General features: G+C 48.3%; 8 protein-coding genes and 1 pseudogene across 8 annotated transcripts; 3 read left to right on the top strand and 6 right to left on the bottom strand.

Moving 5' to 3' along the window:
• Positions 1–4,246: 4,246 nt before the first annotated feature.
• Positions 4,247–20,003, bottom strand: LOC149353240 (uncharacterized; annotated as a pseudogene).
• A 436-nt stretch (positions 20,004–20,439) lies between these two features.
• Positions 20,440–27,028, bottom strand: LOC149353239 (kelch-like protein 10). The gene is made up of 6 exons (XM_089575776.1): positions 26,795–27,028; positions 26,078–26,284; positions 24,192–24,400; positions 23,136–23,368; positions 20,658–20,853; positions 20,440–20,506 (listed from the first exon to the last, which is right to left on the bottom strand). The coding sequence occupies exons 1-6, from the start codon at positions 27,026–27,028 to the stop codon at positions 20,440–20,442; spliced, it is 1,146 nt and encodes a 381-aa protein (XP_089431902.1).
• Positions 27,029–40,333: 13,305 nt separating this feature from the next.
• LOC149353238 (uncharacterized) lies at positions 40,334–54,132 on the bottom strand. Its single transcript, XM_089575774.1, has 7 exons — positions 53,984–54,132; positions 53,597–53,707; positions 52,330–52,521; positions 50,360–50,485; positions 49,190–49,333; positions 41,096–41,313; positions 40,334–40,432 (listed from the first exon to the last, which is right to left on the bottom strand). The coding sequence occupies exons 1-7, from the start codon at positions 54,129–54,131 to the stop codon at positions 40,334–40,336; spliced, it is 1,038 nt and encodes a 345-aa protein (XP_089431900.1). The 5' UTR covers position 54,132.
• A 435-nt stretch (positions 54,133–54,567) lies between these two features.
• LOC149353237 (kelch-like protein 10) lies at positions 54,568–61,156 on the bottom strand. The gene is made up of 6 exons (XM_089575773.1): positions 60,923–61,156; positions 60,209–60,415; positions 58,318–58,526; positions 57,262–57,494; positions 54,786–54,981; positions 54,568–54,634 (listed from the first exon to the last, which is right to left on the bottom strand). The coding sequence occupies exons 1-6, from the start codon at positions 61,154–61,156 to the stop codon at positions 54,568–54,570; spliced, it is 1,146 nt and encodes a 381-aa protein (XP_089431899.1).
• A 4,735-nt stretch (positions 61,157–65,891) lies between these two features.
• Positions 65,892–67,306, top strand: LOC149353236 (uncharacterized). Its single transcript, XM_089577303.1, has one exon. It carries the CDS (start codon positions 65,998–66,000, stop codon positions 66,994–66,996), a length of 999 nt encoding a protein of 332 aa, XP_089433429.1. The 5' UTR covers positions 65,892–65,997; the 3' UTR covers positions 66,997–67,306.
• A 6,486-nt stretch (positions 67,307–73,792) lies between these two features.
• On the top strand, positions 73,793–80,408 carry LOC149353235 (kelch-like protein 10). The gene is made up of 6 exons (XM_089575772.1): positions 73,793–74,026; positions 74,535–74,741; positions 76,418–76,626; positions 77,450–77,682; positions 79,995–80,190; positions 80,342–80,408. The coding sequence occupies exons 1-6, from the start codon at positions 73,793–73,795 to the stop codon at positions 80,406–80,408; spliced, it is 1,146 nt and encodes a 381-aa protein (XP_089431898.1).
• Positions 80,409–80,844: 436 nt separating this feature from the next.
• Positions 80,845–94,101, top strand: LOC149353234 (uncharacterized). The gene is made up of 6 exons (XM_089575771.1): positions 80,845–80,992; positions 81,269–81,379; positions 82,458–82,649; positions 84,494–84,619; positions 85,644–85,787; positions 93,977–94,101. Exons 1-6 carry the CDS (start codon positions 80,845–80,847, stop codon positions 94,099–94,101), a joined length of 846 nt encoding a protein of 281 aa, XP_089431897.1.
• Positions 94,102–104,521: 10,420 nt separating this feature from the next.
• LOC149353233 (uncharacterized) lies at positions 104,522–109,986 on the bottom strand. The gene is made up of 6 exons (XM_089577302.1): positions 109,838–109,986; positions 109,451–109,561; positions 108,182–108,373; positions 106,212–106,337; positions 105,063–105,206; positions 104,522–104,742 (listed from the first exon to the last, which is right to left on the bottom strand). The coding sequence occupies exons 1-6, from the start codon at positions 109,983–109,985 to the stop codon at positions 104,609–104,611; spliced, it is 855 nt and encodes a 284-aa protein (XP_089433428.1). The 5' UTR covers position 109,986; the 3' UTR covers positions 104,522–104,608.
• A 435-nt stretch (positions 109,987–110,421) lies between these two features.
• Positions 110,422–119,304, bottom strand: LOC149353232 (kelch-like protein 10). Its single transcript, XM_089575770.1, has 6 exons — positions 119,071–119,304; positions 118,356–118,562; positions 114,224–114,432; positions 113,185–113,417; positions 110,640–110,835; positions 110,422–110,488 (listed from the first exon to the last, which is right to left on the bottom strand). Exons 1-6 carry the CDS (start codon positions 119,302–119,304, stop codon positions 110,422–110,424), a joined length of 1,146 nt encoding a protein of 381 aa, XP_089431896.1.
• Between the last annotated feature and the right edge of the window lie 22,315 nt (positions 119,305–141,619).

Here is a 141,619-nt window from a genome sequence, read left to right as displayed (position 1 = left end):
AGTTAAGACGCCAATTGCCGGTCTCTCGCTGCGCACGGCCAGCGCTCAGTACATCAAGCCGTCGGCAGCTTGCACCGCTCGAGTTTTAATTCAGGATGTCCTCTACACGATCGAGTTCGTCGTACTGCCGTGTTGTTCTCACTCTGTTATTTTGGGCTGGGATTTCCTTTCTCGTCATGCCGCTGTCATCGATTGCGCTCGCGCTGAAGTCGGGTTCTGTGCTCTGCCCCAATCCCTGCCGGACGCTGCTCCTTCACCGCCATGTATTAAAGCCCTCGTCACCGAAGACATCGACCTGCCTCCATGCTCTTCCGTCCTTGTGCGCGTCTCTTGTGCCCCTTCTCGTGATGACACTGTTCTTTTCACGCCAGCCCATACTTTCCTCCGGCGCAAGTGCCTTCCTCTGCCTTACGCCGTATTGACTATTTCTGCTGGCCTTTCCGTACTGTGGGTCTGTAACCCGTTTCCCTACCCTAGTGCTCTGCGCCGTGGCGAATGTGTCGGCAGTGTCCAACCTGTCGCGGCTATTTTAACCCATGAGAATACTGCCGGTTCATCGCACATCGGTCTCGCTGCGCTCAGCCCACCATCTTCTACACCCACTCCTTCATCTACCGACCTATTTCTCCGCTCCATCGACGCAGATCTTCCACCGCAGCAGCGCACGCAGCTTCTCGACTTGCTCAACCAGTTCCGCGCCTCCTTCGACTGTCATCACAGCTCACTGGGCCAAACGTAGACTGTCACACATCGCATAGACACAGGTGCCCACGCTCCTCTACGGCAGCGCCCCTATCGTGTGTCGGCACCCGAGCGCCAAGTTATTGAAGATCAAGTCGACCAAATGCTCAAGAGCGGCGTGATTAAACCCTCAAGCAGTCCATGGGCTTCGCCAGTTGTGCTTGTCAAAAAGAAAGACGGCTCAATCCGTTTCTGTGTAGACTACCGCCGCCTTAACAAGATTACGCGCAAGGACGTATATCCCCTGCCACGCATCGATGACGCGCTAGACTGCTTGCAAGGTGCCGAGATATTTTCCTCTTTAGATTTACGTTCCGGGTACTGGCAGGTACCCATGGATGAGGCCGATCGCCCCAAGACAGCTTTTGTAACACCTGACGGCCTATATGAATTTACTGTGATGCCTTTCGGTCTTTGTAACGCTCCCGCCACGTTTGAGCGGATGACGGATACCATTCTGCGTGGTCTCAAGTGGAAAACCTGCCTCTGTTACCTCGACGACATCGTCGTGTTTTCGCCTGACTTTGACACTCACCTTTACCGCCTGAAGCACGTTTTGACCTGCCTCTCTGACGCCGGCCTCCAGCTCAACTTAAAGAAGCGCCATTTTGCCGCTCGCCAACTCACCATTTTAGGCCACGTTGTTTCCAAGGAGGGTGTCCGTCCGGACCCGGCTAAACTTCGTGCTGTGGCTGCGTTCCCTCGACCTACTTCTATCAAAGAACTGCGCAGCTTCCTAGGGTTGTGCTCCTACTTCCGTAGGTTTATACGCAACTTTGCCTCAATCGCTGCACCTTTGACACAACTTCTGTCCGGCAGTTCCGATCTTTCGCAATGGTCCCAAGTGTGTGACGACGCCTTCGGTTCCCTGCGCCGTATGCTCACTGCCCCACCGATACTTCGCCATTTCGACCCGACCGCACCCACCGAGGTCCATACTGACGCCAGTGGGGTAGGCCTCGGCGCCGTACTCGCGCAACGTAAACCTGGCTTCGCCGAATACGTCGTTGCCTATGCCAGCCGCACGATCACAAAGGCTGAATCTAATTACTCGGTCACTGAAAAAGAGTGTCTGGCGATAGTTTGGGCCCTTACCAAGTTCCGCCCTTACCTCTACGGCCGCCCGTTTGAAGTCGTGACCGACCACCACGCGCTGTGCTGGCTGTCCTCTCTGAAAGACCCATCCGGTCGCCTCGCGAGGTGGGCCCTTCGCCTCCAGGAATACGACATCCGCGTCGTGTATCGTACTGGCCGCAAACATCAAGACGCCGATGCTCTATCGCGCTGCCCACTCCCAGCCAATACTTCGAGCCTTTCAACCTTAGACGCCTCCTCACCGATGCTTCACATCAGCGCCATGCCTTCGGCGCAGCGTGCCGACCCATGGATCTCTTCTCTTCTTGACTTCCTCACAAACCCTACGGCTGCTTCTCCGTCGCGTGCTCTTCGCCGCCATGCTTCCCGTTTCTCAATTCGTGATAACCTCCTTTATCGCCGCAACTACAGCTCAGATGGCCGCAAGTGGTTGCTAGTTATTCCCCGTCACCTTCGCTCGGAAGTTTGCGCCCATTTTCACGCTGACCCGGAGTGTGGTCATGTCGGAGTGTTCAAGACCAACGCTCGCATCCGGCTACGATATTATTGGCGTGGCATGTACACCTTCATCCTCAAATACGTGCGCTCGTGCCTTACCTGTCAACGTCGCAAGCCGCCACCTCAACGTTCTGCTGGAGAATTGCAGCCGCTACACTGCCCGCCACGCGCATTTGACCGCGTCGGCATTGATTTATACGGCCCCCTTCCGTACACTTCGGCCGGCAACCGTTGGGCTATCGTCGCGGTTGACCATTTGACAAGGTATGCCGAAACCGCCGCCCTTCCAGCTGCCACAGCCTCCGAAGTTGCCTCGTTTATTTTAAACCGATTCATCCTTCGTCATGGCGCCCCTCGCGAATTGCTGAGCGACAGAGGCCGCGCCTTCTTATCCGATGTTGTGAAGGCACTGCTCACCAAGTGCAATGTAATTCATCGCACCACCTCCGCATATCATCCGCAAACCAACGGTCTCACCGAGCGCTTTAACCGTACCCTCGGTGACATGTTATCTATGTACCTCTCTTCAAACCAGTCTAACTGGGATCTTGTGCTTCCGTATGTAACCTATGCGTACAATACCGCAACGCAGTCCACTACTGGCTTCTCTCCTTTTTTTATCCTTTACGGCCGTCACCCTTCTGCTACCATCGACACCATTCTGCCGTACCAACCCGACACTTCCGAGTATACGCCTCTATCTGAAGCCGCCCAGCACGCCGAAGACTGTCGCCGCATCGCCCGTGCTCTCACAACTGACAACCAGTGCAGAGAGAAATCCCGCCACGACCTCAATCAAACAACGCCACACTTCCCCAATGGCTCCCTTGTGTGGCTCTGGATTCCGACAAATACTCCGGGCCTGTCGTCAAAATTTCTCGCCAAATACCATGGCCCATACCGTGTCCTGGCGCGTACATCTCCAGTTAATTACACAGTCGAACCTCTCGTGCCGTCTTCTGATCGCCGCTGCCGTGGACGCGAGACTGTTCATGTCCAGCGCCTCAAGCCATTCTACGACCCAGCCGTCCTGCCCGCGCCCTAAGTCGCCAGGTTGGCTCCTCTTTTCCCCGGGGGCAATTGTGAAGACGAAGACGACCGTTCTGCTTAGCGGCGGCGCTGCCATCGCTGCGCGTGCTGTGTTCTCGCCTTCGCCGACCTCGGACTTGCCGCCCTGCTCCTGAGGTCCCAGTGCCTTTAACAAACCCCCATCCTACAGTATGATCATTCGCTACTTGTGCGAATATTCGAAGAAGACGAATATCCATGCGAAACAGAGAAGAGCTAGCGGCGGCGCTGTAACTCTTGGAGTTAAAGCTGTAGCTATCGAAGGACGCAACAGTGATTTCAACTGCGAGGCACGCAGTACGAAGTCAGCATTTTCACTCTGTGGTCGTCACTTCATGCGCCTCAGGAAATTACCCTTTGCTACTGACGACGACGGCGAACGAACTAGCGCCACATCTCATTTGATGACAGGGACGAGAGTTATGAGCCATGGCCTACGATGTCAGGCATGAAAGCAGGGTTTGCTGGGCCTGGCTGAACCCTGTCACACGTCACCCAGTCTTGAAGGCCATATATTTCAGCACCGCGAGCGCGGCCACACAAATGCACCGCGTCGTGGCGCTAAACCTGCACACCAACCAAGGCAGAGCTGTACTACATCAGCGAAGGGGGCCCTGTTTTTGAAACAGCCGTTCAAGAGAAGTATGACGTGCCCGATTCAAAAATTGCACCTGCTGTTCGAAAACCATTCGAACACTTTAGATTGCGTTCGATTTGTTTGGAATATTTTTGAATGTGCACTATTTCATTCGTTCAGCGAAACAAATAGGACGATATCCGATACAATATTCAAAAATTTAGAATATTCGCACAGCCCTACTTGGGAGGTTTTAAAGTTTCTTTGTCATGTGCAGACGTTTTCTCGCCAGCACGGGTACATGCACGGTGGAAAATTGCGCGAACAGCGTGCCTTGCAGGCGAGCCCCGCCTCGTAGAAGGCCTTGTCCGGAGGGATGTACTCCGTGTAGCGCAGCAGCGACACGGAGATCTTCATGGCATGCTCGGCGAGGGTCTCCTGACCCTGGCACGCAGATCGGGTGGCGTAATAGTTGCTGATGAGCAGCAGCTTGTCGAAGTCGCCAACGTCCTGACCGCTGGCCTCGAGGTTCTTCACCTGCAGGAGTGGGTACAATTGCTGAGGACATCGCGAGCGTATACACATGCGAAAACGCGGCACCTTTTTTTTTTGTCTTCTGTCACGCAGGCCTTTGTGTTCAAACATCGCCTGATCATTTTCTTTCCATTTGTAGCGAGAACTCAGACTAGAGAAAATTCACCACTTTTGTTACGCTGCACCGACCTTGCGATTTTTTGTTCCGATTAGGTTGTAGCTGGGCGACGCAGGCACAAAACCATTGGTTAAAAACCCAGCACAGAGTCTCGAGTCGGCTACAAACCTTTCCTTTGCGTGCGTTGTACATTAGCACCGAACACTCTACACACCTTGTGATGCTGTCCGCATGGTGCCTCACTTCGATAGTCTACATGAACATCTCTGCACGCACATCGCACTCGGCTCAAAGAGCGGTTGACGCACTTCTCGCCCTCTGCGGCCACCATGCGAGCACTAGTGCGCCCGGCTACCTAGCTGGGCCTTACCGGCACTGTCTCACCCCATCAGTCTCACCTCCTCTACCCTTTACAGCCCCGGATAAAGGGTGTCTACAGTAAAGTTTCCAGCATCACCATCGAACTCGTACGCTGTGCATAGGCAATTGCTGGAGCTTTCCGGTCCCCTAGTAGGTTTATGGAGCGCAGTTCCCCTCGCTGCTTACGGGGTCATGGAGGACGTCCCTGAGCTCGGACCAGGTTCGGTAGGCCTGCGCACCGTAGAGGCCCGGCAGCGCGAACACGCTGGCAGCGATGTGCCGGTTGATGTTCAGGTTCTGCGACAGGGCCGGCGCTCCGTAGTCGGCGTACAGGCGCAGGGCGTCCAGCGGCGACCCGTCGCGGATCCGCTGGCTGGCGCACATACCACGTACTTGTGCAGCACCTGCGGGACACCGGGGGCACTACGCATGCGTGCTGCGAAGTGCACTCTGGGACTACAGTCCTCGAGCGCGCCTCTTCAGCATCAGCCATCGGTCGTAGCCACGAAGCAGCCAAAATTTACTCGTTGTGAAAGAGATACAGAAGCTTTATATGTGAAGCCCTCTCACCACCGCTTGTTTGCGGATCTTGGATTGCGGACTTCCCTAGGTAACACGCCGTTTGAATTTATTCCAAATTCTATATTCCCCAGAACTCCTTCTGGCTGACACCACGATAAACGGTGCCAATTCGCACTCCTGGCATAAACAAACCATATGATATGTGGTCCATTTGCATCTAGACTCGTCCCACATGAGCGTACACGTAGCCAAACTCAGTGTATGTGCTTGCACATACCGGAGACGATGTTTTGGCCAGCGGCTCCCATGATGCCTGCAATTGGCAACAATCACAACTTTATAACGATTAGGAAGAAAGAAAGTATTTATTTATCTTTTACACTTTGGGTGGGACAACCTCTTGGGCAGTTTTGGTTATACTCATAGGGCGCCTTCCTCTGTCTACCAAATTAGTCAAAGTGCGAGAAGCTGCTGTGTAAGCATGCGGCGAAACCACAGGATGTTTACTAAAAGCTACGCGGGAAGTGAGGTGAACAGCGGTGAAGAATTTATTTCGCGCAAGGAAAAAGAACGCTAATTCTAACACCTCTTTTTTATTGCTGATCTCGACACATACCTTGTAAACTTACGCAACGCGAATATTTTAGTGCGATGTTCATTGCGTATGTTTGCTCTTTGCGTTCGTAAGGCTCGTAAAACATATGTGTTCATTCCAAAACCGTTAAACTCTTAAAACTATTAAAGCCTGCTGCCACGTTTGACGGAGCCAGTCAGGCTAAACACATGCTTTCGCACGTCTACTCAGTTTGAGTGCATTAAAAGCTAACCATTTTTTATTCTCCACGTATTGTGGGCGGAGGGTGGAGAATGGACACGCTGTTCGTGATCGAATTTTCGGAAATATCTTTTTTAACAAAGGGTGGTAATTCCTTTGAAAAAAAAGTTGAAACATTGCCGCTTAGTTTGACGCAAGTATGTAGGTCACGCAGAAAGTAAATGATGTGTCAATGGCGTGTGCAGTGCCACTTTACCATGAAAATCTAGTAGAGATAATGTTGTACTTTTCTATTTACTTACTTTGCTTCTTAATGTATAGCAACCACATTCTTTGAAAGAGCAGTTTGCGTGACTGAAATGCTGGTCATGGTAGAAACACCTTTAGAATAATCGATTTTTGATTTTTGCGATTTGTGATTTCGCGTGCTCCCTCCGTCGACCATACTGCGCATGCGCGAGGAGCGAGTGACGCCACTGTGCACAGCTGGCGCGCCCCGCCGCGCGCGCTCACGCTATGTATATCCTGGCATAGCAGAGATAAGCCACTGTCATATTTTTCTTTTTTTATTTCTCCCAGTAATTCTGTCCGTTCTTTAAAACGTATTTAAAAATGAGGGAGACAGGAAACTGTGCCAGGATAGATGAGAAACAGGTAGGTGCAGGTGATAAGATGAAGAAGCAGTGAAATTTAAATGTAATTAAATACGATTGGTTTGGTTTATTGGGGTTCATCGAAATTCATCGAAATTCAGCCACCGCGGCCGGGTTCGATCCCGGCCGCGGTGGCTGAATTTCGATGAAGGCGAAATTCTAGAGGCCCGTGTGCTGTGCGATGTCAGTGCACGTTAAAGAACCCCAGGTGGTCGAAATTTCCGGAGTCCTTCACTACGGCGTCCCTCATAGCCTTAGTTGCTTCGGGACGTTAAACCCCAATAAACCAAACCAACCGTATTTAATTACATTTTAATTTCACTGCTTCTTCATCTTATCACCTGCACCTACCTGTTTCTCATCTATCCTGGTACAGTTTCCTGTCTCTCTCATTTTTTATATACCCCCTCTTCTTCCTGAAGCCCATTTATTTCCTGCTTTTGGTATCATTTTCTGTCAAAGGCATTTTGGTGCATTTACTCCTACCAAATTTTAAAACCCTTTCTGTGGAAGTTATGACTACGGAAAAGACTCTACTAGAGAAAAAAAAAACTCATTAGGTGCCAAGGATGATATTTGCAATCTCTATGTAAGGTTAATGGGCATGACAAAAGAAAATCTGTACAACAAAATTAAACACTTATCACCAAGATAACTTCTTATATTCTAATGAATGTTAGCGTTCAGAGTAATTAATCATTTACAAGCATCTCGAATAAAAAAAAAGAATCATTTACTGTGTGACTTGTGTGAACCATTGTGCGACTTTTAGTTCCATTTTACATGGCGTACTTGCCCCGGCATACCAGCACCCTTGACGCATCATTCTTGGCCGCGCACTCCCTCTTGCTCCCGGTGCCCTGTTCCTGTCACATGCTCCACAAATCTCTACCCTGCCGTTCCTTTACGAATTTCTTTCCGGTACTACACCTTGGTCGGATGTTGTAGACCTGTTCCTCTGTGTCTGAAGGAAAAAGCCACTCTTGTAAAAAGGTTAATTGCTTTGTGCACTCTTTTAACCGTACCGGAAACGATGCGCGCTCATGTAAATTTCCTTCATGCTCAGCTGTGCCTTCCATTGAGAGGCTAAGCTTTTACAAGAATCTGATGAGGAGCGTTGTCGTTTTCATGAGGCATTGGTGTAAGCCCCGACGGCGTCTTTGAATCATTCATTTAGCTAGTCATTTGCCAACAAAAGATAGCGAAGCAAAAGAGCGCCAGGGTCATCTAATGTCTCCACTGCGCTGATGGAAAGAAGCAGGCAAGAAAGAAGAAGACTTCAGAGGGCGCATCCTGCTGAAGAGAGTCGCCATTAGGAGTAGGCAAAACACTCACGACAAAGAACAGGAAGGCGCGGAAGCGCCGGTGGCGCGGAAGGCGCGGAAGACGCGCACCAACAACTGTTGTCAGAACCTCGCGGACAGGAAACGGCGCGCTAGGAAATAAGAAACGGAAGCCGCGGACAGCAATCAGCGATGCTGCATCACCGGAAGAGACTTCCACGTAGAGCGGGCGTCGTTGTCACCGGCTCTCGCCTTAGGTTGGGCTGTGACGGGGGAAGCAAACGAGGGCTATGTCGCTTCGCAGCGCGCCCAATGGGAAGCCAAGGCGTGTCCACGCGAGAAGACCCGAGCAAAACGCATGCGGCATTTCGACGACGCCTCTTTGCTATTAAGGCGCAGGGAGTACCAAAAATCCAAAAGAAGGTAGAGCTTGTGTGACGTAGGATGAAAGAGAGACCATCTAGATACCGGTGGCAGACGTCGGGGATGGCAGAGAGAGAGATAACTGTTATTAAACACGAGGATTCCAGCGCCCCATGCTCGTTAACTGTCGCTGCGCTGGGGGAGTGCAGTGGAGACTTGAAGGAAAGGCAGCAAAGCTAAACTAGTGATGCACTGTTAGGTTGAACGTAATATGTGAAAAATGTATTTAAAATTATTATAAAATGAAGAGAAAATTTTGTGAAATGACAGTTGCAGTTAAGGCGCATGGTTTATTCCGACGCACTGCGGCGGCATATTATCAGCTGTTGCAGGTCATTGTCATCTTACGGAAATTACAGTCCCGACACATGTTTATAGTTCGCAGCAGTGTCCCTGGAGTGGATGGCTTGAGCGTGTAGTAGGATTGAATAATATGAAGATTTTAACCTCGCTTCAAGATATTTTACTAGTGAAATCCCGGTCTTCCTAACTTTAGATTGTACAGCACGTTTCACTTGCCATGGAAGATTAGCTCATTTGTCTTCATTTATTTGTCCTGTCTTTAGCAAATTAACTATTCTTAATTTATTGCTTGAATTTTTAAAGTAGAAGAACTTTCGTTTAGATGCTCCGATTTCAATAATTCTTTGGAATTGGTCCCTGGAACGCATGAGAAAGATTAATCGGCACCGAGGAAAACATCGCGCAAAACATCGGAAAACATCACTAAATATCTGGACAGAACAAATCGACGGTTATCTTCTTTACTAAATGTTTAGATGATTCGTTTCCGTCTCAAACGAGCATAATTATGCGAAGGTGAGTGCTGTGGTAAAGGGCTCCAAACTACTAGGACCACAATTTTCTGAGAAATGCGCTGTCTTTAAAAGGGAGTGGATTCTTAGCGCAAGTTGAAGCCCCGAAACCGAATTATATTGAAGAGGAACACTGTAGTTGTTCGTGTTCGTTCAAGAAAAAGAAAACGCGGTGACTGACACGCATAGTAGTGGCCTTAACACATTTTCTCCCAGAATTTCGCGCTGGGAGCCCGTGTGTGACGAGCCATTAGCTCAGGACTGAAAATTAGACAGGAACCTTTAACGACAGAGTAAAGAGCAACGGTCGTAGCTTTTACATGCGGGTGAATATACAGGGCGTTTCACTTAAGCCTTTACGCAGTGTCTGAATGTAGACTTATTGAGTTAGAAGAGCGCTTTTTTCGGCAAAGCATTGTCAGCGTATAGTACATCGAAATAAAGCGAAGACGGGCTAACTAGCCGGCTGGTTGATCAATACTGAATGGTTACCTTTTTAAACATTACTTTTAGGCTCTTTAACTACTGAGACGAATCTAGCCCACTTTAAATAGTATCTATGTCAGTTTTTAGAATTTCAGAAACGCGGCTACCATCGCCGCTGTGACCCAACAAAATTTAGATGTTTCGGTGAGTTACGTCCACTGGTGGTGGTGGTGCGACACTTTTATTAGAACCTTCTTTCTATTACGCTTTCGATAGGTCCTGGGCCAAGGCGACGAGGGCACGTTGCAGCTTCAGATCCAGGGAGGCGAGCCAGATGGGCCACGGTGGGGGTAGGGGGAAGGGATAGGCGGAGGACTGGAAGGCTGCGTGGCACTGTGCAAGGCAGTGTTCTATGTCTGCATATGTGTGTGGACAGTTTGGGCACTGAGGTGTGGAAGTGTACTGGTATCGATAAAGTTTGGCTGGCGTATGTAGGAGATAAAACTGTATTCGGCTAAGAATGCGAGCTTCACGGATCGATATGGGTGTGGCGGTGGTAAATCAGCTAAGTCCAATTTTTGCTCCGTGTAGTATTCGTCGACAGTGCGTTTGTAAGCCCTGACCGCCTGCTCCGTCGGTGGGCTTGTTCATGGGATCCCCGGCGCCCGGGTGTCCAGTGGAGAAATCGCTTTGCCTGCAGGGTTGTCGAAAGCGCGTGTATTTTGGCGCGATGTAGGTATTATTTAATTGGCCACACCGCCGAGGGTGAGCGCCTTTTCAAAACTAAAAATTGATATGTATATCGCTTACGGTGGGCTATACACGCCTTTCAATAGTTAAGGAGCCTAACAGCAACAGTTAAAAGTTTAACTATTAATTATAAGTTAACCAACCTACTAGTTAGCACATCTTAGCTGTATTCCGATGTAGTACAACGCTGAAAATGCTATGCTGAAAAAAGCGCTCTTTTATCTAAACAAAAATATTTTTAAAACTTGTGTAAAATCTTAGGTGAAACACCCTATACATAATGGATAGTGCTGTTAGGCTTTAATTGCGAACAGTGTGGACACCAGTGAAAAAGAATAATGGAGTTGTAATGGGTGTTAGAATTTTTTTTATGTGAGTAGCCGCAGTTCTCCCTCCACACGACGGGTTCGGCATCACACCATGTCACCGCCCACCGTACCTTATTAATTCTGGAGACGCGCTGTTGACAAAACTGAAAAAGCGAGCAACTGCCAGCGCTCTGAAAACTGAATGTTTTCACTTTGATAGATGAATGTCCTTGAATAGTACAGTCATCTGAAGGTAGAACTTTAATCTTGAATTCATTAAGCGCGCCAAGAGTTCCAGCGTAGCTACAGATGTTTCTCGAGGCCGAGTAATGGATGTCCATAACTGTGAGTTGGCGCTCAGCCTTTAGCACTTCTTGGACGTCATCCATCATGGCACCCAGTTTATAGCGTCGCAATTTAATCTTTCTAGCGTGAAACTCAAGCTTTCCCAAAAGGGCTCTCAGTATATATTCCCGAGTCCTGGCAACGCAGTCTTCTATCATTAGAAGCTGCGGGACTTGCAGCAGATGACAAAACCACTCAACATCACAGAAAAGCAGTGTAAATATGACTACCGGAGGTATGAAGAAATGAAAAAGCTTTGGAAGTGCCAATCTATTTCTGGCTGTCCCTCTACCGTGAATTCCAACTTCAAAACAGTAATTTTTCCTTTTACAAAAGTAACAAAACTTTGTCTATTGTCTTTCCAGCCTTTTCGTGGGTGTATTGCTGCACTATTACTTTTTTTTTTCAAAATTTACAGACAAAGTTTTGCAAAACTGTCCGATATTAGGATATGCGCAGAGAGCCAGAACTAAAAAAAAGAACACAGTGAAGGGAACGGTTGCTCAGCACAGGCACTACGCCCGTTATTGCAGGCAGCGCCGTCTCTGTGACAACTGTGAGGGTGAAAAGCGGACTTTGCTCCCGGTTGCATTCTTCAACCTATATATATATATATATATATATATATATATATATATATATATATATATATATATATATATATATATATGTGTGTGTGTGTTTTCACTTTTGTTCGCGGTACTGCAGGACCTTCTCAGAGCAGCATGAGAGTGTCGTTCTAGTTTAGCGGCGACGATCTGCGCAAGAAGGCCCGAGTATTGAAACTCTGCTACACCCGCTTAGTCTAGGAGAGCATTATAGCTGCAATGAGAGACCGCCTTGCCTGTTTATTTTAGGTTGCGTTGTGGTAAATGAAGGCCAGAGAACTGCCTCACACCGGACTGTGAGAAACCTGAATTACGCCGCGAGGAATAAGATGAGAAGGAGCAAAAGCAGATTGAAAGAAATGAGTGCGTGCCACGCACGGTTTAAGCAAAGCGTGGGTAGCTTGAGCTTGCTTTGTAAACTTGGCATTGGTTGGTTTATTGGTTTATTGGGGTTTAACGTCCCAAAGCGACTAAGGCTATGAGAGACGCTGTAGTGAAGGGCTCCGGAAATTTCGACCACCTGGAGTTCTTTAACGTGCACTGACATCGCACAGCACACGGGCCTCTAGAATTCCGCCTTCAAGAAATTCAGCCGCCGCGGCCGGGATCGAACCCGCGTCTTTCGGGTCAGCAGCCGAGCGCCGTAACCACTGAACCACCGCGGCGGGGCTAAACTTGGCATTGGTGCATTTAAGCTATCGTGCCTGATTCCGAGTTATTGTGACATGGATGAGCAATAAACCTTGTCAGGAAGGTAGAACCTCAGGACAGCATTACCTCACAGCTTGCCTGGCAGCTAGAATTTTGACTTCTCCTCAAACAAGCTGTGCGCAACTCATGAGAAATTGGCTGCCATGCGCTTTGTTTTAGCACAATAGCCTTAAGGGCCTCGTGTCGCCGGTGTCGGCGTCGGCGGCGTTGGCCGTGAGCGGGAAATCCCAGAAGCATTAATAAATAAAACCGAGTAGGAAATGGGTCGAGTTGGGAAATCGAACCAAAGCCTTCGGAGTGCGAGACGAGTGCGCTAATCACTCCGCCAACTGTATGGTTTGAAATAAACAAAGGCACGTCTAGTGAATATGGTGTTTTAGAAGGGTGCTTAGAGACATGTGCTGTGGTGTATATTAGTAATTATGAGCATGGAAATTACAGAAGTCGCAGTTATGCGAGTAGCAAAAGTACGTTTCCGCTACTTTTCCTCTTCCCTTGGTGGGCACATATCGCCATCAGGCGGCGCCCACTAAGACCTCCTCCTCGCAATGTACGCCACTGCCCCAACAGACAGCGCGCGACGGCAGCGCCTCCCGCTCGTCTCGTTCGGGCGCAGTGGGGCCGTGTGGGGGCGCAGGAATCACGCGGTGAGCGGCGAACAACGCAGCGCACATTCCAGGCGCGTTCACCACGAAACTTGCGGCTTGCTGCCCGTTCGTACAGCGCGGAAGCTATGCTGACGTTCGTGGCATTGGGTTTGTCGAGAACGATGTGCCGACGAACTACGACTGCAACTTGAGCTTAGGTGAGAAGTGAGAAAGACAAGGAATGAGAAGAGGAAAAAGAAGGCGCTATCGCGTCACTAAAGGTGCAGCTTAAGAGTCCTAACTTTATTGATTGTATTATCTACGGCAGCTTTTATGCTTAAGACTACAGGAAAAGAAATTTTTTGAGCAGAAATTGGCGGGCACTGTCGCAGTAGGCAGCGTTCGTTTTAACGATCCAGATAATGTTCTTCTCGCGGGAGGTTTTCCTGTTCTCAGAAGCTACGATTCTTCGAAAAACTGCTAAATTTGATAGCCGTGTTAGCAGTCCTTGTTAAAGGCCTTAAGCTGCTTTCATCTTCACCGAGGGACCAAGTTTTTGAGCCAGCAAATGGTTAGTTTCATTAATGAGGCCAAGAAGTTTAACAGTTGTAGAGCGTATGCAACGAGACCGACCTAAAGCAGCGCCCTACTCGGCTTAAGAGATCTAACTCTTTGGCATGGCCACCGCAGGGAACACGTTTACGCGTGCTTCACACCTTTAATGTCCAACTCTCGGGCTGCATCACAGAGTAGGGGTTCGCATTGCTGCAAGCCGGAACCACTCACATTTATGGCCCCAGGTCACAGTGCTGCTGCTGCCGTGCCAAGAGTTGCACTTGACTGCCGGTAGTAGAAGCTTGCCCATGACATTTAATTGTTACGACAACAATAATTCCGCCATCTTACTTCACAATCAACAGCACGAAGCCTGTTTCCGCTTATAGTAGGCGCATGCGCAAGAATGAGAGAACTGGGCATTTCCAGTGTTCCGGAGGAAAACGGCGAATACTGTCGGGCCGTATTGTCGGGCCGTATTTCGTTGTTCATGGCTGGCTGCCTATTGAGCCAGTGCCTAGCGGTTCCTTTGTGATTAACTGCTCACAGACCACTTCATATTTCAACAGTTGAATCCGCTTCAATTAAGACACACAAATGGGCCTTCCTTCAGGTCGGCTTTTCCGACAACCTGACTGCAGAGTTGGCCAGGCCTTGCGATGACGACGCGCATGTTACGGTCGAGCAACACCGCAATCAACTCTCGCCGAATTCCACCACTGCAGATGCACACATAGCTGATCTCTTCCTTGGTAGGAGTGCTTCATTTATTCGCACAGGACGTGCTGAGCGATCCGATATTTTGTGGTGAGCCTCGAGCACGACTGAAGTGTCTTAAATTTTGTCGATACTCCTCCTGGCTGTTGAACGTGTTGTGGCATTTTGATCTGTTGGCAATAAATTCCTGAGCTCTCTGAGCTGGCCAGTTTCATGACGATTGTGCGCGGACGCAAATTGCCCGAGCGCTCCTGCAAACAATATAAAGGAACAATTATTGAGTATTGCAAAAAATTTTTTCTGAACGCGCACGTGCACGTGAAATATCCCCTTTCATGTCTCACTAGTTAGTTTCATCCAAATGTATCGAACTTGCTAAGCAGCAGAGATGCTTTCCATTGAATCAGAAAGCTATTAACCAGGGCAAGGCAGGTTATGCATGCTTGCAGGTTGTAACTGAACTTACCCTCAAATTTAAGCGCCGCTCGCGCAAGCTGAGCTGAACTTTCGATCTCTAATCATTAATTTGTGTGACGAAGCCCTGTACTTTTGCCTGTAAAACGACACTCACCACGAGTGGCCAGTCGCCTCGCAAGTGCGAGGCCCTTCACGTAACAGGCGGCCATGGCACTGACCGGCTCGTTCAGTGGAACGGCGGACCGCCAGGTATTTGTCACGGGCGAGTAATGTTCAACTTCGGCTGTCGTGGTTCTTCCTGCGTTCAGTAAAAAGTAATGATCAAACGGCATTGTAGAGAGTCTTCAACTGTAGAAAGTTATACAAGTCAGTGCGTCACTTGATTCTTTTTTTTTTATGTGCGTGAAGTAGAACACTAATAGGGGGCAGTATTGAGGCTGAGTACTGACCGTGTTCAGCCCGGTTTTTTAAAGCAGTCATGACTTCTTGGCGGTCATGTTTCTCTTGCCAGCTGAATAGGTCGAGAACTACGGCTCCATAGCCGTTCATTTAGGCAGGAAGTTGAATCTGTTGTTTTATTTATTAAAACTTCAACAGCCAAACTTCAGCAACCTGAGAGCCGGAAATATATGTTGTTGTAAAAGATATATGAAGAAAGCTTTCCGCACTGCATACGAAGACCTCTGGAATAATAGAGATTCCCGCCGCCAAAAGACAAAAAAGTGATCTTTCGACGCTGCGCTTAGCGCCTGTTTCTGTAGTTTTTCCACTAGGCAAACTTTCCCAGCTACATTTTTGCGTGCAATTAGTGCCTCTGAAATCAAGTTTATGGCTTCTAATTGCTGATTTATTTCTTTTTGTTACCCTCATCCTCTTTATTCGCTAATATTTATTCTTACTGACGATTCTGACCTCAGAAATAAACGTGTGTGTGTGTGTGTGGGGGGGGGGGGGTGTTCTAGTAGCAGCCATATGCATATGGCGTTAAAATCTGTGCTAAGCAGTCCTTGGGTTTCTTAAAAATGAGGGCAGCCCTGCGCCTATGCATTACACCTGCTATCTGAGTGTCCAGCAGCAAAGCGTCGTAATTAACTGCCGATTGATTGATTGATTGATTGATTGATTCATTGATTGATTGATTGATTCATTGATCGAAGGAAAACAAAACGTTTTATTTCGTGTAAAGATTGGATTCTTCCACTCTGGACTTAAGCTTTCTGCAGAAACCACATTTGCCGAGCAAATGCAACTGGACAGGCAAGTATCTAAGTGGTAAAACGCAGATTCAAGCAGTTCCTTTGCTCGTAAAAGAAGCTGAGGAGACGCGGAGAGAGAGAGGTGTGCACCATTGAATCCGCCGATGACGTAAAGGTCTCCGTACAGCTGTGCCACAGCGAAAGTGCTGCGGCCCATGCACATAGGCGCCATGGTCTGCCAGGAGGACGGGGCTTTGTCCTTCTCGCTGGCGATCACTGCGCAGGGCGTGCAAGTCAGCAGACCACAAGTTTAGGCTGCGGGGAGAAACACATTGATATTACCTTGTGCCTACCGACAGCCCATAGGCGACGAAGAGAGAAAATAAATTTCTTGCCTGGCTGGCGCACGCAATGAGTGCAAAACAATTCTACTCCCTTTGAGACTTGCGTCAACTGGAGAGACCTCAAATTGACAGAAAAAACTCACCAATGGATAGGCATCTAATACTTCGACGTTGGATGCGTAGTTGAAAAAAAAATAATGGTGGCATAAGGGAGATGCTACCGTGTAGTGGCCCTATTTAACAGACGTTAATGCAGTGTAAGAGAGCTCTTGAAACAGCAGCCATTTCAGCCTTCCTCTCAAATGTTCTCGTATTGGCTCCCACCACGACGCCGAACAATGAAGGCAATTTATTCGTATTAGTGCGTCGCGTTTCGATTTTCTTCCGTAGTAACATATGAATTTACAGCAATAACGTTACTGCTGCTTTCCAGGATTCAAATTAAACGAAATTCGGTATTCACTTGCGATATGTTTCTTGAGCCTATACTGGGGTCTATTCAGCACTCTTCCGCCGGCCTGAGACTCATATGCAACGGGACGAGGGCTGAGGGAAAGGACACAATGTTTCTTTTTCACTATACTTAAATTAAATGACCGGGCTTCTATTTTCGCGGGACAAAGATAAAAATGTCCAGCTTGCTGCGGCCGTTGCTGAGCAAAGTCTCTCATGTTTCTGTGAACTTGTCAAGAGGGACTATTTCTCCAAGACAGACCATCGAACTACCGGTAAACAGGATTCGCAGATTGAGGAGCCAGAGGTGCATGCAAGACACGGATAGACTCATGATGCTCACTGTGTTTTGAAGCGGTTGAGTACATTTTTCTGTCTGCAGAACTCTGTAAAGTAATATCTGTCCTTGGTACTCCAAAGTTCTCGTTGCCCGAAGCGCCTTTGTTTTTTAGTCGGCAAGATTGTGCTACTTCGGAAACCATCACCACCTTTTCAAGGACATGCACTGATGCTTACCACACTTTCCTTGCAAGGGCATATAGAGGGTATGAAGTTTTAAGGGCCTTTATGCTGGAAGTTATTACCCTCGTATAATTATGTTATCTTGCCAACAGAGATAACAATCATACCAATGGATAGAGATCAACAAAGATAGAGATCATACGAATAGAGATGGGAGGCTGACGGGAAACAAGCCTCTCCCAGACAGCTTGCCCAGCCAACTGTCCCTGGTGGGTTTATTTTGGTAGGAAGAACCCAGCGGCACATAAAAAACATTCATGGAAAGCGATACAGAATTCGTCAAACTTTAATATACAAGGGGTATTAATAATGCCTTAGCATAAACAAACTACAATGACAAAAACAGTCAGACAGTAACATAAAATCTTGCGAATATAGGAAGCATTCAAAATGATGTTGTGCGTATGATGAGAAACAAAGGTACAGATAAATAAATTGAAGTTATTCGATTCGAAGGCGTTAAAAAGGGAAGGTAACTTGTAACAAACGCTTTTGTCGGGTATAAAGGCGAGTAGTATAAACTATCCAACTATTCTAGGCTGTTTTTCAGAGAATTTAGAAGTTACGGATTACAGAGCATATTACATCAAATATTGTCGTTCTAAGAACATCCGCTAACATACCGACAACAAAAAGACGTCAGACTCGCCGATCTACACCGATGGCAGGAATACAACGTGAATATGAATGGGCGGGCAATAAAGGATGATGTTTTTCGTGGACTCTTTTAGGGAACTTGCACAGCGTTCGTGGTTTCCCGAGAGGGAAGAACACGCCCGTGCGCTCCCTCTCTATCCTCACTGGTGCTGAGGCGGCAGAGGCCGTTGTATCCGCCGACGACGTAGATGCGCCCCGCCATCGCCGCCATCTGGTGGTTGCAGCGGGGTCCCGGCATCTGCTGCACCTGGCACCACGAGTTGGACGAAGGCGTGTACTCCTCCACGCTGCTCAGAATCACGAGGCCGTCGAAGCCGCCGCTCGCGTACAGCTTCCCTGCGTCGAACGGGCAGCGACACAGTGAGGGCGTGAGGACTGCTTCGCTTCAGACTTACTCTCGCGACGACTCAGACTACACTGGATAAGTGCAGAGGTACGCGAGACATTTTTAAATCTGCATGCTTTGAAGCCATGTGCCTAACTGGAAGCTGGGGTTCTACAGTTATCCCGGAGTGCCCCACTTCGAACTCGACCACGGCAGCCGCGTTTCGATGGATGTGAAACGGAAAAGGCGCCCGTGTGCCGTTTAATGTCAGTGCACGTTAAAGATCCCCAGGCGTTCGATATAACTGCGGAGCCATCCACTACGGCACCCCTTTCTCTTTTACTTCATTCACTCCCACCTTCACCCCTTTCCTTACGGCGCGGTTGAGGTCTCCACAGAATAGTAACACGGTTACTTCGCCATTTCTCTTCCTCAAAAATCACTTTTTTTACAGCGATAACAACATTCCAATCGATGGCGTGGGAAAGGCGTGCTAGACGAGAGGAATACCGCAGTAGATGAACCTCAGGGCTTGTGCAGCTTTATTATGTGTAGAGGATGGATGCGGTGGTGGTCGACAGAAACAAGATGTAGCTGTGGGCAAGCAATTACGCCCCCAAATTTTGTGACAGATTCTTGATATGGCTGTCATGGCTTGTGGTAGCAATATCTCACGACGAATTTTAGTTACAACTAAGTGTGGAACATGGATCGGGATTTATCAGAGCCGCTACGACCGTAGCGAAATTTAGCGCAAGTCGCTGGCCTTGGCTGCTGTGTCGTGCAACGCAGAGCGCGGCAAACTCTTAGCTTTACTTTGACAAACGTTCTGAAATAATGCAAATCCTCAATCCTGTGCAGACAACTTCGATAGCAAGAGCCATACGTGGCATGCAAATAACTTCCACAGCTTACTACAGTCACACCTTCACTTAGAAAGGACGCAAAAGAGCGGAAACGCCGGGATATACCGTATATCGTTTAAGCATTGAGGTACTTCTCGAGTAGGTTGTTTAGGGTGCGCGCGAGAAAAATAGGTGTGAGCGGAGTCTGTCGTTCACACAGTAACATTGGTTCACACCTACCTCTGAATGCTCAGGCTGCACCGCCGCTGCGCGCCCTGCTCATCGAACACACCGTAGTCCACTGGTTGGAGACGGGGTTGTACCGCTCCACACTGGCAGTGCGACCGGTGTCTGCATCAAGGAGCCCCAAATGACAATGACATTTCAGAAAAATGTAAACAATGAACAAACGCTGTATTAAAAATGTAATCCCTATAGTTAGTCTACTCGCTCAATACCAAAAGTACTAAAGATTTATCGAGTTCAGGAATGACGAATGCTCCCATATAAGGCAAGCCCACGACCATGTTCTTAGGGCACGCACGAATGGAATAAACATTGCCGGTTCCTCCCAAAGCCTAGCCAATTAGAGCTCACGCAAAAACGCTCGACAGCGCGAACGCATACCGTCGCGTCCCCCGATGGCGTAGACGTAGTTGTCCAGGGACGCGACGGCTACATAGCCGCGGGCCGTGTGCATGGCCGAGCAGGGACCCCACACACACAGCTCGGTGTCGAAGCGTTCGCAGGAGCGCAGGTACGAGCTTCCCCGCATTCCGCCCACCACGTAGAGAAACTTGCCCACCATCGCTGCGCCGTGGTACGCCCTGGAAATGATCAGGAGTTTACCGCTCTCACATTGCACACCCTGCCTTGCAGCCATTGCTTGGGCTCCTTTTACTATAGGTGACAAATGTAAGGTGGACAAAACTATCCAAATGTGTCCTGTAAAACAATATTTCAGTTGTGGGAGATTAGTTACTAAAGCCGATGGTCTTCATTTCAAAGGCGCGTAGGCCCGGTTGTCGGAGGCGCTAATGGAGGTCTACTGCTTGTTCTCTCTAGCGGCTAATGTTGTGTTTGGTGTGTTCGCGGTTCAGTTGACCTGTTCACATATCATTTGCAGCGGACGGTTCGACTGGTGGCGTCATCATCATCATCAGCCTGACTACGCCCACTGCAGGACAAATGACTCTCCTATATATCACCAGTCAACCCGGTCCTGCGTAAGCTGAGGCCACTTGGTACACGGAGACAATGCGTAGCGACCTCTCAACACTGTCACGACAGAGGGAAGCAACGATGGCACAGAAAGGGTGAAGGAAGCGTTTATTTTAGTTCTATTCCAAAAATTGAGAGGGCGTATGCTTCGACCTCGGCTCGCTCGTGGTACACGAAAGAACCCTTCAATGCGAATCGTGCATCTTGCCTGGGTGTCGTGCCCCGCATGGTGTGCATGAGCCAGCGGTAGGCCCGGGGGTCGTACACCTCGACGGCGTCCCGTTCCTCTCCAGAGCTCCAGCCGCCCACCGTGAAAAACACCTCGTGTGGAACGCGCGGAGCCCAGCGCTCGGGATTCGCGCCGGCGCAGCGCTCGCAGGGGAACCGAAACAGGGCTGCGATGGCTGCGGACAGATCGGGAGAATGGGGCATTTTCGTCTGGCGAGTAGAAAATAATGGGCTGTTTTACCCAACGTGTTTAAGTGTAATGACCTGCGGCGCAAACTCATCAACATGAGCCCACCATGCGGCTATGGAGGGAAGCTATGAAGCTTTCTTCAATGTCTGGTCGCGGTATCAGGGAGTCTATAACCATATTAGCGGTAAAAAACTTTGAGATCATTGCGGCCACGCGCATTGGAGCAATGCGAAAGCAAAACGTCCCCATACTATATCGACGTCCGTGATTGTTGTGACGCCCATGTACTATATCGACGCCCATGGCTGTTTTGACGTCTAAGTGTATTTTTCGCGTCTTTTTGCATTTCATTAACTGATTACATCTCATTAACCAACTATTTCCCACGGCAACATTTTATCACACACTATCTATCGCAATCACACTTTCACACATTTATTATCAGAGAACGACGTGATCATGCGGACAAAATTTGCGGACACGTTTTGCGGAAACTTTTTGCTGACTCGACAGAGCCATATAATTCTTTCGCATTGAGATGATTACTAAGCGATTAAACAAGTCAGACAGTGGCTCCTCATCTAAGCAAATAAATACCGTGAAAAGGGCCTGCTCTACTTGTGCTGTTAGGAATATAACTTGGCCAAAATGTGAGGGCACAGAAATGAATGATAGCGATAGCGACGAAATAACAAACGACGGACAAGCTCTTGTCCTTTCGCAGTTTTGTCATTTTTCACTGCCTAGTAGACCAATTTCGCGCGACAGAAGACGTGCATGACTGAACGGTACTCACTGAAGAGTGCAGGTTAGTTTTAGATTTCTCACGAAATATGACTGCTAAAGGGCTCTAAACTGTAGAAGAACTGCACATTGGGCTAATTGGTGTAGATTCATAATGGTGGTTCAACAGCGCACACACATGCAGACCAAGAAAGAGACAAGACACACATCAGCGCTGGCGTGTGTGTCTTGTCTCTTTCTTGGTCTCTGAGTGTTTGCGCTGTTGAACCACCATTATGGTTCTAACCTCAAGATGGTAAGATATTGTCACAAGTGCAGTAGCTGTGGGCGTTCTGTGGTAGCAGGTACTGCGGCCGTTTACGACAACCTCTCTACATATGCGCGCATTTTATTTCATTTCATTTACTTTACCCAAAGGGCTTTCGCCTTACCGAGGGGTCACGATAAAAATTTCACTGTCGTAGTGACGAGTTGAAACAGAGAGCTTATCGACAGCACTGAGATCGCTCAAACCTTGTTGGGCTTTATTGCCAGCTTTTAATGCTGTACATGTTACGAATGAAATGAAAACGTAACGGCTCATTATATTTATACAGAAAATGACGACGCTGGCAGGAGCTCGGAGCTGAGCGCTCACGTTATGCCCGCCAGAGATCAAATGCTTGGTTCACTTTCGGTGATGTTGGGTTCTCCGGCTTGCTTCAGCGCAAGTTGTGCCGGAGGTGTCTGGTGTCCAACAATTTAGTCAGTGCCGGGGGTAGTAGCACACGCATGGTGGCGCGTAACGATATTAACGTATAGAGCTGCTCATTTAAAGTTGACCTCTTTAAGACGCACATCTTAGGCTGCTGGTCTAGAAAACACTTATGCTATTGACACCCCGCCTGATGTTCAATTTGTATCCCATGTGCACCAAAGTCCAGTTTTGTTCGGCATGGCCGCAAGTGAAGCGGGTAATTCCTCGTGGTGAACCAAACAACTTGAGGCTATAGGAGCGCGCAAACACGGAGGTAACGTACACAAGGGCCAACTTTCAACCTATGTCAGTCGAGTGGTCAGGTACGCACATATATCTCTGCACGAAAGAACTGTTTTCTTGTTTCTGTTTTTCGGGACTTCCTTGATGGATTTTTTTCTTTTTGGTCTAGTTCTTCGAAACTGTTTCAAAATGGTCGTAACAGATCTTGCTCTCTTGGTGCTTTCAATAAGCAGCCAGCGTATCGCGAACGAAGAGCGCAAAGTACGAGTTGCAATGGGAGTATACCAGACGCGTATACTCCCACCGTGACCGGGTTGTATTGAATCCACTGTATATCAGGTAGCCGAGGAGAGGACTAATCACTAAATAACAAGATGCCCAAGAACGTGGTCACGTGATTTAGTGGAGCCAGAAAGAGTTCGGCGATTGAAGCTTGCAAAACCGGCAGCAGATCAACTGACCGTAAATAGGAAGCAGCATTTTTCTGTAAACGCTGCTTTCCTAATTCAGCTACTGAGAGGTGGTCACTGCGGATGCCAACTCACCACCCTTGGGCGCATTGGGTGCAACGCTTCCACTCGACCCTGCGTCGCCGTGTCGGGGGTTCGCAGCGGCAAGCGCTCTGCATGCCTCCAGCCCGACGCCTTCCAAGTGCAGCAGCCGCAGCGGGCTGGGTGAGCACACGCAGGGTCCCGTCCGTACGGCCTCGCACACTGCCGTGTGGTATTCTTTGCTACTGGCAAAGGTCGGGTTCACCTGCCGAAACTCGATGAGAGTCCTGCGCCACACGAGCGTATCAAAACCATAGTTTTCTTGGACTGGATTTTACGGCTTGGATCACAAAATCCCGCACGCAATAAAATCTCCTTTGAGTGAAAGGATGTTTGGTACTGGTGGCCGAGAGATTGGTTGCGGTGACGTTGAGCTTGTAAATGTTGCGACCGGTTGCGAGCTCGTCGGTACCTCGGCTTTTGTTTCTTCGACTAGCGCCATTAACTTGGGCCGATCACGAAGCGAGATTCCAGCAAGAGCATTCTGAGTGCGCACTTTTGAGCGCATGAAACTAATGGATGCTCTGACGGCAGTCTCGATAAAGGCACCAAGACCCAGTGTCAGAAGGCCAATGTACTGCAACAGACCATTGGCTAATAGAGAGAGAGATAATATACTGGCTTAATAATTCTACCAAATTGGGCTGCCGGAAAAGAATGCTCATTGAATGATAATTGCATGTCTCTTGAAACACAAGCATTCAAGCTTCGTTGTCTGGCCCTTTGAAGAGGTTACGTTAAGCTGGAGACTGCCACCCCGCTTCCAAGCTATCGTTAGTTGCGTAGGCTTTGGGAATAATTTCAATTTCAGTTACAATTTTCCTCGCGTACTAAAGCAAACCTACCTGGTGTAATATTCTGAGAGCCGCGGAAGTGCAGTTTTGCGAATTCGTTTCCATGAGCTTTGCTTCAGTGCTGCCACGCAGACTTTAATAGGAGGAATGCTGCTTATGCAGTGGTAAGCGGAGATTATGTGTGTAGCCGCGTGCACTCTCGAAAACAAGTGTAGCATGCGTTAAGTAGCCCTTGGGTACAGAGTGCCCCACTCACGATTCTCTGCACAGGCCGATGCGCGCGCACTGTAGCAGCATGAACAGGCCGGCATTCCGTTCTTTTGTGCGCGCACGGCCTTGCGTGTACCAGTGACGGACGGCATGCAGCACGTCCACCTCGTCTCGCACGTTCAGCTCGCTCGAAGAAAGCAGCTCGACGAGCAGCCCTGTTGAAGCCCTCGAAAACTCGCTACTGCTTCGCCATACCTGCACACAGTGAGCAACAGAAAGCAAACGTGATATTAATCAGCCGAATGTTGCGACGAACTTCAACTAATGATACGCTTCCTACTTTAGAAACGATTTCTTATCCTTGAGCGCAAAGTGTTAACAGAAGCCTCATGCCCCGCCGCGGTGGCTAAGTGGTAATGGCGTTCGGCTGCCGGCCCGGAAGACGCGGGTTCGGTCCCGGCCGTGGCAGCTGAATTTCGATGGAGGCGGTATTCTAGAGGCCCGTGTACCGTGCGATGTCAGTGCACGTTAAAGAACCCCAGGTGGTCGAAATTTCCGGAGCCCTCCACTACGGCGTCCCTCATAGCCTCAGTCGCGTTGGGACGTTAAACCCTAATAAACCAAACCAAGAAGTCTCTTGCTCAAAGATACCGGCTGCTATGAATATGCAGTGTTGGCGTAGATGGCAGCGCCAAGGAGTTGTTTACGTCTGGAACAATTGCGCTGAATAGGCAGGGTAGATTAAAAACGTGTTCGAAAAAATAAACAGCCTCTAATATTTCCTAACACAAAAACCAATGTCTAATCTCTGTCATGATATATTTTGCGTGATTTGAAGCTACCCTTTTCCGCCATTTCTTCATGAATGTTTAATTTTCCAGTCCCGTGAAATTATTAACTTGCGTATCCGTAACATGTAAGAAAAGGTTTCTGTGCAAATATATTTGCGACAAGCAGACGAAACAAATAATTTGGAGACATTTATCGAGGCAAACTTTTAAACATAAGCGTTCTTTTTCGCAAGTGAACTCCTGCTTAGACGAACTGTGGGGTACATACACTGAAGCAAATTTAATGAATTCACGCTTCACAATGCTTCTAGTGCCATCGCACACGTTTCTTGCACCACTGAAAAACGAGGGCTTGCGATATGCCTAAGCTTCCTGTAGTTACCGGGCCGGAACGGACTTTCGAACCACGTGGCTGTTAGTCTTCCTGAGGCAGGCGCGGGCGAGATCACGTGGCACGCATGCTAATGTAGAGGAAGCAAGTGTGCATCCCGTGTGGCCCAGCTAGTTTGGAAGACACAGCTAGAAAATTCAGGAGGCGAAGGCAAACAGTCGCAGTGCCATCTAGGCAGCCAACTGGGCCCAAAAGGAATCGATGGACCTGCAGCATGAGGGTAAATTGCTGTCAACCTCGAACCATTTTCACACAACCTTCGCCACACTGATATCGGTGGCTGAAATTTCTGCTTCAAAACGAAGATGTAAGACAATAAGCATTTCATGCGTAACTTTCATATTATAAGCACCACGCTGCGATCTCATACGCCTCGGTAGCCGAACATCCTGGTTAAACATCCGTCGCAGTGTTATTTAATACGCTCACATGTCGGATAATGCAGCAATTGACAGTGATGCTCGCAGTACCTCGATTATGAATCACTATTCACCCACATACCGTATTTGCCAAAAGTAACCGGGCAACAGTGGTTTCTTTCTTAGCCACTTAGCGAAGCACTTACTCTGGCAGCCCTTAGGCTCTGAATATATTTAAAGGTGAACCTTTATCGTCACATTTTGACACCTTTCGGTCTTTACAGGCGCCTTAGAGGCTTCGTTTTATGGTTGAGAAGCAAAAACCTGTTGCTCGGTTGCTTTCGGCCAAGGGGGTACATCTTCCATCGAAAATAAAGAAGCTCTCACTCACCGCGCCGAAGTGTTCGCGCACAAAAGAGAACACAGTGTCTCGGAATCTCGGCCAGTGGTGCCACAGCGCCAGTGCGGCTAAGCCGAGACAGTTGTCGACGTCCATGTTGTGCAGCAGGTGGTCCAGGCACAGGTCACGGGCCTCCTCCATCAGCAGCATGTCGGCAGCCGCCAGCACATCGGCCACGTTGCCGTTGTTGATGCGCAACTGCAGTGATGCTCACAAACACATTTGTATCATAAGCAGGAGAACTCTTGAAAAAGAAAACTTATCCTGTTTTTCTTCTACATATTCTGCCGTGAGTTTAGGCAGAATATGTAAAAAAAAGCCGCCTGATTTCAGGTACCTACTAACCATTGCAAAAAAAAAAAATGTATGCTTCCGTTCTTTATTCAAACTAATGCTGATGCCAATGCGAGGTGCCACTTAGCATTGCCACGGCAGAACATCGCTTCCCTACCACCAGGACGCTTGCCTCCTGAGCAACACAGAGATTCTTAGGTGTAACTGATGTTGCAGTGCTCTAGCATTTTCCTGCATGCTGCGGACACAGCACTTCAAAACCGTTACTGCGACTTCTCAGAAAGGGATGCTTTAACACCCTACTGTCTCGCCATCTCTAGGTTTCTATTGCAACCACTGGCGAGACATCAGGCTCATTATTACGATGCTTGGCTTCTCAACTCCTCCACCTGTTAACCCCTTCCCGAGGCTTGCCTCATCCGCGTAGTAGTAGCCAAGGAGGATGTCGAGCACGGACGCCGAGACCCCCGTGAGCAGCATCTCCTTGCGGGAACCGTACTCGGCGCGGAACGCCGCCCGGAAGAAGGGGCTCGTGGTGCAGAGGAAAGACCGGTGGGCCTTGAACTCGCCGCCGTCGTCGGTGCGAATCAGGCAGTCGTAGCAGCCGTCGCCGCCGGGAAGCGGCAGTTGCCTGAAGAAGACAGACATGGCTTCCGAAAGAGATGGTGACTTGTACTAAGAGCCTTCTGCGCTGTTCGCGAGCCCCACGTGAAACCATGATTTCGTTTTCTTCTACCCACTTAGCTCAAGTAACCGGGCAGAAAAAACATCGCTTCGGCGGTGAAGCTAGATACTGATAATTGAGTGAACGGCAAAAACTCCTGGGGCACTTTGACTGTCTAAAGTGGGTAGAGGTGGAAGCGTTTTCCGCACCACCTTCGCTGTTTCTGTGGCACTGGTGGCGTCACATATAATTGAGTACTAATTACTAAGTGATGACAAATCACTAATTAATGTTTAATTACTGATTAATGCCTGAATACTAATTAACTGCTAATTAATGAAGCTTAAGCTTCGCCTTTAGGAGTGGAACGCGACAGCGCGTTGTAGCGCTGCCAGGGAGTCCACGGGAACGCCACCACCCGTTCGGGGTGATGCCTTGCCCTTTGAACGCAACGCTTTTTGAGGAAAGGAAATGGCGCTGTAATTCTCTGTCATGTCGGTGGACACCTGAACCGCACCGTAGAGGAAGGGAGTAAGTGGGAGTGAAAGAAGATAAAGAGGAGCCGTAATGAAGAAAATGAAAATTGTATTTGAGGAAAGGAAATTACGCAGTAACTGTCTCACATATCTCGGTGGACACCCGTCAAAATTCAGGGGGGCACTTTTTTGACCTAAAGTGTGGTCACTGATGTGTGGTTAAGATGTTCAGCTTCGCCCCTAAGAGTGGAACGCGACAGCGTCTTGCAACGCTGCCAGGAGTCCATAGAACGCCATCGCCCATTCGGTTCAACGCCTCGCTCGTCGGTAAATTGGTTTTTGAGGGAAGGAAATGTATCTGTCTCTCATTTGTCGGTGGACACCTCAACCTCGCCGGAAGGGAATGGAGGAGGATGAGAGTGAGTGAAGACACCGTATTCACTGGACACGCCTTTGTTCGTTCCAAACCATCCAGCTGGCATGGCGGAGTGGATAGCATGCTCGTCTCTCACGCGGAAGACCGGGGTTCGATTCCTGAGCTAGACCAATTTCTTAATCGGTTTTATTTATTTATATATTGTGCCATATTCATATGGCCTGACTAGTAAAGCTAATTAGGCTAATTGTGTAATTAAGCAATTAACTAAGCTCAGTCCCACTTGGAGCATCACTATACGATCCCTTCAATTGGTTGCATGGTTACTAGCCGAAGTACAATTGGCCCCGTTTGAAATTCGCGCATTGTGACGTCACTACCGTTTCCACCAATTGAAAAGCGTGACATTTCTGTCGACAACTGCTGCTTACAACGATGAGACATTAAAGGCTTCCGCCTTAAAAAACAAACAATATTTTGACTATGAAGAGTGGAGCTTTGTTCGTACTAGTAGCTTTCGCACGGTGGCGTGAGGAACCCTCGTTTGGGTGCAGACTCCTCGCGCTAGAGAAGCGTAGGGAATCGAGGGTTAGCCATAGTGTGGTGTCGCACGAGGAGTGTAAAGTTATGGAGTTGAAGAGATGTCTCGTTCACTGCGCTATTAATGGAGAGGGTGGACTTGTTAAACAGTGACACAGTATGCACACTATTGACGGCCATTCATTGAAAAATTGCGCTGGCGGACGAAGGACAAGGGCAAGAACAAGGACACAATCTCACACGCAAACTTGTTGTGCTTGTCCTTCTCCGGACAGCGCTGCCTTTCTCACAATGATTACCAATCAACTTGATCTGCAACATATCTTCCTTATTGCTGATTGGTTGCTGATTGCTTATTTAGTTAATTCGCTTGAAAATAGAGGCAGTGGCCTGATCATCTACGTCTGGTTGAAAAACTGCGTTTTTGGATACGCCCAGTACGTACATTACTGAAATCCTTAAAGACGTTCAGTATTTTAGGAGACTATTAAGTCCTTGTTACGCGGCTATTTATATCTGGATTGATTTCTATAAATCTCTCACCATGCTCTAGTTCGCAAGCTTAACGAAAAAAAAAACACGTCAAGAGCAGCTCTCGCAATTTATTTGCCGCGCATCACTAGCAAGGATCGTGCTTGTTGCACTTGATTAGAGCGATGTTTTCGGCCCTCAACCAATCTCATTTCACGAGTGTCGTGTGTGTGCGGGTTTCCGAGTCGACCCGTCGGAGCACTGGCTTCGAGGCTTCCCGTAACAAGGGACGATGTGGCGGGATGTGCTCAAGTTTCTAAAAAAATAGAAATACAAAAACTGGGGACCTGCATTCAAGCTTCCTCCAACTGCGGTGTCATCAGCCCACGCAGTGTGCGCTACCAAGGAAGCACACCGGCACTGAGAGGTACGAAAGTGGAGCTTATGGGGAGAAAATTTAAGCTGGGCGTTTCCGGCCATTGGGGCTAATTAGAGGCTCGGTAGAGCGGCGCATAATGAACGCCGAGTGCTCTGTGTTGTCCGTGTTGCGACAGTTCCAAATGAAAGAGCGGGTGGCAACCCATGGGAAACTGGCGTATAAAATGCGAAAGAGGAATTAGCGCACGAGGATAAACGGAGCAGCCTGCCTTACTGAACTAGGGTGGCTAAAAGGTAACGAGAAAAGTGGGCGTAGAAGTTCGCATTGCTCGAAAGTTTGCCTACTGTGAAGCAGCGGAGAAGGCGTGCGTCGTTTAAAGTTGGTCTCTGTCGAAAACAATGTGGGCGGGACCATAGCTGGCTAAATTGAAGTTTACTTATAAGCTGCGCTCTACCAGCGAGCAAGCTCGAGTTCAACGTCGTACGGTCGTTTCGAATATGAAGATGACAAAGCTACTCTAATGTTATCACTAACAAATCCCACTCGCAGAGATATTTCGGGCGACAATGGCCAGTTAAGAACGCCTATGACTTGTTAAGAACGTTGAGGCTAAGCGAACATCTTTGCTGGTGCTAATACATCAGTGAGTGCATGCGACGATAGCTAGGGAAGACGCTTGGCAAAATAGAAATAAACTACGTGGAATCACACTTCCGTTATCTGCAACAAAATTGCTGGCAGGGAGATTGAAGGTTGCATTCCTAGCGATGGAAATTATAGAAGCGACGTGAACACGTTTTTTTTTTTTTGATTATGGACAATCACGAGAGCTAACGTCGAACTTTGTTTCCATGCGTAGTACAGGCAAGCATTGTGCTTTTGCTATTTTTTCTCTTGCTTGGTGTTTAAGCACTTGGTGCTAGTGACTGTAACTGATATATTTACTGCAGTAAAAAGTAACGAATCTTTTTCTAACGGGATTTAACCGATGGGGTTATCCTTCAGAAGGGCATTGTTCGTACTCACGGCATGCTTCCCAAGAAAACTCGAATTGGTGCAACCATATAATAGATACCTAATATTTCTACGAGCACTACAGGTTATACGCAAATGCAGGGAACATAGCAGGATGAATGACGGGAGAGACTGACCACACGGGGTCAAGGAAGAGGCCTAAGCACATTGGTATATTATTTAGTTAAAAATAATCCCGCGAGGGACAGAGCAGCAAGATTATTGCAAATTTAATATGAGAGATGGTTTACAGCGCCATAAAAAAGCCCTGCCAACGGCATAGACAATAGAGCAAGTGGGTGTGACTTAATTGCTCAGCTGCGAGTGCCGCTGAAGACGAAAATGTCGTGCAGCTATCAAATAAATCGACAAGGCACACATGAAGGTACCTATGTGGACAGAGACTTCAGATCTTCGAAATAACTACATATTTGGAAATAAAACAAAGGGAGGGAATGGTGGGAAGGGAGAGGCGAGGGCAAGCATACTTGGAACTAAAGACCTGCGGAATTCGCAACCACAGGCTTGAGGTAAAAAAGGAACATCATGCACGGAGGACCGCCTCGCAGAAGGCACGTTGAGGCCTGTGTGAAGAACAACTTAACTCGAGTGGGGCATAGCCCCGTCAACGACATCACGCACCGCAGAAAGTGTAAACGGAGCGCGCGCTTAGGGAGGGGATGCGTGGAAGGTACAGAACATCGCATAATTAATGCGAATGTCTGAGAGTATGCAATGAGTAACACTCACGAGGTTTAGCTGAAGCTGTGAAAACGTGGCGGAAGAATGCCTGCTACAGTTAATGCCGCTGCTGGCTGCTTTTTTTTTTTCATTTTGTTGTTAAGTAAATGAATCCCGACAAAGCACAGCGAGAATAGTGATCCTGCTTTGCGACGCATGACAGCACGGGGAATGGTCCTTTTTAATGGAAGAGACATGATGATAGGTAAAGCGGCACCTCAGGCAAGAAGACGGGAACATACGATGGAAAGGGGCTCTAGGGAACTGCAATCCAGATTTGGTCAAGAAGTGGTTCTGCAACCCAACTTTTTCATTTGGGTTCGTTTCTATCGATCATATGCCTTCGCTCTATTGATGGCTCTACTGACCCTGCAGTCTCCTTCCTTACAGATTACGTGCAAGGCGTGAAAGATGATCTAAACAGGAGCAGCGCGCGTGTGCACCCGGTTATTTAAGTACCTAAATTCCAAATCTGACAAGGCCACTGAATGATCACTGACGCATGGTTTGCCGTTTTTTCGAATAAAGAACGCTGCCATCAGCTCCCGGGTCACCTTATCTTGGTGGCAAAAAAGCACATTAGTTTTCGGGAAAACGGGTGTGCATTTGCAAACCCGGCAGTGTGCGGGAAGGTTGTCTCGCGAGTCACTGCCGAGTAAGTTGCGGTGCTCAAAGAGCCTCACATTTACACAGCGCCCCGTTTGCCCGATACAGTCAAACCCGTTTATAACGAATAGCATGATTCAACGCGAATAGTTCGTTATATGAAGTATTTCGTTATAACCGAACCCGCTTTTAACGAACCTTTAACAAACCTCAGTACCAAATTCGTTATACACGAGTTCGTAAGCCGGCTTGCGAAGACGACAGCCGTCAGCGTTTGGGTGCTGCTGCGCATTTTCTCTGATGGCCGAATTGTTTTTCAAGATGGTGCTTAACGTGCTCCTCGGAATCTTGAAGTGCGCGGCAACGTCAGCCTTTAATCATCTCAAGTTTGTAGGAAAGCGGCACGGCACGCCGCTGCTTCGTCGTAATCTTGCAGGATGTAGCGGCGGAATGTGTCGGCAGCAAAGTAGGGACGTCCGGAAGCGAGCAGCACGACTTGCAAACGCGAGCAAAGAAAGCTGAGAAGACGCGGGAAAGCGTCGCGGGGCCGCGCATGCGCAGTGGAGGGAGCCCTAAGCTAATGCAGAAAGAGCCTCCCGGCCCGTTTGTCCTGCATTTCACGAAAGCGCGGCGCGGGGGCAGGCAGCGGGGCGTCGCGACATGGAACCGGCGCAGTACCGCGTTGGCGGTCCTTTGACGACCGATTGCACGCGATAGCGGCGATTGCGGCACCGATTGCGGCCCCGAGTGCGGCCCGGAAATGGCTGCCTAGAGATACTGGATGCGGGCACAAAGGCGCGTTGGCGGGCGTTTGGTGAGCGATCGCGCGCGCTGAGAGTTCGCTGTATCCAATGTGTAATTCGTTATAAAAAATACATTTCATATGGATAACGATATCACAATTTCGAGTGTTCGTTATAAGGAATAATTCGCTCTATCTGAGTTCGTTATATTCGGGTTTGACTGTACACTCTTTACCGCAAGACAGTGGCAAACGATATACAATACCCTTTTTGCAAGGAATGAAAGGCGCCACATGTTTTGTTGTACAGGCCTTGCGATTCTTGTGGATACCCGCCGCTAGTTTTTTGTCCACTTGTGGGCAAATTGCAGCGAGCTTCTTAGGAGCAGAGAACACCACCCTAACATCGTACCTCTTGGCCACGCTCTTTAACCCATGGGAAAGCCTGTGAGCGTACGGAATGACAGCCGGCCTACGGCGCTCACTGTCAACACGGCCTCTTCCATTGGCCCCTGTCTTAACCCACCTCAGAACTTTTTCTCCTGCCCTGGAGATGGCGTGGTCGGGAAAACCACTACTTTTCAATCGTACCACTTGCTCTAACACACTTTCCGCAACACGGTGGTGGCACGACCTAGATGTGGCGGCCTTAAGGCACGAAACAGCGATACCGTCCTTGATCAGTTTTGAGTGCCCTGACTCATAACCGAGGAGTGGCTTGACGGTGCGCGGGCGATACATACAGCAAAGGTCTCCCGGAGTAGCTCTCAAAGACATCTCAAGAAAGCGTAGCTCGTTGCCAACAGAAACCTCCGTAGTAAAACTTAGACCACGGCCGAACTGACTGAACACCCTTAGAACATCAGCCATTTCCGCTGCAGGGTCAGACCCTTCCACGATGACTAAAAAATCATCCACGTATCTGAAAGCCCTCAAGAACAATCCCGCCGAGGCCGCAGCTACCTTCCTATCCATGTCGCTCAGAAAAATGTTGCTAATCATAGGTGCAACCCTCGACCCAACTGGAAGCCTGCCACGCTGGTCATCTTGCTCTGGTGCTCCGCTGCGACCCCGCAAATCTTCAACAGTGGTGACCCGGTGAACCGTGCCTTCTATCCCAGCGGCGTCCTAGCATGGCGTACTGGCAGGGCCCAAGTTTCGACCCGCCGCTCCCAGCGTTCCGGCCTGCAGGCGTCGGCGGGTGGTTCGCCCAACTGGAGGCTGCAATGTACTTGAACGACATTACCATCCAACCGTTTAAACACGCAGTCCTTTGCGACATCGCCTTTTACATGCTTTTACATTTTACATGCTTGGGGCCCACAGTGGTACACCTTTTTCGCTAGCATGCGAGGGCACGCATTTGAGAGCCGTATAAGCCGCGTATACGCTATCCTTCCTTCCGAATGAACGGGGCGCAGTCGTTTGAAGCACATCTTACCTGATGTCGACTGCTTTGGAATGAGGAGTACAAGAAATAGACAGCATGTTAATTCTATAGCTATTCGTAACATATGTTGCGAAAAGCTATAGAATATATATGTGGCGAATATACGTACCAGCTAGTTTTACCATCCCTTCCTTCATTTTTAACCGTCGTGTGTTGTTGTCATGACCAAGATATAGATAGCCGATTCTCTATTTTAGATGGAGTCAGCCTTGTTCTTCTTTACTGCAATTTATTTTGGCACCTGTGTTGTTGTGTCACGTCCTTGACTTGTGCGCTGTTTCCTTCACTCGACTTCAAGGACCAACTACCCCGCCAATAGCCCATTTGGATGTATTCCTCCCTGCTGTTTTTTTCACATCTCTGTTCATAGTTGTTCAGCATCAGGAGGCATGTGTCGGACGCTAATTCAAAACAGTAAACAAGGTTTGTGGAGAAAAAATATATATATTGGTTAAAATAGGCTACGGTTTAGTTAAAACATTCGGCGACAACCGTCACGTCCTTCCACTTTCTCTCCCTTCTTTTTCCCGCCTTTATTATTCTCATTTCGTTTTTTTTTTCGTTATTTCCTACCTTCGCCTCTCTCTTGGCTTGGCTTTCGGATTGCGTCGTTTTGGCTTGCGTATTTCTACAGCTACAAGGGCTTCAATTACACGACGACTCATGGTGGGCTCCCATCAACGGCTCCCACCGTAAAAGAGAGACAGGTTCCTGCATGGCAGTCCACGGCTTCACCAGGCATGCAGTACAATGACCATGCGTACCTCGGGCTTGGGCATGATATAACACATAGTATTCTTCATTGTCATGCAAATAGAGCATAAAAAAAAACCGGATAGAGTCGCATTTGACGCAGTGTAGCGAAGGTGGTTCTTACATCGAGGAACATTTTTTCCGGAACAGGTACCTCGAACGGGATGTCGGTGTTTTGGAAGTCGGAATGATCTAATGTGTCCAATGATCCCTCTTCAATGGCCTGAAATTGCAAGCAAGTCGGAAAGTAGAAATAAATAATGGAAAGGTATCACTTGGTTCGAAAGGTTTATACCCATTTTCTCATATCTTTTTTTTTTTTCGCGCGCAACCATGCCCCCTTGTATATTATATGGTGTGGTTGGCATAACTACCCCGTACTATAATTTTAAACCCCCATCCCCGCCAGAAATTACCACAACTTTCCCCTCAAATCAAAATTCCGAATAAACCTTTGGTTCATTCTGTGACGTAAAATTTGTTCTGTACCTGACGTCTGCATTTCTATTTCAGAGTGGTGGTCTGGTGGCGACACCGTTACCTGTTCTTAGCCCTTTCTTTAGTCTTGCGCCGTTGCCATAGGCGTCCGCCAAGCACTCACTGGTAAAACTCCGCCTTCGGGCACCCATAGCAAAAATGAATCTTCGACATATGAGCAGCACCTCCTGCAGCCCTCACCAGGTGCCGAATACGAGGCGGATGCAGCAGTATATCAACTCTAATATGTCTCTATTTCTTCGCAGTCACAAGCCATCGCAAGATGGATCATTCGCATTACGAACTCGCTACCGTCCAGTGATTTTGTTCTGGCCAGCGCCGGCTGCGATGGTTCACCCGGCGGACTTGGCAGCGCGCCAAGGATCTGCGGGGCCAGCAGCAGCACAGCGTGTTTCTGAAAGGTTCTTTGCTCTCACATCACAGCAAACGCTCAAACCTTCGCGGTACACACTCGCAACCGTTTTGTTAGTTTTGTTAGCCGAGATGCTCTGCAGGCGATGAAATTTCACCTGGCGCGACTGTGGCACGATGAGTGCGATGTGTGGTGGGCGCGAAACGTGAATGATTGCGATATGTGGTTTAAGTGTCAATACCGTTTTCCTTACCGTGAGCGAGCGCTGTTTTCAGTACTCGCCCAGCCATGCATGGATGAGAGAGTGCACAAGTTGGCTCCTAAGCGCTAAGGAACGCGTCGCACGGACCTTTGACTGCCAAAGTATGACGGGGAGTGTTTGCCGCGCTTAACCTAAAAAAGGTCCTGCAAAACACTTCGCTGACAGCCCTGTTTCCAGCCTCCGACGCGTTTTCGTCCCATTGGTAGCACTGGCATACTGGAAGCTATGCACGCTAGACTGGCGACTCATGGGAAATGCGCGTAGCCATCCGCCAGGGCGGGCCACGGACTGGTCCGCGGACCGGTCACGTGGGGTCCACCGTGCGTGGCCCGGCCGGGCCCGTCCGGCGACAGCATTCACATGACGGCCCAAAGGAGCAGGCGATCAGGCGGGCCAAGCGAAAAGCTCTGGGATCCCCTTGCAGCAGCGCTCGTTTCATGGTGCATTCAAGCTTCGGCATTCGGCGCCGAGGGCAAGCGGAATTCGCCGTCGCGGCAGCGATTCCCTCTGAATGCCTAGCGGAAAGCCCAATCAGTCCGGGACCGATTTCTGCTCCGACGAGGAGGAAGTTGCAGTCAACATACATGGCGGCGCGCTTCGAAGCAGGACCGCTCGCTTCGGAGTCAATTCGTCGTTGTTACTGCCTTTTTCATTGCCTTCACTGGCCATAAAGGGGGCACCGATCTTTCGCTTGGTGCCATCTCGCCTAGAAGAAAACTTATGAGTGAAAAATTTGCTTTATTTTTTATTTAGAGTGACGATTCTGCCGCTTCTAGGCTTAAGAGGAGCGTAGGTTTATTGACAGAAATGGTTCCCGTCTTAACAACTAGATGGCGCCACTAGGCTGAGCTTATCGCTGTGTCCATGTTTTCATGCGCTGAAATAAACGTGGGAAATGTGAAAATTAGTTTAGCGGTGTGTAGGTTTAGCAGTGCGTAGAATACTCAGTTTAGCGGGGCGTAGACAGCGTCAATTTATGTTATTTCCTAACCATATCTGTGTACGCAGTAAGCGACGTCGTGGCGGCTTTGAAGCGCGTACTGGAAGCACTCCGGAGGCGGCGGATTTCGCTCGCTTTCATGCCCAAGTGTAAACGAGCCACAAAGCTGTAGTGAACCTAAAAAGTAAAACGTAGCATCGCCCGACTACGCTGACATGTTGACAGTGCGCGCAAGACTACTACTTTCGCCAGTGTCGCCTTGCCGCACAGAATGATAGCAGTGGTGAATCGCCTGCCTGGAGAGACAAGTGTGACGTGGTTGCCAGATTTGAAGTGAGCCAGTGGGCTAAAAAGTCCGTGTTCCACCGCCAGAAAAAATGTTCTCGCATTTCTCGCACGATTCGGTCGGCAGACCATGCGCGGACCTCGTAGACCGGAAGCTAGACCCCACGTGACCGCTAGACCGCGGGCCAAAGCAGGTCCGTGGTCCGTCGTCTGGATACACCTCAGCCTTCCGTTCAGCGTTAGACGTGGCCACATTATTTGGTTGTACGCTCAACAACAGGCTCTAACGTCCTTCTGACCTAATACACCGGCCAGTGAAGTCGTTTAGTTTTCAACGGCGTGCAGAGGCCATCCTGGCGCCAATGTGCGTCGCCAGTGCAGCGATGAGTTGAATGAAGCGCACGATTCAAGCGAAGGAAGCGTTGCAAGGCCTCTTCAATGGCACTTCGACTCGCCACACGCGTTGCGAGAGGAGGTCATCTTTTCTCGATCCATTCTCCTGCCTCGATGTCAGCTTTTAATCTTGCCTTCGATACGAGAACATGCGACTGGCATTGCTTGCTGCAACTGTCGGCCCTGACATCACAGGCGGCAGCGATGAACGGCGGCGACGAAAAAGAATAGATCAAGAAAACAGCCGTCAGAACATACGACCTCAAGTCGAAAAAAATGCGGTGTTAACGCGGTGTCTTTCGTAGGTGTATAAGCATTGATAATGCTTTTGGAATCACGAAGTAGAAAGAAACGGTATGCGGCGTTTTCAGAGCTTTTGTAGCATAGGTAACGTTACCGTTGTTATGAACGTGAATTTCCAACACCGAAACGCTCCCAAGGATGGCGTCCAGGCCTGCGTCTCAACGAGCCTGCGTGTCGTCTTCGTGGAGAGTGTTGCGCGTTCGGCCGGTCAGCTACCGAGACGCTCCCCAAGGACGGCGTCCAAGACTGCGTCTCTCCGAGCCCGCGCGTCGTCATCGTGGAGCGCTTTGTGCGTTCGGGCCGGACAGCTACCGGAACGCTACCGGGTTTGGCGTTCAAGCCTTGCATGCCAATCACCCACCAGGACGCTTCTGATTGGACGAAAAGGGGCGGGAGTCTGTGCCGACTCTATTTAAGGGCTCCCGTTTCCTTTGTGTCTTTTCCTGTTGTGTTACATCGTGCCATGTATCGTGCTTCTCGTTGCTTGTAAATATGTGAATACATATATCTTTTTTTCACGCTGCTCCTTATCAATCCTCCGTCTCTTCATTGCTCCGCCCGGTCGGCGACAGCGGACCCCCGTCCCGACGGCAACTAAGAGCCCGCGTCTCAACACCGTGTACCACTACCGTTGGGCGCTGGCACAGTCATTTCCACGGCGTAGTAGCAGTAAGCTAAAGCGCATGCACTTCAATGTAAACTGAAGTTTTCATCTCGAAATACTCGCAGGGTGGCGTGGCATTCGCGATATCGTGAACGTAAGCGTAATACCGCACTCGAAAAAGCATGTGCCTCGCTGTCGCGAATGGAGCCTCCTCTTCAATGTGGCGTCCTGACGTTTATTAAGCTTTGAGACTCGCCGCGGCGACTGAGTGGCTCTAACGATCGGCTGCTGATTCCAAGGTGGGGAGATCGAATCCCTGCCATGGCGTCCGCACTTCGATGAAGGCGATTTGCAAAAATTCCCGTGTGTTGTGCGTTGTCAGCGCGCCTCCGGTGCTCTGAATTAATCCGGAGCCCTCCACCACGACTCTCCCTAATAGCCCATGCAATACCAATTGCCAATACAAATTAAGTTTTGAGCTTCAGGATAAATAGAACGCCGCGCTTCAATGTTTTCGAACCAAACTTATTATTCGTTGGCGAACACGGTAAAATGCCCCGCACTGAAGTAACGAATACTAGAAAAGTAACAAAACAAAACAGAAGGCTACCGAAGATACAGCATGCTACTTTGCGTGTTCGGCTGGCAGTGAAGTCCCCCCCCCCCCCCCCTCCCCAATACCATTTCATAGGGAATCCCTACTAGATGCGTGCGTATGGCTCTCTTATAAGAAACAGGCGTGCACTGCGCGTGTGATGCTCCGAGGGCAACGTACTTCGCATATGTCCAGGTAATGGTTCCAGAAAACGAAGGCCATTCCCTCTCTGTTCATTGCCTGGAAAGAGAAGAGAGTGCATATGTAACCTTCCACGCCGCCTCACAGCGGGTTTGGCAACAGAGGCCACACTGCCGCCTGCCAATCATCTATAAAGTGCGTGACAAAGAGCGAAGCGATAAAAAAGAAGCAAAGAGTCCTGCTGTCCGCTCTCGGTGACAGTTCTAGCACACAGTGGTCTCCCTCGCCACGATTCCTCTTGCTCTGCTTCTGTCTGCAGGTGGCAGCGCGCAAGTAGGAATGAGAAGTTCCACCGGCATGTTCTCCTGTAGAGCTTCTGTCTTATGAGTAAGGGTGTGCGAATACTTTTTTTTTCGAAACCGAATCGAATACGAATAGTTTATATATCGAATTAGAATCGAATAATGAAAGAACCGAACTGGATATGAATCAAATATTTGTATGGTCATTCGCTACTTGTGCGAATATTCGAAGAAGACGAATATCCATGCGAAACAGAGAAGAGCTAGCGGCGGCGCTGTAACTCTTGGAGTTAAAGCTGTAGCTATCGAAGGACGCAACAGTGATTTCAGCTGCGAGGCACGCAGTACGAAGTCAGCATTTTCACTCTGTGGTCGTCACTTCATGCGCCTCAGGAAATTACCCTTTGCTACTGACGACGACGGCGAACGAACTAGCGCCACATCTCATTTGATGACAGGAACGAGAGTTATGAGCCATGGCCTACGATGTCAGGCATGAAAGCAGGGTTTGCTGGGCCTGGCTGAACCCTGTCACACGTCACCCAGTCTTGAAGGCCATATACGTATTTCAGCACCGCGAGCGCGGCCACACAAATGCACCGCGTCGTGGCGCTGAACCTGCACACCAACCAAGGCAGAGCTGTACTACATCAGCGAAGGGGGCCCTGTTTTTGAAACAGCCGTTGAAGAGAAGTATGACGTGCCCCATTCAAAAATTGCACCTGCTGTTCGAAAACCATTCGAACATTTTAGATTGCGTTCGATTTGTTTGGAATATTTTTGAATGTGCACTATTTCATTCGTTCAGCGAAACAAATAGGACGATATCCGATACAATATTCAAAAATTTAGAATATTTGCATAGCCCTACTTGCGAGGTTTTAAAGTTTCTTTGTCATGTGTAGACGTTTTCTCGCCTACACGGGTACATGCACGGTGGAAAATTGCGCGAACACCGTGCCTTGCAGGCGAGCCCCGCCTCGTAGAAGGCCTTGTCCGGAGGGATGTACTCCGTGTAGCGCAGCAGCGACACGGAGATCTTCATGGCATGCTCGGCGAGGGTCTCCTAACCCTGGCACGCAGATCGGGTGGCGTAATAGTTGCTGATGAGCAGCAGCTTGTCGAAGTCGCCAACGTCCTGACCGCTGGCCTCGAGGTTCTTCACCTGCACGAGTGGGTACAATTGCTGAGGACATCGCGAGCGTATACACATGCGAAAACGGGGCACCTTTTTTTTTTTGTCTTCTTTCACGCAGGCCTTTGTGTTCAAACATCGCCTGATCATTTTCTTTCCATTTGTAGCGAAAACTCAGACTAGAGAAAATATCACCACTTTTGTTACGCTGCAGCGACCTTGCGATTTTTTGTTCCGATTAGGTTGTAGCTGGGCGACGCAGGCACAAAACCATTGGTTAAAAACCCAGCACAGAGTCTCGAGTCGGCTACAAACCTTTCCTTTGCGTGCGTTGTACATTAGCACCGAACACTCTACACACCTTGTGATGCTGTCCGCATGGTGCCTCACTTCGATAGCCTACATGAACATCTCTGCACGCACATCGCACTGGGCTCAAAGAGCGGTTGACGTACTTCTCGCCCTCTGCGGCCACCATGCGAGCACTAGTGCGCCCGGCTTCCTAGCTGCGCCTTACCGACACTGTCTCGCCCCATCAGTCTCACCTCCTCTACCCTTTACAGCCCCGGATAAAGGGTGTCTACAGTAAAGTTTCCAGCATCACCATCGAACTCATACGCTGCGCATAGGCAATTGCTGGAGCTTTCCAGTCCCCGAGTAGGTTTATGGAGCGCAGTTCCCCTCCCTTCTTACGAGGTCATGGAGGACGTCCCTAAGCTCGGACCAGGTTCGGTAGGCCTGCGCACCGTAGAGGCCCGGCAGCGCGAACACGCTGGCAGCGATGTGCCGGTAGATGTTCAGGTTCTGCGACAGGGCCGGCGCTCCGTAGTCGGCGTACAGGCGCAGGGCGTCCAGCGGCGACCCGTCGCGGATCCGCTGGCTGGCGCACATACCACGTACTTGTGCAGCACCTGCGGGACACCGGGGGCACTGCGCATGCGTGCTGCGAAGTGCACTCTGGGACTACAGTCCTCGAGCGCGCCTCTTCAGCTTCAGCCATCGGTCGTAACCACGAAGCACCCAAAATTTACTCGTTGTGAAAGAGATACTGAAGCTTTGTATGTGAAGCCCTCTCACCGCCGCTTTTTTGCGGATCTTGGATTGCGGACTTCCCTAGGTAACACGCCGTTTGAATTTATTCCAAATTCTATATTCCCCAGCACTCTTTCTGGCTGACACCACGATAAACGGTGCCCATTCGCACTCCTGGCATAAACAAACCATATGATATGTGGTCCATTTGCATCTAGACTCGTCCCACATGAGCGTACACGTAGCCAAACTCCACATGAGCGTACACGTAGCGAAACTCAGTATATCTGCTTGCACATACCGGAGACGATGTTTTGGCCAGCGGCTCTCATGATGCCTGCAATTGGCAACAATCACAACTTTATAACGATTAGGAAGAAAGAAAGTATTTATTTATCTTTTACACTTTGGGAGAACCTCTTGGGCAGTTTTGGTTATACTCATAGGGCGCCTTCCTCTGTGTACCAAATTAGTCAAAGTGCGAGAAGCTGCCGTGTAAGCATGCGGCGAAACCACAGGATGTTTACTAAAAGCTACGCGGGAAGTGAGGTGAACAGCGGTGAAGAATTTATTTCGGGTAAGGAAAAAGAACGCAAATTCTAACACCTCTTTTTTTATTGCTGATCTCGACACATACCTTGTAAACTTACGCAACGCGAATATTTTAGTGCGATGTTTATTGCGTGTGTTTGCTCTTTGCGTTCGTAAGGCTCGTAAAACATATGCGTTCATTCCAAAACCGTTAAACTCTTAAAACTATTAAAGCCTGCTGCCACGTTTGACGGAGCCAGTCAGGCTAAACACATGCTTTCGCACGTCTACTCAGTTTAAGTGCATTAAGAGCTAACCATTTTTTATTCTCCACGTATTGTGGGCGGAGGGTGGAGAATGGACGCGCTGTTCGTGATCGAATTTTCGGAAATATCTTTTTTAACAAAGGGTGGTAATTCCTTTGAAAAAAAAGTTGAAACATTGCCGCTTAGTTTGACGCAAGTATGTAGCTCACGCGGAAAGTAAATGATGTGTCAATAGCGTGTGCAGTGCCACTTTACCATGAAAATCTAGTAGAGATAATGTTGTACTTTTCTATTTACTTACTTTGCTTCTTAATGTAGCAACCACATTCTTTGAAAGAGCAGTTTGCGTGACTGATATGCTGGTCACCGTAGAAACACCTTTAGAATACTCGATTTTTGATTTTTGCGATTTGTGATTTCGCGTGCTCCCTCCGTCGACCATACTGCGCATGCGCGAGGAGCGAGTGACGTCACTGTGCACAGCTGGCGCGCCCCGCCGCGTGCGCTCACGCTATGTATATCCTGGCATAGCAGAGATAAGCCACTGTCATATTTTTCTTTTTTTTTTTCTCCCAGTAATTCTGTCCGTTTTTTAAAACGTATTTAAAAATGAGGGAGACAGGAAACTGTACCAGGATAGATGAGAAACAGGTAGGTGCAGGTGATAAGATGAAGAAGCAGTGAAATTAAAATGTAATTAAATACGATTGGTTTGGTTTATTGGGGTTCATCGAAATTCATCGAAATTCAGCCACCGCGGCCGGGTTCGATCACGGCCGCAGTGGCTGAATTTCGATGAAGGCGAAATTCTAGAGGCCCGTGTGCTGTGCGATGTCAGTGCACGTTAAAGAACCCCAGGTGGTCGAAATTTCCGGAGCCCTTCACTACGGCGTCCCTCATAGCCTTAGTTGCTTTGGGACGTTAAACCCCAATAAACCAAACCAACCGTATTTAATTACATTTTAATTTCACTGCTTCTTCATCTTATCACCTGCACTTACCTGTTTCTCATCTATCCTGGTACAGTTTCCTGTCTCTCTCATTTTTTATATAAGATATTTTACTAGTGAAATCCCGGTCTTCCTAACTTTAGATTGTACAGCACGTTTCACTTGCCATGGAAGATTAGCTCATTTGTCTTCATTTATTTGTCCTGTCTTTAGCAAATGAGCTATTCTTAATTTATTGCTTGAATTTTTAAAGTAGAAGAACTTTCGTTTAGATGCTCCGATTTCAATAATTCTTTGGCATTGGTCTCTGGAACGCATGAGAAAGATTAATCGGCACCGAGGAAAACGTCGCGGAAAACATCGGAAAACATCACTAAATATCTGGACAGAACAAATCGACGGTTATCTTCTTTACTAAATGTTTAGATGATTCGTTTCCGTCTCAAACCAGCATAATTATGGGAAGGTGAGTGCTGTGGTAGAGGGCTCCAAACTACTAGGACCACAATTTTCTGAGAAATGCGCTGTCTTTAAAAGGCAGTGGATTCTTAGCGCAAGCTGAAGCCCCGAAACCGAAGTATATTAAAGAGGAACGCTGTAGTTGTTCGTGTTCATTCAAGAAAAAGAAAACGCGGTGACTGACACGCATAGTAGTGGCCTTAACACATTTTCTCCCAGAATTTCGCGCTGGGAGCCCGTGTGTGATGAGCCATTAGCTCAGGACTGAAAATTAGACAGGAACCTTTAACAACAGAGTAAAGAGCAACGGTCATAGCTTTTACATGCGGGTGAATATACAGGGCGTTTCACTTAAGCCTTTACGCAGTGTCTGAATAGAGACTTATTGAGTTAGAGGAGCGCTTTTTTCGGCAAAGCATTGTCAGCGTATAGTACATCGAAATAAAGCTAAGACGGGCTAACTAGCAGGCTGGTTGATCAATACTGAATAGTTAACTTTTTAAATATTACTTTTAGGCTCGTTAACTACTGAGACGAGTCTAGCCTACTTTAAATAGTATCGATGTCAGTTTTTAGAATTTCAGAAACGAGGCTACCATCGCCGCTGTGACCCAACAAAATTTAGCTGTTTCGGCGAGTTACGTCCACTGCTGGTGGTGGTGTGACACTTTTATTAGAACCTTCTTTCTATTACGCTTTCAATAGGTCCTGGGCCAAGGCGACGAGGGCACGTTGCAGCTTCAGATCCAGGGAGGCGAGCCAGATAGGCCACGGTAGAGGTAGGGGGAAGGGATAGGCGGGGGACTGGAAATCTGCGTGGCACTGTGCAAGGCAGTGTTCTATGTCTGCATATGTGTGTGGACAGTTTGGGCACTGAGGTGTGGAAGTGTACTGGTATAGATAAAGTTTGGCTGGCGTATGCAGGAGATAAAACTGTATTCGGCTAAGAATGCGAGCTTCACGGATCGATATGGGTGTGGCGGTGGTAAATCAGCTAAGTCCAATTTTTGCTCCGTGTAGTATTCGTTGACAGTGCGTTTGTAAGCCCTGACCGCCTGCTCCGTCGGTGGGCTTGTCCATGGGATCCCCGGCGCCCGGGTGTCCAGTGGAGAAATCGCTTTGCCTGCAGGGTTGTCGAAAGCGCATGTATTTTGGCGCGATGTAGGTATTATTTAATGGGCCACACCGCCGAGAGTGAGCGCCTTTTCAAAATTAAAAATTGATATGTATATCGCTTACGGTGGGCTATACACGCCTTTCAATAGTTAAGTAGCCTAACAGCAACAGTTAAAAAGTTTAACTAAGAATTATAAGTTAACTAGCCTACTAGTTAGCACATCTTAGCTGTATTCCGATGTAGTACAACGCTGAAAATGCTATGCTGAAAAAAGCGCTCTTTGATCTAAAAAAAACTATTTTTAAAAATTGTGTAAAATCTTAGGTAAACACCCTATATATAATGGATAGTGCTGTTAGGCTTTAATTGCGAACAGTGTGGACACCAGTGAAAAAGAATAATGGAGTTGTAATGGGTGTTAGAATTTTTTTTATGTGAGTACCCGCAGTTCTGCCTCCACACGACGGGTTCGGCATCACACCATGTCACCGCCCATCGTGCCTTATTAATTCTGGTGGCGCGCTGTTGACAAAACTGAAAAAGCGAGCAACTGCCAGCGCTCTGAAAACTGAATGTTTTCACTTTGATAGATGAATGTCCTTGAATAGTACTGTCATCTGAAGGTAGAACTTTAATCTTGAATTCATTAAGCGCGCCAAGAGTTCCAGCGTAGCTGCAGATGTTTCTCGAGGCCGAGTAATGGATGTCCATAACTGTGAGTTGGCACTCAGCTATAGCACTTCTTGGACGTCATCCATCATGGCACCCAGTTTATAGCGTCGCAATTTAATCTTTTTAGCGTGAAACTCAAGCTTTCCCAAAAGGGCTCTCAGTATATATTCCCGAGTCCTGGCAACGCAGTCGTCTGTCATTAGAAGCTGCGGGAATTGCAGCAGATGACAAAACCACTGAACATCAAAGAAAAGCAGTGTAAATATGACTACCGGAGGTATGAAGAAATGAAAAAGCTTTGAGAGTGCCAATCTATTTCTGGCTGTCCCTCTACCGTGAATTCCAACTTCAAAACAGTAATTTTTCCTTTTACAAAAGTAACAAAACTTTGTCTATTGTCTTTCCCAGCCTTTTCGTGGGTGTATTGCTGCACTATTATTTTATTTTATTTTTTTTTTCAAAATTTACAGACAAAGTTTTGCAAAACTGTCCGATATTAGGATAAGCGCAGAGAGCCAGAACTAAAAAAAAGAACACAGTGAAGGGAACGGTTGCTCAGCACAGGCACTACGCCCGCTATTGCAGGCAGTGCCGTCTCTGTGACAACTGTGAGGGTGAAAAGCGGACTTTGCTCCCGGTTGCATTCTTCAGCCTATATATATATATATATATATATATATATATATGTTTTCACTTTTGTTCGCGGTACTGTAGGACCTTCTCAGAGCAGCATGAGAGTGTCGTTCTAGTTTAGCGGCGGCGATCTGCGCAAGAAGGCCCGAGTATTGAAACTCCGCTACACCCCCTTAGTCTAGGAGAGCATTATAGCTGCAATGAGAGACCGCCTTGCCTGTTTATTTTAGGTTGCGTTGTGGTAAATGAAGGCCAGAGAACTGTCTCACAACGGACTGTGAGAAACCTGAACTACGCCGCGAGGAATAAGATGAGAAGGAGCAAAAGCAGATTGAAAGAAATAAGTGCGTGCCACGCACGGTTTAAGGACAGCGTGGGTAGCTTGAGCTGGCTTTGTAAACTTGGCATTGGTTGGTTTATTGGTTTATTGGGGTTTAACGTCCCAAAGCGACTAAGGCTATGAGAGACGCTGTAGTGAAGGGCTCCGGAAATTTCGACCACCTGGAGTTCTTACACTGACATCGCACAGCACACGGGCCTCTAGAATTCCGCCTTCAAGAAATTCAGCCGCCGCGGCCGGGATAGAACCCGCGTCTTTCGGGTCAGCAGCCAAGCGCCGTAACCACTGAACCACCGCGGCGGGGCTAAACTTGGAATTGGTGCATTTAAGCTATCGTGCCTGATTCCGAGTTATTTTGACATGGATGAGCAATAAACCTTGTCAGGAAGGTAGAACCTCAGGACAGCATTACCTCACAGCTTGCCTGGCAGCTACAATTTCGACTTCTCCTCAAACAAGCTGTGCGCTACACATGAGAAATTGGCTGCCATGCGCTTTGTTTTAACACAATAGCGTTAAGGGCCTCGTGTCGCCGGTGTCGGCGTCGGCGGCGTTGGCCGTGAGCGGGAAATCCCAGATGCATTAATAAATAATACCGAGTAGGAAATGGGTCGAGTTGGGAAATCGAACCAAAGCCTTCGGAGTGCGCTAATCACTCCGCCAACTGTATGGTTTGGAATAAACAAAGGCACGTCTAGTGAATATGGTGTTTTAGAAGGGTGCTTTAGAGACATGTGCTGTGGTGTATATTAGCAATTATGAGCATGGAAATTACAGAAGTCGCAGTTATGCGAGTAGCAAAAGTACGTTTCCGCTACTTTTCCTCTTCGCTTGGTTCGCACATATCGCCATCAGGCGGCGCCCACTAAGACCTCCTCCTCGCAATGTACGCCACTGCCCCAACAGACAGCGCGCGACGGCAGCGCCTCCCGCTCGTCTCGTTCGGGCGCAGTGGGGCCGTGTGGGGACGCAGGAATCACGCGGTGAGCGGCGAACAACGCAGCGCACATCGCAGGCGCGTTCACCACGAAGCTTGCGGCTTGCTGCCCCTTCGTACAGCGCGGAAGCTATGCTGACGTTCGTGGCATTGGGTTTGTCGAGAACGATGTGCCGACGAACTACGACTGCAACTTGAGCTTAGGTGAGAAGTGAGAAAGACAAGGAATGAGAAGAGGAAAAAGAAGGCGCTATCGCGTCACTAAAGGTGCAGCTTAAGAGTCCTAACTTTATTGATTGTAGTATCTACGGCAGCTTTTATGCTTAAGACTACAGGAAAAGAAATTTTTTGAGCAGAAATTGGCGGGCACTGTCGCAGTAGGCAGCGTTCGTTTTAACGATCCAGATAATTTTCTTCTCGCGGGAGGTTTTCCTGTTCTCAGAAGCTACGATTCTTCGAAAAACTGCTAAATTTGATAGCCGTGTTAGCAGTCCTTGTTAAAGGCCTTAAGCTGCTTTCATCTTCACCGAGGGACCAAGTTTTTGAGCCAGCAAATGGTTAGTTTCATTAATGAGGCCAAGAAGTTTTACAGTTGTAGAGGGTATGCAACGAGAGCGAGCGCCCTACTCGGCTTAAGAGATCTTACTCTTTGGCATGGCCACCGCAGGGAACACGTTTACGCGTGCTTCACACCTTTAATGTCCAACTCTCGGGCTGCATCACAGAGTAGGGGTTCGCATTGCTGCAAGCCGGAACCACTCACATTTATGGCCCCAGGTCACAGTGCTGCTGCTGCCGTGCCAAGAGTTGCACTTGACTGCCGGTAGTAGAAGCTTGCCCATGACATTTAATTCTTACGACAACAATGATTCCGCCATCTTACTCCACAATCAACAGCACGAAGCCTGTTTCCCCTTATAGTAGGCGCATGCGCAAGAATGAGAGAAGTGGGCATTTCTAGTGTTCCGGAGGAAAACGGCGAATACTGTCGGGCCGTATTGTCGGGCCGTATTTCGTTGTTCATGGCTGGCTGCCTATTGAGCCAGTGCCTAGCGGTTCCTTTGTGATTAACTACTCACAGACCACTTCATATTTCAACAGTTGAATCCGCTTCAATTAGACACACAAATGGGCATTCCTTCAGGTCGGCTTTTCCGACAACCTGACTGCAGAGTTGGCCAGGCCTTGCGATGACGACGCGCATGTTACGGTCGAGCAACACCGCAATCAACTCTCGCCGAATTCCACCACTGCAGATGCACACTTAGCTGATCTCTTCCTTGGTAGGAGTGCTTCATTTATTCGCACAGGACGTGCTGAGCGATCCGGTATTTTGCGGTGAGCCTCGAGCACGACTGAAGTGTCTTAAATTTTGTCGATACGCCTCCTGGCTGTTGAACGTGTTGTGGCATTTTGATCTGTTGGCAATAAATTCCTGAGCTCTCTGAGCTGGCCAGTTTCATGACGATTGTGCGCAGACGCACAATCGTCAATCACAATCACAATCGCACGCAGATTGCCCGAGCGCTCCTGCAAACAAAATAAAGGAACAATTATTGAGTATTGCAAAAATTTTTTTCTGAACGCGCACGTGCACGTGAAATATCCTCTTTCATGTCTCACTAGTTAGTTTCATCCAAATGTATCGAACTTGCTAAGCAGCAGAGATGCTTTCCATTAAATCAGAAAGCTATTAACCAGGACAAGGCAGGTTATGCATGCTTGCAGGTTGTAACTGAACTTACCCTCAAATTTAAGCGCCGCTCGCGCAAGCTGAGCTGAACTTTCGATCTCTAATCATTAATTTGTGTGACGAAGCAATGTACTTTTGCCTGTAAAACGACACTCACCACGAGTGGCCAGTCGCCTCGCAAGTGCGAGGCCCTTCACGTAACAGGCGGCCATGGCACTGACCGGCTCGTTCAGTGGAACGGCGGACCGCCAGGTATTTGTCTCGGGCGAGTAATGTTCAACTTCGGCTGTCGTGGTTCTTCCTGCGTTCAGTAAAAAGTAATGATCAAACGGCATTGTAGAGAGTCTTCAACTGTAGAAAGTTATACAAGTCAGTGCGTCACTTGATTCTTTTTATGTGCGTGAAGTAGAAAACTAATAGGGGGCAGTATTGAGGCTGAGTACTGACCGTGTTCAGCCCTGTTTTTTAAAGCAGTCATGACTTCTTGGCGGTCATGTTTCTCTTGCCAGCTGAATAGGTCGAGAACTACGGCTCCATAGCCGTTCATTTAGGCAGGAAGTTGAATCTGTTGTTTTATTTATTAAAACTTCAACAGCCAAAATTCAGTAACCTGAGAGCCGGAAATATATGTTGTTGTAAAAGATATATGAAGAAAGCTTTCCGCACTGCATACGAAGACCTCTGGAATAATAGAGATTCCCGCCGCCAAAAGACAAAAAAGTGATCTTTCGACGTTGCGCTTAGCGCCTGCTTCTGTAGTTATTCCACTATGCAAACTTTCCCAGCTGCATTTTTGCGTGCAATTAGTGCCTCTGAAATCAAGTTTATGGCTTCTAATTGCTGATTTATTTCTTTTTGTTACCATCATCCTCTTTATTCGCTAATATTTATTCTTACTGACGATTCTGACCTCTGAAATAAACGTGTGTGTGTGTGTGTGGGGGGGGGGGGTGTTCTAGTAGCAGCCATATGCATATGGCGTTGAAATCTGTGCTAAGCAGTCCTTGGGTTTCTTAAAAATGAGTGCAGCCGTGCGCCTATGCATTACACCTGCTATCTGAGTGTCCAGCAGCAAAGCGTCGTAATTAACTGCCGATTGATTGATTGATTGATTGATTGATTGATTGATTGATCGAAGGAAAACAAAACGTGTTATTTCGTGAAAAGATTGGATTCTTCCACTCTGGACTTAAGCTTTCTGCAGAAACCACATTTGCCGAGCAAATGCAACTGGACAGGCAAGTATCTAAGTGGTAAAACGCAGATTCAAGCAGTTCCTTTGCTCGTAAAAGAAGCTGAGGAGACGCGGAGAGAGAGAGGTGTGCACCATTGAATCCGCCGATGACGTAAAGGTCTCCGTACAGCTGTGCCACAGCGAAAGTGCTGCGGCCCACGCACATAGGCGCCATGGTCTGCCAGGAGGACGGGGCTTTGTCCTTCTCGCTGGCGATCACTGCGCAGGGCGTGCAAGTCAGCAGACCACAAGTTTAGGCTGCGGGGAGAAACACATTGATATTGCCTTGTGCCTACCGACAGCCCATAGGCGACGAAGAGAGAAAATAAATTTCTTGCCTGGCTGGCGCACGCAATGAGTGCAAAACAATTCTACTCCCTTTGAGACTTGCGTCAACTGGAGAGACCTCAAATTGACAGAAAAAACTCACCAATGGATAGGCATCTAATACTTCGACGTTGGATGCGTAGTTGAAAAAAAAATAATGGTGGCATAAGGGAGATGCTACCGTGTAGTGGCCCTATTTAACAGGCGTTAATGCAGTGTAAGAGAGCTCTTGAAACTGCAGCCATTTCATCCTTCCTCTCAAATGTTCTCGTATTGGCTCCCACCACGACGCCGAACACTGAAGGCAATTTATTCGTATTAGTGCGTCGCGTTTCGATTTTCTTCCGTAGTAACATATGAATTTACAGCAATAACGTTACTGCTGCTTTCCAGGATGCAAATTAAACGAAATTCGGTATTCACTTGGGATATGTTTCTTGAGCCTATACTGGGGTCTATTCAGCGCTCTTCTGCCGGCCTGAGACTCATATGCAACGGGACGAGGGCTGAGGGAAAGGACACAATGTTTTTTTTCACTATATTTGAATTAAATGACCGGGGTTCTATTTTCGCGGGACAAAGATAAAAATTTCAAGCTTGCTGCGGCCGTTGCTGAGCAAAGTCTCTCATGTTTCTCTGAACTTTTTCAAGAGGGACTATTTCTCCAAGACAGACCATCGAACTACCGGTAAACAGGATTCGCAGATTGAGGAGCCAGAGGCGCATGCAAGACACGGATAGATTCATGATGCTCACTGTGTTTTGAAGCGGTTGAGTACATTTTTCTGTCTGCAGAACTCTGTAAAGTAATATCTGTCCTTGGTACTCCAAAGTTCTCGTTGCCCGAAGCGCCTTTGTTTTTTAGTCGGCAAGATTGTGCTACTTCGGAAACCATCACCACCTTTTCAAGGACATGCACTGATGCTTACCACACTTTCCTTGCAAGGGCATATAGAGGGTATGAAGTGTTAAGGGCCTTTATGCTGGAATTTATTACCCTCGTATAATTATGTTATCTTACCAAATGAGATAGAAATCATACCAATGGATAGAGATCAACAGAGATAGAGATCATACGAATAGAGATGGGAGGCTGACGGGAAACAAGCCTCTCCCAGACAGCTTGCCCAGCCAACTGTCCCTGGTGGGTTTATTTTGGTAGGAAGAACCCAGCGGCACATAAAAAACATTCATGGAAAGCGATACAGAATTCGTCAAACTTTAATATACAAGGGGTATTAATAATGCCTTAACATAAACAAACTACAATGAAAAAAACAGTCAGACAGTTACATAAAATCTTGAGAATATAGGAAGCATTCAAAATGATGTTGTGCGTATGATGAGAAATAAAGGTACAGATAAATAAATTGAAGTTATTCGATTCGAAGGCGTTAAAAAGGGAAGGTAACTTGTAACAAACGCTTTTGTCGGGTATAAAGGCGAGTAGTATAAACTATCCAACTATTCTAGGCTGTTTTTCAGAGAATTTAGAAGTTACGGATTACAGAGCATATTACATCAAATATTGTCGTTCTAAGAACATCCGCTAACATACCGACAAAAAAAAGACGTCAGACTCGCCGATCTACACCGATGGCAGGAATACAACTTGAATATGAATGGGCGGGCAATAAAGGATGATGTTTTTCGTGGACTCTTTTAGGGAACTTGCACAGCGTTCGTGGTTTCCCGAGAGGGAAGAACACGCCCGTGCGCTCCCTCTCTATCCTCACTGGTGCTGAGGCGGCAGAGGCCGTTGTATCCGCCGACGACGTAGATGCGCCCCGCCATCGCCGCCATCTGGTGGTTGCAGCGGGGTCCCGGCATCTGCTGCACCAGGCACCACGAGTTGGACGAAGGCGTGTACTCCTCCACGCTGCTCAGAATCACGAGGCCGTCGAAGCCGCCGCTCGCGTACAGCTTCCCTGCGTCGAACGGGCAGCGACACAGTGAGGGCGTGAGGACTGCTTCGCTTCAGACTTGCTCTCGCGATGACTCAGACTACACTGGATAAGTGCAGAGGTACGCGTGACATTTTGAAATCTGCATGCTTTGAAGCCATGTGCCTAACTGGAAGCTGGGGTTTTACAGTTATCCCGGAGTGCCCCACTTCGAACTCGACCACGGCAGCCGCGTTTCGATGGATGTGAAACGGAAAAGGCGCCCGTGTGCCGTTTAATGTCAGTGCACGTTAAAGATCCCCAGGCGGTCGATATAATTGCAGAGCCATCCACTACGGCACCCCTTTCTCTTTTACTTCATTCACTCCCACCTTCACCCCTTTCCTTACGGCGCGGTTGAGGTCTCCACAGAATAGTAACACGGTTACTACGCCATTTCTCTTCCTCAAAAATCACTTTTTTTTACAGCGATAACAACATTACAATCGATGGCGTGGGAAAGGCGTGCTAGACGAGAGGAATACCGCAGTAGATGAACCTCAGGGCTTGTGCAGCTTTATTACGTGTAGAGGATGGATGCGGTGGTGGTCGACAGAAAGAAGATGTAGCTGTGGGCAAGCAATTACGCCCCCAAATTTTGTGACAGATTCTTGATATGGCTGTCATGGCTTCTGGTAGCAATATCTCACGACGAATTTTAGTTACAACTAAGTGTGGGACATGGATCGGGATTTCTCAGAGCCGCTACGACCGTAGCGAAATTTAGCGCAAGTCGTTGGCCTTGCCTGCTGTGTCGTGCTACGCAGAGCGCGGCAAACTCTTAGCTTTACTTTGACAAATGTTCTGAAATAATGCAAATCCTCAATCCTGTGCACACAACTTCGATAGCAAGAGCCATACGTGGCATGCAAATAACTTCCACAGCTTACTACAGTCACACCTTCACTTTGAATGGACGCAAAAGAGCGGAAACGCCGGGATACACCGTATATCGTTTAAGCATTGAGTTACTTCCCGAGTAGGTTCTTTAGGGTGCGCGCGAGAAAAATAGGTGTGAGCGGAGTCTGTCGTTCACACAGTAACATTGATTCACACCTACCTCTGAATGCGCAGGCTGCACCGCTGCTGCGCGCCCTGCTCATCGAACACACCGTAGTCCACTGGTTGGAGACGGGGTTGTAGCGCTCCACACTGGCAGTGCAACCGGTGTCTGCATCAAGGAGCCCCAAATGACAATGACATTTAAGAAAAATGTAAACAATGAAGAAACGCTGTATTAAAAATGTGATCCCTATAGTTAGTCTACTCGCTCAATACCAAAATTACTAAAGATTTATCGAGTTCAGGAATGACGAATGCTCCCATATAAGGCAAGCCCACGACCATGTTCTTAGGGCACGCACGAATGGAATAAACAGTGCCGGTTCCTCCCAAAGCCTAGCCAATTAGAGCTCACGCAAAAACGCTCGACAGCGCGAACGCATACCGTCGCGTCCCCCGATGGCGTAGACGTAGTTGTCCAGGGACGCGACGGCTACATAGCCGCGGGCCGTGTGCATGGCCGAGCAGGGATCCCACACACACAGCTCGGTGTCGAAGCGTTCGCAGGAGCGCAGGTACGAGCTTCCCCGCATTCCGCCCACCACGTAGATAAACTTGCCCACCATCGCTGCGCCGTGGTACGCCCTGGAAATGATCAGGAGTTTACCGCTCTCACATTGCACACCCTGCCTTGCAGCCATTGCTTGGGCTCGTTTTACTTTAGGTGACAAATGCAACGTGGACAAAACTATCCAAATGTGTCCTGTAAAACAATATTTCAGTTGGGGGAGATTAGTTACTAAAGCAGATGGTCTTCATTTCAAAGGCGCGTAAGCCCGGTTGTCGGAGGCGCTAATGGAGGTCTACTGCTTGTTCTCGCTAGCAGCTAATGTTGTGTTTGGTGTGTTCGAGGTTCAGTTGACTTGTTCACATATCATTTGCAGCGGACGGTTCGACAGGTGGCGTCATCATCATCATCAGCCTGGCTACGCCCACTGCAGGACAAATGACTCTCCTATATATCTCCAGTCAACCCGGTCCTGCGTAAGCTGAGGCCACTTGGTACACGGAGACAATGCGTAGCGACCTCTCAACACTGTCACGACAGAGGGAAGCAACGATGGCACAGAAAGGGTGAAGGAAGCGTTTATTTTAGTTCTATTCCAAAAATTGAGAGGGCGTATGCTTCGACCTCGGCTCGCTCGTGGTACACGAAAGAACCCTTCAATGCGAATCGTGCATCTTGCCTGGGTGTCGTGCCCCGCATGGTGTGCATGAGCCAGCGGTAGGCCCGCGGGTCGTACACCTCGACGGCGTCCCGTTCCTTTCCAGAGCTCCAGCCGCCCACCGTGAACAACACCTCGTGCGGCACGCGCGGAGCCCAGCGCTCAGGATTCGCGCCGGCGCAGCGCTCGCAGGGGAACCGAAACAGGGCTGCGATGGCTGCGGACAGATCGGGAGAATGGGGCATTTTCGTCTGGCGAGTCGAAAATAATGGGCTGTTTTACCCAACGTGTTTAAGTGTAATGACCTGCGGCGCAAACTGATCAACATGAGCCCACCATGCGGCTACGGAGGCAAGCTATGAAGCTTTCTTCAAGTTCTGGTCGCGGTATCAGGGAGTCTATAACCATATTAGCGGTAAAAAACTTTGAGATCATTGCGGCCACGCGCATTGGAGGAATGCGAAAGCAAAACGTCCCCATACTATATCGACGTCCGTGATTGTTGTGACGCCCATGTACTATATCGACGCCCACGGCTGTTTTGACGTCTAAGTGTATTTTTCGCGTCTTTTTGCATTTAATTAACTGATTACACCTCATTAACCAACTATTTCCCACGGCAACATTTTATCACACACTATCTATCGCAGTCAACTTTCACACATTTATTATCAGAGAACGACGTGATCATGCGGACAAAATTTGCGGACACGTTTTGCGGAAACTTTTTGCTGACTCGACAGAGCCATATAATTCTTTCGCATTGAGATGATTACAAAGCGATTAAGCAAGTCAGACAGTGGCTCCTCACCTAAGCAAATAAATACCGTGAAAAGGGCCTGCTCTACTAGTGCTGTTAGGAATATAACTTGGCCAAAATGTGAGGGCACAGAAATGAATGATAGCGATAGCGACGAAATAACAAACGACGGACAAGCTCTTGTCCTTTCGCAGTTTTGTCATTTTTCACTGCCTAGTAGACCAATTTCGCGCGACAGAAGACGTGCATGACTGAACGGTACTCACTGATGAGTGCAGGTTAGTTTTAGATTTCTCACGAAATATGACTGCTAAAGGGCTCTAACCTGTAGAAGAACTGCTCATTGGGCTAATTGGTGTAGATTCATAATGGTGGTTCAACAGCGCACACACATGCAGACCAAGAAAGAGACAAGACACACATCAGCGCTGGCGTGTGTGTCTTGTCTCTTTCTTGGTCTCTGTGTGTTTGCGCTGTTGAACCACCATTATGGATCTAACCTCAAGATGGTAAGAGATTGTCTCAAGTGCAGTAGCTCCGGGCGTTCTGTGGTAGCAGGTACTGCGGCCGTTTTCGACAACCTCTGCACATATGCGCGCATTTTATTTCATTCCATTTACTTTACCCAAAGGGCTTTCGCCTTTCCGAGGGGTCACGATAAAAATTTCACTGTCGTAGTGACGAGTTGAAACAGAGAGCTTATCGACAGCACTGAGATCGCTCAAACTTTGTTGGGCTTTACTGCCAGCTTTTAATGCTGTACATGCTACGAATGAAATGGAAACGTAACGGCTCATTATATTTATACAGAAAATGACGACGCTGGCAGGAGCTCGGAGCTGAGCGCTGACGTTATGCCCGCCAGAGATCAAATCCTTGGTTCACTTTCGGTGATGTTGGGTTCTCCGGCTTGCTTCAGCGCAAGTTGTGCCGGAGGTGTCTGGTGTCCAACAATTTAGTCAGTGCCGGGGGTAGTAGCACACGCATGGTGGCGCGTAACGATATTAACGTATAGAGCTGCTCATTTTAAGTTGACCTCTTTAAGACGCTCATCTTAGGCTGCTGGTGTAGAAAACACTTATGCTATTGACACCCCGCCTGATGTTCAATTTGTATCCCATGTGCACCAAAGTCCAGTTTTGTTCCGCATGGCCGCAAGTGAAGCGGGTAATTCCTCGTGGTGAACCAAACAACTTGAGGCTATAGGAGCGCGCAAACACGGAGGTAACGTACACAAGGGCCAACTTTCAACCTATGTCAGTCGAGTGGTCAGGTACGCACATATATCTGCACGAAAGAACTGTTTTCTTGTTTCTGTTTTTCGGGACTTCCTTGATGGATTTTTTTCTTTTTGGTCTAGTTCTTCGAAACTGTTTCAAAATGGTCGTAACAGATCTTGCTCTCTTGGTGCTTTCAATAAGCAGCCAGCGTATCGCGAACGAAGAGCGCAATGTACGAGTTGCAATGGGAGTATACCAGACGCGTATACTCCCACCGTGACCGGATTGTATTGAATCCACTGTATATCAGGTAGCCGAGGAGAGGACTAATCACTAAATAACAAGATCCCCCAAGAACGTGGTCACGTGATTTAGTGGAGCCAGAAAGAGTTCGGCGATTGAAGCTTGCAAAACCGGCAGCAGATCAACTGACCGTAAATGAGAAGCAGCATTTTTCTGTAAACGCTGCTTTCCTAATTCAGCTACTGAGAGGTGGTCACTGCGGATGCCAACTCACCACCCTTGGGCGCATTGGGTGCAACGCTTCCACTCGACCCTGCGTCGCCGTGTCGGGGGTTCGCAGCGGCAAGCGCTCTGCATGCCTCCAGCCCGACGCCTTCCAAGTGCAGCAGCAGCAGCGGGCTGGGTGAGCACACGCAGGGTCCCGTCCGTACGGCCTCGCACACTGCCGTGTGGTATTCTTTGCTACTGGCAAAGGTCGGGTTCACCTGCCGAAACTCGATGAGAGTCCTGCGCCACACGAGCGTATCAAAACCATAGTTTTCTTGGACTGGATTTTACGGCTTGGATCACAAAATCCCGCACGCAATACAATCTCCTTTGAGTGAAAGGATGTTTGGTACTGGTGGCCGAGAGATTGGTTGCGGTGACGTTGAGCTTGGAAATGTTGCGACCGGTTGCGAGCTCGTCGGTACCTCGGCTTTTGTTTCTTCGACTAGCGCCATTAGCTTGGGCCGATCACGAACCGAGATTCCAGCAAGAGCATTCTGAGTGCGCACTTTTGCGCGCATGAAACTAATGGCTGCTGTGACGGCAGTCTCGATAAATGCACCAAGACCCAGTGTCAGAAGGCCAATGTACTGCAACAGACCATTGGCTAATAGAGAGAGAGATAATATACTGGCTTAATAATTCTACCAAATTGGGCTGCCGGAAAAGAATGCTCATTGAATGATAATTGCATGTCTCTTGAAACACAAGCATTCAAGCTTCGTTGTCTGGCCCTTTGAAGAGGTTACGTTAAGCTGGAGACTGCCACCCCGCTTCCAAGCTATCGTTAGTTGCGTAGGCTTTGGGAATAATTTCAATTTCAGTTACAATTTTCCTCGCGTACTAAAGCAAACCTACCTGGTGTAATAATCTGAGAGCCGCGGAAGTGCAGTTTTGCGAATTCGTTTCCATGAGCTTTGCTTCAGTGCTGCCACGCAGACTTTAATAGGAGGAATGCTGCTTATACAGTGGTAAGCGGAGATTATGTGTGTAGCCGCGTGCACTCTCGAAAACAAGTGTAGCATGCGTTAAGTAGCCCTTGGGTACAGAGTGCCCCACTCACGATTCTCTGCACAGGCCGATGCGCGCGCACTGTAGCAGCATGAACAGGCCGGCATTCCGTTCTTTTGTGCGCGCACGGCCTTGCGTGTACCAGTGACGGACGGCATGCAGCACGTCCACCTCGTCTCGCACGTTCAGCTCGCTCGAAGAAAGCAGCTCGACGAGCAGCCCTGTTGAAGCCCTCGAAAACTCGCTACTGCTTCGCCATACCTGCACACAGTGAGCAACAGAAAGCAAACGTGATATTAATCAGCCGAATGTTGCGACGAACTTCAACTAATGATACGCTTCCTACTTTAGAAACGATTTCTTATCCTTGAGCGCAAAGTGTTAACAGAAGCCTCATGCCCCGCCGCGGTGGCTAAGTGGTAATGGCGTTCGGCTGCCGGCCCGGAAGACGCGGGTTCGGTCCCGGCCGTGGCAGCTGAATTTCGATGGAGGCGGTATTCTAGAGGCCCGTGTACCGTGCGATGTCAGTGCACGTTAAAGAACCCCAGGTGGTCGAAATTTCCGGAGCCTTTCACTACGGCGTCCCTCATAGCCTGAGTCGCTTTGGTACGTTAAACCCCAATAAACCAAACCAAGAAGTCTCTTGCGCAAAGATACCGGTTTCTATGAATATGCAGTGTTGGCGTAGATGGCAGCGCCAAGCAGTTGTTTACGTCTGGGAAAATTGCGCTGAACAGACAGGTAGATTAAAAACGTGTTCGAAAAAATAAACCGCCTCTAATATTGCCTAACACAAAAACCGATGTCTAATCTCTGTCATGATATATTTTGTGTCATTTGAAGCTACCCTTTTCCGCCATTTCTTCATGAATGTTTAATTTTCCAGTCCCGTGAAATTATTAACTTGCGTATCCGTAACATGTAAGAGAAGGTTTCTGTGGAAATATATTTGCGACAAGCAGACGAAACAAGTAATTTGGAGACATTTATCGAGGCAAACTTTTAAACATAAACTTTCTTTTTCACAAGTGAACTCCTGCTTAGACGAACTGTGCGATACATACACTGAAGCAAATTTATTGAATTCACGCTTCACAATGCTTCTAGTGCATCGCACACGTTTCTTGCACCATTGAAAAACGAGGGTTTGCGATACGCCTAAGCTTCCTGTAGTTACCGGGCCGTTACGGACTTTCGAACCACGTGGCTTTTAGTCTTCCTGAGGCAGGCGCGGGCGACATCACGTGGCGCGCATGCTAATGTAAAGGAAGCAAGTGTGCATCCCGTGTGGCCCAGCTAGTTTGGAAGACGCAGCTAGAAAATTCAGGAGGCGAAGGCAAACAGTCGCAGTGCCATCTAGGCAGCCAACTGGGCCCAAAAGCAATCGATGGACCTGCAGCATGAGGACTAAATTGCTGTCAACCTCGAACCATTTTCACACAACCTTCGCCTCACTGATATCGGTGGCTGAAATTTCTGATTCAAAACGCAGATGTAAGACAATAAGCATTTCATGCGTAACTTTCATATTACGCGTATAAGCACCACGCTGCGATCTCATACGCCTCGGTAGCCGAACATCCTGGTTAAACATCCGTCGCAGTGTTATTTAATACGCTCACATGTCGGATAGTGCAGCAATTGACAGTGATGCTCGCAGTACCTCGATTATGAATCAGTATTCACCCACATACCGTATTTGCCAAAAGTAACCGGGCAACAGTGGTTTCTTTCTTAGCCACTTAGCCAAGCACTTACTCTGGCAGCCCTTAGGCTCTGAATATATTTAAAGGTGAACCTTTATCGTCACATTTTGACACCTTTCGGTCTTTACAGGCGCCTTAGAGGCTTCGTTTTATGGTTGAGAAGCAAAAACCTGTTGCTCGGTTGCTTTTGGCCAAGGGGGTACATCTTCCATCGAAAATAAAGAAGCTCTCACTCACCGCGCCGAAGTGTTCGCGCACAAACGAGAGCACAGTGTCTCGGAATCTCGGCCAGTGGTGCCCCAGCGCCAGTGCGGCTAAGCCGAGACAGTTGTCGACGTCCATGTTGTGCAGCAGGTGGTCCAGGCACAGGTCACGGGCCTCCTCCATCAGCAGCATGTCGGCAGCCGCCAGCACATCGGCCACGTTGCCGTTGTTGATGCGCAACTGCAGTGATGGTCACAAACACATTTGTATCATAAGCAGGAGAACTCTTGGAAAAGAAAACTTATCCTGTTTTTCTTCTACATATTCTGCCGTGAGTTTAGGCAGAATATGTAAAAGAAAGCCGCCTGATTTCAGGTACCTACTAACCATTGCAAAAAAAAATGTATGCTTCCGTTCTTTATTCAAACTAATGCTGATGCCAATGCGAGGTGCCACTTAGCATTGCCACGGCAGAATATCGCTTCCCTACCACCAGGACGCTTGCCTCCTGAGCAACACGGAGATTCTAAGGTGTAACTGAAGTTGCAGTGCTCTAGCATTTTCCTGCATGCTGCGGACACAGCACTTCAAAACCGTTACTGCGACTTCTCAGAAAGGGATGCTTTAACACCCTACTGTCTCGCCATCTCTAGGTTTCTATTGCAACCACTGGCGAGACATCAGGCTCATTATTACGATGCTTGGCTTCTCAACTCCTCCACCTGTTAACCCCTTCCCGAGGCTTGCCTCATCCGCGTAGTAGTAGCCAAGGAGGATGTCGAGCACGGACGCCGAGATCCCCGTGAGCAGCATCTCCCTGCGGGAACCGTACTCGGCGCGGAACGCCGCCCGGAAGAAGGGGCTCGTGGTGCAGAGGAAAGACCGGTGGGCCTTGAACTCGCCGCCGTCGTCGGTGCGAATCAGGCAGTCGTAGTAGCCGTCGCCGCCGGGAAGCAGCAGTTGCCTGAAGAAGACAGACATGGCTTCCGAAAGAGATGGTGACTTGTACCAAGAGCCTTCTGCGCTGTTCGCGAGCGCCACGCGAAACCATGATTTCGTTTTCTTCTACCCACTTAGCTCAAGTAACCGGGCAGAAAAAACATCGCTTCGGCGGTGAAGCTAGACACTGATAATTGAGTGAACGGCAAAAACTCCGGGGGAACTTTGACTGTCTAAAGTGGGTAGAGGTGGAAGCGTTTTCCGCACCACCTTCGCTGTTTCTGTGGCACTGGTGGCGTCACATATCATTGAGTACTAATTACTAAGTGATGACAAATCACTAATTAATGATTAATTACTGATTAATGCCTGAATACTAATTAACTGCTAATTAATGAAGCTTAAGCTTCGCCTTTAGGAGTGGAACGCGACAGCGCGTTGTAGCGCTGCCAGGGAGTCCACGGGAACGCCACCATCCGTTCGGCGTGATGCCTTGCCCTTTGAACGCAACGCTTTTTGAGGAAAAGAAATGGCGCTGTAATTCTCTGTCAACTCGGTGGACACCTGAAGCTAAAAACGTTGACCTGAACCGCACCGCAGAGGAAGGGAGGAAGAGGGAGTGAAAGAAGATAAAGAGGAGCCGTAATGAAGAAAATGAAAATTGTATTTGAGGAAAGGAAATTACGCAGTAACTGTCTCACATATCTCGGTGGACACCCGTCAAAATTCAGGGGGGGGGGCACTTTTTTCACCTAAAGTGTGGTCACTGATGTGTGGTTAAGATGTTCAGCTTCGCCCCTAAGAGTGGAACGCCACAGCGTGTTGCAACGCTGCCAAGGAGTCCATAGAACGCCATCGCCCATTCGGTTCTACGCCTCGCTCGTCGGTAAATTGGCTTTTGAGGGAAGGAAATGTATCTGTCTCTCATTTGTCGGTGGACACCTGAACCTCGCCGGAAGGGAATGGAGGAGGATGAGAGTGAGTGAAGACACCGTATTCACTGGACACGCCTTTGTTCGTTCCAAACCATCCAGCTGGCATGGCGGAGTGGATAGCATGCTCGTCTCTCACGCGGAAGACCGGGGTCCGATTCCTGAGCTCGACCAATTTCTTAATCGCTTTAATTTATTTATATATTGTGCAATATTCATATGGCCTGACTAGTAAAGCTAATTACGCTAATTGAGTAATTAAGCAATTAACTAAGCTCTGTCCCACTTGGAGCATCACTATACGATCCCTTCAATTGGTTGCATGGTTACTAGCCGAAGTACAATTGGCCCCGTTTGAAATTCGCGCATTGTGACGTCACAACCGTTTCCACCAATTGAAAAGCGTGACATTTCTGTCGACAACTGCTGCTTACAACGATGAGACATTAAAGGCTTCCGCCTTAAAAAACAAACAATATTTTGACTATGCAGAGTGGAGCTTTGTTCGTACTAGTAGCTTTCGCACGGTGGCGTGAGGAACCCTCGTTTGGGTGCAGACTCCTCGCGCTAGAGAAGCGTAGGGAATCGAGGGTTAGCCATAGTGTGGTGGCGCACGAGGAGTGTAAAGTTATGGAGTTGAAGAGATGTCTAGTTCAGTACGCTATTAATGGAGAGGGTGGACTTGTTAAACAGTGACACAGTATGCACACTATTGACGGCCATTCATTGAAAAATTGCGCTGGCGGACGAAGGACAAGGGCAAGAACAAGGACGCAATTTCACACGCAAACTTGTTGTGCTTGTCCTTTTCCGGACAGCGCTGCCTTTCCCACAATGATTACCAATCAACTTGATCTGCAACATATCTTGCTTATTGCTGATTGGTTCTGACAGAATGAGACAAGAACAGCTCTGGTTTGAAAGAGAATTTAGCCATCATGGAAACAGCGCTGTTATACTACTCTGCTTTGGGGAGTATTTTGCGAAATGCGGAAACAGACCCCGCCATGGGCGGAAAACAGCGAAAAAAATATGATGCGGTCACTAATATGGCTGAAAGTACCACAAAGCTCAACGTAGTAATGTTTCAAAGCTAGTGGACAAGACTATTGTCAGGTAGTGGCAGTATAATTGACTGCCCCGAGCCTGGAACTTAATCGCAAATATTTTATTGGAATAAAAGAACGTCAATTCGGGCTAGCTGGTGCATATTATTTGAGACGTAAAATTAATAGCGGTAAAGGGAGACGTACAGCAGGAAAGACCGACACAGGATATGTGCTAACTTCATCTGACTTTATTCACTGCCAAGCCAGAAAATACATCTATTGTGTGCACGACAATTTATCGCTCACACGATCTAATCGCTCACTCGCTCTAGATTGTGGGAGCGATACTTCGGTACGGCTTCTCAAGACCGAGATGTTGTATCTTGAACGTTTTTTTTTTATGCCTTTTGTTCTTGTTTTTTTGCGCATGCCTTAGATTTTCTATATATTTGCTGGCTTGGCAGTGAATAAAGTGAGATGAAGTTAGTGCATGTCTTGTGTCGGTGTTTCTTGTGTTTGTCTGCCTTTAGCGCTATTATGTGCCTGTCTCAAATAAAATTTTACTGGGAATGGAGACCACTTATCTTTCCTCAAAATAGATTCAAGCTGGAGTCATTCTCGCTCATTCTTATTTAGTTAATTCGCTTGAAAATAGAGGCAGTGGCCTTCTCATCTACGCCTGGTTGACAAACTGCGTTTTTGAATATGCCCAATACGCACATTACTGAAATCCTTAAAGACGTTCAGTATTTTAGGAGACTATTAAGTCCTTGTTACGCGGCTATTTATATCTGGATTGATTTCTATGCATCTCTCACCATGCTCTAGTTCGCAAGCTTAACGAAAAAAAACACGTCAAGAGCAGCTCTCGCAATTTATTTGCCGCGCATCACTAGCAAGGATCGTGCTTGTTGCAGTTGATTAGAGCGATGTTTTCGGGCCTCAACCAATCTCATTTCAAGAGTGTCGTGTTTGTGCGGGTTTCCGAGTCGACCCGTCGGAGCACTGGCTTCGAGGCTTCCCGTAACGAGGAACGATGTGGCGGGATGTGCTCAAGTTTCTAAAAAAATAGAAATACAAAAACTGGGGACCTGCATTCAAGCTTCCTCCAACTGCGGTGTCATCAGCCCACGCAGTGTGCGCTACCAAGGAAGCACACCGGCACTGAGAGGTACGAAAGTGGAGCTTATGGGGAGAAAATTTAAGCTGGGCGTTTGCGGCCATTGGGGCTAATTAGAGGCTCGGTAGAGCGGCGCATAATGAACGCCGAGTGCACTGTGTTGTTCGTGTTGCGACAGTTCCAAATGAAAGAGCGGGTGGCAACCCATGGCCAACTGGCGTAGAAAATGCAAAATAGGAATTAGCGCACGAGGATAAACGGAGCAGCCAGCCTTACTGAACTAGGGTGGCTAAAAGGTAACGAGAAAAGTGGGCGTAGAAGTTCGCATTGCTCGAAAGTTTGCCTACTGTGAAGCAGCGGAGAAGGCGTGCGTCGTTTAAAGTTTGTCTCTGTCGAAAACAATGTGGGCGGGACCATAGCTGGCTAAGTTGAAGTTTACTTATATGCTGCGCTCTACCAGCGAGCAAGCTCGAGTTCAACGTCATACGGTCGTTTCGAATATGAAGATGACAAAGCTACTCTAATGTTATCACTAACAAATCCCACTCGCAGAGATATTTCGGGCGACAATGGGCCAGTTAAGAACACCTATGACTTGTTATGAACGTTGAGGCTAAGCAAACATCTTTGCTGGTGCTAATACATCAGTGAGTGCAAGCGACGATAGCTAGGGAAGACGCTTGGCAAAATAGAAATAAACTACGTGGAATCATACTTCCGTTATCTGCAACAAAATTGCTGGCGGGGGGATTGAAGGTTGTATTCCTAGCGATGGAAATTATAGAAGCGGCGTGAATACGGTTTTTTTTTTTTTGATGATGGACATTCATGAGAGCTAACGTCGAACTTTTTTTTCCATGCGTAGTACAGGCAAGCATTGTGCTGTTCGCTATTTTTTTCTCTTGCTTGGTGTTTAAGCACTTGGTGCTAGTGACTGTAACTGATATATTTACTGCAGTAAAAAGTAACCAATCCTTTTCTAACGGGCTTTAACCGATGGGGTTATACTTCAGAAGGGCATTGTTCGCACTCACGGCATGCTTCCCAAGAAAACTCGAATTCGTGCAACCATATAATAGATACCTAATATTTCTACGAGCACTGCAGGTTATACGCAAATGCAGGGAACATAGCAGGATGAATGACGGGAGAGACTGACCACACGGGGTCAAGGAAGAGGCCTAAGCACATTGGTATATTTTTTAGTTAAAAATAATCCCGCGAAGGACAGAGCAGCAAGATTATTGCAAATTTAATATGAGGGATGGTTTACAGCGCCATAAAAAAGCCCTGCCAACGGCATAGACAATGGAGAAAGTGGGTGTGACTTAATTGCTCAGCTGCGATTGCCGCTGAAGACGAAAATGTCGTGCAGCTATCAAAGTCACAAGCATTCAGCAGCAGTGGCACCGCAGGACCTACTATCCGTGCCCTAAAAACATCACCTTAATTTACAGGAGCCGATTGCGTACATCTGCCCCGGATGAGCTACCGCAGAATGACTGGCGATCGGAAACGTGGCTGGGAAACTGGCTGCTAACATCGACGTAGCTCGTGACGTCACCGCCCAACAGCTATAAAAGCAGCTTGCCACCGGGGATCTGCTTCACAAGCATTCAGCAGCAGTGGCACCGCAGGACCTACTATCCGTGCCCTAAAAACATCACCTTAATTTACAGGTTGGTTTTTTTTTCCTCCTTTTCCCCTTGAAATGCAACTTTAGCTATTTTTTTTCTGGTAGCCGCTGCTGCTGACTGCTCGGTCTGTCGTGACAAGTGAAAAATGGCTGACACATGTCTTGCATGCAACGAGCAGTTTTCTGAGGATGAAGCGTTTCTGACATGCTCAGAGTGTTGTTATGTGTATCATCTTGGCACATGTTCTGGGGTAAGTGAAGCCACATACAAGAAAAAGGCAGAAACTGCAAAAAAAGCATGGAAATGCCCAACATGCAAAACAGCTAAGGCTCGAAGCAACCATAATGGCAAGAAAACAAGCGAGGAACCGGAAATGAATCTTGGAAGTGAAATTACAGATGTTCGTCTCGTGCTCACAGAAGTACTTGAGATCAAATCGAAAATCGACGCACTAGGAGAGATAAAGGCCACTGTGGATGGTATTGAGCAGTTTATGCAGGAAATGTCCACAAAATACGACGAAGTTTTGTCGAAAATGAAGCAACAGGATGCAGATATATCTGCCCTCGGAAAGCGAGTGGAAAAACTCGAGGTTCTGGTAGCAGAACAAGAAAACCAGGAATTAAGGCAACAAGTTAACGAACTAGAGCAGTACAGCAGACGCCAGAATTTAGAAATACTTGGGCTGCCCCATCATGAAAATGAAAACCTACTGGAAAAGCTTAATGTCTTGGCCACTGATCTCGAACTTCCGCTGCTTTCCGAGGCAGATGTTGAGGCTGTTCATCGATTGCCCTCACGGTCTATCAAGGAGAGCACTAACAACGCGAGTGCTAGTAGTGACAGTGAGGTCGGGGAGAGTTTTAAGAAGGTTTCACCTGTTCTTGTACGCTTCCTATCCCGTTCAACCAGAGACGCATGGCTTGCAAAAAAGGGACAGCTAAAGGAAGCGAAATCTAAAATCTTCTTCAATGAAAACCTGACAGCACAGAACAAGGCGCTCTTTTGGAAAATGAAAAAAACGGCCAAGGAAAAAGAGTATGAGTTTGCCTGGTTGAAGAATGGAAAAATGTTTGTTCGTCGTGGCCCCCGCAGCCGAGTTATCAGGATTAGGACGACTAACGATCTGGATAAGATACGTTGAGTAACAGGCCGTATGCACACCACGGTAACTGATAGCAGCACCCTTGAAAATGACAGCCTCGTTCGCATATTCTTATCATGATGCTGATTCGTTTAAACATTCCAAGCCTCTACGAGAAAAAAATCAACTTTCCTTATTCCATCTCAATGCGCAAAGCCTTCGGAATAAACAGGATTCTGTAGAAACCCTCCTAAATGCACTAGACCATAAATTTGAATTTTTAGCTTTCACTGAAACTTGGTTTACCAATGATTATGATGTCATACAATTTCCAGGATACAAATGCGCATCAGTTTCACGGAGTAATAAGAGAGGGGGAGGTGTGGCCATTTATATAATGAACCACCTAAACTATGTCACCATTGAAGATTTCTGTGTCATAGATCAGCACTTTGAGTGTGTCATGTTAAAATGTGTTGGTACCATATTTGCCGTTATATACAGGCCGCCTTCTGGATCACAGGCAATGTTTTTAGTATTTCTTGAAAATATGTTAGAACAGTGCATGCAGTTTAAGTCGCCTGTAGTTATTTGTGGTGATTTCAATATCGATCTCTTATTGCCTGACTCTAATCAGCAAAGGATGCTTGATATTTTTTTCTCGTTTGGTTGTGAAAATGTGATACATATGCCAACTAGAGTGACTGATATGTGCCGTACTTTACTAGATGTGTGCTTCACAAGCTACAAAAAGGATGATGTGCAAGCAGGTGTACTGATAGCTGATGTTAGTGACCATTTGCCGATTTTCCTGTCATTTAAACCATACTTTACAACACAGAGTCATTCCAAAATCAGTGCACCGATTACATATAGAATCATTAATGAAGCAAAGACCACAATATTTAGAAACTTAGTAGCAGAAACAAGTTGGGCAGAGGTTTTTCAACTATCTGACCCCGTTACAGCATATGACGTCTTTATTAAAAAAGTTACCGAGCTCTATAATCAAGCCTTTCCTACAGTGCAATTCAAAAAGTGCAAAAAAGCCAGAAAACCATGGATAAATGCTGAACTTCTGAAAAGAATTAGAAATCGTGACAGACTATTTGGCTCTTTTATCAGAACGAAAAATATAGACAGTTTGATTGAGTATAAACGAATTCGTAACAAGTTAAGCTCTGATATTAAAAAAGCCAGGACCAGTTATTACGAACATAAGTTTACTGATATCTGCAACAACCCTAAACAGGTATGGAATACCGTAAACAAGCTAATGTCCAAAAATGAAAGAGACGGCATCTCTGAACTTGTTATAAATGGTGTGCCTTACACAGGGGCGTCGCTTGCTGACAAACTTAATGAGCATTTTCTCATATCAGGGGCTTCAAGTAAATCTCAGGCAAGTAACTGTGATTTTACATCGTATCTCACATCCAACATCGAAAGCTCAATGTTCATGTTTCCAACTACAGAATTGGAAATCTGCACAGTAATCAAAAACTTAAAAAGTAGCAGTGCATGTGGTGCTGATGATATTAAAGTTCAACCTATAAAATCCGTTAGTCACATGATTAGTGAGCCACTTACGCATATATGCAACCTTATTTTGAGTAGCGGAATATTTCCAGACAAATTAAAAATTGCAAAAGTCTCCGTCATACACAAGGGAGGCGATAGAAATGATATAAATAACTATAGGCCAATTTCGGTACTACCAGTCCTCTCGAAAGTAATTGAACAGGTTATAAACATCAGACTACTAAACTTCTGCAAGCGAAACGATATCATCGCAGAACAGCAATATGGATTTCAGAAAGAGAAATCTACTGAAATGGCGCTAATAAAAATTAAGGATAAGATAATAGACAATTTTGAGCAGAAAATATATACAATAGGTGTTTTTCTTGACTTTAGGAAAGCATTCGATTCTATCAAGCACCCGATATTGTTATACAAGTTATATAAATATGGCATTAGAGGAACGGCTCTCACATTAATAAAGAATTACCTCTCAAATCGTCAACAGTACACGAACATCCCGAATGCAAAGTCCAGCTTAGGTCTGATACATTATGGAGTTCCGCAAGGATCAATCCTTGGGCCGCTGTTATTTCTTCTGTATATAAATGATGTAATTAACGTGCCCTCTACACCAGAAATAGTACTGTACGCTGACGATACCAATGTATTCTTCTGCGGACAAGATCTGGAAGCCCTCCAAGTAGAAACCAATATATGGCTGCAAAACTTATCCACATGGCTCCGCACTAACGAACTGCAGTTAAACACTAAAAAAACTAAGTACATTATATTCCGCGCACGTAACAAGTGCATTAAACAAGAAATACTGATTCAATTTTGTGATGAATCTATTGAACGTGCAATATCTCATAAATTTCTTGGCGTCATATTTCACGAACATCTCGACTGGTCCCCTCACATTGAAAAAGTTCGCACAGGTATCTCTAGGTCCATTGGTATCATGTATAAATTAAAGGACCTTTTGCCTATGTGGCTAAAGAAACAACTATACTACACACTGGTACATTCGCGTTTCCACTATTGTCTTCTTGTTTGGGGCACAGCACCTAAAACAAGCATAGAAAACATATACTTATTACAAAAGAAATTTCTGCGACTAATGGATAATGCACCATACCTTAGCCACACTGCCCCATTGTTTAGGAAACACCAATTGCTTACACTGTGGAATGTTATAAACAAAAAGATAGCGTTAGCCACTTACCAACAAATGCATTCTGATCCTGCCGCCTTTTGTCATAAGTATCTCACGAAACCACACAGCTACAACATACGGCACATAAGTTATAATAAGGAAAAAATACGTACTAACTACGGCGCCCAGAAACTTAGCTACAGAATTTCCAGTTTTTTAAACGATCACCATCCTGCTGTAAACATTATTCAAGAAAGCAAATCATTGAAAGCTTTCAAAAATTGCATCACCATGTATCTGTTGTCACTCCAGGCATAACCACGTCTTTTTTTCTTTTTTTATTCTGTTGTCTCTCATAGTACTTCTCCAACTGTAGATAAATGTTTAAGATGAAATTACTGCAGTTCACTGTTAACCAATCCTTTCTGTATTTCCATTTCGTTTTTATGTCTATTTTACTCGCTGAATGTCTTGTGCTCCCGAATGGGAGCAAGAAGGGCGTGGACTCTTTGTCAGGCATCCTTTTGCCTTTTAGTCTGCGCCCTAGGCAACTGTACCATTGAGTTGTCTAAATAAACACTTTGACTTTGACTTTGAAATAAATCTACAAGGCACACATGAAGTCACCTATGTGGACAGAGACTTCAGATCTTCGAAATAACTACATCTTTGGAAATAAAACAAAGGGAGGTTATGGTGGGAAGGGAGAGGCGAGGGCAAGCATACTTGGAACTAAAGACCTGCGGAATTCGGAACCACAGGCTTCAGGTAAAAAAGGAACATCATGCACGGAGGACCGCCTCGCAGAAGACACGTTCAGGTCTGTGTGAAGAACAACTTAACTCGAGTGGGACATAGCCCCGTCAACGACATCACGCACCGCAGAAAGTGTAAACGGAGCGCGCGCCTAGGGAGGGGATGCTTGGAGGGTACAGAACATCGCATAATTAATGCGAATGTCTGAGAGTATGCAATGAGTAACACTCACGAGGGTTAGCTGAAGCTGTGAAAACTTGGCGGAAGAATGCCTGCTACAGTTAATGCCGCGGCTGGCTGCTTTTTTTTTCATTTTGTTGTTAAGTAAACGAATTCCAACAAAGCACAGCGACAATAGTGATCCTGCTTTGCGACGCATGACAGCACGTGGAATGGTCCTTTTTAATGGAAGAGACATGATGATAGGTAAAGCGGCACCTCAGGCAAGAAGACGGGAACATACGATGGAAAGGGGCGCTAGGGAACTGCAATCCAGATTTGGTCAAGAAGTGGTTCTGCAACCCAACTTTTTCATTTGGGTTCGTTTCTATCGACCATATGCCTTCGCTCTATTGATGGGTCTACTGACCCTGCAGTCTCCTTCCTTACAGATTACGTGCAAGGCGTGAAAGATGATCTAAACAGGAGCAGCGCGCGTGTGCACCCGGTTATTTAGGTACCTAAATTCCAAATCTGACAAGGCCACTGAAGGATCACTGACGCACCGTTTGCCGTTTTTTCGAATAAAGAACGCTTCCATCAGCTCCCGGGTCACCTTATCTTGGTGGCAAAAAAGCACATTAGTTTTCGGGTAAAGGGGTGTGCATTTGCAAACCCGCCAGTGTGCGGGAAGGTTGTCTCGCGAGTCACTGCCGAGTAAGTTGCGGTGCTCAAAGAGCCTTACATTTACACAGCGCCCCGTTTGCCCGATATACTCTTTACCGCAAGACAGTGGCAAACGATATACAATAACCTTTTTGCAAGGAATGAAAGGCGCCACATGTTTTGTTGTACAGGCCTTGCGATTCTTGTGGATACCCGCCGCTAGTTTTTTGTCCACTTGTGGGCAAATTGCAGCGAGCTTCTTAGGAGCCGAGAACACCACCCTAACATCGTACCTCTTGGCCACGCTCTTTAACCCTTGGGAAAGCCTGTGAGCGTACGGAATGACAGCCGGCCTACGGCGCTCACTGTCAACACGGCCTCTTCCATTGGCCCCTGTCTTAACCCACCTCAGAACTTTTTCTCCTGCCGTGGAGATGGCGTGGTCGGGAAAACCACTACTTTTCAATCGTACCACTTACTCTGACACACTTTCCGCAACACGGTGGTGGCACGACCTAGATGTGGCGGCCTTAAGGCACGAAACAGCGATACCGTCCTTGATCAGTTTTGAGTGCCCTGACTCATCACATCACATCACTTTATTGTCCTTAAAGACCCCTTGCGGGGTGTTACATAAGGGGTGGGTTTTAAGAAGTACAGGTGTTCAAAGTAGTCATGAATGTTCCAGGGCAGGTGATGGCAGCGATATCGTCGGGAAGGCCGTTCCAGTCAGCTGCTACTCGGCAAAAAAATGAATTGTTTCCATGATGTTTCCATGATGGCTAAATTCTCTTTCAAACCAGAGCTGTTCTTGTCTCATTCTGTCAGAACCAATCAGCAATAAGCAAGATATGTTGCAGATCAAGTTGATTGGTAATCATTGTGAAAAAGGCAGCGCTGTCCGGAGAAGGACAAGCACAACAAGTTTGCGTGTGAAATTGCGTCCTTGTTCTTGCCCTTGTCCTTCGTCCGCCAGCGCAATTTTTCAATGAATGGCCGTCAATAGTGTGCATACTGTGTCACTGTTTAACAAGTCCACCCTCTCCATTAATAGCGTACTGAACGAGACATCTCTTCAACTCCATAACTTTACACTCCTCGTGCGACACCACACTATGGCTAACCCTCGATTCCCTAAGCGCGAGGAGTCTGCACCCAAACGAGGGTTCCTCACGCCACCGTGCGAAAGCTACTAGTACGAACAAAGCTCCACTCTACATAGTCAAAATATTGTTTGTTTTTTAAGGCGGAAGCCTTTAATGTCTCATCGTTGTAAGCAGCAGTTGTCGACAGAAATGTCACGCTTTTCAATTGGTGGAAACGGTCGTGACGTCACAATGCGCGAATTTCAAACGGGGCCAATTGTACTTCGGCTAGTAACCATGCAACCAATTGAAGGGATCGTATAGTGATGCTCCAAGTGGGACTGAGCTTAGTTAATTGCTTAATTACCCAATTAGCCTAATTAGCTTTACTCGTCAGGCCATATGAATATGGCACAATATATAAATAAATAAAACCGATTAAGAAATTGGTCGAGCTCAGGAATCGAACCCCGGTCTTCCGCATGAGAGACGAGCATGCTATCCACTCTGCCATGCCAGCTGGATGGTTTGGAACGAACAAAGGCGTGTCCAGTGAATACGGTGTCTTCACTCACTCTCATCCTCCTCCATTCCCTTCCGGCGAGGTTTAGGTGTCCACCGACAAATGAGAGACAGATACATTTCCTTCCCTCAAAAACCAATTTACCGACGAGCGAGGCGTAGAACCGAATGGGCGATGGCGTTCTATGGACTCCTTGGCAGCGTTGCAAGACGCTGTCGCGTTCCACCCTTAGGGGCGAAGCTGAACATCTTAACCACACATCAGTGACCACACTTTAGGTCAAAAAAGTGCCCCCCCTGAATTTTGACGGGTGTCCACCGAGATATGTGAGACAGTTACTGCGTAATTTCCTTTCCTCAAATACAATTTTCATTTTCTTCATTACGGCTCCTCTTTATCTTCTTTCACTCCCACTTCCTCCCTTCCTCTACGGTGCGGTTCAGGTCAACGTTTTTAGATTCAGGTGTCCACCGAGTTGACAGAGAATTACAGCGCCATTTCCTTTACTCAAAAAGCGTTGCGTTCAAAGGGCAAGGCATCACGCCGAACGGGTGGTGGCGTTCCCGTGGACTCCCTGGCAGCGCTGCAACGCGCTGTCGCGTTCCACTCCTAAAGGCGAAGCTTAAGCTTCATTAATTATAGCAGTTAATTAGCATTCAGGCATTAATCAGTAATTAACCATTAATTAGTGATTTGTAATCACTTAGTAATTAGTACTCAATTATATGTGACGCCACCAGTGCCACAGAAACAGCGAAGGTAGTGCGAAAAACGCTTCCACCTCTACCCACTTTAGACAGTCAAAGTGCCCCCGGAGTTTTTGCCGTTCACTCAATTATGAGTATCTAGCTTCACCGCCGAAGCGATGTTTTTACTGCCCGGTTACTTGAGCTAAGTGGGTAGAAGAAAACGAAATCATGGTTTCGCGTGGGGCTCGCGAACAGCGCAGAAGGCTCTTAGTACAAGTCACCATCTCTTTCGGAAGCCATGTCTGTCTTCTTCAGGCAACTGCTGCTTCCCGGCGGCGACGGCTGCTACGACTGCCTGATTCGCACCGACGACGGCGGCGAGTTCAAGGCCCACCGGTCTTTCCTCTGCACCACGAGCCCCTTCTTCCGGGCGGCGTTCCGCGCCGAGTACGGTTCCCGCAGGGAGATGCTGCTCACGGGGGTCTCGGCGTCCGTGCTCGACATCCTCCTTGGCTACTACTACGCGGATGAGGCAAGCCTCGGGAAGGGGTTAACAGGTGGAGGAGTTGAGAAGCCAAGCATCGTAATAATGAGCCTGATGTCTCGCCAGTGGTTGCAATAGAAACCTAGAGATGGCGACACAGTAGGGTGTTAAAGCATCCCTTTCTGAGAAGTCGCAGTAACGGTTTTGAAGTGCTGTGTCCGCAGCAAGCAGGAAAATGCTAGAGCACTGCAACTTCAGTTACACCTAAGAATATCCGTGTTGCTCAGGAGGCAAGCGTCCTGGTGGTAGGGAAGTGATGTTCTGCCGTGGCAAAGCTAAGTGGCACCTCGCATTGGCATCAGCATTAGTTTGAATAAAGAAAGGAAGCACACATTTTTTTTTTGCAATGGTTAGTAGGTACCTGAAATCAGGCGGCTTTCTTTTACATATTCTGCCTAAACTCACGGCAGAATATGTAGAAGAAAAAGAGGATAAGTTTTCTTTTTCAAGAGTTCTCCTGCTTATGATACAAATGTGTTTGTGACCATCACTGCAGTTGCGCATCAACAACGGCAACGTGGCCGATGTGCTGGCGGCTGCCGACATGCTGCTGATGGAGGAGGCCCGTGACCTGTGCCTGGACCACCTGCTGCACAACATGGACGTCGACAACTGTCTCGGCTTAGCCGCACTGGCGCTGTGGCACCACTGGCCGAGATTCCGAGACACTGTGTTCTCTTTTGTGCGCGAACACTTCGGCGCGGTGAGTGAGAGCTTCTTTATTTTCGATGGAAGATGTACCCCCTTGGCCAAAAGCAACCGAGCAACAGGTTTTTCTTCTCATCCATAAAACGAAGCCTCTAAGGCGCCTGTAAAGACCGAAAGGTGTCGAAATGTGACGATAAAGGTTCACCTTTAAATATATTCAGAGCCTAAGGGCTGCCAGAGTAAGTGCTTCGCTAAGTGGCTAAGAAAGAAACCACTGTTGCCCGGTTACTTTTGGCAAATACGGTATGTGGGTGAATAGTGATTCATAATCGAGGTACTGCGAGCATCACTGTCAATTGCTGCACTATCCGACATGTGAGCGTATTAAATAACACTGCGACGGATGTTTAACCAGGATGTTCGGCTACCGAGGCGCATGAGATCGCAGCGTGGTGCTTATAATATGAAAGTTACGCATGAAATGCTTATTGTCTTACATCTGCGTTTTGGAGCAGAAATTTCAGCCACCGATATCAGTGTGGCGAAGGTTGTGTGAAAATGGTTCGAGGTTGACAGCAATTTAGTCCTCATGCTGCAGGTCCATCGATTCCTTTTGGGCCCAGTTGGCTGCCTAGATGGCACTGCGACTGTTTGCCTTCGCCTCCTGAATTTTCTAGCTGCGTCTTCCAAACTAGCTGGGCCACACGGGATGCACACTTGCTTCCTCTACATTAGCATGCGTGCCACGTGATGTCGCCCGCGCCTGCCTCAGGAAGACTAAAAGCCACGTGGTTCGAAAGTCCGTTCCGGCCCGGTAACTACAGGAAGCTTAGGCATATCGCAAACCCTCGTTTTTCAATGGTGCAAGAAACGTGTGCGATGCACTAGGAGCATTGTGAAGCGTGAATTCATTAAATTTGCTTCAGTGTATGTATCGCACAGTTCGTCTAAGCAGGAGTTCACTTGCGAAAAAGAAAGCTTATGTTTAAAAGTTTGCCTCGATAAATGTCTCCAAATTACTTGTTTCGTCTGCTTGTGGCAAATATATTTCCACAGAAACCTTCTCTTACATGTTACGGATACGCAAGTTAATAATTTCACGGGACTGGAAAATTAAACATTCATGAAGAAATGGCGGAAAAGGGTAGCTTCAAATGACGCAAAATATATCATGACAGAGATTAGACATCGGTTTTTGTGTTAGGAAATATTAGAGGCTGTTTATTTTTTCGAACACGTTTTTAATCGACCCTGCCTGTTCAGCGCAATTGTCCCAGACGTATACAACTGCTTGGCGCTGCCATCTACGCCAACACTGCATATTCATAGCAGCCGGTATCTTTGCGCAAGAGACTTCTTGGTTTGGTTTATTGGGGTTTAACGTACCAAATCGACTCAGGCTATGAGGGACGCCGTAGTGGAGGGCTTCTGAAATTTCGACCACCTGGGGTTCTTTAACGTGCACTGACATCGCACGGTACACGGGCCTCTAGAATACCGCCTCCATCGAAATTCAGCTGCCACGGCCGGGACCGAACCCGCGTCTTCCGGGCCGGCAGCCGAACGCCATTACCACTTAGCCACCGCGGCGGGGCATGAGGCTTCTGTTAACACTTTGCGCTCAAGGCTAAGAAATCGTTTCTAAAGTAGGAAGCGTATCATTAGTTGAAGTTCGTCGCAACATTCGGCTGATTAATATCACGTTTGCTTTCTGTTGCTCACTGTGTGCAGGTATGGCGAAGCAGTAGCGAGTTTTCGAGTGCTTCAACAGGGCTGCTCGTCGAGCTGCTTTCTTCGAGCGAGCTGAACGTGCGAGACGAGGTGGACGTGCTGCATGCCGTCCGTCGATGGTACACGCAAGGCCCTGCGCGCACAAAAGAACGGAATGCCGGCCTGTTCATGCTGCTACAGTGCGCGCGCATCGGCCTGTGCAGAGAATCGTGAGTGGGGCACTCTGTACCCAAGGGCTACTTAACGCATGCTACACTTGTTTTCGAGAGTGCACGCGGCTACACACATAATCTCCGCTTACCACTGTATAAGCAGCATTCCTCCTATTAAAGTCTGCGTGGCAGAACTGAAGCAAAGCTCATGGAAACGAATTCGCAAAACTGCACTTCCGCGGCTCTCATATTATTACAGCAGGTAGGTTTGCTTTAGTACGCGCGGAAAATTGTAACTGAAATTGAAATTATTCCCAAAGCCTACGCAACTAACGATATCTTGGAAGCGGGGTGGGAGTCTCCAGCTTAACGTAACCTCTTCAAAGGGCCAGACAACGAAGCTTGAATGCTTGTGTTTCAAGAGACATGCAATTATCATTCAATGAGCATTCTTTTCCGGCAGCCCAATTTGGTAGAATTATTAAGCCAGTATATTATCTCTCTCTCTATTAGCCAATGGTCTGTTGCAGTACATTGGCCTTCTGACACTGGGTCTTGGTGCCTTTATCGAGACTGCCGTCACAGCAGCCATTAGTTTCATGCGCGCAAAAGTGCGCACTCAGAATGCTCTTGCTGGAATCTCGGTTCGTGATCGGTCCAAGCTAATGGCGCTAGTCGAAGAAACAAAAGCCGAGGTACCCACGAGCTCGCAACCGGTCGCAACATTTCCAAGCTCAACGTCACCGCAACCAATCTCTCGGCCACCAGTACCAAACATCCTTCCACTCAAAGGAGATTTTATTGCGTGCGGGATTTTGTGATCCAAGCCGTAAAATCCAGTCCAAGAAAACTATGGTTTTGATACGCTCGTGTGGCGCAGGACTCTCATCGAGTTTCGGCAGGTGAACCCGACCTTTGCCAGTAGCAAAGAATACCGCACGGCAGTGTGCGAGGCCGTACGGACGGGACCCTGCGTGTGCTCACCCAGCCCGCTGCGGCTGCTGCACTTGGAAGGCGTCGGGCCGGAGGCATGCAGAGCGCTTGCCGCTGCGAACCCCCGACACGGCGACGCAGGGTCGAGTGGAAGCGTTGCACCCAATGCGCCCAAGGGTGGTGAGTTGGCATCCGCAGTGACCACCTCTCAGTAGGTGAATTAGGAAAGCAGCGTTTACAGAAAAATGCTGCTTCTCATTTACGGTCAGTTGATCTGCTGCCGGTTTTGCAAGCTTCAATCGCCGAACTCTTTCTGGCTCCACTAAATCACGTGACCACGTTCTTGGGGGATCTTGTTATTTAGTGATTAGTCCTCTCCTCGGCTACCTGATATACAGTGGATTCAATACAACCCGGTCACGGTGGGAGTATACGCGTCTGGTATACTCCCATTGCAACTCGTACTTTGCGCTCTTCGTTCGCGATACGCTGGCTGCTTATCGAAAGCCCCAAGAGAGCAAGATCTGTTACGACCATTTTGAAACAGTTTCGAAGAACTAGACCAAAAAGAAAAAAATCCATCAAGGAAGTCCCGAAAAACAAAAACAAGAAAACAGTTATTTCGTGCACAGATATATATGCGTAAATGACCACTCGACTGACATAGGTTGAAAGTTGGCCCTTGTGTACGTTACCTTCGTGTTTGCGCGCTCCTATAGCCTCAAGTTGTTTGGTTCACCACGAGGAATTACCCGCTTCACTTGCGGCCATGCCGAACAAAACTGGACTCTGGTGCACATGGGATACAAATTGAACATCAGGCGTGGTGTCAATAGCATAAGTGTTTTCTAGACCAGCAGCCTAAGATGTGCGTCTTAAAGAGGTCAACTTTAAATGAGCAGCTCTATACGTTAATATCGTTACGCGCCACCATGCGTGTGCTACTACCCCCGGCACTGACTAAATTGTTGGACACCAGACACCTCCGGCACAACTTGCGCTGAAGCAAGCCGGAGAACCCAACATGACCGAAAGTGAACCAAGGATTTGATCTCTGGCGGGCATAACGTGAGCGCTCAGCTCCAAGCTCCTGCCAGCGTTGTCATTTTCTCTATAAATATAATGAGCCGTTACGTTTTCATTTCATTCGTAACATGTACAGCATTAAAAGCTGGCAATAAAGCCCAACAAGGTTTGAGCGATCTCAGTGGTGTCGATAAGCTCTCTGTTTCAACTCGTCACTACGACAGTGAAATTTTTATCGTGACCCCTCGGTAAGGCGAAAGCCCTTTGGGTAAAGTAAATGAAATGAAATAAAATGCGCGCATATGTACAGAGGTTGTCGTAAACGGCCGCAGTACCTGCTACCACAGAACGCCCACAGCTACTGCACTTGTGACAATCTCTTACCATCTTGAGGTTAGAACCATAATGGTGGTTCAACAGCGCAAACACACAGAGACCAAGAAAGAGACAAGACACACACGCCAGCGCTGATGTGTGTCTTGTCTCTTTCTTGGTCTGCATGTGTGTGCGCTGTTGAACCACCATTATGAATCTACAACAATTAGCCCAATGTGCAGTTCTTCTACAGGTTAGAGCCCTTTAGCAGTCATATTTCGTGAGAAATCTAAAACTAACCTGCACTCTTCAGTGAGTACCGTTCAGTCATGCACGTCTTCTGTCGCGCGAAATTGGTCTACTCGGCAGTGAAAAATGACAAAACTGCGAAAGGACAAGAGCTTGTCCGTCGTTTGTTATTTCGTCGCTATCGCTATCATTCATTTCTGTGCCCTCACATTTTGGCCAAGTTATATTCCTAACAGCACAAGTAGAGCAGGTCCTTTTCACGGTATTTATTTGCTTAGATGAGGAGCCACTGTCTGACTTGCTTAATCACTTTGTAATCATCTCAATGCGAAAGAATTATATGGCTCTGTCGAGTCAGCAAAAAGTTTCCGCAAAACGTGTCCGCAAATTTTGTCCGCATGATCACGTCGTTCTCTGATAATAAGTGTGTGAAAGTGTGATTGCGATAGATAGTGTGTGATGAAATGTTGCCGTGGGAAATAGTTGGTTAATGAGTTGTAATTAGTTAATTAAATGCAAAAAGACGCGAAAAATACACTTAGACGTCAAAACAGCCATGGGTGTCGATATAGTACATGGGCGTCACAACAATCACGGACGACGATATAGTATGGGGACGTTTTGCTTTCGCATTGCTCCAATGCGCGTGGCCGCAATGATCTGAAAGTTTTTACCGCTAATATGGTTATAGACTCCCTGATACTGCGACCAGACATTGAAGAAAGCTTCATAGCTTCCCTCCGTAGCCGCATGGTGGGCTCATGTTGATGATATCATTTCGATAATCCCTTTCTTCAATCTGTTTGCGCCGCAGGTCATTACACTTAAACATGTTGGGTAAAACAGCCCATTATTTTCGACTCGCCAGACGAAAATGCCCCATTCTCCCGATCTGTCCGCAGCCATCGCAGCCCTCTTTCGGTTCCCCTGCGAGCGCTGCGCCGGCGCGAATCCCGAGCGCTGGGCTCCGCGCGTGCCGCACGAGGTGTTTTTCACGGTGGGCGGCTGGAGCTCTGGAGAAGAACGGGACGCCGTCGAGGTGTACGATCCGCGGGCCTACCGCTGGCTCATGCACACCATGCGGGGCACGTCACCCAGGCAAGATGCACGATTCGCATTGAAGGGTTCTTTCGTGTACCACGAGCGAGCCGAGGTCGAAGCATACGCCCTCTCAATTTTTGGAATAGAACTAAAATAAACGCTTCCTTCACCCTTTCTGTGCCATCGTTGCTTCCCTCTGTCGTGACAGTGTTGAGAGGTCGCTGCGCATTGTTTCCGTGTACCAAGTGGCCTCAGCTTGCGTAGGACCGGGTTGACTGGAGATATATAGGAGAGTCATTTGTCCTGCAGTGGGCGTAGTCAGGCTGATGATGATGATGACGGCACCAGTCGAACCGTCCGCTGCAAATGATATGTGAACAAGTCAACTGAACCGCGAACACACCAAACACAACATTAGCTGCTAGCGAGAACAAGCAGTAGACCTCCATTAGCGCCTCCGACAACCGGGCTTACGCGCCTTTCAAATGAAGACCATCTGCTTTAGTAACTTACCTCCCCCAACTGAAATATTGTTTTACAGGACACATTTGGATAGTTTTGTCCACGTTGCATTTGTCACCTATAGTAAAACGAGCCCAAGCAATGGCTGCAAGGCAGGGTGTGCAATGTGAGAGCGGTAAACTCCTGATCATTTCCAGGGCGTACCGCGGCGCAGCGATGGTGGGCAAGTTTATCTACGTGGTGGGCGGAATGCGGGGAAGCTCGTACCTGCGCTCCTGCGAACGCTTCGACACCGAGCTGTGTGTGTGGGATCCCTGCTCGGCCATGCACACGGCCCGCGGCTATGTAGCCGTCGCGTCCTTGGACAACTACGTCTACGCCATCGGGGGACGCGACGGTATGCGTTCGCGCTGTCGAGCGTTTTTGCGTGAGCTCTAATTGGCTAGGCTTTGGGAGGAACCGGCAATGTTTATTGCATTCGTGCGTGCCCTAAGAGCATGGTCGTGGACTTGCCTTATATGGGAGCATTCGTCATTCCTGAACTCGATAAATCTTTAGTAATTTTGGTATTGAGCGAGTAGACTAACTATAGGGATTACATTTTTAATACAGCGTTTGTTCATTGTTTAAATTTTTCTGAAATGTCATTGTCATTTGGGGCTCCTTGATGCAGACACCGGTCGCACTGCCAGTGTGGAGCGGTACAACCCCGTCTCCACCCAGTGGACTACGGTGTGTTCGATGAGCAGGGCGCGCAGCGGCGGTGCAGCCTGCGCATTTAGAGGTAGGTGTGAACCAGTGTTACTGTGTGAACGACAGACTCCGCTCACACCTATTTTTCTCGCGGGCACCCTAAAGAACCTACTCGAGAAGTAACTCAATGCTTAAACGATATACGGTATATCCCGGCGTTTCCGCTCTTTTGCGTCCTTCCTAAGTGAAGGTGTGACTGTAGTAAGCTGTGGAAGTTATTTGCATGCCACGTATGGCTCTTGCTATCGATGTTGTGTGCACAGGATTGAGGATTTGCATTATTTCAGAACGTTTGTCAAAGTAAAGCTAAGAGTTTGCCGCGCTCTGCGTTGGACGACACTGCAGCCAAGGCCAACGACTTGCGCTAAATTTCGCTACGGTCGTAGCGGCTCTGATAAATCCCGATCCATGTTCCACACTTAGTTGTAACTAAAATTCGTCGTGAGATATTGCTACCACAAGCCATGACAGCCATATCAAGAATCTGTCACAAAATTTGGGGGCGTAATTGCTTGCCCACAGCTACATCTTGTTTCTATCGACCACCACCGCATCCATCCTCTACACGTAATAAAGCTGCACAAGCCCTTAGGTTCACCTACTGCGGTATTCCTCTCGTCTAGCACGCCTTTCGCACGCCATCGATTGGAATGTTGTTATCGCTGTAAAAAAAAAAAGTGATTTTTGAAGAAGAGAAATGGCGTAGTAACCGTGTTACTATTCTGTGGAGACCTCAACCGCGCCGTAAGGAAAGGGGTGAAGGTGGGAGTGAATGAAGTAAAAGAGAAAGGGGTGCCGTAGTGGATGGCTCCGCAATTATATCGACCGCCTGGGGATCTTTAACGTGCACTGACATTAAACGGCACACGGGCGCCTTTTCCGTTTCACATCCATCGAAACGCGGCTGCCGTGGTCGAGTTCGAAGTGGGGCACTCCGGGATAACTGTAAAACCCCAGCTTCCAGTTAGGCACATGGCTTCAAAGCATGCAGATTTCAAAATGTCACGCGTACCTCTGCACTTATCCAGTGTAGTCTGAGTCATCGCGAGAGCAAGTCTGAAGCGAAGCAGTTCTCACGCCCTCACTGTGTCGCTGCCCGTTCGAGGCAGGGAAGCTGTACGCGAGCGGCGGCTTCGACGGCCTCCTGATTCTGAGCAGCGTGGAGGAGTACACGCCTTCGTCCAACTCGTGGTGCCTGGTGCAGCAGATGCCGGGACCCCGCTGCAGCCACCAGATGGCGGCGATGGCGGGGCGCATCTACGTCGTCGGCGGATACAACGGCCGCTGCCGCCTCAGCACCAGTGAGGATAGAGAACGAGCGCACGGGCGTGTTCTTCCCTCTCGGGAAACCACGAACGCTGTGCAAGTTCCCTAAAAGAGTCCACGAAAAACATCATCCTTTATTGCCCGCCCATTCATATTCAAGTTTTATTCCTGCCATCGGTGTAGATCGGCGAGTCTGACGTCTTTTTGTTGTCGGTATGTTAGCGGATGTTCTTTGAACGACAATATTTGATGTAATATGCTCTGTAATCCGTACCTTCTAAATTCTCTGAAAAACAGCCTAGAATAGTTGGATAGTTTATACTACTCGCCTTTATACCCGACAAAAGCGTTTGTTACAAGTTACCTTCCCTTTTTAACGCCTTCGAATCGAATAACTTCAATTTATTTATCTGTACCTTTATTTCTCATCATACGCACAACATCATTTTGAATGCTTCCTATATTCGCAGGATTTTATGTTACTGTCTGACTGTTTTTGTCATTGTAGTTTGTTTATGTTAAGGCATTATTAATACCCCTTGTATATTAAAGTTTGACGAATTCTGTATCGCTTTCCATGAATGTTTTTTATGTGCCGCTGGGTTCTTCCTACCAAAATAAACCCACCAGGGACAGTTGGCTGGGCAAGCTGTCTGGGAGAGGCTTGTTTCCCGTCAGCCTCCCATCTCTATTCGTATGATCTCTATCTCTGTTGATCTCTATCCATTGGTATGATTTCTATCTCTGTTGGTAAGATAACATAATTATACGAGGGTAATAAATTCCAGCATAAAGGCCCTTAACACTTCATACCCTCTATATGCCCTTGCAAGGAAAGTGTGGTAAGCATCAGTGCATGTCCTTGAAAAGGTGGTGATGGTTTCCGAAGTAGCACAATCTTGCCGACTAAAAAACAAAGGCGCTTCGGGCAACGAGAACTTTGGAGTACCAAGGACAGATATTACTTTACAGAGCTCTGCAGACAGAAAAATGTACTCAACCGCTTCAAAACACAGTGAGCATCATGAATCTATCCGTGTCTTGCATGCACCTCTGGCTCCTCAATCTGCGAATCCTGTTTACCGGTAGTTCGATGGTCTGTTTTGGAGAAATAGACCCTCTTGAGAAGTTCAGAGAAACATGAGAGACTTTGCTCAGCAACGGCCGCAGCAAGCTGGAAATCTTTATCTTTGTCCCGCGAAAATAGAAGCCCGGTCATTTAATTCAAATATAGTGAAAAAAAAACATGGTGTCCTTTCCCTCAGCCCTAGTCCCGTTGCATATGAGTCTCAGGCCGGCGGAAGAGCGCTGAATAGACCCCAGTATAGGCTCAAGAAACATATCGCAAGTGAATACCGAATTTCGTTTAATTTGAATCCTGGAAAGCAGCAGTAACGTTATTGCTGTAAATTCATATGTTACTACGGAAGAAAATCGAAACGCGACGCACTAATACGAATAAATTGCCTTCAGTGTTCGGCGTCGTGGTGGGAGCCAATACGAGAACATTTGAGAGGAAGGCTGAAATGGCTGTAGTTTCAAGAGCTCTCTTACACTGCATTAACGCCTGTTAAATACGGCCACTACACGGTAGCATCTCCCTTATGCCACCATTATTTTTTTTTCAACTACGCATCCAACGTCGAAGTATTAGATCCCTATCCATTGGTGAGTTTTTTCTGTCAATTTGAGGTCTCTCCAGTTGACGCAAGTCTCAAAGGGAGTAGAATTGTTTTGCACTCATTGCGTACGCCAGCAAGGCAAGAAATTTATTTTCTCTCTTCGTCGCCTATGGGCTGTCGGTAGGCACAAGGCAATATCAATGTGTTTCTCCCAGCAGCCTAAACTTGTGGTCTGCCGACTTGCACGCCCTGCGCAGTGATCGCCAGCGAGAAGGACAAAGCCCCGTCCTCCTGGCAGACCATGGCGCCTCTGTGCGTGGGCCGCAGCACTTTCGCTGTGGCACAGCTGTACGGAGACCTTTACGTCATCGGCGGATTCAATGGTGCACACCTCTCTCTCTCCGCGTCTCCTCAGCTTCTTTTACGAGCAAAGGAACAGCTTGAATCTGCGTTTTACCACTTAGATACTTGCCTGACCAGTTCCATTTGCTCGGCAAATGTGGTTTCTGCAGAAACCTTAAGTCCAGAGTGGAAGAATCCAATCTTTTCACGAAATAAAACGTTTTGTTTTCCTTCAATCAATCAATCAATCAATCATTCAATCAATCAATCGGCAGTTAATTACGACGCTTTGCTGCTGGACACTGAGATAGCAGGTGTAATACATAGGAGCAGGGCTGCCCTCATTTTTAAGAAACCCAAGGACTGGTTAGCACAGATTTCAACGCCATATGCATATGGCTGCTACTAGAACCCCCCCCCCCCACACACACACACACACGTTTATTTCTGAGGTCAGAATCGTCAGTAAGAATAAATATTAGCGAATAAAGAGGATGAGGGTAACAAAAAGAAATAAATCAGCAATTAGAAGCCATAAACTTGATTTCAGAGGCACTAATTGCACGCAAAAATGCAGCTGGGAAAGTTTGCCTAGTGGAAAAACTACAGAAGCAGGCGCTAAGCGCAACGTCGAAAGATCACTTTTTTGTCTTTTGGCGGCGGGAATCTCTATTATTCCAGAGGTCTTCGTATGCACTGCGGAAAGCTTTCTTCATATATCTTTTACAACAACATATATTTCCGGCTCTCAGGTTACTGAAGTTTGGCTCTTGAAGTTTTAATAAATAAAACAACAGATTCAACTTCCTGCCTAAATGAACGGCTATGGAGCCGTAGTTCTCGACCTATTCAGCTGGCAAGAGAAACATGACCGCCAAGAAGTCATGACTGCTTTAAAAAACAGGGCTGAACACGGTCAGTACTCAGCCTCAATACTGCCCCCTATTAGTGTTCTACTTCACGCACATAAAAAAAAAGAATCAAGTGACGCACTGACTTGTATAACTTCCTACAGTTGAAGACTCTCTACAATGCCGTTTGATCATTACTTTTTACTGAACGCAGGAAGAACCACGACAGCCGAAGTTGAACGTTACTCGCCCGTGACAAATACCTGGCGGTCCGCCGTTCCACTGAACGAGCCGGTCAGTGCCATGGCCGCCTGTTACGTGAAGGGCCTCGCACTTGCGAGGCGACTGGCCACTCGTGGTGAGTGTCGTTTTACAGGCAAAAGTACAGGGCTTCGTCACACAAATTAATGATTAGAGATCGAAAGTTCAGCTCAGCTTGCGCGAGCGGCGCTTAAATTTAAGGTTAAGTTCAGTTACAACCTGCAAGCATGCATAACCTGCCTTGCCCTGGTTAATAGCTTTCTGATTTAATGGAAAGCACCTCTGCTGCTTAGCAAGTTCGATACATTTGGATGAAACTAGTGAGACATGAAAGGGGATATTTCACGTGCACGTGCGCGTTCAGAAAAAATTTTTTGCAATACTCAATAATTGTTCCTTTATTTTGTTTGCAGGAGCGCTGGGGCAATCTGCGTCCGCGCACAATCGTCATGAAACTGGCCAGCCCAGAAAGCTCAGGAATTTATTGCCAACAGATCAAAATACCACAACACGTTCAACAGCCAGGAGGCGTATCGACAAAATTTAAGACACTTCAGTCGTGCTCGAGGCTCACCGCAAAATATCGGATCGCTCAGCACGTCCTGTGCGAATAAATGAAGCACTCCTACCAAGGAAGAGATCAGCTATGTGTGCATCTGCAGTGGTGGCATTCGGCGAGAGTTGATTGCGGTGTTGCTCGACCGTAACATGCGCGTCGTCATCGCAAGGCCTGGCCAACTCTGCAGTCAGGTTGTCGGAAAAGCCGATCTGAAGGAAGGCCCATTTGTGTGCCTAATTGAAGCGGATTCAACTGTTGAAATATGAAGTGGTCTGTGAGTAGTTAAGCACAAAGGAACCGCTAGGCACTGGCTCAATAGGCAGCCAGCCCTGAACAACGAAATACGGCCCGACAGTATTCGCCGTTTTCCTCCGGAACACTAGAAATGCCCACTTCTCTCATTCTTGCGCATGCGCCTACTATAAGCGGAAACAGGCTTCGTGCTGTTGATTGTGAAGTAAGATGGCGGAGTCATTGTTGTCGTAACAATTAAATGTCATGGGCAAGCTTCTACTACCGGCAGTCAAGTGCAACTCTTGGCACGGCAGCAGCAGCACTGTGACCTGGGGCCATAAATGTGAGTGGTTCCGGCTTGCAGCAATGCGAACCCCTACTCTGTGATGCAGCGCGAGAGTTGGACATTAAAGGTGTGAAGCACGCGTAAACGTGTTCCCTGCGGTGGCCATGCCAAAGAGTTATATCTCTTAAGCCGAGTAGGGCGCTGCTTTGGCTCGCTCTCGTTGCATACCCTCTACAACTGTAAAACTTCTTGGCCTCATTAAGGAAACTAACCATTTGCTGGCTCAAAAACTTGGTCCCTCGGTGAAGATAAAAGCAGCTTAAGGCCTTTAACAAGGACTGCTAACACGGCTAACAAATTTAGCAGTTTTTCGAAGAATCGTAGCTTCTGAGAACAGGAAAACCTCCCGTGAGAAGAAAATTATCTGGATCGTTAAAACGAACGCTGCCGACTGCGACAGTGCCCGCCAATGTGGCTTGACGGTGCGCGGGCGATACATACAGCAAAGGTCTCCCGGAGTAGCTCTCAAAGACATGTCAAGAAAGCGTAGCTCGTTGCCAACAGAAACCTCCGTAGTAAAACTTAGACCACGGCCGAACTGACTGAACACCCTTAAAACATCAGCCATTTCCGCTGCAGGGTCAGACCCTTCCACGATGACTAGAAAATCATCCACGTATCTGAAAGCCCTCAAGAACATTCCCGCCGAGGCCGCAGCTACCTTCCTATCCATGTCGCTCAGAAAAATGTTGCTAATCACAGGTGCAACCCTCGACCCAACTGGAAGTCTGGCACGCTGGTCATCTTGCTCTGGTGCTCCGCTGCGGCCCCGCAAATCTTCAACAGTGGTGACCCGGTGAACCGTGCCTTGTATACCAGCGGCGTCCTAGCATGGCGTACTGGCAGGACCCAAGTTTCGACCCGCCGCTCCCAGCGTTCCGGCCTGCAGGCGTCGGCGGTTGTTCGCCCAACTGGAGGCTGCAATGTACTTGAACGGCATTACCATCCAACCGTTTAAACACGCAGTCCTTTGCGACATTTCCTTTTACATGCTTTTACATTTTACATGCTTGGGGCCCACAGTGGTACACCTTTTTCGCTAGCATGCGAGGGCACGCATTTGAGAGCCATATAAGCCGCGTATACGCTATCCTTCCTTCCGAATGAACGGGGCGCAGTCGTTTGAAGCACGTCTTACCTGATGTCGACTGCTTTGGAATGAGGAGTACAAGAAATAAGACAGCATGTTAATCATATAGCTATTCGTAACATATGTTGCGAAAAGCTATAGAATATATATGTGGCGAATATATGTACCAGCTAGTTTTACCATCCCTTCCTTCGTTTTTAACCGTCGTGTTTTGATGTAATGACCAAGATATAGATAGCCGATTCTCTATTTTAGATGGAGTCAGCCTTGTTCTTCTTTACTGCAATTTATTTTGACACCTGTGTTGTTGTGTCACGTCCTTGTCTTGTGCGCTGTTTCCTTCACTCGACTTCAAGGACCAACTACCCCGCCAATAGCCCATTTGGATGTATTCCTCCCTGCTGTTTTTTTTACATCTCTCTTCATAGTTGTTCAGCATCAGGAGGCATGTGTCGGACGCTAATTCAAAACAGAAAACAAGGTTTGTGGAGAAAAAAAATATATATATATTGGTTAAAATAGGCTACGGTTTAGTTAAAACATTTGGCGACAACCGTCATGTCCTTCCACTTTCTCTCCCTTCTTTTTCCCGCCTTTATTAATCTCCTTTCCTTTCTTTTTTCGTTATTTCCTACCTTCGCCTCTCTCTTGGCTTGGCTTTCGGATTGCGTCGTTTTGGCTTGCGTATTTCTACAGCTACAAGGGCTTCAATTACACGACGACTCATGGTGGGCTCCCATCAACGGCTCCCACCGTAAAAGAGAAACAGGTTCCTGCATGGGAGTCCACGGCTTCACCAGGCATGCAGTACAATGACCATGCGTACCTCCGGCTTCGGCAAGATATAACACATAGTATTCTTCATTGTCATGCAAATAGAGCATAAAAAAAACCGGAGAGAGTCGCATTTGACGCAGTGTAGCGAAGGTGGTACTTACATCGAGGAACATTTTTTCCGGAAGAGGTACCTCGAACGGGATGTCGGTGTTTTGGAAGTCGGAATGATCTAATGTGTCCAGTGATCCCTCTTCAATGGCCTGAAATTGCAAGCAAGTCGGAAAGTAGAAATAAATAATGGAAAGGTATCACTTGGTTCGAAAGGTTTATACCCCTTTTCTCATATCTTTTTTTTTTTTGCGCGCAACCATGCCCCCTTGTATATTACATGGTGTGGTTGGCATAACTACCCCGTACTATAATTTTAAACCCCCATCCCCGCCAGAAATTACCACAACTTTCCCCTCAAATCAAAATTCCGAATAAACCTTTGGTTCATTCTGTGACGTAAAATTAATTCGTTCTGTACCTGACGTCTGCATTTCTATTTCAGAGTGGTGGTCTGGTGGCGACACCGTTACCTGTTCTTAGCCCTTTCTTTAGTCTTGCGCCGTTGGCATAGGCGTCCGCCAAGCACTCACTGGTAAAACTCCGCCTTCGGGCACCCATAGCAAAAATGCATCTTCGACATATGAGCAGCACCTCCTGCAGCCCTCACCAGGTGCCGAATACGAGGCGGATGCACCAGTATATCAACTCTAATATGTCTCTATTTCTTCGCGGTCACAAGCCATCGCAAGATGGATCATTCGCATTACGAACTCGCTACCGTCCAGTGATTTTGTTCTGGCCAGCGCCGGCTGCGATGGTTCACCCGGCGGACTTGGCAGCGCGCCAAGGATCTGCGGGGCCAGCAGCAGCACAGCGTGTTTCTGAAAGGTTCTTTGCTCTCACATCACAGCAAACGCTCAAACCTTCGCGGTACACACTCGCGACCGTTTTGTTAGTTTTCGTTTTTTTTTTTTTCCCCGCAGGCGAGATGCTCTGCAGGCGATGAAATTTCACCTGGCGCGACTGTGGCACGATGAGTGCGATGTGTGGTTGGCGCGAAACGTGAATGAGTGCGATATGTGGTTTAAGTGTAAATACCGTTTTCCTTACCGTGAGCGAGCGCTGTTTTCAGTACTAGCCCAGCCATGCATGGATGAGAGAGTGCACAAGTTGGCTCCTAAGCGCTAAGGAACGCGTCGCACGAACCTTTGACCGCCAAAGTATGACGGGGAGTGTTTGCCGCGCTTAACCTAAAAAAGGTCCTGCAAAACACTTCGCTGACAGCCCTGTTTCCAGCCTCTGACGCGTTTTCGTTCTATTGGTAGCACTGGCATACTGGAAGCTATGCACGCTAGACTGGCGACTCATGGGAAACGCGCGCAGCCATCCGCCTATCCAGACGGCGGGCCACGGACTGGTCCGCGGACCGGTCACGTGGGGTCCACCGTGCGTGGCCCGGCCGGGCCCCTCCGGCGACAGCATTCACATGACGGCCCAAAGGAGCAGGCGATCAGGCGGGCCAAGCGAAAAGCTGTGGGATCCGCTTGCAGCAGCGCTCGTTTCATGGCGCATTCAAGCTTCGGCATTCGGCGGCGAGGGCAAGCGGAATTCGCCGTCGCGGCAGCGGTTCCCTCTGAATGCCTAGCGGAAAGCCCGATCAGTCCGGGACCGATTTCTGCTGCGGCGAGGAGGAAGTTGCAGTCAACATACATGGCGGCGCGCTTCGAAGCAGGACCGCTCGCTTTGGAGTCAATTCTTCGTTGTTACTGCCTTTTTCATTGCCTTCACTGGCCATAAATGGGGCACCGATCTTTCGCTTGGTGCCATCTCGCCTATAAGAAAACTTATGAGTGAAAAATTTGCTTTATTTTTTATTTAGAGTGACGATTCTCCCCCTTCTAGGCTTAAGAGGAGCGTAGGTTTGTTGACAGAAATGGTTCCCGTCTTAACAACTAGATGGCGCCACTAGGCTGAGCTTATCGCTATGTCTATGTTTCATGCGCTGAAATAAACGTGGGAAATGTGAGAATTGGTTTAGCGGTGTGTAGGTTTAGCAGTGCGTAGAATACTAAGTTTAGCGGTGCGTAGACAGCGTCAATTTATGTTATTTTCTAACCATATCTGTGTACGCCGTAAGCGACGTCGTGGCGGGTTTGAAGCGCCTACTAGGAAGCACTCCGGAGGCGGCGGATTTCGCTCGCTTTCATGCCCAAGTGTAAACGAGCCACAAAGCTGTAGTGAGCCTAAAACGTAAAACGTAGCATCGCCCGACTACGCTGACATGTTGACAGTGCGCGCAAGACTACTACTTTCGCTAGTGTCGCCTTGCCGCACAGAATGATAGCAGTGGTGAATCGCCTGCCTGCAGAGACAAGTGTGACGTGGTTGCCAGACTTGAAGTGAGCCAGTGGGCTAAAAAGTCCGTGTTCCGCCGCCAGAAAAAATGTTCTCGCATTTCTCGCACGATTCGGCCCGCGGACCATGCGCGGACCTCGTAGACCGGAAGCTAGACCCCACGTGACCGCTAGTCCACGGGCCAAAGCACGTCCGTGGTCCGTCGTCTGGATACACCTTCCGTTCAGCGTTAGACGTAGCCGCATTATTTGGTTGTATGCTCGACAACAGGCTCTAACGTCCTTCTGACCTAAAACACCAGCCATTGAAGTCGTTTAGTTTTCAACGGCGTGCAGAGGCCATCCTGGCGCCAATGTTCGTCGCCAGTGTAGCGATGAGTTGAATGAAGCGCACGATTCAAGCGAAGGAAGCGTTGCAAGGCCTCTTCAATGGCACTTCGACTCGCCACACGCGTTGCTAGAGGAGGTCATCTTTTCTCGATCCATTCTCCTGCCTCGATGTCAGCGTTTAATCTTGCCTTCGATACGAGCACGTGCAACTGGCACTGTTTGCTGCAACTGTCGGCCATGACATCACAGGCGGCAGCGATGAACGGCGGCGACGAAAAAGAATAGATCAAGAAAACTGTCGTCACAACATACGACCTCAAGTCGAAAAAAATGCGGTGTTAACGCGGTGTCTTTCGTAGGTATATAAGCATTGATAATGCTTTTGGAATCACGAAGTAGAAAGAAACGGTATGCGGCGTTTTCAGAGCTTTTTTAGCATAACGTTACCGTTGTTATGAACGTGAATTTCCAACACCGGAACGCTCCCAAGGATGGCGTCTAGGCCTGCGTCTCAACGAGCCTGCGCGTCGTCTTCGTGGAGAGTGTTGCGCGTTCGGCCGGTCAGCTACCGAGACGCTTCCCAAGGACGGCGTCCAAGACTGCGTCTCTCCGAGCCCGCGCGTCGTCATCGTGGAGCGCTTTGTGCGTTCGGGCCGGACAGCTACCGGAACGCTACCGGGTTTGGCGTTCAAGCCTTGCATGCCAATCACCCACCAGGACGCTCCTGATTGGACGAAAAGGGGCGGGAGTCTGTGCCGACTCTATTTAAGGGCTCCCGTTTCCTTTGTGTCTTTTCCTGTTGTGTTACATCGTGCCATGTATCGTGCTTCTCGTTGCTTGTAAATATGTGAATACATATACCTTTTTTTCACGCTGCTCCTTATCAATCCCCCGTCTCTTCATTGCTCCGCCCGGTCGGCGACAGCGGACCCCCGTCCCGACGGCAACTGAGAGCCCGCGTCTCAACACCATGTACCACTACCGTTGGGCGCTGGCACAGTCATTTCCCCGGCGTGGTAGCAGTAATCTAAAGCGCATGCACTTCAATGTAAACTGAAGTTTTCATCTCGAAATACTCGCAGGGTGGCGTGGCATTCGCGATATCGTGAACGTAAGCGTAATACCGCACTCGAAAAAGCATGTGCCTCGCTGTCGCGAATGGAGCCTCCTCTTCAATGTGGCGTCCTGACGTTTATTAAGCTTTGAGACTCGCCGCGGCGACTGAGTGGCTCTAACGTTCGGCTGCTGATTCCAAGGTCGGGAGATCGAATCCCTGCCATGGTGTCCGCACTTCGATGAAGGCGATTTGGAAAAATTCCCGTGTGTTGTGCGTTGTCAGCGCGCCTCCGGTGCTCTGAATTAATCCGGAGCCCTCCACCACGACTCTCCCTAATAGCTCATGCAATACCAATTGCCCATACCAATTAAGTTTTGAGCTTCAGGATAAATAGAACGCCGCGCTTCAATGTTTTCGAACCAAACTTATTATTCGTTGGCGAACACGGTAAAATGCCCCGCACTGAAGTAACGAATACTAGAAAAGTAGCAAAACAAAACAGAAGGCTACCGAAGATACAGCATGCTGCTTTCCGTGTTCGGCAGGCAGTGAAGTCCCCCCCCCCCCCCCCCTCCCCAATACCATTTAATAGGGAATCCCTACTAGATGCGTGCGTATGGCTCTCTTATAAGAAACAGGCGTGCACTGCGCATCTGATGCTCCGAGGGCAACGTACTTCGCATATGTCCAGGTAATGGTTCCAGAAAACGAAGGCCAATTCCCTCTCTGTTCATTGCCTGGAAAGAAAAGAGAGTGCATATGTAACCTTCCACGCCGCCTCACAGCGGGTTTGGCAACAGAGGCCACACTGCCGCCTGCCAATCATCTATAAAGTGCGTGACAAAGGGCGAAGCGATAAAAAAAGAAGCAAAGGGTTCCTGCTGTCCGCTCTCGGTGACAGTTCTAGCACACAGTGGTCTCCCTCGCCACGATTCCTCTTGCTCTGCTTCGGTCTGCAGGTGGCAGCGCGCAAGTAGGAATGAGAAGTTCCACCGGCATGTTTTCCTGTAGAGCTTCTGTCCTACGAGTAGGGGTGTGCGAATACTTTTTTTTTCGAAACCGAATCGAATACGAATAGTTTATATATCGAATTAGAATCGAATAATGAAAGAACCGAACTGGATATGAATCAAATATTTGTATGATCATTCGCTACTTGTGCGAATATTCGAAGAAGACGAATATCCATGCGAAACAGAGAAGAGCTAGCGGCGGCGCTGTAACTCTTGGAGTTAAAGCTGTAGCTATCGAAGGACGCAACAGTGATTTCAACTGCGAGGCACGCAGTACGAAGTCAGCATTTTCACTCTGTGGTCGTCACTTCATGCGCCTCAGGAAATTACCCTTTGCTACTGACGACGACGGCGAACGAACTAGCGCCACATCTCATTTGATGACAGGGACGAGAGTTATGAGCCATGGCCTACGATGTCAGGCATGAAAGCAGGGTTTGCGGGGCCTGGCTGAACCCTGTCACACGTCACCCAGTCTTGAAGGCCATATATTTCAGCACCGCGAGCGCGGCCACACAAATGCACCGCGTCGTGGCGCTGAACCTGCACACCAACAAGGCAGAGCTGTACTACATCAGCGAAGAGGGCCCTGTTTTCTAAACAGCCGTTGAAGAGAAGTATGACGTGCCCGATTCAAAAATTGCACCTGCTGTTCGAAAACCATTCGAACACTTTAGATTGCGTTCGATTTGTTTGGAATATTTTGTAATGTGCACTATTTCATTCGTTCAGCGAAACAAATAGGACGATATCCGATACAATATTCAAAAATTTAGAATATTCGCATAGCCCTACTTGGGAGGTTTTAAAGTTTCTTTGTCATGTGCGGACGTTTTCTCGCCAGCACGGGTACGTGCACGGTGGAAAATTGCGCGAACAGCGTGCCTTGCAGGCGAGCCCCGCCTCGTAGAAGGCCTTGTCCGGAGGGATGTACTCCGTGTAGCGCAGCAGCGACACGGAGATCTTCATGGCATGCTCGGCGAGGGTCTCCTGACCCTGGCACGCAGATCGGGTGGCGTAATAGTTGCTGATGAGCAGCAGCTTGTCGTAGTCGCCAACGTCCTGACCGCTGGCCTCGAGGTTCTTCACCTGCACGAGTGGGTACAATTGCTGAGGACATCGCGAGCGTATACACATGCGAAAACGCGGCACCTTTTTTTTTTTTTTTTTTGTCTTCTGTCACGCAGGCCTTTGTATTCAAACATCGCCTGATCATTTTCTTTCCATTTGTAGCGAAAACTCAGACTAGAGAAAATATCACCACTTTTGTTACGCTGCAGCGACCTTGCGATTTTTTGTTCCGATTAGGTTGTAGCTGGGCGACGCAGGCACAAAACCATTGGTTAAAAACCCAGCACAGAGTCTCGAGTCGGCTACAAACCTTTCCTTTGCGTGCGTTGTACATTAGCACCGAACACTCTACACACCTTGTGATGCTGTCCGCATGGTGCCTCACTTCGATAGTCTACATGAGCATCTCTGCACGCACATCGCACTGGGCTCAAAGAGCGGTTGACGCACTTCTCGCCCTCTGCGGCCACCATGCGAGCACTAGTGCGCCCGGCTACCTAGCTGGGCCTTACCGACACTGTCTCGCCCCATCAGTCTCACCTCCTCTTCCCTTTACAGCCCCGGATAAAGGGTGTCTACAGTAAAGTTTCCAGCATGACCATCGAACTCATACGGTGCGCATAGGCAATTGCTGGAGCTTTCCAGTCCCCGAGTAGGTTTATGGAGCGCAGTTCCCCTCCCTGCTTACGAGGTCATGGAGGACGTCCCTAAGCTCGGACCAGGTTCGGTAGGCCTGCGCACCGTAGAGGCCCGGCAGCGCGAACACGCTGGCAGCGATGTGCCGGTAGATATTCAGGTTCTGCGACAGGGCCGGCGCTCCGTAGTCGGCGTACAGGCGCAGGGCGTCCAGCGGCGACCCGTCGCGGATCCGCTGGCTGGCGCACATACCACGTACTTGTGCAGCACCTGCGGGACACCGGGGGCACTGCGCATGCCTGCTGCGAAGTGCACTCTGGGACTACAGTCCTCGAGCGCGCCTCTTCAGCATCAGCCATCGGTCGTAACCACGAAGCACCCAAAATTTACTCGTTGTGAAAGAGATACTGAAGCTTTATATGTGAAGCCCTCTCACCGCCGCTTGTTTGCGGATCTTGGATTGCGGACTTCCCTAGGTAACACGCCGTTTGAATTTATTCCAAATTCTATATTCCCCAGCACTCCTTCTGGCTGGCACCACGATAAACGGTGCCAATTCGCACTCCTGGCATAAACAAACCATATGATATGTGGTCCATTTGCATCTAGACTCGTCCCACATGAGCATACACGTAGCCAAACTCAGTATATCTGCTTGCACATACCGGAGACGATGTTTTGGCCAGCGGCTCTCATGATGCCTGCAAGTGGCAACAATCACAACTTGATAACGATTAGGAAGAAAGAAAGTATTTATTTATCTTTTACACTTTGGGAGAACCTCTTGGGCAGTTTGGTTATACTCATAGGGCGCCTTCCTCTGTGTACCAAATTAGTCAAAGTGCGAGAAGCTGCTGTGTAAGCATGCGGCGAAACCACAGGATGTTTACTAAAAGCTACGCGGGAAGTGAGGTGAAGAGCGGTGAAGAATTTATTTCGGGTAAGGAAAAAGAACGCAAATTCTAACACCTCTTTTTTATTGCTGATCTCGACACATACCTTGTAAATTTACGCAACGCGAATATTTTAGTGCGATGTTCATTGCGTGTGTTTGCTCTTTGCGTTCGTAAGGCTCGTAAAACATATGTGTTCATTCCAAAACCGTTAAACTCTTAAAACTATTAAAGCCTGCTGCCACGTTTGACGGAGCCAGTCAGGCTAAACACATGCTTTCACACGTCTACTCGGTTTAAGTGCATTAAAAGCTAACCATTTTTTATTCTCCACGTATTGTGGGCGGAGGGTGGAGAATGGACGCGCTGTTCGTGATCGAATTTTCGTAAATATCTTTTTTAACAAAGGGTGGTAATTCCTTTGAAAAAAAAGTTGAAACATTGCCGCTTAGTTTGACGCAAGTATGTAGCTCACGCGGAAAGTAAATGATGCGTCAATAGCGTGTGCAGTGCCACTTTACGATGAAAATCTAGTATAGATAATGTTGTACTTTTCTATTTACTTACTTTGCTTCTTAATGTAGCAACCACATTCTTTGAAAGAGCAGTTTGCGTGACTGATATGCTGGTCACGGTAGAAACACCTTTAGAATACTCGATTTTTGATTTTTGCGATTTGTGATTTCGCGTGCTCCCTCGGCCGACCATACTGCGCATGCGCGAGGAGCGAGTGACGTCACTGTGCACAGCTGGCGCGCCCCGCCGCGCGCGCTCCCCGCTGTGCGCTCACGCTATGTATATCCTGGCATAGCAGAGATAAGCCACTCTCATATTTTTCTTTTTTTATTTCTCCCAGTAATTATGTCCGTTTTTTAAAACGTATTTAAAAATGAGGGAGACAGGAAACTGTACCAGGATAGATGAGAAACAGGTAGGTGCAGGTGATAAGATGAAGAAGCAGTGAAATTAAATGTAATTAAATACGATTGGTTCGGTTTATTGGGGTTCATCGAAATTCATCGAAATTCAGCCACCGCGGCCGGGTTCGATGCCGGCCGCGGTGGCTGAATTTCGATGAAGGCGAAATTCTAGAGGCCCGTGTGCTGTGCGATGTCAGTGCACGTTAAAGAACCCCAGGTGGTTGAAATTTCCGGAGCCCTTCACTACGGCGTCCCTCATAGCCTTAGTTGCTTTGGGACGTTAAACCCCAGTAAACCAAACCAACCGTATTTAATTACATTTTAATTTCACTGCTTCTTCATCTTATCACCTGCACCTACCTGTTTCTCATCTATCCTGGTACAGTTTCCTGTCTCTCTCATTTTTTATATACCCCCTCTGCTTCCTGAACCCATTTATTTCCTGCTTTTGGTATCATTTTCTGTCAGAGGCATTTTGGTGCATTTACTCCTACCAAATTTTAAAACCCTTTCTGTAGAAGTTATTACTACGGAAAAGACTCTACTAGAGAAAAAAACTCATTAGGTGCCAAGGATGATATTTGGAATCTCTATGTAAGGTTAATGGGCATGACAAGAGAAAATCTGTACAACAAAATTAAACACTTATCACCAAGATAACTTCTTATATTCTAATGAATGTTAGCGTTCAGAGTAATTAATCATTTACAAGCGTCTCGAATAAAAAAATGAATCATTTACTGTGTGACTTGTGTGAACCATTGTGCGACTTTTAGTTCCATTTTACATGGCGTCCTTGCCCCCGGCATACCAGCACCCTTCACGCATCATTCTGTGCCGCGCACTCCCTCTTGCTCCCGGTGCCCTGTTCCTGTCACATGCTCCACAAATCTCTACCCTGCCGTTCCTTTACGAATTTCTTTCCGGTACTACACCTTGGTCGCATGTTGTAGACCTGTTCGTCTGTGTCTGAAGGAAAAAGCCACTCTTGTAAAAAGTTTATTGCTTTGTGCACTCTTTTAACCGTACCGGAAACGATGCGCGCTCATGTAAATTTCCTTCATGCTCAGCTGTGCCTTCCATTGAGAGGCTAAGCTTTTACAAGAATCTGATGAGGAGCATTGGCGTTTTCATGAGGCATTGGTGTAAGCTCCGACGGCGTCTTTGAATCATTCATTTAGCTAGTCATTTGCCAACAAAGGATAGCGAAGCAAAAGAGCGCCAGGGTCATCTAATGTCTCCACTGCGCTGATGGAAAGAAGCAGGCAAGAAAGAAGAAGACTTCAGAGGGCGCATCCTGCTGATGAGAGACGCCATTAGGAGTAGGCAAAACAAGCACGACAAAGAACAGGAAGGCGCGGAAGCTTTCTAGACGCGCACCAACAACTGTTGTCAGAACCTCGCGGACAGGAAATGGCGCGCTAGGAAATAAGAAACGGAAGCCGCGGACACCAATCAGCGCTACAGCGAGTTGTCAGCGATGCTGCATCACCGGAAGAGACTTCCACGTAGAGCGGGCGTCGTTGTCACCGGCGCTCGCCTTAGGTTGGGCTGTGACGGGGGAAGCCAACGAGGGCTATGTCGCTTCGCAGCGCGCCCAATGGGAAGCCAAGGCGTGTCCACGCGAGAAGACCCGAGCAAAACGCAAGCGGCATTTCGACGACGCCTCTTTGCGATTAAGGCGCAGGGAGTACCAAAAATCCAAAGGAAGGTAGAGCTTGTGTGACGTAGGATGAAAGAGAGACCATCTAGATACCGGTGGCAGACGTCGGGGATGGCAGAGAGAGAGATATTAAACACGAGGATTCCAGCGCCCCATGCTCGTTAACTGCCGCTGCGCTGGGGGAGTGCAGTGGAGGCTTGAAGGAAAGGCAGCAAAGCTAAACTAGTGATGCACTGTTAGGTTGAACGTAATATGTGAAAAATGTATTTAAAATTATTATAAAATGAAGAGAAAATTTTGTGAAATGACAGTTGGAGTTAAGGCGGATGGTTTATTCCGACGCACTGCGGCGGCATATTATGAGCTGTTGCAGGCCATTCTCATCTTACGGAAATTACAGTCCCGACACATGTTTATAGTTTGCAGCAGTGTCCCTGCAGTGGATGGCTTGTGCGTGTAGTAGGATTGAATAATATGAAGATTTTAACCTCGCTTGAAGATATTTTACTAGTGAAATCCCGGTCTTCCTAACTTTAGATTGTACAGCACGTTTCACTTGCCATGCAAGATTAGCTCATTTGTCTTCATTTATTTGTCCTGTCTTTAGCAAATGAGCTATTCTTAATTTATTGCTTGAATTTTTAAAGTAGAAGAACTTTCGTTTAGATGCTCCGATTTCAATAATTCTTTGGCATTGGTCTCTGGAACGCATGAGAAAGATTAATCTGCACCGAGGAAAACATCGCGGAAAACATCGGAACACATCACTAAATATCTGGACAGAACAAATCGACGGTTATCTTCTTTACTAAATGTTTAGATGATTCGTTTCCGTCTCAAACGAGCATAATTATGCGAAGGTGAGTGCTGTGGTAAAGGGCTCCAAACTACTAGGACCACAATTTTCTGAGAAATGCGCTGTCTTTAAAAGGCAGTATATTCTTAGCGCAAGTTGAAGCCCCGAAACCGAACTATATTAAAGAGGAACACTGTAGTTGTTCGTGTTCGCTCAAGAAAAAGAAAACGCGGTGACTGACACGCATAGTAGTAGCCTTAACACATTTTCTCCCAGAATTTCGCGCTGGGAGCCCGATGTGTGATGAGCCATTAGCTCAGGACTGAAAATTAGACAGGAACCTTTAACGACAGAGTAAAGAGCAACGGTCGTAGCTTTTACATGCGGGTGAATATACAGGGCGTTTCACTTAAGCCTTTACGCAGTGTCTGAATATAGACTTATTGAGTTAGAAGAGCGCTTTTTTCGGCAAAGCATTGTCAGCGTATAGTACATCGAAATAAAGCTAAGACAGGCTAACTAGCAGGCTGGCTGATCAATACTGAATAGTTACCTTTTTAAATATTACTTTTAGGCTCTTTAACTACTGAGACGAGTCTAGCCCACTTTAAATAGTATCTATGTCAGTTTTTAGAATTTCAGAAACGCGGCTACCATCGCCGCTGTGACCCAACAAAATTTAGCTGTTTCGGCGAGTTACGTCCACTGGTGTTGGTGGTGTGACACTTTTATTAGAACCTTCTTTCTATTACGCTTTCAATAGGTCCTGGGCCAAGGCGACGAGGGCACGTTGCAGCTTCAGATCCAGGGAGGCGAGCCAGATGGGCCACGGTGGGGGTAGGGAGAAGGGATAGGCGGGGGACTGGAAGGCTGCGTGACACTGTGCAAGGCAGTGTTCTATGTCTGCATATGTGTGTGGACAGTTTGGGCACTGAGGTGTGGAAGTGCACTGGTATAGATAAAGTTTGGCTGGCGTATGTAGGAGATAAAACTGTATTCGGCTAAGAATGCGAGCTTCACGGATCGATATGGGTGTGGCGGTGGTAAATCAGCTAAGTCCAATTTTGCTCCGTGTAGTATTCGTTGACAGTGCGTTTGTAAGCCCTGACCGCCTGCTCCGTCGGTGGGCTTGTCCATGGGATCCCCGGCGCCCGGGTGTCCAGTGGAGAAATCGCTTTGCCTGCAGGGTTGTCGAAAGCGCATGTATTTTGGCGCGATGTAGGTATTACTTAATGGGCCACACCGCGAGGGTGAGCGCCTTTTCAAAATTAAAAATTGATATGTATATCGCTTACGGTGGGCTATACACGCCTTTCAATAGTTAAGGAGCCTAACAGCAACAGTTAAAAAGTTTAACTATTAATTATAAGTTAACCAACCTACTAGTTAGCACATCTTAGCTGTATTCCGATGTAGTACAACGCTGAAAATGCTATGCTGAAAAAAGCGCTCTTTGATTTAAAAAAAACTATTTTTAAAAATTGTGTAAAATCTTAGGTGAAACACCCTATATATAATGGATAGTGCTGTTAGGCTTAAATTGCGAACAGTGTGGACACCAGTGAAAAAGAATAATGGAGTTGTAATGGGTGTTAGAATTTTTTTTATGTGAGTAGCCGCAGTTCTGCCTCCACACGACGGGTTCGGCATCACACCATGTCACCGCCCATCGTGCCTTATTAATTCTGGTGGCGCGCTGTTGACAAAACTGAAAAAGCGAGCAACTGCCAGCGCTCTGAAAACTGAATGTTTTCACTTTGATAGATGAATGTCCTTGAATAGTACTGTCATCTGAAGGTAGAACTTTAATCTTGAATTCATTAAGCGCGCCAAGAGTTCCAGCGTAGCTACAGATGTTTCTCGAGGCCGAGTAATGGATGTCCATAACTGTGAGTTGGCACTCAGCCTATAGCACTTCTTGGACGTCATCGATCATGGCACCCAGTTTATAGCGTCGCAATTTAATCTTTTTAGCGTGAAACTCAAGCTTTCCCAAAAGGGCTCTCAGTATATATTCCCGAGTCCTGGCAACGCAGTCTTCTATCATTAGAAGCTGCGGGAATTGCAGCAGATGACAAAACCACTGAATATCAGAGAAAAGCAGTGTAAATATGACTACCGGAGGTATGAAGAAATGAAAAAGCTTTGAGAGTGCCAATCTATTTCTGGCTGTCCCTCTACAGTGAATTCCAACTTCAAAACAGTAATTTTTCCTTTTACAAAAGTAACAAAACTTTGTCTATTGTCTTTCCCAGCCTTTTCGTGGGTGTATTGCTGCACTATTATTTTATTTTTTTTTTTCAAAATTTACAGACAAAGTTTTGCAAAACTGTCCGATATTAGGATAAGCGCAGAGCGCAAAAACTAAAAAAAAGAACGCAGTGAAGGGAACGGTTGCTCAGCACAGGCACTACGCCCGTTATTGCAGGCAGTGCCGTCTCTGTGACAACTGTGAGTATGAAAAGCGGACTTTGCTCCCGGTTGCATTCTTCACCCTATATATATATATATATATATATATATATATATATGTTTTCACTTTTGTTCGCGGTACTGTAGGACCTTCTCAGAGCAGCATGAGAGTGTCGTTCTAGTTTAGCGGCGGCGATCTGCGCAAGAAGGCCCGAGTATTGAAACTCCGCTACACCCCCTTAGTCTAGGAGAGCATTATAGCTGCAATGAGAGACCGCCTTGCCTGTTTATTTTAGGTTGCGTTGTGGTAAATGAAGGCCAGAGAACTGTCTCACAACGGACTGTGAGAAACCTGAACTACGCCGCGAGGAATAAGATGAGAAGGAGCAAAAGCAGATTGAAAGAAATAAGTGCGTGCCACGCACGGTTTAAGGACAGCGTGGGTAGCTTGAGCTGGCTTTGTAAACTTGGCATTGGTTGGTTTATTGGTTTATTGGGGTGTAACGTCCCAAAGCGACTAAGGCTATGAGATATGCTCTAGTGAAGAGCTCCGGAAATTTCGACCACCTGGGGTTCTTTAACGTGCACTGACATCGCACAGCACACGGGCCTCTAGAATTCCGCCTTCAAGAAATTCAGCCGCCGCGGCCGGGATCGAACCCGCGTCTTTCGGGTCAGCAGCCGAGCGCCGTAACCACTGAACCACCGCGGCGGGGCTAAATTTGGCATTGGTGCATTTAAGCTATCGTGCCTGATTCCGAGTTATTTTGACATGGATGAGCAATAAACCTTGTCAGGAAGGTAGAACCTCAGGACAGCATTACCTCACAGCTTGCCTGGCAGCTACAATTTCGACTTCTCCTCAAACAAGCTGTGCGCAACACATGAGAAATTGGCTGCCATGCGCTTTGTTCCAACACAATAGCCTTAAGGGCCTCGTGTCGCCGGTGTCGGCGTCGGCGGCGTTGGCCGTGAGCGGGAAATCCCAGAAGCATTAATAAATAATACCGAGTAGGAAATGGGTCGAGTTGGGAAATCGAACCAAAGCCTTCGGAGTGCGAGACGAGTGCGCTAACCACTCCGCCAACTGTATGGTTTGGAATAAACAAAGGCACGTCTAGTGAATATGGTGTTTTAGAAGGGTGCTTTGGAGACATGTGCTGTGGTGTATATTAGTAATTATGAGCATGGAAATTACAGAAGTCGCAGTTATGCGAGTAGCAAAATTACGTTTCCGCTACTTTTCCTCTTCGCTTGGTTCGCACATATCGCCATCAGGCGGCGCCCACTAAGACCTCCTGCTCGCAATGTACGCTACTGCCCCAACAGACAGCGCGCGACGGCAGCGCCTCCCGCTCGTCTCGTTCGGGCGCAGTGGGGCCGTGTGGGGGCGCAGGAATCACGCGGTGAGCGGCGAACAACGCAGCGCACATCGCAGGCGCGTTCACCACGAAACTTGCGGCTTGCTGCCCGTTCGTACAGCGCGGAAGCTATGCTGACGTTCGTGGCATTGGGTTTGTCGAGAACCATGTGCCGACGAACTACGACTGCAACTTGAGCTTAGGTGAGAAGTGAGAAAGACAAGGAATGAGAAGAGGAAAAAGAAGGCGCTATCGCGTCACTAAAGGTGCAGCTTAAGAGTCCTAACTTTATTGATTGTAGTAACTACGGCAGCTTTTATGCTTAAGACTACAGGAAAAGAAATTTTTTGAGCAGAAATTGGCGGGCACTGTCGCAGTCGGCAGCGTTCGTTTTAACGATCCAGATAATTTTCTTCTCGCGGGAGGTTTTCCTGTTCTCAGAAGCTACGATTCTTCGAAAAACTGCTAAATTTGATAGCCGTGTTAGCAGTCCTTGTTAAAGGCCTTAAGCTGCTCTCATCTTCACCCAGGGACCAAGTTTTTGAGCCAGCAATGGTTAGTTTCATTAATGAGGCCAAGAAGTTTTACAGTTGTAGAGGGTATGCAACGAGAGCGAGCTAAAGCAGCGCCCTACTCGGCTTAAGAGATCTCTTTGGCATGGCCACCGCAGGGAACACGTTTACGCGTGCTTTACACCTTTAATGTCCAACTCTCGCGCTGCATCACAGAGTAGGGGTTCGCATTGCTGCAAGCCGGAACCACTCACATTTATGGCCCCAGGTCACAGTGCTGCTGTTGCCGTGCCAAGAGTTGCACTTGACTGCCGGTAGTTGAAGCTTGCCCATGACATTTAATTGTTACGACAACAATAATTCCGCCATCTTACTTCACAATCAACAGCACGAAGCCTGTTTCCGCTTATAGTAGGCGCATGCGCAAGAATGTGAGAAGTGGGCATTTCTAGTGTTCCGGAGGAAAACGGCGAATACTGTCGGGCCGTATTTCGTTGTTCATGGCTGGCTGCCTATTGAGGCAGTGCCTAGCGGTTCCTTTGTGATTAACTACTCACAGACCACTTCATATTTCAACAGTTGAATCCGCTTCAATTAGACACACAAATGGGCCTTCCTTCAGGTCGGCTTTTCCGACAACCTGACTTCAGAGTTGGCCAGGCCTTGCGATGACGACGCGCATGTTACGGTCGAGCAACACCGCAATCAACTCTCGCCGAATGCCTCCACTGCAGATGCACACGTAGCTGATCTCTTCCTTGGTAGGAGTGCTTCATTTATGCGCGCAGGACGTGCTGAGCGATCCGATATTTTGCTGTGAGCCTCGAGCACGACTGAAGTGTCTTAAATTTGGTCGATACGCCCCCTGGCTGTTGAACGTGTTGTGGCATTTTGATCTGGTGCCAATAAATTCCTGAGCTCTCTGGGCTGGCCAGTTTCATGACGATTGCGCGCGGACGCAGATTGCCCGAGCGCTCCTGCAAACAAAATAAAGGAACAATTATTGAGTATTGCAAAAAAAATTTTCTGAACGCGCACGTGCACGTGAAATATCCCCTTTCATGTCTCACTAGTTAGTTTCATCCAAATGTATCGAACTTGCTAAGCAGCAGAGATGCTTTCCATTAAACCAGAAAGCTATTAACCAGGGCAAGGCAGGTTATGCATGCTTGCAGGTTGTATCTGAACTTAACCTCAAATTTAAGCGCCGCTCGCGCAAGCTGAGCTGAACTTTCGATCTCTAATCAATAATTTGTGTGACGAAGCCCTGTACTTTTGCCTGTAAAACGACACTCACCACGAGTGGCCAGTCGCCTCGCAAGTGCGAGGCCCTTCACGTAACAGGCGGCCATGGCACTGACCGGCTCGTTCAGTGGAACTGCGGACCGCCAGGTATTTGTCACGGGCGAGTAACGTTCAACTTCGGCTGTCGTGGTTCTTCCTGCGTTCAGTAAAAAGTAATGATCAAACGGCATTGTAGAGAGTCTTCAACTGTAGGAAGTTATACAAGTCAGTGCGTCACTTGATTCTTTTTTTTTTATGTGCGTGAAGTAGAACACTAATAGGGGGCAGTATTGAGGCTGAGTACTGACCGTGTTCAGCCCTGTTTTTTAAAGCAGTCATGACTTCTTGGCGGTCATGTTTCTCTTGCCAGCTGAATAGGTCGAGAACTACGGCTCCATAGCCGTTCATTTAGGCAGGAAGTTGAATCTGTTGTTTTGTTTATTAAAACTTCAAGAGCCAAACTTCAGTAACCTGAGAGCCGGAAATATATGTTGTTGTAAAAGATATATGAAGAAAGCTTTCCGCACTGCGTACGAAGACCTCTGGAATAATAGAGATTCCCGCCGCCAAAAGACAAAAAAGTGATCTTTCGACGTTGCGCTTAGCGCCTGCTTCTGTAGTTTTTCCACTAGGCAAACTTTCCCAGCTGCATTTTTGCGTGCAATTAGTGCCTCTGAAATCAAGTTTATGGCTTCTAATTGCTGATTTATTTCTTTTTGTTACCCTCATCCTCTTTATTCGCTAATATTTATTCTTACTGACTATTCTGATCTCAAAAATAAACGTGTGGGGGGGGGGGGTTCAAGTAGCAGCCATATGCATATGGCGATGAAATCTGTGCTAAGCAGTCCTTGGGTTTCTTAAAAATGAGGGCAGCCCTCCGCCTATGCATTACACCTGCTATCTGAGTGTCCAGCAGCAAAGCGTCGTAATTAACTGCCGATTGATTGATTGATTGATTGATTGATCAAAGGAAAACAAAACGTTTTATTTCGTGAAAAGATTGGATTCTTCCACTCTGGACTTAAGGTTTCTGCAGAAACCACATTTGCCGAGCAAATGCAACTGGACAGGGAAGTATCTAAAAGGTAAAACGCAGATTCAAGCAGTTCCTTTGCTCGTAAAAGAAGCTGAGGAGACGCGGAGAGAGAGAGGTGTGCACCATTGAATCCGCCGATGACGTAAAGGTCTCCGTACAGCTCTGCCACAGCGAAAGTGCTGCGGCCCATGCACATAGGCGCCATGGTCTGCCAGGAGGACGGGGCTTTGTCCTTCTCGCTGGCGATCACTGCGCAGGGCGTGCAAGTCGGCAGACCACAAGTTTAGGCTGCGGGGAGAAGCACATTGATATTGCCTTGTGCCTACCGACAGCCCATAGGCGGCGAAGAGAGAAAATAAATTTCTTGCCTGGCTGGCGCACGCAATGAGTGCAAAACAATTCTACTCCCTTTGAGACTTGCGTCAACTGGAGAGACCTCAAATTGACAGAAAAACTCACCAATGGATAGGCATCTAATACTTCGACGTTGGATGCGTAGTTGGAAAAAAAATAATGGTGGCATAAGGGAGATGCTACCGTGTAGTGACCCTATTTAACAGGCGTTATTGCAGTGTAAGAGAGCTCTTGAAACTGCAGCCATTTCAGCCTTCCTCTCAAATGTTCTCGTATTGGCTCCCACCACGACGCCGAACACTGAAGGCAATTTATTCGTATTAGTGCGTCGCGTTTCGATTTTCTTCCGTAGTAACATATGAATTTACAGCAATAACGTTACTGCTGCTTTCCAGGATTCAAATTAAACGAAATTCGGTATTCACTTGCGATATGTTTCTTGAGCCTATACTGGGGTCTATTCAGCGCTCTTCCGCCGGCCTGATACTCATATGCAACGGGACTAGGGCTGAGGGAAAGGACACCATGTTTTTTTTTTCACTATAGTTGAATTAAATGACCGGGCTTCTATTTTCGCGGGACAAAGATAAACATTTCCAGCTTGCTGCGGCCGTTGCTGAGCAAAGTCTCTCATGTTTCTCTGAACTGGTCAAGAGGGACTATTTCTCCAAGACAGACCATCGAACTACCGGTAAACAGGATTCGCAGATTGAGGAGCCAGAGGTGCATGCAAGACACGGATAGATCCATGATGCTCACTGCGTTTTGAAGCGGTTGAGTACATTTTTCTGTCTGCAGAGCTCTGTAAAGTAATATCTGTCCTTGGTACTCCAAAGTTCTCGTTGCCCGAAGCGCCTTTGTTTTTTAGTCGGCAAGATTGTGCTACTTCGGAAACTATCACCACCTTTTCAAGGACATGCACTGATGCTTACCACACTTTCCTTGCAAGGGCATATAGAGAGTATCAAGTGTTAAGGGCCTTTATGCTGGAATTTATTACCCTCGTATAATTATGTTATCTTACCAACAGAGATAGAAATCATACCAATGGATAGAGATCAACAGAGATAGAGATCATACGAATAGAGATGGGAGGCTGACGGGAAACAAGCCTCTCCCAGACAGCTTGCCCAGCCAACTGTCCCTGGTGGGTTTATTTTGGTAGGAAGAACCCAGCGGCACATAAAAAACATTCATGGAAAGCGATACAGAATTCGTCAAACTTTAATATACAAGGGGTATTAATAATGCCTTAACATAAACAAACTACAATGACAAAAACAGTCAGACAGTAACAAAAAATCTTGCGAATATAGGAAGCATTCAAAATGATGTTGTGCGTATGATGAGAAATAAAGGTACAGATAAATAAATTGAAGTTATTCGATTCGAAGGCGTTAAAAAGGGAAGGTAACTTGTAACAAACGCTTTTGTCGGGTATAAAGGCGAGTAGTATAAACTATCCAACTATTATAGGCTGTTTTTCAGAAAATTTAGAAGTTACGGTTTACAGAGCATATTACATCAAATATTGTCGTTCTAAGAACATCCGCTAACATACCGACAACAAAAAGACGTCAGACTCGCCGATCTACACCGATGGCAGGAATACAACTCGAATATGAATGGGCGGGCAATAAAGAATGATGTTTTTCGTGGACTCTTTTAGGGAAATTGCACAGCGTTCGTGGTTTCCCGAGAGGGAAGAACACGCCCGTGCGCTCGTTCTCTATCCTCACTGGTGCTGAGGCGGCAGAGGCCGTTGTATCCGCCGACGACGTAGATGCGCCCCGCCATCGCCGCCATCTGGTGGTTGCAGCGCGGTCCCGGCATCTGCTGCACCAGGCACCACGAGTTGGACGAAGGCGTGTACTCCTCCACGCTGCTCAGAATCAGGAGGCCGTCGAAGCCGCCGCTCGCGTACAGCTTCCCTGCGTCGAACGGGCAGCGACACAGTGAGGGCGTGAGAACTGCTTCGCTTCAGACTTGCTCTCGCGATGACTCAGACTACACTGGTTAAGTGCAGAGGTACGCGTGACATTTTGAAATCTGCATGCTTGGAAGCCATGTGCCTAACTGGAAGCTGGGGTTTTACAGTTATCCCGGAGTGCCCCACTTCGAACTCGACCACGGCAGCCGCGTTTCGATGGATGTGAAACGGAAAAGGCGCCCGTGTGCCGTTTAATGTCAGTGCACGTTAAAGATCCCCAGGCGTTCGATATAACTGCGGAGCCATCCACTACGGCACCCCTTTCTCTTTTACTTCATTCACTCCCACCTTCACCCCTTTCCTTACGGCGCGGTTGAGGTCTCCACAGAATAGTAACACGGTTACTACGCCATTTCTCTTCTTCAAAAATCACTTTTTTTTTTACAGCGATAACAACATTCCAATCAATGGCGTGCGAAAGGCGTGCTAGACGAGAGGAATACCGCAGTAGATGAACCTCAGGGCTTGTGCAGCTTTATTACGTGTAGAGGATGGATGCGGCAGTGGTCGACAGAAACAAGATGTTGCTGTGGGCAAGCAATTACGCCCCCAAATTTTGTGACAGATTCTTGATATGGCTGTCATGGCTTGTGGTAGCAATATCTCACGACGAATTTTAGTTACAACAAAGTGTGGAACATGGATCGGGATTTATCAGAGCCGCTACGACCGTAGAGAAATTTAGCGCAAGTCGTTGGCCTTGGCTGCTGTGTCGTGCTACGCAGAGCGCGGCAAACTCTTAGCTTTACTTTGACAAATGTTCTGAATTAATGCAAATCCTCAATCCTGTGCACACAACTTCGACAGCAAGAGCCATACGTGGCATGCAAATAACTTCCACAGCTTACTACAGTCACACCTTCACTTAGAAAGGACGCAAAAGAGCGGAAACGCCGGGATATACCGTATATCGTTTAAGCATTGAGTTACTTCTCGAGTAGGTTCTTTAGGGTGCGCGAGAGAAAAATAGGTGTGAGCGGTGTCTGTCGTTCACACAGTAACATTGGTTCACACCTACCTCTAAATGCGCAGGCTGCACCGCCGCTGCGCGCCCTGCTCATCGAACACACCGTAGTCCACTGGTTGGAGATGGGGTTGTACCGCTCCACACTGGCAGTGCGACCGGTGTCTGCATCAAGGAGCCCCAAATGACAATGACATTTCAGAAAAATGTAAACAATGAACAAACGCTGTATTAAAAATGTAATCCCTATAGTTAGTCTACTCGCTCAGTACCAAAAGTACTAAAGATTTATCGAGTTCAGGAATGACGAATGCTCCCATATAAGGCAAGCCCACGACCATGTTCTTAGGGAACGCACGAATGGAATAAACATTGCAGGTTCCTCCCAAAGCCTAGCCAATTAGAGCTCACGCAAAAACGCTCGAAAGCGCGAACGCATACCGTCGCTTCCCCCGATGGCGTAGACGTAGTTGTCCAGGGACGCGACGGCTACATAGCCGCGGGCCGTGTGCATGGCCGAGCAGGGATCCCACACACACAGCTCGGTGTCGAAGCGTTCGCAGGAGCGCAGGTACGAGCTTCCCCGCATTCCGCCCACCACGTAGATAAACTTGCCCACCATCGCTGCGCCGTGGTACGCCCTGGAAATGATCAGGAGTTTACCGCTCTCACATTGCACACCCTGCCTTGAAGCCATTGGTTGGGCTCGTTTTACTATAGGTGACAAATGCAACGTGGACAAAACTATCCAAATGTGCCCTGTAAAACAATATTTCAGTTGGGGGAGATAAGTTACTAAAGCAGATGGCCTTCATTTCAAAGGCGCGTAAGCCCGGTTGTCGGAGGCGCTAATGGAGGTCTACTGCTTGTTCTCGCTAGCAGCTAATGTTGTGTTTGGTGTGTTCGCGGTTCAGTTGACTTGTTCACATATCATTTGCAGCGGACGGTTCGACTGGTGGCGTCATCATCATCATCAGCCTGACTACGCCCACTGCAGGACAAATGACTCTCCTATATATCTCCAGTCAACCCGGTCCTACGCAAGCTGAGGCCACTTGGTACACGGAAACAATGCGCAGCGACCTCTCAACACTGTCACGACAGAGGGAAGCAACGATGGCACAGAAAGGGTGAAGGAAGCGTTTATTTTAGTTCTATTCCAAAAATTGAGAGGGCGTATGCTTCGACCTCGGCTCGCTCGTGGTACACGAAAGAACCCTTCAATGCGAATCGTGCATCTTGCCTGGGTGACGTGCCCCGCATGGTGTGCATGAGCCAGCGGTAGGTCCGCGGATCGTACACCTCGACGGCGTCCCGTTCTTCTCCAGAGCTCCAGCCGCCCACCGTGAAAAACACCTCGTGCGGCACGCGCGGAGCCCAGCGCTCGGGATTCGCGCCGGCGCAGCGCTCGCAGGGGAACCGAAAGAGGGCTGCGATGGCTGCAGACAGATCGGGAGAATGGGGCATTTTCGTCTGGTGAGTCGAAAATAATGGGCTGTTTTACCCAACGTGTTTAAGTGTAATGACCTGCGGCGCAAACAGATTGAAGAAAGGGATTATCGAAATGATATCATCAACATGAGCCCAGCATGCGGCTACGGAGGGAAGCTATGAAGCTTTCTTCAATGTCTGGTCGCGGTATCAGGGAGTCTATAACCATATTAGCGGTAAAAACTTTCAGATCATTGCGGCCACGCGGATTGGAGCAATGCGAAAGCAAAACGTCCCCATACTATATCGACGTCCGTGATTGTTGTGACGCCCATGTACTATATCGACACCATGGAGGAAGGAAAGAAGGAAGGAAAGTTTTCCTTCCTCCATGATCGACACCCATGGCTGTTTTGACGTCTAAGTGTATTTTTCGCGTCTTTTTGCATTTAATTAACTAATTACACCTCATTAACCAACTATTTCGCACCGCAACATTTTATCACACACTATCTATCGCAATAACACTTTCACACATTTATTATCAGAGAACGCCGTGATCATGCGGACAAAATTTGCGGACACGTTTTGCGGAAACTTTTTGCTGACTCGACAGAGGCATTGAGATGATTACAAAGTGATTAAGCAAGTCAGACAGTGGCTCCTCATCTAAGCAAATAAATACCGTGAAAAGGACCTGCTCTACTTGTGCTGTTAGGAATATAACTTGGCCAAAATGTGAGGGCACAGAAATGAATGATAGCGATAGCGACGAAATAACAAACGACGGACAAGCTCTTGTCCTTTCGCAGTTTTGTCATTTTTCACTGCCTAGTAGACCAATTTCGCGCGACAGAAGACGTGCATGACTGAACGGTACTCACTGAAGAGTGCAGGTTAGTTTTAGATTTCTCACGAAATATGACTGCTAAAGGGCTCTAACCTGTAGAAGAACTGCACATTGGGCTAATTGGTGTAGATTCATAATGGTGGTTCAACAGCGCACACACATGCAGACCAAGAAAGAGACAAGACACACATCAGCGCTGGCGTGTGTGTCTTGTCTCTTTCTTGGTCTCTGTGTGTTTGCGCTGTTGAACCACCATTATGGTTCTAACCTCAAGATGGTAAGAGATTGTCTCAAGTGCAGTAGCTCTGGGCGTTCTGTGGTAGCAGGTACTGCGGCCGTTTACGACAACCTCTGTACATATGCGCGCATTTTATTTCATTTCATTTACTTTACCCAAAGGGCTTTCGCCTTTCCGAGGGGTCACGATAAAAATTTCACTGTCGTAGTGACGAGTTGAAACAGAGAGCTTATCGACACCACTGAGATCGCTCAAACCTTGTTGGGCTTTACTGCCAGCTTTTAATGCTGTACATGTTACGAATGAAATGAAAACGTAACGGCTCATTATATTTATACAGAAAATGACGACGCTGGCAGGAGCTCGGAGCTGAGCGCTCACGTTATGCCCGCCAGAGATCAAATGCTTGGTTCACTTTCGGTCATGTTGGGTTCTCCGGCTTGCTTCAGCGCAAGTTGTGCCGGAGGTGTCTGGTGTCCAACAATTTAGTCAGTGCCGGGGGTAGTAGCACACGCATGGTGGCGCGTAACGATATTAACGTATAGAGCTGCTCATTTAAAGTTGACCTCTTTAAGACGCACATCTTAGGCTGCTGGTCTAGAAAACACTTATGCTATTGACACCACGCCTGATGTTCAATTTGTATCCCATGTGCACCAGAGTCCAGTTTTGTTCGGCATGGCCGCAAGTGAAGCGGGTAATTCCTCGTGGTGAACCAAACAACTTGAGGCTATAGGAGCGCGCAAACACGAAGGTAACGTACACAAGGGCCAACTTTCAACCTATGTCAGTCGAGTGGTCATTTACGCATATATATCTGTGCACGAAATAACTGTTTTCTTGTTTTTGTTTTTCGGGACTTCCTTGATGGATTTTTTTCTTTTTGGTCTAGTTCTTCGAAACTGTTTCAAAATGGTCGTAACAGATCTTGCTCTCTTGGGGCTTTCGATAAGCAGCCAGCGTATCGCGAACGAAGAGCGCAAAGTACGAGTTGCAATGGGAGTATACCAGACGCGTATACTCCCACCGTGACCGGGTTGTATTGAATCCACTGTATATCAGGTAGCCGAGGAGAGGACTAATCACTAAATAACAAGATCCCCCAAGAACGTGGTCACGTGATTTAGTGGAGCCAGAAATTGTTCGGCGATTGAAGCTTGCAAAACCGGCAGCAGATCAACTGACCGTAAATGAGAAGCAGCATTTTTCTGTAAACGCTGCTTTCCTAATTCACCTACTGAGAGGTGGTCACTGCGGATGCCAACTCACCACCCTTGGGCGCATTGGGTGCAACGCTTCCACTCGACCCTGCGTCGCCGTGTCGGGGGTTCGCAGCGGCAAGCGCTCTGCATGCCTCCAGCCCGACGCCTTCCAAGTGCAGCAGCCGCAGCGGGCTGGGTGAGCACACGCAGGGTCCCGTCCGTACGGCCTCGCACACTGCCGTGTGGTATGCTTTGCTACTGGCAAAGGTCGGGTTCACCTGCCGAAACTCGATGAGAGTCCTGCGCCACACGAGCGTATCAAAACCATAGTTTTCTTGGACTGGATTTTAAGGCTTGGATCACAAAATCCCGCACGCAATAAAATCTAATTTGAGTGAAAGGATGTTTGGTACTGGTGGCCGAGTTGAGCTTGGAAATGTTGCGACCGGTTGCGAGCTGGTCGGTACCTCGGCTTTTGTTTCTTCGACTAGCGCCATTAGCTTGGGCCGATCACGAACCCAGATTCCAGCAAGAGCATTCTGAGTGCGCACTTTTGCGCGCATGAAACTAATGGCTGCTGTGACGGCAGTCTCGATAAAGGCACCAAGACTCGGTGTCAGAAGGCCAATGTACTGCAACAGACCATTGGCTAATAGAGAGAGAGATAATATACTGGCTTAATAATTCTACCAAATTGGGCTGCCGGAAAAGAATGCTCATTGAATGATAATTGCATGTCTCTTGAAACACAAGCATTCAAGCTTCGTTGTCTGGCCCTTTGAAGAGGTTACGTTAAGCTGGAGACTGCCACCCCGCTTCCAAGCTATCGTTAGTTGCGTAGGCTTTGGGAATAATTTCAATTTCAGTTACAATTTTCCGCGCGTACTAAAGCAAACCTACCTGCTGTAATAATCTGAGAGGCGCGGAAGTGCAGTTTTGCGAATTCGTTTCCATGAGCTTTGCTTCAGTGCTGCCACGCAGACTTTTGATAGGAGGAATGCTGCTTATACAGTGGTAAGCGGAGATTATGTGTGTAGCCGCGCGCACTCTCGAAAACAAGTGCAGCATGCGTTAAGTAGCCCATGGGTACAGAGTGCCCCACTCACGATTCTCTGCACAGGCCGATGCGCGCGCACTGTAGCAGCATGAACAGGCCGGCATTCCGTTCCTTTGTGCGCGCACGGCCTTGCATGTACCAGCGACGGACGGCATGCAGCACGCCCACCTCGTCTCGCACCTTCAGCTCGCTCGAAGAAAGCAGCTCGACGAGCAGCCCTGTTGAAGCCCTCGAAAACTCGCTACTGCTTCGCCATAGCTGCACACAGTGAGCAACAGAAAGCAAACGTGATATTAATCAGCCGAATGTTGCGACGAACTTCAACTAATGATACGCTTCCTACTTTAGAAACGATTTCTTAGCCTTGAGCGCAAAGTGTTAACAGAAGTCTCATGCCCCGCCGCGGTGGCTAAGTGCTAATGGCGTTCGGCTGCCGGCCCGGAAGACGCGGGTTCGGTCCCGGCCGTGGCAGCTGAATTTCGATGGAGGCGGTATTCTAGAGGCCCGTGTACCGTGCGATGTCAGTGCACGTTAAAGAACCCCAGGTGGTCGAAATTTCCGGAGCCCTTCACTACGGCGTCCCTCATAGCCTCAGTCGCTTTGGGACGTTAAACCCTAATAAACCAAACCAAGAATTCTGATTTCTTTAAAACAGCGCGAAAGACAGGGACACAGATAGAAAAGACACACACAGCGCTGACTTATAACTAAATTTATTCATGGAAAATACATGTATATATACAAAATGCAAGATGCGCGAAGGCGGCAAACTGGTAAAATGCGCCAAAAAATTGAAAGAAACATAATGACGTGTCGCGCGCTTTGCCAACTATGCCCGTTCTTTATCAGATAGCGCAAGAGAAGGGGTGCTGACACAAAGGTCACCCCGAGCTGATATCCTTTGGGCCTCAATTATTTCCCTCGTGGTTCGGTCCTTGCTTCTTTTGAAAGTTCGGCACCTATGAAACATGGGTTTACACACTTCCTGATTTTCCTTTGTGCATTCAGAGCAGTGAAGCGGCAGGTTGCGGTCATTGGAGGTAGCCAAATCATTTTTATGTTCACTTAATCTGTCGTTGAGGCAACGCCCTGTTTGTCCGACGTATATTTTTCCACAAGATAGGGGAAGTTCATAAAATATCCCTTCAGTACAATCAACATACCTGTTTTGATGCTTTTTCTTGCATGCAACCATAGGCTTTGTCACGGGACAACTCATGCGACTAAGGCTGGAGAGCTTACACGGGGCGGAAAAGGCTACGCGAACGTCTGAACGCTGCGCTAGCTTCTTTAAGTTGTGCGAGAATGTATGCATATACGGAATTACTGCCGTTTTTTTCTGCTTCCGTGATGACACTGTGTCGGGGCTATGTTCGCCTTTTTGTTCGTGCTTGAGCAAGGCCTCTGCGACAGATATCTGTAGATGCTTCGGGTAGCCTGCTGACGTTAGCCTGGACGACTGCCGAGCGAAACTGTAGTCTTGTAAGTGCTCACAAGATTTTTTCAGGGCGTTCTTGAAACATGAATTAACAATAGCTCTCTTAACCAGTTTGGAATGCGCTGATTGAAATTGAAGTAGTGGCTTGTTAGATCGGGGTTCATATGCCCAACACACGTGGTTGTCAGTAAATACTATCTTTAGATCTAAAAAGCTTTAGATCGTGAGGGTCTTAAACCACTAACTCTGACGCACGAACTTCCGGAAGATGGAACAATTCGCTATCTGATAAAGAACGGGCAAAGCGCGCGACACGTCATTAGGTTTTTTTCAATTTTTTGGCGCATTTTACCAGTTTGCCGCCTTCGCGCATCTTGCCTTTTGTATATATACATGTATTTTCCATGAATAAATTTAGTTGTAAGTCAGCGCTGTGTGTGTCTTTTCTATCTGTGTCCCTCTCTTTCGCGCTGTTTTAAAGAAATCATGGTTCACTAACTAGCCTGCACGTCTACACTTGTAAACCAAGAAGTCTCTTGCGCAAAGATACCGGCTGCTATGAATATGCAGTGTTGGCGTAGAAGGCAGCGCCAAGCAGTTGTTTACGTCTGGGACAGTTGCGCTGAACAGGCAGGGTAGATTAAAAACGTGTTCGAAAAAAAAAATCTCTGCCTCTCCCGTAACCGAGAGTAGAGTAAGCATGAAATGATTACGGGCATAATGCGAAGCGCGCGCGGACACGACGAGACGCAGGCCTGACAAGAATGTATATGCAGCGCGTTCGAAACTGTCCGAAGTGCGTAGAGGCGAAAGCGTTTTCAGCACCACTTTGCGTATGTGACACTGGTGATGTTACCACTAGATTACGTCACACATAATTCATGACGAAGTAATGACAAATTACTGATTAGTGTGTAATGACTGATTAATGACTAAATACTAATAAACTGCTAATTAATGACGATTAAGCTTCGCCTTTAGGAGTGGAACGCGACAGCGTGTTGTAGCGCTGCCAGGCAGTTCGCGGAACGCCACCACCCGTTCGGCGTGATGCTTCGTCCTTTGAACGCGACGCTTTTTGAGGAAAGGAAATTACGCAGTAATTCTCTGCCATCTCGGTGGACACCCGAGCCGCACCTTACAGGAAGGTAGGAACGCCACCACCCGTTCGGCGCGAAGCTATCGGCGCTTGTATGCCGGTCCTGTAGGAGGGCTTAGAGAGTCTCGTTAAATCTCGTACGGTGCCCGGATGTGGCATGTATGTGCTTTTTGCCCGCGTTATTAGAAATCGGAAATTATAATTCCGTGCATTATCAAACGCACAGCCCGACTGATATTTTGATAAACATTGAGAAGGCACTGGCAGCAGTTATTTTTTGTGACTCGTTTGGAGACCAACCGGCGCTTGCATGCCGGTCGCGTAGAAGGGCTTAGAGAGTCTCGTTAAATCTCGTTAAGTCTCGTACGGTGCCCGGATGTTCTCGTTTCAGAGCCCGGATGAGTGGCTCTCGGTCTCGGCGTGACGTCACCACACTGCCGACAACGGGAGCTAAAAGCATTTCATGCTTAAAATAAACAGCCTCTAATATTTTCTAACACAAAAACCGATGTCTAATCTCTATCATGATATATTTTGCGTCATTTGAAGCTACCCTTTTCCGCCATTTCTTCATGAATGTTTAATTTTCCAGTCCCGTGAAACTATTAACTTGCGCATCCGTGACATGTAAGAGAAGGTTTCTGTGGAAATTCATTTGCTACAAACAGACGAAACAAGTAATTTGGAGACATTTATCGAGGCAAACTTTTAAACATAAGCTTTCTTTTTCGCAAGTGAACTCCTGCTTAGACGAACTGTGCGGTACATACACTGAAGCAAATTTAATGAATTCACGCTTCACAATGCTTCTAGTGCCATCGCACACGTTTCTTGCACCATTGAAAAACGAGGGTTTGCGATATGCCTAAGCTTCCTGTAGTTACCGGGCCGGAACGGACTTTCGAACCACGTGGCTTTTAGTCTTCCTGAGGCAGGCGCGGGCGACATCACGTGGCACGCATGCTAATGTATAGGAAGCAAGTGTGCATCCCGTGTGGCCCGGCTAGTTTGGAAGACGCAGCTAGAAAATTCAGGAGGCGAAGGCAAACAGTCGCAGTGCCATCTAGGCAGCCAACTGGGCCCAAAAGGAATCGATGGACCTGTAGCATGAGGACTAAATTGCTGTCAACCTCGAACCATTTTCACACGACCTTCGCCACACTGATATCGGTGGCTGGAATTTCTGCTCGAAAACGCAGATGTAAGACAATAAGCATTTCATGCGTAACTTTCATATTATAAGCACCACGCTGCGATCTCATACGCCTCGGTAGCCGAACATCCTGGTTAAACATCCGTCGCAGTGTTATTTAATACGCTCACATGTCGGATAGTGCAGCAATTGACAGTGATGCTCGCAGTACCTCGATTATGAATCACTATTCACCCACATACCGTATTTGCCAAAAGTAACCGGGCAACAGTGGTTTCTTTCTTAGCCACTTAGCGAAGCACTTACTCTGGCAGCCCTTAGGCTCTGAATATATTTAAAGGTGAACCTTTATCGTCACATTTTGGCACCTTTCGGTCTTTACAGGCGCCTTAGAGGCTTCGTTTTATGGTTGACAAGCAAAAACCTGTTGCTCGGTTGCTTTTGGCCAAGAGGGTACATCTTCCATCGAAAATAAAGAAGCTCTCACTCACCGCGCCGAAGTGTTCGCGCACAAAAGAGAACACAGTGTCTCGGAATCTCGGCCAGTGGTGCCACAGCGCCAGTGCGGCTAAGCCGAGACAGTTGTCGACGTCCATGTTGTGCAGCAGGTGGTCCAGGCACAGGTCACGGGCCTCCTCCATCAGCAGCATGTCGGCAGCCGCCAGCACATCGGCCACGTTGCCGTTGTTGATGCGCAACTGCAGTGATGGTCACAAACACATTTGTATCATAAGCAGGAGAACTCTTGAAAAAGAAAAATTATCCTGTTTTTCTTCTACATATTCTGCCGTGAGTTTGGGCAGAATATGTAAAAGAAAGCCGCCTGATTTCAGGTACCTACTAACCATTGCAAAAAAAAAAAAGTATGCTTCCGTTCTTTATTCAAACTAATGCTGATGCCAATGCGAGGTGCCACTTAGCATTACCACGGCAGAACATCGCTTCCCTACCACCAGGACGCTTGCCTCCTGAGCAACACGGAGATTCTTAGGTGTAACTGAAGTGGCAGTGCTCTAGCATTTTCCTGCATGCTGCGGACACAGCACTTCAAAACCGTTACTGCGACTTCTCAGAAAGGGATGCTTTAACCCCCTACTGTCTCGCCATCTCTAGGTTTCTATTGCAACCACTGGCGAGACATCAGGCTCGTTATTACGATCTTGGCTTCTCAACTCCTCCACCTGTTAACCCCTTCCCAAGGCTTGCCTCATCCGCGTAGTAGTAGCCAAGGAGGATGTCAAGCACGGACGCCGAGACCCCCGTGAGCAGCATCTCCCTGCGGGAACCGTACTCGGCGCGGAACGCCGCCTGGAAGAAGGGGCTCGTGGTGCACAGGAAAGACCGGTGGGCCCTGAACTCGCCGCCGTCGTCGGTGCGAATCAGGCAGTCGTAGCAGCCGTCGCCGCCGGGAAGCAGCAGTTGCCTGAAGAAGACAGACATGGCTTCCGAAAGAGATGGTGACTTGTACTAAGAGCCTTCTGCGCTGTCCGCGAGCCCCACGCGAAACCATGATTTCGTTTTCTTCTACCCACTTAGCTCAAGTAACCGGGCAGAAAAAACATCGCTTCGGCGGTGAAGCTAGATACTGATAATTGAGTGAACGGCAAAAAAAACAAACAATATTTTGACTATGAAGAGTGTAGCTTTGTTCGTACTAGTAGCTTTCGCACGGTGGCGTGAGGAACCCTCGTTTGGGTGCAGACTCCTCGCGCTAGAGAAGCGTAGGGAATCGAGGGTTAGCCATAGTGTGGTGTCGCACGAGGAGTGTAAAGTTATGGAGTTGAAGAGATGTCTCCTTCAGTACGCTATTAATGGAGAGGGTGGACTTGTTAAACAGTGACACAGTATGCACACTACTGACGGCCATTCATTGAAAAATTGCGCTGGCGGACGAAGGACAAGGGCAAGAACAAGGACGCAATTTCACACGCAAACTTGTTGTGCTTGTCCTTCTCCGGACAGCGCTGCCTTTCTCACAATGATTACCAATCAACTTGATCTGCAACATATCTTGCTTATTGCTGATTGGTTGCTGATTGCTTATTTAGTTAATTCGCTTGAAAATAGAGGCAGTGGCCTTCTCATCTACGCCTGGTTGAAAAACTGCGTTTTTGAATACGCCCAATACGCATATTACTGAAATACTTAAAGACGTTCAGTATTTTAGGAGACTTTTAAGTCCTTGTTACGCGGCTATTTATATCTGGATTGATTTCTATGCATCTCTCACCATGCTCTAGTTCGCAAGCTTAACGAAAAAAAAAACACGTCAAGAGCAGCTCTCGCAATTTACTTGCCGCGCATCACTAGCAAGGATCGTGCTTGTTGCAGTTGATTTGAGCGATGTTTTCGGCCCTCAACCAATCTCATTTCACGAGTGTCGTGTTTGTGCGGGTTTCCGAGTCGACCCGTCGGAGCACTGGCTTCGAGGCTTCCCGTAACGAGGAACGATGTGGCGGGATGTGCTCAAGTTTCTAAAAAAATAGAAATACAAAAACTGGGGACCTGCATTCAAGCTTCCTCCAACTGCGGTGTCATCAGCCCACGCAGTGTGCGCTACCAAGGAAGCACACCGGCACTGAGAGGTACGAAAGTGGAGCTTATGGGGAGAAAATTTAAGCTGGGCGTTTGCGGCCATTGGGGCTAATTAGAGGCTTGGTAGAGCGGCGCATAATGAACGCCGAGTGCTCTGTGTTGTCCGTGTTGCGACAGTTCCAAATGAAAGAGCGGGTGGCAACCCATGGCCAACTGGCGTAGAAAATGCAAAAGAGGAAATAGCGCACGAGGATAAGCGGAGCAGCCAGCCCTACTGAACTAGGGTGGCTAAAAGGTAACGAGAAAAGTGGGCGTAGAAGTTCGCATTGCTCGAAAGTTTGCCTACTGTGAAGCAGCGGAGAAGGCGTGCGTCGTTTAAAGTTTGTCTCTGTCGAAAACAATGTGGACGGGACCATAGCTGGCTAAATTGAAGTTTACTTATATGCTGCGCTCTACCAGCGAGCAAGCTCGAGTTCAACGTCATACGGTCGTTTCGAATATGAAGATGACAAAGCTACTCTAATGTTATCACTAACAAATCCCACTCGCAGAGATATTTCGGGCGACAATGGGCCAGTTAAGAACACCTATGACTTGTTAAGAACGTTGAGGCTAAGCGAACATCTTTGCTGGTGCTAATACATCAGTGAGTGCATGCGACGATAGCTAGGGAAGACGCTTGGCAAAATAGAAATAAACTACGTGGAATCACACTTCCGTTATCTGCAACAAAATTGCTGGCAGGGGGATTGAAGGTTGCATTCCTAGCGATGGAAATTATAGAAGCGGCGTGAACACGTTTTTTTTTTTTGATGATGGACATTCATGAGAGCTAACGTCGAACTTTTTTTCCATGCGTAGTACAGGCAAGCATTGTGCTGTTCGCTATTTTTTCTCTTGCTTGGTGTTTAAGCACTTGGCGCTAGTGACTGTAACTGATATATATACTGCAGTAAAAAGTAACCAATCCTTTTCTAACGGGCTTTAACTGATGGGGTTATCCTTCAGAAGGGCATTGTTCGTACTCACGGCATGCTTCCCAAGAAAACTCGAATTCGTGCAACCATATAATAGATACCTAATATTTCTACGAGCACTGCAGGTTATACGCAAATGCAGGGAACATAGCAGGATGAATGACGGGAGAGACTGACCACACGGGGTCAAGGAAGAGGCCTAAGCACATTGGTATATTCTTTAGTTAAAAATAATCCCGCGAAGGACAGAGCAGCAAGATTATTGCAAATTTAATATGAGAGATGGTTTACAGCGCCATAAAAAAGCCCTGCCAACGGCATAGACAATAGAGAAAGTGGGTGTGACTTAATTGCTCAGCTGCGAGTGCTGCTGAAGACGAAAATGTCGTGCAGCTATCAAATAAATCTACAAGGCACACATGAAGTCACCTATGTGGACAGAGACTTCAGATCTTCGAAATAACTACATCTTTGGAAATAAAACAAAGGGAGGGAATGGTGGCAAGGGAGAGGCGAGGGTAAGCATACTTGGAACTAAAGACCTGCAGAATTCGCAACCACAGGCTTGAGGTAAAAAAGGAACATCATGCACGGAGGACCGCCTCGCAGAAGGCACGTTAAGGCCTGCGTGAAGAGCAACTTAACTCGAGTGGGGCATAGCCCCGTCAACGACATCACGCACCGCAGAAAGTGTAAACGGAGCGCGCGCCTAGGGAGGGGATGCGTGGAAGGTACAGAACATCGCATAATTAATGCGAATGTCTGAGAGTATGCAATGAGTAACACTCACGAGGGTTAGCTGAAGCTGTGTGTGTGCTGGCTGCTTTTTTTCATTTTGTTGTTAAGTAAATGGATCCCGACAAAGCACAGCGAGAATAGTGATCCTGCTTTGCGACGCATGACAGCACGAAGAATGGTCCTTTTTAATGGAAGAGACATGATGATAGGTAAAGCGGCACCTCAGGAAAGAAGACGGGAGCATACGATGGAAAGGGGCTCTAGGGAACTGCAATCCAGATTTGGTCAAGAAGTGGTTCTGCAACCCAACTTTTTCATTTGGGTTCGTTTCTATCGATCATATGCCTTCGCTCTATTGATGGGTCTACTGACCCTGCAGTCTCCTTCCTTACAGATTACGTGCAAGGCGTGAAAGATGATCTAAACAGGAGCAGCGCGCGTGTGCACCCGGTTATTTAAGTACCTAAATTCCAAATCTGACAAGGCCACTGAAGGATCACTGACGCATCGTTTGCCGTTTTTTCGAATAAAGAACGCTTCCATCAGCTCCCGGGTCACCTTATCTTGGTGGCAAAAAAGCACATTAGTTTTCGGGAAAAGGAGTGTGCATTTGCAAACCCGGCAGTGTGCGGGAAGGTTGTCTCGCGAGTCACTGCCGAGTAAGTTGCGGTGCTCAAAGAGCCTCACATTTACACAGCGCCCCGTTTGCCCGATATACTCTTTACCGCAAGACAGTGGCAAACGATATACAATACCCTTTTTGCAAGGAATGAAAGGCGCCACATGTTTTGTTGTACAGGCCTTGCGATTCTTGTGGATACCCGCCGCTAGTTTTTTGTCCACTTGTGGGCAAATTGCAGCGAGCTTCTTAGGAGCCGAGAACACCACCCTAACATCGTACCTCTTGGCCACGCTCTTTAACCCATGGGAAAGCCTGTGAGCGTACGGAATGACAGCCGGCCTACGGCGCTCACTGTCAACACGGCCTCTTCCATTGGCCCCTGTCTTAACCCACCTCAGAACTTTTTCTCCTGCCGTGGAGATGGCGTGGTCGGGAAAACCACTACTTTTCAATCGTACCACTTACTCTGACACACTTTCCGCAACACGGTGGTGGCACGACCTAGATGTGGCGGCCTTAAGGCACGAAACAGCGATACCGTCCTTGATCAGTTTTGAGTGCCCTGACTCATAATCGAGGAGTGGCTTGACGGTGCGCGGGCGATACATACAGCAAAGGTCTCCCGGAGTAGCTCTCAAAGACATGTCAAGAAAACGTAGCTCGTTACGAATAGAAACCTCCGTAGTAAAACTTAGACCACGGCCGAACTGACCGAACACCCTTAGAACATCAGCCATTTCCGCTGCAGGGTCAGACCCTTCCACGATGACTAGAAAATCATCCACGTATCTGAAAGCCCTCAAGAACAATCCCGCCGAGGCAGCAGCTACCTTCCTATCCATGTCGCTCAGAAAAATGTTGCTAATCACAGGTGCAACCCTCGACCCAACTGGAAGTCTACCACGCTGGTCATCTTGCTCTGGTGCTCCGCTGCGACCCCGCAAATCTTCAACAGTGGTGACCCGGTGAACCGTGCCTTCTATCCCAGCGGCGTCCTAACATGGCGTACTGGCAGGGCCCAAGTTTCGACCCGCCGCTCCCAGCGTTCCGGCCTGCAGGCGTCGGCGGGTGGTTCGCCCAACTGGAGGCTGCAATGTACTTGAACGGCATTACCATCCAACCGTTTAAACGCGCAGTCCTTTGCGACATCGCCTTTTACATGCTTTTGCATTTTACATGCTTGGGGCCCACAGTGGTACACCTTTTTCGCTAGCATGCGAGGGCACGCATTTGAGAGCCATATAAGCCGCGTATACGCTATCCTTCCTTCCGAATGAACGGGGCGCAGTCGTTTGAAGCACGTCTTACCTGATGTCGACTGCTTTGGAATGAGGAGTACAAGAAATAAGACAGCATGTTAATCCTATAGCTATTCGTAACATACGTTGCGAAAAGCTATAGAATATATATGTGGCGAATATATGTACCAGCTAGTTTTACCATCCCTTCCTTCATTTTTAACCGTCGTGTGTTGTTGTCATGACCAAGATATAGATAACCGATTCTCTATTTTAGATGGAGTCAGCCTTGTTCTTCTTTACTGCAATTTATTTTGGCACCTGTGTTGTTGTGTCACGTCCTTGTCTTGTGCGCTGTTTCCTTCACTCGACTTCAAGGACCAACTACCCCGCCAATAGCCCATTTGGATGTATTCCTCCCTGCTGTTTTTTTTCACATCTCTCTTCATAGTTGTTCAGCATCAGGAGGCATGTGTCGGACGCTAATTCAAAACAGAAAACAAGGTTTGTGGAGAAAAAAAAATATATATATAATGGTTAAAATAGGCTACGGTTTAGTTAAAACATTCGGCGACAACCGTCATGTCCTTCCACTTTCTCTCCCTTCTTTTTCCCGCCTTTATTATTCTCCTTTCGTTTTTTTTTCGTTATTTCCTACCTTCGCCTCTCTCTTGGCTTGGCTTTCGGATTGCGTCGTTTTGGCTTGCGTATTTCTACAGCTACAAGGGCTTCAATTACACGACGACTCATGGTGGGCTCCCATCAACGGCTCCCACCGTAAAAGAGAGACAGGTTCCTGCATGGGAGTCCACGGCTTCACCAGGCATGCAGTACAATGACCATGCGTACCTCCGGCTTCGGCAAGATATAACACATAGTATTCTTCATTGTTATGCAAATAGAGCATAAAAAAAACCGGATAGAGTCGTATTTGACGCAGTGTAGCGAAGGTGGTACTTACATCGAGGAACATTTTTTCCGGAAGAGGTACCTCGAAGGGGATGTCGGTGTTTTGGAAGTCGGAATGATCTAATGTGTCCAGTGATCCCTCTTCAATGGCCTGAAATTGCAAGCATGTCGGAAAGTAGAAATAAATAATGGAAAGGTATCACTTGGTTCGAAAGGTTTATACCCCTTTTCTCATATCTTTTTTTTTTTTTGCGCGCAACCATGCCCCCTTGTATATTATATGGTGTGGTTGGCATAACTACCCCGTACTATAATTTTAAACCCCCATCCCCGCCAGAAATTACCACAACTTTCCCCTCAAATCAAAATTCCGAATAATGGTTCATTCTGTGACGTAAAATTAATTCGTTCTGTACCTGACGTCTGCATTTCTATTTCAGAGTGGTGGTCTGGTGGCGACACCGTTACCTGTTCTTAGCCCTTTCTTTAGTCTTGCGCCGTTGGCATAGGCGTCCGCCAAGCACTCACTGGTAAAACTCCGCCTTCGGGCACCCATAGCAAAAATGCATCTTCGACATATGAGCAGCACCTCCTGCAGCCCTCACCAGGTGCCGAATACGAGGCGGATGCACCAGTATATCAACTCTAATATGTCTCTATTTCTTCGCGGTCACAAGCCATCGCAAGATGGATCATTCGCATTACGAACTCGCTACCGTCCAGTGATTTTGTTCTGGCCAGCGCCGGCTGCGATGGTTCACCCGGCGGACTTGGCAGCGCGCCAAGGATCTGCGGGGCCAGCAGCAGCACAGCGTGTTTCTGAAAGGTTCTTTGCTCTCACATCACAGCAAACGCTCAAACCTTCGCGGTACACACTCGCGACCGTTTTGTTAGTTTTCGTTTTTTTTTTTTTTCCCCCGCAGGCGAGATGCTCTGCAGGCGATGAAATTTCACCTGGCGCGACTGTGGCACGATGAGTGCGATGTGTGGTTGGCGCGAAACGTGAATGAGTGTGATATGTGGTTTAAGTGTAAATACCGTTTTCCTTACCGTGAGCGAGCGCTGTTTTCAGTACTCGCCCAGCCATGCATGGATGAGAGAGTGCACAAGTTGGCTCCTAAGCGCTAAGGAACGCGTCGCACGAACCTTTGACCGCCAAAGTATGACGGGGAGTGTTTGCCGCGCTTAACCTAAAAAAGGTCCTGCAAAACACTTCGCTGACAGCCCTGTTTTCAGCCTCTGACGCGTTTTCGTTCTATAGGTAGCACTGGCATACTGGAAGCTATGCACGCTAGACTGGCGACTCATGGGAAACGCGCGCAGCCATCCGCCTATCCAGACGGCGGGCCACGGACTGGTCCGCGGACCGGTCACGTGGGGTCCACTGTGCGTGGCCCGGCCGGGCCCCTCCGGCGACAGCATTCACATGACGGCCCAAAGGAGCAGGCGATCAGGCGGGCCAAGCGAAAAGCTGTGGGATCCGCTTGCAGCAGCGCTCGTTTCATGACGCATTCAAGCTTCGGCATTCGGCGGCGAGGGCAAGCGGAATTCGCCGTCGCGGCAGCGGTTCCCTCTGAATGCCTAGCGGAAAGCCCGATCAGTCCGGGACCGATTTCTGCTGCGGCGAGGAGGAAGTTGCAGTCAACATACATGGCGGCGCGCTTCGAAGCAGGACCGCTCGCTTCGGAGTCAGTTCTTCGTTGTTACTGCCTTTTTCATTGCCTTCACGGGCCATAAATGGGGCACCTATCTTTCGCTTGGTGCCATCTCGCCAATAAGAAAACTTATGAGTGAAAAATTTGCTTTATTTTTTATTTAGAGTGACGATTCTCCCGCTTCTAGGCTTAAGAGGAGCGTAGGTTTGTTGACAGAAATGGTTCCCGTCTTAACAACTAGGTGGCGCCACTAGGCTAAGCTTATCGCTATGTCTATGTTTTCATGCGCTGAAATAAACGTGGGAAATGTGAGAATTGGTTTAGCGGTGTGTAGGTTTAGCAGTGCGTAGAATACTCAGTTTAGCGGTGCGTAGACAGCGTCAATTTATGTTATTTTCTAACCATATATGTGTACGCCGTAAGCGACGTCGTGGCGGCTTTGAAGCGCCTACTAGGAAGCACTCCGGAGGCGGCGGATTTCGCTCGCTTTCATGCCCAGGTGTAAACGAGCCACAAAGCTGTAGTGAGCCTAAAAAGTAAAACGTAGCATCGCCCGACTACGCTGACATGTTGACAGTGCGCGCAAGACTACTACTTTCGCTAGTGTCGCCTTGCCGCACAGAATGATAGCAGTGGTGAATCGCCTGCCTGGAGAGACAAGTGTGACGTGGTTGCCAGACTTGAAGTGAGCCAGTGGGCTAAAAAGTCCGTGTTCCGCCGCCAGAAAAAATGTTCTCGGATTTCTCGCACGATTCGGTCCGCGGACCATGCGCGGACCTCGTAGACCGGAAGCTAGACCCCACGTGACCGCCAGTCCACGGGCCAAAGCAGGTCCGTGGTCCGTCGTCTGGATACACCTTTGTGCAGCCTTCCGTTCAGCGTTAGACGTGGCCGCATTATTTGGTTGTACGCTCGACAACAGGCTCTAACGTCCTTCTGACCTAAAACACCGGCCATTGAAGTCGTTTAGTTTTCAACGGCGTGCAGAGGCCATCCTGGCGCCAATGTGCGTCGCCAGTGCAGCGATGAGTTGAATGAAGCGCACGATTCAAGCGAAGAAAGCGTTGCAAGGCCTCTTCAATGGCACTTCGACTCGCCACACGCGTTGCGAGAGGAGGTCATCTTTTCTCGATCCATTCTCCTGCCTCGATGTCAGCGTTTAATCTTGCCTTCGATACGAGCACATGCGACTGGCACTGCTTGCTGCAACTGTCGGCCCTGACATCACAGGCGGCAGCGATGAACGGCGGCGACGAAAAAGAATAGATCAAGAAAACAGTCGTCACAACATACAACCTCAAGTCGAAAAAAATGCGGTGTTAACGTGGTGTCTTTCGTAGGTATATAAGCATTGATAATGCTTTTGGAATCACGAAGTAGAAAGAAACGGTATGCGGCGTTTTCAGAGCTTTTTTAGCATAACGTTACCGTTGTCATGAACGTGAATTTCCAACACCGGAACGCTCCCAAGGATGGCGTCCAGGCCTGCGTCTCAACGAGCCTGCGCGTCGTCTTCGTGGAGAGTGTTGCGCGTTCGGCCGGTCAGCTACCGAGACGCTCCCCAAGGACGGCGTCCAAGATTGCGTCTCTCCGAGCCCGCGCGTCGTCATCGTGGAGCGCTTTGTGCGTTCGGGCCGGACAGCTACCGGAACGCTACCGGTTTTGGCGTTCAAGCCTTGCATGCCAATCACCCACCAGGACGCTCCTGATTGGACGAAAAGGGGCGGGAGTCTGTGCCGACTCTTTTTAAGGGCTCCCGTTTCCTTTGTGTCTTTTCCTGTTGTGTTACATCGTGCCATGTATCGTGCTTCTCGTTGCTTGTAAATATGTGAATACATATACCTTTTTTTTCACGCTGCTCCTTATCAATCCCCCGTCTCTTCATTGCTCCGGCCGGTCGGCGACAGCGGACCCCCGTCCCGACGGCAACTGAGAGCCCGCGTCTCAACACCGTGTACCACTACCATTGGGCGCTGGCACAGTCATTTCCCCGGCGTAGTAGCAGTAAGCTAAAGCGCATGCACTTCAATGTAAACTCAAGTTTTCATCTCGAAATACTCGCAGGGTGGCGTGGCATTCGCGATATCGTGAACGTAAGCCTAATACCGCACTCGAAAAAGCATGTGCCTCGCTGTCGCGAATGGAGCCTCCTCTTCAATGTGGCGTCCTGACGTTTATTAAGCTTTGAGACTCGCCGCGGCGACTGAGTGGCTCTAACGTTCGGCTGCTGATTCCACTGTCGGGAGATCGAATCCCTGCCACGGCGTCAGCACTTCGATGGAGGCGATTTGCAAAAATTCCCGTATGTGTGCGTTGTCAGCGCGCCTCCGGTGCTCTGAATTAGTCCGGAGCCCTCCACCACGACTCTCCCTAATAGCCCATGCAATACCAATTGCCCATACCAATTAAGTTTTGAGCTTAAGGATAAATAGAACGCCGCGCTTCAATGTTTTCGAACCAAACTTATTATTCGTTGGCGAACACGGTAAAATGCCCCGCACTGAAGTAACGAATACTAGAAAAGTAGCAAAACAAAACAGAAGGCTACCGAAGATACAGCATGCTGCCTTGCGTGTTCGGGTGGCAGTGAAGTCCCCCCCCCTCCCCAATACCATTTCATAGGGAATCCCTACTAGACGCGTGCGTATGGCTCTCTTATAAGAAACAGGCGTGCACTGCGCATCTGATGCTCCGAGGGCAACGTACTTCGCATATGTCCAGGTAATGGTTCCAGAAAACGAAGGCCATTCCCTCTCTGTTCATTGCCTGGAAAGAAAAGGGAGTGCATATGTCACCTTCCACGCCGCCTCACAGCGGGTTTGGCAACAGAGGCCACACTGCCGCCTGCCAATCATCTATAAAGTGCGTGACAAAGAGCGAAGCGATAAAAAAAGAAGCAAAGGGTTCCTGCTGTACGCTCTCGGTGACAGTTCTAGCACACAGTGGTCTCCCTCGCCACGATTCCTCTTGCTCTGCTTCTGTCTGCAGGTGGCAGCGCGCAAGTAGGAATGAGAAGTTCCACCGGCATGTTCTCCTGTAGAGCTTCTGTCCTATGAGTAGGGGTGTGCGAATACTTTTTTTTTTCGAAACCGAATCGAATACGAATAGTTTATATATCGAATTAGAATCGAATAATGAAAGAACCGAACTGGATACGAATCAAATATTTGTATTGTGAAGACGAAGACGACCGTTCTGCTTAGCGGCGGCGCTGCCATCGCTGCGCGTGCTGTGTTCTCGCCTTCGCCGACCTCGGACTTGCCGCCCTGCTCCTGAGGTCCCAGTGCCTTTAACAAACCCCCATCCTACATTTGGTGGAGTCGCCGGGTAACGATATCGGCTCTGGAGCTCCGTAGCCGCACTCTTCCGACACCTGCGATGCCTGTAGACATCCAACACCAAGCCGTGCAAGCAGGCCCACCGACTGTCATCTGTGCCGGCTCCCTTCGCCAAAGGGACCCGGCTATCTTCAGCGGCACAGATGACCATGATGTGGAAGACTGGCTCGCCTCCTACGAACGGGTGAGCCTGTATAACAAGTGGGATGACGAGACAAAGCTCAACAATGTAATTTTTTATCTTACCGGCGTCGCAAACTTATGGTACCGCAACCATGAAGGGGACGTTGCGACTTGGTCAGCCTTCAAGACGAAGTTCTCAGAAGTGTTTGGTCGCCCAGCTGTCAGACAACTTCGCGCCGAACAACGCTTGCGTGAACGGTCGCAGCAGGTCGGCGAAAGCTTCACTAGCTACATAGAAGATGTAATCGTCCTCTGCAACCGAGTGAACGTCAGCATGCCGGAAGCTGACAAGATCAAGCAGATCTTGAAAGGCATTGATGATGACGCCTTTCAAATGCTGCTCGCTCGGGACTTGCGCACCGTTTCGGAAGTCATCACGCTGTGCCAGAGCTTCGAGGAGCTGCGTAAGCAGAGGGTCCTGACTCGTCAGCACTCAGCTCAGCCAGAGTCCCTTTCTGGACTGACACCCGCAGCTGACAGCTCCTATCTGCTGCAGCAAATGAAGGACTTTGTACGTGAGGAGGTGGCCCGTCAGCTTTCGCTTTTGCCTAGCCCTCAAGGGTCGCCACCCTATTGGGCCCCGGCTCTCCAACATGCAATTCGAGAGCAGGTTGCTGAGGTGCTTCCGTCAGCGCATTCATCACCACCTGTCGCAGCTCCGCTGGCGTACGCTGACGCCGCCCCAAGACCAGTCGCCACCCCTCTCAATTATGGCAACGTCGCCCCAAAACCTGTCGCCCGTCCAATGACTTACGCTGAAGTCGTCGCACAACCTCGGCCGCCTACGTACCCTATAATGTCAGTGCCCGTACAAGCGCCGGCCCCTTATCTGCGACCATCTCCACGAGACCGAGATCCTTGGCGCACGACGGATAACCGGCCTATTTGCTACACTTGCGGATTGCCTGGCCACGTAGCCCGCCATTGCCGTCGCCGTCTCCCAGTTTCGGCACCGCCGGTCGGGTACTGGCCTCCAGCGCGTCAGTACTCCGCGTCTGCTGAGCCCCGTGCGTCCCCTCGTCCTTTCTCCCCCGACCGTTCAGCGATTCCCGACCGCCGTTCCCCTTCGCCGCGACGACGCTCCATTTCTCCGATGCGTCGCCGCCCAAGTAATTCTCAGGAGGAAAACTAGATGTCGCAGTTCCTGAGGCAAGAACTGCGTCCTCGTCGAACTACCAAAGACCTCAGCTGGCCCCTGCGAACCTTATTGACGTTTCGGTCGAGGGAATTTCTGTCATGGCCCTTGTAGACACTGGCGCCGCAATTTCAGTAATAGACGCAAACCTTTGTCGCCGCTTGAAGAAAGTTAAGACGCCAATTGCCGGTCTCTCGCTGCGCACGGCCAGCGCTCAGCACATCAAGCCGTCGGCAGCTTGCACCGCTCGAGTTTTAATTCAGGATGTCCTCTACACGATCGAGTTCGTCGTACTGCCGTGTTGTTCTCACTCTGTTATTTTGGGCTGGGATTTCCTTTCTCGTCATGCCGCTGTCATCGATTGCGCTCGCGCTGAAGTCGGGTTCTGTGCTCTGCCCCAATCCCTGCCGGACGCTGCTCCTTCACCGCCATGTATTAAAGCCCTCGTCACCGAAGACATCGACCTGCCTCCATGCTCTTCCGTCCTTGTGCGCGTCTCTTGTGCCCCTTCTCGTGATGACACTGTTCTTTTCACGCCAGCCCATACTTTCCTCCGGCGCAAGTGCCTTCCTCTGCCTTACGCCGTATTGACTATTTCTGCTGGCCTTTCCGTACTGTGGGTCTGTAACCCGTTTCCCTACCCTAGTGCTCTGCGCCGTGGCGAATGTGTCGGCAGTGTCCAACCTGTCGCGGCTATTTTAACCCATGAGGAGACTGCCGGTTCATCGCACATCGGTCTCGCTGCGCTCAGCCCACCATCTTCTACACCCACTCCTTCATCTACCGACCTATTTCTCCGCTCCATCGACGCAGATCTTCCACCGCAGCAGCGCACGCAGCTTCTCGACTTGCTCAACCAGTTCCGCGCCTCCTTCGACTGTCATCACAGCTCACTGGGCCAAACGTAGACTGTCACACATCGCATAGACACAGGTGCCCACGCTCCTCTACGGCAGCGCCCCTATCGTGTGTCGGCACCCGAGCGCCAAGTTATTGAAGATCAAGTCGACCAAATGCTCAAGAGCGGCGTGATTAAACCCTCAAGCAGTCCATGGGCTTCGCCAGTTGTGCTTGTCAAAAAGAAAGACGGCTCAATCCGTTTCTGTGTAGACTACCGCCGCCTTAACAAGATTACGCGCAAGGACGTATATCCCCTGCCACGCATCGATGACGCGCTAGACTGCTTGCAAGGTGCCGAGATATTTTCCTCTTTAGATTTACGTTCCGGGTACTGGCAGGTACCCATGGATGAGGCCGATCGCCCCAAGACAGCTTTTGTAACACCTGACGGCCTATATGAATTTACTGTGATGCCTTTCGGTCTTTGTAACGCTCCCGCCACGTTTGAGCGGATGATGGATACCATTCTGCGTGGTCTCAAGTGGAAAACCTGCCTCTGTTACCTCGACGACATCGTCGTGTTTTCGCCTGACTTTGACACTCACCTTTACCGCCTGAAGCACGTTTTGACCTGCCTCTCTGACGCCGGCCTCCAGCTCAACTTAAAGAAGCGCCATTTTGCCGCTCGCCAACTCACCATTTTAGGCCACGTTGTTTCCAAGGAGGGTGTCCGTCCGGACCCGGCTAAACTTCGTGCTGTGGCTGCGTTCCCTCGACCTACTTCTATCAAAGAACTGCGCAGCTTCCTAGGGTTGTGCTCCTACTTCCGTAGGTTTATACGCAACTTTGCCTCAATCGCTGCACCTTTGACACAACTTCTGTCCGGCAGTTCCGATCTTTCGCAATGGTCCCAAGTGTGTGACGACGCCTTCGGTTCCCTGCGCCGTATGCTCACTGCCCCACCGATACTTCGCCATTTCGACCCGACCGCACCCACCGAGGTCCATACTGACGCCAGTGGGGTAGGCCTCGGCGCCGTACTCGCGCAACGTAAACCTGGCTTCGCCGAATACGTCGTTGCCTATGCCAGCCGCACGATCACAAAGGCTGAATCTAATTACTCGGTCACTGAAAAAGAGTGTCTGGCGATAGTTTGGGCCCTTACCAAGTTCCGCCCTTACCTCTACGGCCGCCCGTTTGAAGTCGTGACCGACCACCACGCGCTGTGCTGGCTGTCCTCTCTGAAAGACCCATCCGGTCGCCTCGCGAGGTGGGCCCTTCGCCTCCAGGAATACGACATCCGCGTCGTGTATCGTACTGGCCGCAAACATCAAGACGCCGATGCTCTATCGCGCTGCCCACTCCCAGCCAATACTTCGAGCCTTTCAACCTTAGACGCCTCCTCACCGATGCTTCACATCAGCGCCATGCCTTCGGCGCAGCGTGCCGACCCATGGATCTCTTCTCTTCTTGACTTCCTCACAAACCCTACGGCTGCTTCTCCGTCGCGTGCTCTTCGCCGCCATGCTTCCCGTTTCTCAATTCGTGATAACCTCCTTTATCGCCGCAACTACAGCTCAGATGGCCGCAAGTGGTTGCTAGTTATTCCCCGTCACCTTCGCTCGGAAGTTTGCGCCCATTTTCACGCTGACCCGGAGTGTGGTCATGTCGGAGTGTTCAAGACCAACGCTCGCATCCGGCTACGATATTATTGGCGTGGCATGTACACCTTCATCCTCAAATACGTGCGCTCGTGCCTTACCTGTCAACGTCGCAAGCCGCCACCTCAACGTTCTGCTGGAGAATTGCAGCCGCTACACTGCCCGCCACGCGCATTTGACCGCGTCTTGCATTGATTTATACGGCCCCCTTCCGTACACTTCGGCCGGCAACCGTTGGGCTATCGTCGCGGTTGACCATTTGACAAGGTATGCCGAAACCGCCGCCCTTCCAGCTGCCACAGCCTCCGAAGTTGCCTCGTTTATTTTAAACCGATTCATTCTTCGTCATGGCGCCCCTCGCGAATTGCTGAGCGACAGAGGCCGCGCCTTCTTATCCGATGTTGTGAAGGCACTGCTCACCAAGTGCAATGTAATTCATCGCACCACCTCCGCATATCATCCGCAAACCAACGGTCTCACCGAGCGCTTTAACCGTACCCTCGGTGACATGTTATCTATGTACCTCTCTTCAAACCAGTCTAACTGGGATCTTGTGCTTCCGTATGTAACCTATGCGTACAATACCGCAACGCAGTCCACTACTGGCTTCTCTCCTTTTTTTATCCTTTACGGCCGTCACCCTTCTGCTACCATCGACACCATTCTGCCGTACCAACCCGACACTTCCGAGTATACGCCTCTATCTGAAGCCGCCCAGCACGCCGAAGACTGTCGCCGCATCGCCCGTGCTCTCACAACTGACAACCAGTGCAGAGAGAAATCCCGCCACGACCTCAATCAAACAACGCCACACTTCCCCAATGGCTCCCTTGTGTGGCTCTGGATTCCGACAAATACTCCGGGCCTGTCGTCAAAATTTCTCGCCAAATACCATGGCCCATACCGTGTCCTGGCGCGTACATCTCCAGTTAATTACACAGTCGAACCTCTCGTGCCGTCTTCTGATCGCCGCTGCCGTGGACGCGAGACTGTTCATGTCCAGCGCCTCAAGCCATTCTACGACCCAGCCGTCCTGCCCGCGCCCTAAGTCGCCAGGTTGGCTCCTCTTTTCCCCGGGGGCAATTGTGAAGACGAAGACGACCGTTCTGCTTAGCGGCGGCGCTGCCATCGCTGCGCGTGCTGTGTTCTCGCCTTCGCCGACCTCGGACTTGCCGCCCTGCTCCTGAGGTCCCAGTGCCTTTAACAAACCCCCCTCCTACAGTATGATCATTCGCTACTTGTGCGAATATTCGAAGAAGACGAATATCCATGCGAAACAGAGAAGAGCTAGCGGCGGCGCTGTAACTCTTGGAGTTAAAGCTGTAGCTATCGAAGGACGCAACAGTGATTTCAACTGCGAGGCACGCAGTACGAAGTCAGCATTTTCACTCTGTGGTGGTCACTTCATGCGCCTCAGGAAATTACCCTTTGCTACTGACGACGACGGCGAACGAACTAGCGCCACATCTCATTTGATGACAGGGACGAGAGTTATGAGCCATGGCCTACGATGTCAGGCATGAAAGCAGGGTTTGCTGGGCCTGGCTGAACCCTGTCACACGTCACCCAGTCTTGAAGGCCATATATTTCAGCACCGCGAGCGCGGCCACACAAATGCACCGCGTCGTGGCGCTAAACCTGCACACCAACCAAGGCACAGCTGTACTACATCAGCGAAGGGGGCCCTGTTTTTGAAACAGCCGTTCAAGAGAAGTATGACGTGCCCGATTCAAAAATTGCACCTGCTGTTCGAAAACCATTCGAACACTTTAGATTGCGTTCGATTTGTTTGGAATATTTTTGAATGTGCACTATTTCATTCGTTCAGCGAAACAAATAGGACGATATCCGATACAATATTCAAAAATTTAGAATATTCGCACAGCCCTACTTGGGAGGTTTTAAAGTTTCTTTGTCATGTGCAGACGTTTTCTCGCCAGCACGGGTACGTGCACGGGGGAAAATTGCGCGAACAGCGTGCCTTGCAGGCGAGCCCCGCCTCGTAGAAGGCCTTGTCCGGAGGGATGTACTCCGTGTAGCGCAGCAGCGACACTGAGCTCTTAATGGCATGCTCGGCGAGGGTCTCCTGACCCTGGCACGCAGATCGGGTGGCGTAATAGTTGCTGATGAGCAGCAGCTTGTCGAAGTCGCCAACGTCCTGACCGCTGGCCTCGAGGTTCTTCACCTGCACGAGTGGGTACAATTGCTGAGGACATCGCGAGCGTATACACATGCGAAAACACGGCACCTTTTTTTTTTTTTGTCTTCTGTCACGCAGGCCTTTGTGTTCAAACATCGCCTGATCATTTTCTTTCCATTTGTAGCGAGAACTCAGACTAGAGAAAATTCACCACTTTTGTTACGCTGCACCGACCTTGCGATTTTTTGTTCCGATTAGGTTGTAGCTGGGCGACGCAGGCACAAAACCATTGGTTAAAAACCCAGCACAGAGTCTCGAGTCGGCTACAAACCTTTCCTTTGCGTGCGTTGTACATTAGCACCGAACACTCTACACACCTTGTGATGCTGTCCGCATGGTGCCTCACTTCGATAGTCTACATGAACATCTCTGCACGCACATCGCACTCGGCTCAAAGAGCGGTTGACGCACTTCTCGCCCTCTGCGGCCACCATGCGAGCACTAGTGCGCCCGGCTACCTAGCTGGGCCTTACCGGCACTGTCTCACCCCATCAGTCTCACCTCCTCTACCCTTTACAGCCCCGGATAAAGGGTGTCTACAGTAAAGTTTCCAGCATCACCATCGAACTCGTACTCTGTGCATAGGCAATTGCTGGAGCTTTCCGGTCCCCTAGTAGGTTTATGGAGCGCAGTTCCCCTCGCTGCTTACGGGGTCATGGAGGACGTCCCTGAGCTCGGACCAGGTTCGGTAGGCCTGCGCACCGTAGAGGCCCGGCAGCGCGAACACGCTGGCAGCGATGTGCCGGTAGATATTCAGGTTCTGCGACAGGGCCGGCGCTCCGTAGTCGGCGTACAGGCGCAGGGCGTCCAGCGGCGACCCGTCGCGGATCCGCTGGCTGGCGCACATACCACGTACTTGTGCAGCACCTGCGGGACACCGGGGGCACTACGCATGCGTGCTGCGAAGTGCACTCTGGGACTACAGTCCTCGAGCGCGCCTCTTCAGCATCAGCCATCGGTCGTAGCCACGAAGCAGCCAAAATTTACTCGTTGTGAAAGAGATACAGAAGCTTTATATGTGAAGCCCTCTCACCACCGCTTGTTTGCGGATCCTGGATTGCGGACTTCCCTAGGTAACACGCCGTTTGAATTTATTCCAATTTCTATATTCCCCAGAACTCCTTCTGGCTGACACCACGATAAACGGTGCCAATTCGCACTCCTGGCATAAACAAACCATATGATATGTGGTCCATTTGCATCTAGACTCGTCCCACATGAGCGTACACGTAGCCAAACTCAGTGTATGTGCTTGCACATACCGGAGACGATGTTTTGGCCAGCGGCTCTCATGATGCCTGCAATTGGCAACAATCACAACTTTATAACGATTAGGAAGAAAGAAAGTATTTATTTATCTTTTACACTTTGGGTGGGAGAACCTCTTGGGCAGTTTTGGTTATACTCATAGGGCGCCTTCCTCTGTCTACCAAATTAGTCAAAGTGCGAGAAGCTGCTGTGTAAGCATGCGGCGAAACCACAGGATGTTTACTAAAAGCTACGCGGGAAGTGAGGTGAACAGCGGTGAAGAATTTATTTCGCGCAAGTAAAAAGAACGCTAATTCTAACACCTCTTTTTTATTGCTGATCTCGACACATACCTTGTAAACTTACGCAACGCGAATATTTTAGTGCGATGTTCGTTGCGTATGTTTGCTTTTTGCGTTCGTAAGGCTCGTAAAACATATGTGTTCATTCCAAAACCGTTAAACTCTTAAAACTATTAAAGCCTGCTGCCACGTTTGACGGAGCCAGTCAGGCTAAGCACATGCTTTCGCACGTCTACTCAGTTTGAGTGCATTAAAAGCTAACCATTTTTTATTCTCCACGTATTGTGGGCGGAGGGTGGAGAATGGACACGCTGTTCGTGATCGAATTTTCGGAAATATCTTTTTTAACAAAGGGTGGTAATTCCTTTGAAAAAAAAGTTGAAACATTGCCGCTTAGTTTGACGCAAGTATGTAGGTCACGCAGAAAGTAAATGATGTGTCAATAGCGTGTGCAGTGCCACTTTACCATGAAAATCTAGTAGAGATAATGTTGTACTTTTCTATTTACTTACTTTGCTTCTTAATGTATAGCAACCACATTCTTTGAAAGAGCAGTTTGCGTGACTGAAATGCTGGTCATGGTAGAAACACCTTTAGAATAATCGATTTTTGATTTTTGCGATTTGTGATTTCGCGTGCTCCCTCCGTCGACCATACTGCGCATGCGCGAGGAGCGAGTGACGTCACTGTGCACAGCTGGCGCGCCCCGCCGCGCGCGCTCACGCTATGTATATCCTGGCATAGCAGAGATAAGCCACTGTCATATTTTTCTTTTTTTATTTCTCCCAGTAATTCTGTCCGTTCTTTAAAACGTATTTAAAAATGAGGGAGACAGGAAACTGTGCCAGGATAGATGAGAAACAGGTAGGTGCAGGTGATAAGATGAAGAAGCAGTGAAATTAAAATGTAATTAAATACGATTGGTTTGGTTTATTGGGGTTCATCGAAATTCATCGAAATTCAGCCACCGCGGCCGGGTTCGATCCCGGCCGCGGTGGCTGAATTTCGATGAAGGCGAAATTCTAGAGGCCCGTGTGCTGTGCGATGTCAGTGCACGTTAAAGAACCCCAGGTGGTCGAAATTTCCGGAGCCCTTCACTACGGCGTCCCTCATAGCCTTAGTTGCTTTGGGACGTTAAACCCCAATAAACCAAACCAACTGTATTTAATTACATTTTAATTTCGCTGCTTCTTCATCTTATCACCTGCACCTACCTGTTTCTCATCTATCCTGGTACAGTTTCCTGTCTCTCTCATTTTTTATATACCCCCTCTGCTTCCTGAAGCCCATTTATTTCCTGCTTTTGGTATCATTTTCTGTCAGAGGCATTTTGGTGCATTTACTCTTACCAAATTTTAAAACCGTTTCTGTAGAAGTTATGACTACGGGAAAGACTCTACTAGAGAAAAAAACTCATTAGGTGCCAAGGATGATATTTGCAATGTCTATGTAAGGATAATTGGCATGACAAAAGAAAATCTGTACAAAAAAATTAAACACTTATCACCAAGATAACTTCTTATATTCTAATGAATGTTAGCGTTCAGAGTAATTAATCATTTACAAGCATCTCGAATAAAAAAAAATTAATCATTTACTGTGTGACTTGTGTGAACCATTGTGCGACTTTTAGTTCCATTTTACATGGCGTCCTTGCCCCCGCATGCCAGCACCCTTCACGCATCATTCTTGGCCGCGCACTCCCTCTTGCTCCCGGTGCCCTGTTCCTGTCACATGCTCCGCAAATCTCTACCCTGCCGTTCCTTTACGAATTTTTTTCCGGAACTACACCTTGGTCGCATGTTGCAGACCTGTTCGTCTGTGTCTGAAGGAAAAAGCCGCTCTTGTAAAAAGTTAATTGCTTTGTGCACTCTTTTAACCGTACCGGAAACGATGCGCGCTCATGTAAATTTCCTTCATGCTCAGCTGTGCCTTCCATTGAGAGGCTAAGCTTTTACAAGAATCTGATGTGGAGCATTGTCGTTTTCATGAGGCATTGGTGTAAGCCCCGACGGCGTCTTTGAATCATTCATTTAGCTAGTCATTTGCCAACAAAAGATAGCGAAGCAAAAGAGCGCCAGGGTCATCTAATGTCTCCACTGCGCTGATGGAAAGAAGCAGGCAAGAAAGAAGAAGACTTCAGAGGGCGCATCCCGCTGAAGAGAGACGCCATTAGGAGCAGGCAAAACACGCACGACAAAGAACAGGAAGGCGCGGAAGCTTTCCAGACGCGCACCAACAACTGTTGTCAGAACCTCGCGGACAGGAAACGGCGCGCTAGGAAATAAGAAACGGAAGCCGCGGACACCAATCAGCGATGCTGCATCACCGGAAGAGACTTCCACGTAGAGCGGGCGTCGTTGTCACCGGCTCTCGCCTTAGGTTGGGCTGTGACGAGGGAAGCCAACGAGGGCTATGTCGCTTCGCAGCACGCCCAATGGGAAGCCAAGGCGTGTCCACGCGAGAAGACCCGAGCAAAACGCATGCGGCATTTCGACGACGCCTCTTTGCTATTAAGGCGCAGGGAGTACCAAAAATCCAAAATAAGGTAAAGCTTGTGTGACGTAGGATGAAAGAGAGATCATCTAGATACCGGTGGCAGACGTCGGGGATGGCAGAGAGAGAGATAACTGTTATTAAACACGAGGATTCCAGCGCCCCATGCTCGTTAACTGCCGCTGCGCTGGGGGAGTGCAGTGGAGGCTTGACGGAAAGGCAGCAAAGCTAAACTAGTGATGCACTGTTAGGTTGAACGTAATATGTGAAAAATGTATTTAAAATTATTATAAAATGAAGAAAAAATTTTGTGAAATGACAGTTGCAGTTAAAGCGGATGGTTTATTCCGACGCACTGCGGCGGCATATTATGAGCTGTTGCAGGCCATTGTCACCTTACGGAAATTACAGTCGCGACACATGTTTATAGTTTGCAGCAGTGTCCCTGGAGTGGATGGCTTGTGCGTGTAGTAGGATTGAATAATATGAAGATTTTAACCTCGCTTGAAGATATTTTACTAGTGAAATCCCGCTCTTCCTAACTTTAGATTGTACAGCACGTTTCACTTGCCATGGAAGATTAGCTCATTTGTCGTCATTTATTTGTCCTGTCTTTAGCAAATGAGCTATTCTTAATTTATTGCTTGAATTTTTAAAGTAGAAGAACTTTCGTTTAGATACTCCGATTTCAATAATTCTTTGGCATTGGTCTCTGGAACGCATGAGAAAGATTAATCGGCACAGAGGAAAACATCGCGGAAAACATCGGAAAACATCACTAAATATCTGGACAGAACAAATCGACGGTTATCTTCTTTACTCAATGTTTAGATGATTCGTTAGATGATATATATATATATATATATATATATATATATATATATATATATATATATGTTTTCACTTTTGTTCGCGGTACTGTAGGACCTTCTCAGAGCAGCATGAGAGTGTCGTTCTAGTTTAGCGGCGGCGATCTGCGCAAGAAGGCCCGAGTATTGAAACTCCGCTAGACCCCCTTAGTCTAGGAGAGCATTATAGCTGCAATGAGAGACCGCCTTGCCTGTTTATTTTAGGTTGCGTTGTGGTAAATGAAGGCCAGAGAACTGTCTCACACCGGACTGTGAGAAACCTGAACTACGCCGCGAGGAATAAGATGAGAAGGAGCAAAAGCAGATTGAAAGAAATAAGTGCGTGCCACGCACTGTTTAAGGACAGTGTGGGTAGCTTGAGCTGGCTTTGTAAACTTGGCATTGGTTGGTTTATTGGTTTATTGGGGTTTAACGTCCCAAAGCGACTAAGGCTATGAGAGACGCTGTAGTGAAGGGCTCCGGAAATTTCGACCACCTGGAGTTCTTTAACGTGCACTGACATCGCACAGCACACGGGCCTCTAGAATTCCGCCTTCAAGAAATTCAGCCACCGCGGCCGGGATCGAACCCGCGTCTTTCGGGTCAGCAGCCGAGCGCCGTAACCACTGAACCACCGCGGCGGGGCTAAACTTGGCATTGGTGCATTTAAGCTATCGTGCCTGATTCCGAGTTATTTTGACATGGATGAGCAATAAACCTTGTCAGGAAGGTAGAACCTCAGGACAGCATTACCTCACAGCTTGCCTGGCAGCTGCAATTTCGACTTCTCCTCAAACAAGCTGTGCGCAACACATGAGAAACTGGCTGCC

This window comes from Amblyomma mixtum, chromosome 3 (assembly GCF_055824585.1).
Source record: "Amblyomma mixtum isolate Tamu chromosome 3, ASM5582458v1, whole genome shotgun sequence".
In the NCBI taxonomy this organism is placed as follows: Eukaryota; Metazoa; Arthropoda; class Arachnida; order Ixodida; family Ixodidae; genus Amblyomma; species Amblyomma mixtum.
The sequence above is the reverse complement of the archived record's forward strand: the minus strand, read 5'-3'. Positions and strand labels throughout refer to the sequence as shown.

Coding starts and splice junctions, on each gene's coding strand:
- LOC149353236 (XM_089577303.1), top strand. CDS start 65,998: ATGGCTGACACATGTCTTGCATGCAACGAGCAGTTTTCTGAGGATGAA.
- LOC149353233 (XM_089577302.1), bottom strand. CDS start 109,985: ATGCGGGGAAGCTCGTACCTGCGCTCCTGCGAACGCTTCGACACCGAG. Junction 105,207..106,211: donor CGTCATCGGCGGATTCAATG/GTGCACACCTCT, acceptor TACTGAACGCAG/GAAGAACCACGACAGCCGAA. Junction 104,743..105,062: donor GAGGCGACTGGCCACTCGTG/GTGAGTGTCGTT, acceptor TTTTGTTTGCAG/GAGCGCTCGGGCAATCTGCG.
- LOC149353234 (XM_089575771.1), top strand. CDS start 80,845: ATGCGGGGAAGCTCGTACCTGCGCTCCTGCGAACGCTTCGACACCGAG. Junction 82,650..84,493: donor CCGCTGCCGCCTCAGCACCA/GTGAGGATAGAG, acceptor CGCCCTGCGCAG/TGATCGCCAGCGAGAAGGAC. Junction 85,788..93,976: donor GAGGCGACTGGCCACTCGTG/GTGAGTGTCGTT, acceptor CACGTCACCCAG/TCTTGAAGGCCATATATTTC.
- LOC149353232 (XM_089575770.1), bottom strand. CDS start 119,304: ATGTCTGTCTTCTTCAGGCAACTGCTGCTTCCCGGCGGCGACGGCTGC. Junction 114,433..118,355: donor TGCGCGAACACTTCGGCGCG/GTGAGTGAGAGC, acceptor CACTGTGTGCAG/CTATGGCGAAGCAGTAGCGA. Junction 110,489..110,639: donor ATGCGGGGCACGTCACCCAG/GCAAGATGCACG, acceptor CTGTCGTGACAG/TGTTGAGAGGTCGCTGCGCA.
- LOC149353239 (XM_089575776.1), bottom strand. CDS start 27,028: ATGTCTGTCTTCTTCAGGCAACTGCCGCTTCCCGGCGGCGACGGCTGC. Junction 26,285..26,794: donor GCTACTACTACGCGGATGAG/GCAAGCCTCGGG, acceptor GCATCACTGCAG/TTGCGCATCAACAACGGCAA. Junction 20,507..20,657: donor ATGCGGGGCACGACACCCAG/GCAAGATGCACG, acceptor CTGTCGTGACAG/TGTTGAGAGGTCGCTACGCA.
- LOC149353235 (XM_089575772.1), top strand. CDS start 73,793: ATGTCTGTCTTCTTCAGGCAACTGCTGCTTCCCGGCGGCGACGGCTGC. Junction 74,027..74,534: donor GCTACTACTACGCGGATGAG/GCAAGCCTCGGG, acceptor CCATCACTGCAG/TTGCGCATCAACAACGGCAA. Junction 76,627..77,449: donor ATCGGCCTGTGCAGAGAATC/GTGAGTGGGGCA, acceptor CGTGTGGCGCAG/GACTCTCATCGAGTTTCGGC.
- LOC149353238 (XM_089575774.1), bottom strand. CDS start 54,131: ATGCGGGGAAGCTCGTACCTGCGCTCCTGCGAACGCTTCGACACCGAG. Junction 52,522..53,596: donor TGCAGCCTGCGCATTCAGAG/GTAGGTGTGAAT, acceptor CGTTCGACGCAG/GGAAGCTGTACGCGAGCGGC. Junction 41,314..49,189: donor GAGGCGACTGGCCACTCGTG/GTGAGTGTCGTT, acceptor GGTGTCCCGCAG/GTGCTGCACAAGTACGTGGT.
- LOC149353237 (XM_089575773.1), bottom strand. CDS start 61,156: ATGTCTGTCTTCTTCAGGCAACTGCTGCTTCCCGGCGGCGACGGCTAC. Junction 60,416..60,922: donor GCTACTACTACGCGGATGAG/GCAAGCCTCGGG, acceptor CCATCACTGCAG/TTGCGCATCAACAACGGCAA. Junction 57,495..58,317: donor ATCGGCCTGTGCAGAGAATC/GTGAGTGGGGCA, acceptor CGTGTGGCGCAG/GACTCTCATCGAGTTTCGGC.